This window comes from Helianthus annuus, chromosome 7 (genome assembly GCF_002127325.2).
Source record: "Helianthus annuus cultivar XRQ/B chromosome 7, HanXRQr2.0-SUNRISE, whole genome shotgun sequence".
NCBI lineage: Eukaryota > Viridiplantae > Streptophyta > Magnoliopsida > Asterales > Asteraceae > Helianthus > Helianthus annuus.
In genome coordinates this window covers 76,553,169-76,697,347 of record NC_035439.2, presented here as the reverse complement: position 1 = coordinate 76,697,347, position 144,179 = coordinate 76,553,169, and the positions used below count along the sequence as shown (strand labels likewise).

General features: G+C 37.9%; 1 protein-coding gene across 1 annotated transcript; it reads right to left on the bottom strand.

Annotated features, from left to right (window-relative positions):
* Positions 1-69,357: 69,357 nt before the first annotated feature.
* LOC110942467 lies at positions 69,358-71,036 on the bottom strand. Its single transcript, XM_022184245.1, has 2 exons — positions 70,751-71,036; positions 69,358-70,031 (listed from the first exon to the last, which is right to left on the bottom strand). The coding sequence occupies exons 1-2, from the start codon at positions 71,034-71,036 to the stop codon at positions 69,358-69,360; spliced, it is 960 nt and encodes a 319-aa protein (XP_022039937.1).
* Between the last annotated feature and the right edge of the window lie 73,143 nt (positions 71,037-144,179).

Sequence of the window (144,179 nt, the reverse complement as noted above, 5' to 3'; positions counted from 1 at the left end):
AATGTCCGAAAACAGCCGGTTTTGAATATAAATGCTGAATTGAGATAAGTTGTGACTTGCGTGTCTAAATGTCGAGTATGCTATCCGTGAATGATCTAACATGTTATATATATTATGTGCATTATCGTATGTTTGATTTTGAGTGGGGAATGGATGGAAAACTTAGAGGGGCATAAACCGTTAAAACGATGCATGTTGTGTGATAGATACATGTAGGAACTTTGTGTTCTATTTGAAAGCCACTAAATGACTAACTGGTAAATTATATTAGGACGTGATTGACCGACCTTGACTGTTAGCTATATTGAGAATCTAACCGAGCAAACCGAGGTGAGTTCACACTCTTTCTAAGGCATGGGATTCCCAGGGGTTTGGGAATGGGATTGATTAACTACTTGTACTATCATTACTATTAAACTACTTTTTACTGTCCTCGGATTGAAGGGCACGTATGTAAAACCTACGTACACGATCATAAGACCATCAACTCTATCACTTTAAGTCCCTCATTTATCGACTTAATCGCCGAGGCCTATGGCGAGCGGGTCATTAGTTAATAGCGCTATTAGGTTTAACAAACCTCACACCGTGCCAGTCGGACGGGCGTGTACTAATGGACTATGGGCAAAGGGTCAATGCTGATAGACATTGACTTAGGGCACCTCTTATATTTTCGTAGCAGTCGATACGCGTGGTCTAGTAACACATGGGAAACCCCCACTAATCTTCGCAAACATGACAGAAAGACCGCGATGCAAACACATACGATACATGGTTTTCAAAACGAACAGATGATTTACAAAACGAATGCTATAACTAAACAACCAACTGTGAATTCACTCAACTTTGTTGTTGACTCGTTGTTACATGCCTTACAGGTCGCTAAATGCCTGGAGCTTGCACGAGGAAGGAGTCGTTGTGGTGTACGGACGGTTATGTCCCGTGTTTAATATATAATCCTTATGAACTTATTAAACTTGTGTTTGAAACTTTAACTTATAAACTATGGACTTATATTTTGGACTTTACGTTTATGCTTCCGCTGTTTAAATTAAAACTTGGTTAACTAGCTTTCGGTCACCAATCGTATTGTGGTTGGCTTTAATTACTTAAATACACAGTTCAGTATGATTGGTGGCTCGATCCTGGTCATGTCACGCCTCCAAGCAGTAGTTCTCCGCATGGTGGATTTTGGGGGTGTGACATTTCCGCACCATCGTCAGATGATGATGACGATTCACTATAACTTGAAGAACTCATGGCAATATTGTGTTTTATGTGTTTGATATTGTGTGAGAAAAATGTTAAATGTGGTAAGTATTTATAAAGGATTTTTTTTTTTAAAAAGTAGCCCCCAACGGCTACCCCAACGGCTAGCCAACGGCTACTTTTAATGGGCCAATGACAATCCAGCAACTCACCTTGCTCCCCCGCCCCACGCCCGGCTTGAAAGCCAAGCCCCAAGGGGCCACGCCCCAACCCAAGCCCACCCGGGGTGGTGTCTTGGGCGTTTTACCCCAACCCATGCCCCAACTCAAGCCCCATACCCCACGGCCTTAGTTCACAACAGTAAGAAGATGTTGAAAATATGGACACACTAGCCAATAATATAATATAACCTTCTGGCAGTTCATGTGTTCGACATATATCTTACTATTTAAAATTATTTAGCACTTATATAGTTATATATAATTTACTATGTATATGAAGTGAAAAGGTAAATAGTTTATTATTACAATGTTTACATATTTATATTTATAAATAAAACAATTGATGAATCCTCTTAGAAACAGTCCCCGCTTCCAAGTTCCTTTTAACCGGCTTCCCAACTAATAGGTTAAGTCTGTCTTCTTCGTTGAACGATGAGAACCAAAACCCTAATTCCCTTTTCAGCCGCCAAGGTAAATATGATGATTGACGATGACGGGAGTGTTAACAGTGAATGTGAAGATGATTGTCGGCGACAGAGATGATGATGATGACGAATGGATGAAGATGGAGGTGTATTGTGTTTCATGGTGGAGTGATGCAGAGGTATGGATGATGAACTATATGTATGTCCGGAGAAGATGATAAAGTTAACGATGACCGGGAAGATGATAATCGATAGACGTCGATGGTCGTGGTAAAGATGACCGGTGTTGGGTCGTGTTAATGGTGACTGTGCTGTGATGATGCACGGTGATGATGATGATAAACGATGATGATGATGTCTGATGAAGATGGAGAAGAGTGTGATATGATGTAGTGCCGGTTGAACGATGGTGTCGGAGGTTCAACGTTGATGAACAATGTGATGAGACGATGATGATGAACGTCGGTGAAGATGATTGGACTCGAAACCTCAGTGACCAGAGAGGAATAAGAGTGGACGGTGAATGGTGAGGTGGTGTCCGGTGGTTAATGGTGATCGGAGGACCTCGAAATGAAGATATGACGAGGTGGTTGTGAGTCGGAACCTGTAATGAAGATGATGTTGAACTGGTGATGATGATTGCGACTTGAAACAGTGTAGCGACTCAAGAATGATGTTGAATTGGTGATGATGATTGCGATGATGATGTTGCAGAAGGTTGCGAGTCAGAATGTTGTTGCAGGTTAATGGTAATGTAGATGGAGTGGTGATAAACGGTGATGGACAGTGGTCGGAGATGTGCCGTGGTTGTTGGATGATGTTGCAGGTTTTCGGCAAACAATTATCAGAGAAGAAGAAGATGACGGGTTCGACGTGGTGGTTACGGCGGTGAAACAGTGGACTTTGGTGGTTGCGACACGGAACACTGGAGGTGGTGATGTTGTGTCGAGGAAGAAGATTATGGAATGTGGTTTGATCCGAAACTTCAATCGAAACTTCACTCGAAACCTCAACTCTTAAAGATGGAGGTGTTTGGACGGTGATTGCGACTCGAAAATTCAAACCAATGATATCAATTGACTCCAAACCAGTTGACTTGAAATGGTGTTACTCGAAACCAATGATATCCTAATCCACAAAGTGTTTGGACGGTGTTTGTTTGGTGAAGATGTGAACTCGAAATCTTTGATATCTTTAAAAAACTACTTTACAAAAATATGCGAGACTTATTTGTTTTAATACATTTTGTGCCTTTGCAACCAAAAGAAAGCAACAAGTGTTGAATATATTTGGATCTAATAACTACATGTTATTTGCAAAAGCAAAAGAAGTTGTAGTTTGTAAGTGAAGATGGAATGAAGAACTTGTAAAACACGTGTCGACATACTTTTGTACTTGCCACGACTTTATTTTGTAAGTTTTCTCTTTCGATTGCTATATCGAATAAAAAATCAGGTCTCCCTGCCGCGAAGCGCGGGTGTAACCCCTAGTTAGAGGACAATCTATGTAATTTAGAAAATTAATTAAAATAGTTTATGAAGCGAATAACGAGATTTTTAAAAATTGATAAAACTATATGGGTAGAGATCAATGAAATCACCAATTGCTATGATTTTGAAGACCAAATAGTTGGCTTTCAAATATTAAAACGTCTCAAAATAACATAAATAAACGACACATACAGTCACAATAGTTGAACCAAAACCAATAATTGACCAACAAAAATCTCTCGATCTACATATAATAAGTAGATCTACATATAATAAGTAACCAAGTTTTGTACATACTTCCTTAAACTAAATGTGCAAAAAATAGTATAGTTTGTTACATTTACTTTTATTTGATGTTCAAATCCGATTCTTCCTAACAAGGATTTAATGCACATGACCAAAAAAAACAGGCATGCAGCTTCCGCCGTAACGCAAACAACCCGAATGGTAAATTATAATCGCCGCTGCATCGCACGGGTTTGAATAAAAGCTATGTGCATAAAAAAAGGTGTTAAACGAGTTCAACCTGAATCTGACCCGAACCCGTTTAGACTAAACCTAAACCCGTGAATTTCGTGTTAGGTTCATGTCCTACTTTCGAGTCATGTTAGAAATTCACATCCCTAATAAAAATAAATGACATGTAGCCTGTCTGACCCATTCTTTAAGGCAAAAAAAAAAATTAGATTTTAGTTATGATCCAACTGAACTGAACCTTCTCATGCACGCCCTTAGAATTACTAATAACTGTTGTGTTTTCCATTGCATCGCAAATTTGGTTTTGGTTATGGCTCAAAACTGAATCGCCCCGTACATAGCCCTAAACTCACCAACCTAAGTGATATGTTTCCCGCTGCATCGCGCGGGTAAGCGACTAGTGTGTATATATATATATATATACATGTATTTTACACAGACTCACTCATTAAAACATACAAACTCTCTCGAATCACTTTTCTAAAAAATGTCATTCCATTCTTCATCCGATTCCGATTCGTCCAGCTCTTCATCTGATGGAATGATCGACGATATGCTTATCGCAGCGACTCAGGAGGCGATTCAGTATTTACTCGATGAAGCCAAATCGTCTACAACGCGTAGCAGACAAGCGCCTCTTGAACGAGATCGGTTAGATGCTCATGACCGTTTAATGCATGATTATTTTTTGTGAAAATCCGTTGTATGACGATAAAAAGTTTAGGCGCCGGTTTCGTATGAGCCGTAGTCTTTTCTAAGAATTTCTAATGATCTTGCGGGCCAATATCCATTTTTCACACAAAAAGAAAGTGATAGTCACAAAATTGGATTCTCAGGGATACAAAAGTGTATCCACAGTCTGGCAACTAGCGTAGGCCATCACGTCGATTGCGTGGGATGAATACTTAAGGACGTCAGACGGAACTTGTCGTGGCAGTGTTGATAATTTTGATGCAGGTATTCGTTAATTAATAATTGTTACTTATATTTTTATTATTGTTGTTATTGTTGTTGTTGTTGTTTTACTTTGTAGTTTAATGATATATTACGTTAGGTGTCATTTTTCTTTACGGGGGGCGACATCTGAGGAAGTCGACCGCTACCGACGTTCCACTTTTATACGAGGCCTATCAATGTATAATGCTAGGTTTGTATTTTTAGTTTTTAGGTTTGTATATTTATTTTTTAAGTGAAATTGTACTTTTTTAGTTAAATTATGTTTTTTATATTTTATTCATGATATTTAAATTTAAATTAATATATTTAAGTTAAATAATGTTTAAATTTAATTAAAAAATAATTAGATAATGATGATGTTGACTTTAAACATTGCAAAGGTGTTAAGGGAACGAACTTTAAAGCCCCCATATGAGATGACGCTAAGGTGACGCTGACTTGGCATTATAAAGCCCACAACAGCTTTATACAGATCAACCTAATCAATTTTATAGCTCTGACTGACATCGTTAATATTTTATGTCAAACCAGAGTAAACTTTACACATTTTAATCCATTTCTTTAATTTTTTTTGGAATTCTTTAAATAGAGAAAAAAAGATTACATTAAAAAATATATATATAGTTTAAACAGTCCCACATGTCCAGATTAAAGTGACACGCAAATTAAAACATAAATAACAATTAGCTTTTTCCTACGGCGCTTCGTAGCTGGGTGTGGTCGTTTTTCATCAAGCAACGTGGCCAGAATTTAGTTATTATCGGTTTCGCTTGTCGAAAATCATATAAGCAAAAACTGGTACCAGCAACGATTTTGTTCTCTCATAAGTCGGGTTTCGTCACAGTGCCGTAACGGTAATATCACTCGCTATAGCTTACGATACCAAAAAATACCCTTATAAAACTATAAGAGGATATGTTACTTTCGTCTAATAAAAGGTCACCTGTGGGTGTTATAAGAAACAACAAAAAGTAAAAATAAATGAAGGTGGGTGTTATAGCATGCAAAAAAAATGTGGTATGTAGATAACATCACATCAGAGCCTTTAAAATATATTAAAAGGTTTGTTGTAGCTCATGAGTTGTTTTTTAATATATAACTAGTGAATAGTCCTCGCGTTGCGGGATGTGGTGTAAAATCATTGCAGAGAGGCAGTGTAAAACAATTGTAAGTAGCAATTGAACGATGATCAACATAATATAAAAATAAGAATTCTAACACTAAGTGACTCACGTAACATGACACATAGACGAAGTAGAATTTATACAACACATATTAGCAAATCGAGAGGGTAAAAAAAACCTGACGGATCAAATGTGACCACTAAACGCCGTACTAAGTAGCCACCAAACGATGATCATATCCGAGAAAAAACCTAAAGAAAAAATGATAAGAAAAACTTAACTCATTTTAACTTTTGTGAAAAAGTTATAAAAATCTAAAGTTTTATAATGAAAAACATTAAAGTCCACAAAAAAAAAAATAATAAATAACAAACCCATAAAAGACAAAAGAGACATTATTCCTCATACATGTTATGGATTAATACATATATATGAACTAGGGATGTAAAGTTGACGCTCAGCCTCATCTCTCAGATCAACCGGGCGAGCTCTTACACGTGTCATGTTATACTCGTCTCTGATCGCCAAAAAAGGCCGAAGCACTCGGAAAAATGCCGGAATACGGATAACTGGCATAGCAGCTTTTTTCGAGTACTGTGCATCCTATGTAGCGTTCCGAGGATATTGCCACCATCGCCGTTTGTTTTGTTTTGTGTAATTTTAGGGTTTAGACCACGCGTACGGGGCGTTTTTCCCTCCCAAACACGCTTGAAAACGCCACCACCTCCGCACCCGTGGGCGTGTTCTTGCCCCAAATCACTTCCGGCATGTTATATTCCACGCCCAGCCCTTCATTTTGTGTCCAATCAGATTCATTTTCCTTTTTGTAAAACCAATCAGATTTTTTTGATGTTTTTTTATTTAATTTTATTACAAACATAATGTCCCACAATGCCCACATCCCCACTCCACCCATTTTAGAAAACGTCCCATAAATACCCCATTGCTGATTGGACTGACACATGGCGCAAAACGTCCATAAGTAGGGTGTTAACCACTACATATGGTGTTATGATGATAAGAATAGGGTTTTCAAGTGTTTATTTATAGCAATATTTCCTTTTTGTATTATTGTGGGGTGGGTCCCGCTGGTTGGATTGTTAAAATTTGTGGCATACACATTGCATTTGATTAAAATATTTGAAAAACATATATTATAATATATCCATTTATAGGTATGTATCCTTTGTTGAAACCAATTACTTGGTTACAAAATACCAGCTTTTACACTCTATGCGCGCGATGCAGCGCATTTATGACTTTGTTAGGCGCGTTACGTTGATGGCATTAATGTGTGATGCTCATACACGACACAATATGTTCGTATGTTGGTACCAAATGTGAGGATGAAATCAACACCATAACAAGTCTATCAATTTTTCCCCCTAAAATACCTAAGTAGCAACCATACTTAGACAAAGGATCACCAAAAGAGTTCAAAAAATTGTTCAACAACAATACAATCACGAAAATCCTAGATACTCTAGCAACAAGGCAACCATCTGCTCCAGCTCTACAGTTTTCCGACAAAACAAAAATTATTTTATTTTTTATTTCTTAATTTCAACTAATACTATAATTTAAAAAATAAAATGTTAATTTTGTCGAAAATTTGTAGCATATTGAGTTAGGTTGCTACAGGTTTCCGACAACAAAATTATTTTATTTTTAGTTTTAATTAAGTGAATAATTTTAAAAAATAAAATGTTAAATTGGTAGGAAATTTGTAGCAACCTGGCTCAATTTGCTACAAATTTCCGACAAAAAAGTTGTTTTATTTCTTATTTCTTAATTTTAATTAAGTAAATAATTTTAAAAATAAAATGTTAAATTTGTAGGAAATTTGTAGCAAATTGAGCCAGTCTGCTACAATTTTTCAACAAAAAAAGTTAAAATTATATACTAGTTTTACTAAAGTAAATAATGTTAAAAAAATACAACACTATAGTACATATCTTTTATGACATGATACAATACGATACAACATACTATACCATGCCACGCCAAGGTTGAGACTACTTCCTTTAAATAGATTTCTGCCAAGGTTGAGAAATAATAGAAATTGGCACCCCGTGCCTGGAGACTACTTCCTTTAAATAGATTTCTGCCAAGGTTGAGAACTTGTCTGTTTCCTTAATGGCCAGAAAGTGTGCAGACTTAGTCAATCGATCTACTATCACCCAGATAGTATCATTCCCACGTTGGGATCTAGGTAGCCCTGTAACAAAATCCATGGAAATCTGTTCCCATTTCCATTTCGGGATTTCGGGTTGCTGTAGTAGGCCTGCTGGTTTCTGATACTCGATCTTGACTCTTGCACAGGTCAAACATTTGCCAACATAGGTTGCTATGTGGGCTTTCATGCCAGGCCACCAGTATGTGGTTTTCAAGTCGTGGTACATCTTATCTGCACCAGGATGTACTGAATAACGGGACTTATGGGCTTCGTCCATCACAAGCTCTCGTAGGTCTCCGTAAAGTGGGACCCAAATGCGCCCTGCCACATAGTAGGCGCCGTCCTCTTTCTGTTCTAGCTGTTGTCTTGATCCTCGCAGGGACTCAGCCCTGATGTTTTCCGGCTTCAGAGCTTCAACCTGAGCATTTCGGATCTGGGTAGGGAGACTAGACTGGATGGTAAGTTGTAATGCTCGCACGCGCCGTGGTATAGTGTCCTTTCGGCTGAGGGCGTCTGCCACGACATTGGCCTTGCCCGGATGATACTTGATGGCGCACTCGTAGTCATTCAGAAGTTCAACCCATCGACGTTGACGCATGTTTAATTCCTTCTGCTTAAAGATATGCTCGAGACTCCTGTGATCGGTGTAAATGGTGCACTTGGTACCGTACAAGTAATGTCTCCATATCTTAAGCGCAAATATCACTGCTCCCAGTTCCAAGTCGTGTGTTGTGTAGTTCCTTTCATGTGTCTTAAGTTGTCGAGAGGCGTAAGCAATAACTTTCTCGCGTTGCATCAACACACAACCGAGTCCATGAATAGACGCATCGCAGTAGACCACAAAGTCGTCAGTGCCTTCAGGTAACGAGAGAATAGGAGCACTGCAGAGGTTATCCTTAAGCCTCTAAAAAGCAGATTCCTGTGCTTCATTCCACTTGTAGGTGACGCCTTTCTGAGTGAGTGTAGTGAGGGGTTGAGCAATCTTTGAGAATCCCTGAATAAATCTGCGGTAGTAGCCTGCCAATCCCAAGAATTGGCGAACTTCAGTCGGAGTCTTAGGGGTAGGCCAATTCTTTATAGAGTCGATCTTAGCTGGGTCGACGTGGATTCCATCCTTGTTAACCACGTGCCCAAGGAAATGAACTTCTCGAAGCCAGAAGTCGCATTTCGAGAACTTGGCATACAGTTGCTCATTGCGGAGGAGTTCGAGGATAAGGCGTAGATGCTGTTCATGCTCTTCCTGACTTTTCGAGTAGATCAAGATGTCGTCTATAAACACGATCACGAACTTGTCGAGGTAGGGTTTGCATACTCGGTTCATAAGATCCATGAACACTGCAGGGGCGTTGGTCATTCCAAAGGGCATAACGAGGAATTCATAATGACCATAACGAGTTCTGAATGCAGTTTTGGGAATGTCTTCACTACGGACCCTTAACTGATGGTAGCCTGATCGCAGGTCAATCTTGGAATAGTAGCTCGATCCTTGCAGTTGGTCAAACAAATCGTCGATTCGCGGGAGGGGGTAACGATTCTTGATGGTAACCTTGTTCAACTCACGATAGTCAATGCACATTCGGAACGTGCCATCCTTCTTCTTAACAAAGAGTACCGGTGCTCCCCAGGGTGATGAACTAGGGCGGATAAATCCTTTATCCAATAGTTCTTGTAGTTGCGTCGAGAGTTCCTTCAATTCTGCGGGGGCTAGTCGATAAGGCGCACGAGCTATAGGCGCTGCTCCGGGAGCTAGCTCGATTTGGAATTCGACCTGACGAGGGGGAGGGAGTCCAGGTAATTCCTCAGGAAATACCTCGGGATAGTCGCGTACTACTGGAAAGTCTTCAATCCTCTTTTCCTTTTCCTGCGTGTTGGTAACAAGTGCCAAGATAGCGGTGTGCCCTTTCCGTAAACACTTCTGGGCCTTCAAGAACGAGATAACGCCTGAGACTTCTCCGCCTTTGCCACCTTGTACAATGAGGGGTTTGCCAGAACGGCGAGGAATACGAACTGCTTTCTCTTGACAAAGGATCTCAGCGCGATGCTTGGATAACCAATCCATACCAATAACGACGTCGAAGCTTCCAAGAGTAACAGGGAAAAGGTCGATACTAAATGTCTGACCAGACAACTCTAGTTTGCAACCCTTGACAACGTGTGAGGCCTCGATGTTTCTACCATTAGCTAACTCGACGACATGAGGAGAACTTAGTAACGAAAGCGGACGCTTAAGCTTCTTACTAATACGTAGGGATACATAACTAGCATCGGCACCGGAATCAAATAACACAGAAACATAACGATCATCGAGTAGGAACTTACCCGCCACGACATTGGGGTCATTCCTTGCTTCACCAGCTCCAATCACGAAAGCTCTTCCTCTAGCACCATTCCCAGCATTGTTGTTCTGATTGTTGTTCCCAGCTCCCTGATTATTGTTGCGGTTCTGATTCAGTTCAGGGCAATCCTTCTTAAAGTGCCCCTCAGCTCCACACTTAAAACATGCCCGGTTGTTTCCCTGCTGCTGTTGCTGTTGGGGTTGTTGCTGATTCTGTCTAGCTGGGAACTGACTTCTACAATCCTTGGCTTCGTGCCCCATCTTGTGGCATCGCTGACACTGGCCCTTGTTACACGTCCCATGGTGGTGTCTGTTACACTTGTTGCACTTTGGGTAGCTTCCCCGGTAGCCACCCTGTTGCTGGGTGCCTTTGCTGTTTTCAGTTTTCCTTTGCTGTGCTGGGGCCTGAGTGGGGTTAGCATCCTTGCTTTGACTTCCTTCCCACTTACGCTTGCTGTCACTAGAAGTTCCAACAGTGGCACTAATCCTTTTGGGCAACCGGCCCTCTTCTACGGCCTGATCTGTAAGTTTGTGAGCAAGTCGAACAATCGGCTGAATGGTAGTGTGGTTGGCTGAAGTTACATGGCTTCGAATCTCTGGAGCCAAACCCTTGATGTACAGTTCGATCCTTCGGTACATTGGTCGAGACATGTTCGGGCAAAGAGCAGCATAGTCATTGGACAACTTGGTGTAAGTTTCAATTTCCGACCCAACCATCTTGAGTTCATAGTACTCATTCTCAAGCTTGTGGATGTCATCCCGGTGACAGTATTCGTCCTTAATCATATCCTTGAAATCCTCCCATGCCGTAGCATTTGCAGTTTCCAAACCAAACATCTGAATCTGCGCCTTCCACCAAGAAAGCGCGCTTCCTTCAAGCGTAGCAGTAGCAAATTTCACCCAATTTGCAGGCGGACACTCGCAAACAGCAAAAACAGCTTCAATTTTCTCAATCCAATGCAGAAGACCTATGGCACCCTCAGTGCCGTTGAAAGGGAGAGGCTTGCAATCCATGAAAGTTTTGAAAGTACACACTGGTGGTTGCGCAGGTGCATGCTGACCTATAGGGTGAGAAGCGAAACGTATAGGTTTAGAGGCGAAAAGTCGATGTGGCGGTAGGACCTAAACATCCTAAAACAACGAGCTTACCTAAAGGGTGAGCTGCAAAAGCCGCAGCCACTGTGTTGAGCAGGTTAGTGAACTGAGCCTGCGTCATGTTAATGTTTCCTCTTCCGCGTCCACTCATTGTCTTCATAACCAGAAAACACAGTATGAGTGTGATGCCGTAAGGTAGCGAGAATGAGATAGGAGAGAGAGGTGTATCTATCTAGTTTAGGCACACTAGTACGTATAGCATGACAGGAACATAAAGCAAACAAGTAAACACTGGTCCGAGCTATGAGGTCAAAAGTGTCGAGCCTTGCACTTGGAGTGTAGTGTCGTCGCGAGTCACGGGTTATAGTCTGGTTTTCTCCAAAAAGATTTTCCCCTTTTTAAAACCAAGTTCACTATAACCAATGGCTCTGATACCAATCTGTCACACCCCCAAAATCCACCTGCGGATAACACCCGCTTCGAGGGCGTGACTGACCAGGATCCAGCCACCAATTATACCGAATACTTAAGTTGTTAACAAAAGTAATACTTACTATTCATAAGCTTAGCAAATATTAAGTTCAGAGTTTAAAGTTTTAAGTTCAAAACAGTAATAAGTAGCGGAAGCATAAGTAAGGTAGTTTAAAACAAAGTTCATGATTCAAAATAAGGTAACACCCAACACAAGGGTGAACAAACACTACACGTTCCCAAGCAGCAAGCTCCATCGTCACGGGTTACCTGCAAAGCATGCAGTAAGGGGGTCAACAATAATGCTGAGTGAGTCCACTAGTTGTCCAGTTTTAATTACCAAAAACATTGTTTCACCGGTTAATTTATCCGTTTATACATGCCCTGGGGAGCTACCCCAAAAGTTAGCGACTAAACTGTTTTTCCAATACCGAACACTAGGTAACCGTTGCGTATCCGCAGGATGCCCCGATGTCAATGTTCTATCATCATTGACGGATTTCTGAGTACATTAGTTCACGCCCGTCCCAAACCAGGGCACGGTGTGAGGCTGGTAAACACCTAAATAGCGCTATCAACTAATAACCCGCTCGCCTAACCCGGCGACTAATCGGTATTTGTAGTAGGGACTTGAGTGATAGAGTTTCGTTTAGTGCCGTTAGTTGCAATCCGTAAAAACAGTAATTAACCAAAAGATTTCCCAATACCCGGGAAGGAAAAGTAAGTTTTGTTCCCAATGACTAGGGAAGGTATGTAAATGGTATCCCCTTTTACCAGGGGATAGGGTTGTTAGTCTCGTGTCCCAAACCACCGGGACGCATGCTTTTAAGTTGTGAACTCACCTTGGGTTGCTCGGTAGGTTAAGGTTACTTGTCAATCACGTTGGTCACCACGTCCTAACATGGTTACCGGTATAGGTCAGGTTCGGTATACAGGCATTCACGTAAAAAAAAAACTTACACATAACTAACACGTATCAAGCATATAAGTAAACAGTGGGTTACTGGGCCGGCCTAAGAAATTAAGCAGTCAACAGCAACACGTAATCCAGTCAACAGATAGTCCAAGTTAAACACATATGGGCCCAGTAACCAAAATGAACAGCCCACTCGCAACCAGCTGGTCTCGAGTCGCAACCAGGTGGTTTCGGCTTGTCACGTTGTGGTTGCGAGTCGTAACCGTGGTCTCGAGTCATCATGCTGTGGTTGCGAGTCGCAACCGACGTAGTCTCGAGTCGCAATCACGTGGTTTCGACTTGTCATGCTTTGGTTGCGAGTCGCAACGGTGCGGTTTCGAGTCGGAAGGCTGTCGTTGCGAGTCGTAACCTGTCACTTTCATGTACACGTGATGATGCAGGTGCATCAGTCCCTTTTGTACCAAGAATTCAGGCCCATTTTAGGAAACTACCAATAAGGTTTCACTAACACTTTGCCAAAGCTGAATACTAGTAAAGATAGATCAAACTTTGCCATTTTTACATCTTCAAGCCATATTCAAACAAGTTCATCCTATCTTCATATTTTTCTAGGGTTTTCATGCCAATATAAACACATATTTATGAACCGAAAATCACACATTTAACAAGATCTTGATGCTAAACAAGAAAACATACATTATAGCCGAAAATCTTATGCTAAACATCATCATTCTTGCAAGAAACAAAGAAGCATAGTGTAGTTGGCTATGAACACTTGTAAACTACCAATATCATGTCATTTTTAGTCATGTTAACACATATTCACAAACTTTACAAAACATCCTAATAATCATGCATAAACTACTAACCAACCATTTCTTAGTTCATACAACATACATACATCTTATACACAAAAGATAACCCACAAGATAGCACTAACCGGTTATGAAAGGAGGAGCCGAAAACAAAGAAAAGAGAACCGAGAAGATGGAATGTCCGAGTGATAGTCTTGACCGAGTTTCTTGTCCGGGATCTTTGCTTGAACCGAAAATAGGAAGGGATTGGGGTGTGTTGTTGAGGGTTTCTAGTTGAGAGAGTTTGAGGAGTGTTTGTGTGTGTAAAATGGAAGAAGTGGGGGAAAGGTGGGATATATATACAAGGGGATGTTTCGGGTTGGGCTTGGGGGTTTCGGCCCAAACCGGTTTCGGCTCAACGGCCCACTCGAGACCGAGTGGCCCACTCGCAACCGCCCGGTTGCGAGTCATGGTCTCGGGTCGTGGTCTCGGCTCTATTATATATCTATACTACATATATAATACATACAACACATAAAATGCACAAAGGATCACGTTTTCATTTAATAATAATCATATACACAAAATATTACAAGGTGATCGTTCGGAAAAACCTCGAGTGTCACATTATACTCGTCTCTGATCGCCAAAAAAGGCCGAAGCACTCGGAAAAATGCCGGAATACGGATAACTGGCATAGCAGCTTTTTTCGAGTACTGTGCATCCTATGTAGCGTTCCGAGGATATTGCCACCATCGCCGTTTGTTTTGTTTTGTGTAATTTTAGGGTTTAGACCACGCGTACGGGGCGTTTTTCCCTCCCAAACACGCTTGAAAACGCCACCACCTCCGCACCCGTGGGCGTGTTCTTGCCCCAAATCACTTCCGGCATGTTATATTCCACGCCCAGCCCTTCATTTTGTGTCCAATCAGATTCATTTTCCTTTTTGTAAAACCAATCAGATTTTTTTGATGTTTTTTTATTTAATTTTATTACAAACATAATGTCCCACAATGCCCACATCCCCACTCCACCCATTTTAGAAAACGTCCCATAAATACCCCATTGCTGATTGGACTGACACATGGCGCAAAACGTCCATAAGTAGGGTGTTAACCACTACATATGGTGTTATGATGATAAGAATAGGGTTTTCAAGTGTTTATTTATAGCAATATTTCCTTTTTGTATTATTGTGGGGTGGGTCCCGCTGGTTGGATTGTTAAAATTTGTGGCATACACATTGCATTTGATTAAAATATTTGAAAAACATATATTATAATATATCCATTTATAGGTATGTATCCTTTGTTGAAACCAATTACTTGGTTACAAAATACCAGCTTTTACACTCTATGCGCGCGATGCAGCGCATTTATGACTTTGTTAGGCGCGTTACGTTGATGGCATTAATGTGTGATGCTCATACACGACACAATATGTTCGTATGTTGGTACCAAATGTGAGGATGAAATCAACACCATAACAAGTCTATCAATTTTTCCCCCTAAAATACCTAAGTAGCAACCATACTTAGACAAAGGATCACCAAAAGAGTTCAAAAAATTGTTCAACAACAATACAATCACGAAAATCCTAGATACTCTAGCAACAAGGCAACCATCTGCTCCAGCTCTACAGTTTTCCGACAAAACAAAAATTATTTTATTTTTTATTTCTTAATTTCAACTAATACTATAATTTAAAAAATAAAATGTTAATTTTGTCGAAAATTTGTAGCATATTGAGTTAGGTTGCTACAGGTTTCCGACAACAAAATTATTTTATTTTTAGTTTTAATTAAGTGAATAATTTTAAAAAATAAAATGTTAAATTGGTAGGAAATTTGTAGCAACCTGGCTCAATTTGCTACAAATTTCCGACAAAAAAGTTGTTTTATTTCTTATTTCTTAATTTTAATTAAGTAAATAATTTTAAAAATAAAATGTTAAATTTGTAGGAAATTTGTAGCAAATTGAGCCAGTCTGCTACAATTTTTCAACAAAAAAAGTTAAAATTATATACTAGTTTTACTAAAGTAAATAATGTTAAAAAAATACAACACTATAGTACATATCTTTTATGACATGATACAATACGATACAACATACTATACCATGCCACGCCAAGCGTATACCATATCATACCATATTACCCATCCATACCATACCATACCATATCATACAACCCATCCATACCATACCATATGATATAGCATACTACACTACACTACTTGTAAAATACGATCCTATACTACATTATACGATACGATCCTATAATATACTACACTATACTACATATACCATACGATACCATACAATATCAATATCATGCCATACCATACAATACAATACAATACCATACCATACCTTACCTACCCCACCCAAACCTGACCTTAACTCCTTGCAACCCGTTTCTACATCAGTCCCACTAACACTTTGTCAAATGCACTCGTTTCTATATGTATGTATGTATGTATGTATGTATGTATGTATGTATGTATGTATGTATGTATGTATGTATGTATGTATGTATGTATGTATGTATGTATGTATGTATGTATGTATGTATGTATGTATGTATGTATGTATGTATGTATGTATGTATGTATGTATGTATGTATGTATGTATGTATGTATGTATGTATGTATGTATGTATGTATGTATGTATGTATGTATGTATGTATGTATGTATGTATGTATGTATGTATGTATGTATGTATGTATGTATGTATGTATGTATGTATGTATGTATGTATGTATGTATGTATGTATGTATGTATGTATGTATGTATGTATGTATGTATGTATGTATGTATGTATGTATGTATGTATGTATGTATGTATGTATGTATGTATGTATGTATGTATGTATGTATGTATGTATGTATGTATGTATGTATGTATGTATGTATGTATGTATGTATGTATGTATGTATGTATGTATGTATGTATGTATGTATGTATGTATGTATGTATGTATGTATGTATGTATGTATGTATGTATGTATGTATGTATGTATGTATGTATGTATGTATGTATGTATGTATGTATGTATGTATGTATGTATGTATGTATGTATGTATGTATGTATGTATGTATGTATGTATGTATGTATGTATGTATGTATGTATGTATGTATGTATGTATGTATGTATGTATGTATGTATGTATGTATGTATGTATGTATGTATGTATGTATGTATGTATGTATGTATGTATGTATGTATGTATGATGTATGTATGTATGTATGTATGTATGTACGTACGTGTGTGTGTTTTGATATATGCATATCAGCGTATGTATGTGCGTACGTGTATATAACATAATTATTTGTTTTCCAAGCTCGAGCTCGAATTGGGCTTGGCTCATCTATTATTTTTTTATAATTTACATTAGGGTAAATTACTTTTTGAGTCCATATGTTTTAGGGGTTTTAACTGCTTGAGTTCAAAAATCAAAATTTTTAACGCCTTGAGTCCCTATAGCCACTTTTCTTAACCATTCGAGTCCAAATTTCTAATACCATCCACCAAGTCTGTTAACTACAAGGGTAATTTAGTCATTTACACACAAAGTACAAGTCTTATATGCACATGAGTACAAGGAACAAGTCTTTAATGCATAAAGTTTTAATTTAATATATAAAATATATAAAGTCTTTAATACATCCACCTGTCCACCACCACCACTGTTAAAACCAACCTGCAACCACCACCCGCCGCCTCTTTCTTCAAACCGCCACCGCCTGCAACCATATATGCCCAATCCGCTGCCAACAACCAACCTGAAATCATTTATGCACAACCCACAACCATTTAAAACCAACCAACCTGCAACCAGTTATGCCCAAGATTGAACGAGTTTAATTCTTTAAATGGGCTATATTGGTCTTAAAATACTTTGATCTTAAACTAGACAAGAGCATTCTGTAAACCTGAAACATCAGTTCCCTGAAATCGATGTAATCAGTGTCCGTGGTGGGAGAGATTTCAAGTGTCGCTTGTATACAACACCCCATAACAACATTGTTATTTGGCCAACACCTTTGAAATCCCTAAAACAGAGGATTCGAGTAGATATGAGACACAGCAACACTTGTTTCAACACAACAATTAACAAAATCAGAAACCCCCTTGTTCACGAGCATATATGAGAGAGGGAGAGAGAGACATGTAGAGTCGCATCAAATCTTTAGTCGGCGACAGAGATGGGGTGGTGGTGGAGATGAAGGGAGGGTTTGAGGTGGCGGAGGTGGTGGGGTTTGGGGTGGAGTTTACAGACGTTGATGGATGATACGGTGGTTGATATCGCCTGAGAGAGTTTGTGGTGGTGGTTGGTTGTTTGAAGTGGAGATAAGAGTAAAGGAGATAATGTTATTTACTTTTTAATTATAAGGGTATTTTGATCATTTAACAATACTTAACAAAAAAATTCTAACAGTGTTAGAAATTTGGACTCAAATGGTTAAGAAAATTGGTTATAGGGACTCAGGGCATAAAACATTTTGATAAATCTGTTTATAACATAACATATCTATATATACTTAATTAAATATAAAATTATTCACTTAATTAAAATTAAAAATAAAATAGTTAATTTATATATAAATAATTATTATCATATAAATATATAGTTAATATATTAAATAAAAGCTATATAAAATATGTTGTATAAATGAAAGAGGGAACTCAAAATGAAAAGGTTAAATATTTATTTGTGTCCCGCTTAACTTTTGGCGCTGCTATTTCCCTCCCAATTCTCCCACCAAAGTTCTAGCCCTAATTCTCAATTCCTCCACCAAAGTTCCAGACCTAATCGTCCCAACCAAAACTCAGAGGGCCACTACTGGTGGTTTCAGGGGAAGCTCCAAAATTGGTAAGTAATTTTGTCTTTAAATCGTGTAGGATCGTTTTCTGACCCAAACGAGTTGTTCAGAAGAGATCTCGTCCAATACAAAAGGCGAAAACAGATGTATCAGAGTTATTTCAGCTATACTGCACAAGAAATCACTTTAAACTGTCTCTGTATTGATATCAGATCATATTACAAAGCTGGAGACACTTCGGCAGAGCTTCGCTACCGGAATCGAATCGTTACAAATGAAATGGCACAACTAGTATTTATAGGCATGATGATTTCGCACGAAATAGTACAAACGAAATGGCTTGTTCATTTCGTAAGAAATGACTATGTTATTTTGTGCGAAATGGCTCACATCTCATTTCGTGCGAAATGCCATAAATACATGTTTCTCGAATTTCGATCTACGTGCCCTGATCTAACTAATCTAACACAAGACTCGATACAAGACGAAGTGTAACACCCCAAAAATGTTTATTAGATAAGTTAAAGTTTATTTAAAACTTGACTTAGTTAGTGGGATATATGTAACACCCCAAAAAGATTTACTAGACACATGAGTTAAATAACTTAAAGATTTAATATAGTTAATGGAAAATTTCATCAGAACTAGTATTACAATGAGTTGTGGGTAAGTTATAAAAAAAGTAAACTAGAAGGGGCATTTGTAAACTTTGTGTATTGAAAGGGGTTAATAAAAATAAAAACCAAAAAAATCTCACACCCTGGTGGTGCTGAGTTCGACCAGAGCAAGGGGAAACAAGGGGGAACCCTTGTTCTTGATAAATCCAAGCAATTGACAACGAATTTCAAGGATAATCGGTTGCATGTCTCAAATTATCGATCATCTACGCGTATTTAGTGAAGTGGTAAGTCGAATTTCATGATTTGGTGAATTGTAGAAAAAGGGTTTCAACCCAATCATGAGTTGTGGAATGATTTGTGTGAGTTGAATGTTAGGGTTACTCCCTATAGTAGAAATCATGTTGATTTTAGGTTGCATGAAAGGTTGTAGTGAAAAACCCACCTTGTGAAATTATGTTATGTTTAGGAAGATCATAGAGATTATGATTGTATGAATTCTTGATACGTGAACTTGTTTGTAATACTTGAATGCTAGATAAATTGATGTAGGAGGAAGTAGTTATGCACATTAGAATAGATGTGAATGTTGGGTAATGATGAACTAGTAAAGGTGTGCTTTAAAGACTTGTACCTTATACTTTAATTATGATGCCTACCAAGTGTTTGATGAAATGCTTAAGAGATGAATATACTAGTAACATGGAAAGTGGTGGAATGAAGTAAATAGATTAAATGAATGAATGAATGTTGTATAATGTAGGCGTGAAGGAAGAAGGTACGAGCACTAGGAAAGTGGAAGGCACGCAAGACCGAGGTATGTTCCGTTGCATACAAAACCTTATTTAAAATTTTGTTTATATTATGATAAACAACCCTTATTATAATGATTATAGTGATTAGTAAGTAGATAGCAAATCCCTCACGGATTTGGTTATGCTAACGAAGGTTACCTTAAGCTATGCAAGGCGACCGGTTCGAGTCGAACCGGGTCGAGTAAGAAGATGGTACCATCCGTTTACCACGGGTGGTCATGAATGCAAAAAGAAACGTATGAAGTTCAATCCGTTATACGGATAGAACGGAAGTTCTATGTGTAAGCTATTAACCCGATGATACCGGGTCGTAAGTGGTATGCTTGAATCTCATTATGAGAGTATATGCCATTACCCATTTAATTGGGTAATCAAATGCGTAAAAGAAATGAAAATATGTAAGCGAAAGGAACTAAAATCTTAGTATTGTAAACGAAATATATATTATGACTAACTCTTAAAAGCTTTGTTGTTGAATGTAGGTAAATTCTCAATGTAGGCGACTTGGCAAATTGGAGCGAGCATACGCACACTTTATGACCATCAAGCGCTTCCGCTAGTCCGTATTAATGTTTTGGGTCAAAATATCTATTTTTGTACAACTTGTTAGTAGTCACACTTTTTAACACTCGATGTTTTGGTTTTTAGTAGTATCTTGTCGAATGGATTGTAGAATTGTATTGGTTTTGATAATGGTTAAAACAGGCGTATACTCGTTTTACGGACGGGTCATGCCCAAATTTTGTTAAAATCATGTGTTAATGGTATTAGCGTTTTTACCCTTTAAGTTGTGAAAGAGTTGTACATTTGAAAAGTTATGCTTCTAGCATCTTTTGGATGTCATTTTTTTTCTAGACGCAAATACAGACGTTTCAAGTTGGTATCAGAGCCAAGGTTTGAGGGATTCGAGCATATGAGGTGATGCTTGAACTCAAACCGACGGCTCGTTCAAAAGTGTGCTCGCTCCAAGATCGCCAATGAGGTAATAACTTAAGCTTTTGGTAAACGCAAATATGTGTAATGTGCTTGTAAAGTTAAGTTAAGTACGTGAAGAGGTAAATATGGAGGGCAAAAAAAAATGATGAGTAATATTGAAAGCTTGTGAATTGTGTGTTGTATTCAAAGCTTGAAATGCATGATTACAAATGTTGTAATCAAAGGTTGAAGCATGTGTAATATTGAAAGCTTGTGAATTGTGTGTTGTATTCAAAGCTTGTGAACTATAATTTAAGTTCCCATACTTCTCCGGAATGCCCGTTTTATGCTCCTGGCAAGTTAATAGAAGATATAATAAGTTATGTAAGGTTATGTAGATCGTTGGCGATAAAGTGAAAATGTATGAAAATTCGGATGAATGTATGCTTTGATCAGAATTATGCATTAGAGGCGTGTACCTTGTACCTGAATGGTGTGATGCTTATGTGTATTTAATGATTTGCCATATTATGATTAAGAGGTGAATATGTGCTAAATGCGAATCATAAGAGCTTGTTAGTAAAAGATACGTTGGAATTATATTATATAGTTAACTTGAATGGAAATTACTATTTGTAGAATCATGAAACATTAGCATGCGAAAATACGTGAAGGTGAATGCATATATGAGTATTGTTTGGAGGATTACGTAAATTGTATGTATGAAATACGTAGAATATTAATATTACGGTCTATCATATTTTACATGTTCAAAAGTTTGAAGTGTGTAAGCAAGACAGTTGACTATCTAAAAGTCAACAGTATAGGGATATTATGAAATGGTCATTAGACACAAATGCTAAAGTAAAGAGTTGATGTGTTATATATTAAGTGATTTACGTGTTATGCTTGACGATAGTTTAGTAGTATGGATTGGAAGTGAGATAACTAATTATAAATGCCTTGTTTATACGAAAATTTGACTAACGAAAGTCAATTAACTTACGAATAGAAAGAAAATGAACAGTTGTATGTATGCTCACATAAGCTAACAGTGTTATGAATGTAATAATATGTAAGGATGGAAATCTTGTCAGTTGATTTAAGTATGGATGGCAAACGGGGTAAGAGGAAGCAATGAGGCAAGCATGAACATGAACGCTAAAGGTAAGTGATTTCGCAATCGCTTCGAATTCATCTACATGAAGGTGTATACGTGTTTGAGTATTCGAAATCAAAGTGAAATGTATAAATAAATGAGAAATGTTATGGTACGTTTTGTTGAAATTGTTGGCATAATGTTAAACCGATAAGACCTTATTATAAGGGTAAATCGGTCATAAATTTTAGTTGAGAAGTTCTAAGGCGGAAATGAGAACTTGGTAATGTTGATGAAAATTATGGGAAGAATATTAGTTTGGATGTTATTTAAAGACATTTTGGTAAAGATATTCGAATTGAGAGTAAGTGCAACATGTACTGCAATACTTATATACAAAAAGTATTGGGTGGTGGTTGACCTTATAAGGTTATATTGTAGAAGACAGTAAATAATAATTACTTACAAATGCTAGAAGTATTACGTAAGAAATGCAATGTGTAGTGTAGGATACTCATTAGTAGACACATGTTAGAGAACGTAGGTGATTTAACACCAATTACGGTGAACGAACAAATGGAAATGGTATATTAAGGAATGGTCATGTATTGACCGAAGCTCGAGAAAAACACGAGAATCATCTTACTTATGTCCGGACAAGCAAGTAAAAAGGGGTCTAACGATTCTTAAAGGATCGGGTCAATATAAGAGAGAAAGATAAAAATGAAAAGTTTAAGTTTACGAATGGATGTAAAACAAACTCAAGAAAGAAGGGTGGGAACACCACTAGAAGTAGGGTGTAGTGTGTTGCGTTGAGACGCGCTACATGAATTGGGACATGAAATTAGTGCTAGGACCCAACACTTGAAGTTGAATATAGAAGATTAATACGAAAATATATCATAAGAAATGAAGTGGTAAATGATACGACAGAAGAACGAAAGGTACGGATGAAAATGTTAGAATCTGAGGAATGGATTCAAACTAGTAAGAATGAAAGGTAATAAATTAAAAGTTCGAATCCGTAAGTGAAGACGGATTAAACAAGTGAGAATAAAAAGTAAGTACCAAACTCAAATAAGTTATACGTGTCAAATGGCGATCGCCATTTGAACCCGATATTTAATGTTCGGTTTGTCAAGTTTATTACTTATAGGTGAGCATAATGTATGGGCCTGCCTTGTCACAGTTTGGAAAACATTAACCGTCGCAAAGTATAAATAACGAGTCAAGGGTTTTGACCCGCGCCAGGTACGTATAAAAGATTATATTTGTAATAGGAGCATAGGGCTCGACTAGAGAATGGTGTGTCAGGATAGGATAACTGATACCCATATGTGAGAATGTATTTACAATTAGACTTCCGAAAGGTCAAATGAAATAAATGAAGTCCTTGCAACTATGCAAGTATAAGGTACGAACGTGTACCTTGATGCGACCACAATAGGTAAGGGGGTGTTAGTCTGATCTTGAGAGTTCAAACTGCGAAAGTTGACGAAATAGCCGATAAAAATGAAAGGACAGTATGTAAGAAATGGAATGCATGATATGTTTTAGCATGTACATAATAAATTTGTGAAAGAGGTAATAGGCGAACAAACATCCTGTAGGACACAATTATAAAAGGTTATATACTAACTATTTATTTATAGATAAATGTGATGGAATTCTTAGTCAGATGATAGTAATGAAGCTAGTGGAAGGATGCTCACGAGTGGGAGCATATTTCATGAATGAATGAGACCAATTCTGGAACAGAAGGTACATATAAGGAAGCGGATCGATCCGGCACACGGATAACTGACTTATGCACTGACGGCGAGGTTAGTAAAATGTTTAGTTCTTGATTAATGATTAAGAATCCGTTGATTTATTTGTAAGAGTGAACAAAATGAATGGTAGAATAATTATGGTATGATATACAATAATCGACCTGTAATGGTCAGCGTGAGAAGATATGAATGTCATTGAGAGGGAGATCTAAAGGCCTTAGATGAAAGTTGAGTTGAACTGGTTAAACGCTCGTATGGTGCTCGTACACAACATATCCAGTTGATATCATAAGTAGTTCATGCAAGGAGCTAATAATAAAGTGTGCGAAGGATTAAATTTGAGGCTAAACTCAAATTTGTAATTAGTTCAAGTGACGGTGGTAACCGTAGAATGATGCCTTATACTCGTATTAAGTATGAAAAGGTAATTAGGAACTGGATAGCTTTGTATTAGTACCACTAAGTCATTAAATGTTTATAGTATACGTATGATGTTATGCTAAGCCCGCATGTGAACAAGAAAGAAATTAGAAGAACATTAGTAATGGGATAATGGGTTTGCTCATGATTACAATAATAAATTATATAGTGCATGATTTGTGTGCGGAATGAAATAAATCGATTTATTTATATTAGTAAATGTATGAATATGTTACGCTTATTTAGAAAGATAGAAACAAGCCGTAAGCATAAGCTTGCACGACCAATAGTATACACTGAGAATAAATTTCAATGAACGAACCGCTAGTGATGATGTATGCTGGGAACTAGCATTATAAAGTGAAAACGACACTAATAAGAGCTCTGGATCAGATTCTGACTTATATGTGATTATGAAAGTAATTTACTTGATTTAAGAACGGAGGGACAGTGCGTACAAATACGTTTATGCATGAATAAAACTCTTGCCAAGATCCCGAATGCGTCTATATTGTATTAAGCATCGTGAATGAATAGATGAAAAAGTAAGAGTAGAAGTGGTCTAGTTGGAATGAGAAAGGTTTCGGGGACGAAACCTCCCTTAAGGGGGGTAGATTTGTAACACCCCAAAAATGTTTATTAGATAAGTTACAGTTTATTTAAAACTTGACTTAGTTAGTGGGATATATGTAACACCCCAAAAAGATTTACTAGACACATGAGTTAAATAACTTAAAGATTTAATATAGTTAATGGAAAATGTCATAAGAACTAGTATTACAATGAGTTGTGGGTAAGTTATATAAAAGAAGTAAACTAGAAGGGGTATTTGTAAACTTTGTGTAATGAAAGGGGTTAATAAAAATAAAAAACCAAAATAATCTCACACCCAAGTGGTGCTGAGTTCGACCAGAGCAAGGGGAAACAAGGGGGAACCCTTGTTCTTAATAAATCCAAGCAATTGACAACGAATTTCAAGGATAATCGGTTGCATGTCTCAAATTATCGATCATCTACACGTATTTAGTGAAGTGGTAAGTCGAATTTCATGATTTGGTGAATTGTAGAAAAAGGATTTCAACCCAATCATGAGTTGTGGAATGATTTGTGTGAGTTGAATGTTAGGGTTACTCCCTAGAGTAGAAATCATGTTGATTTTAGGTTGCATGAAAGGTTGTAGTGAAAAACCCACCTTGTGAAATTATGTTATGTTTAGGAAGATCATAGAGATTATGATTGTATGAATTCTTGATATGTGAACTTGTTTGTAATACTTGAATGCTAGATAAATTGAAGTAGGAGGAAGTAGTTATGCAAATTAGAATAGATGTGAATGTTGGGTAATGATGAACTAGTAAAGGTGTGCTTTAAAGACTTGTACCTTATACTTTAATTATGATGCCTACCAAGTGTTTGATGAAATGCTTAAGAGATGAATATACTTGTAACATGGAAAGTGGTGGAATGAAGTAAATAGATTAAATGAATGAATGAATGTTGTATAATGTAGGCGTGAAGGAAGAAGGTACGAGCACTAGGAAAGTGGAAGGCACGCAAGACCGAGGTATGTTCCGTTGCATACAAAACCTTATTTAAAATTTTGTTTATATTATGATAAACAACCCTTATTATAATGATTATAGTGATTAGTAAGTAGATAACAAATCCCTCACGGATTTGGTTATGCTAACGAAGGTTACCTTAAGCTATGCAAGTCGACCGGTTCGAGTCGAACCGGGTCGAGTAAGAAGATGGTACCATCCGTTTACCACGGGTGGTCATGAATGCAAAAGGCAACGTATGAAGTTCAATCCGTTATACGGATAGAACGAAAGTTCTATGTGTAAGCTATTAACCCGATGATACCGGGTCGTAAGTGGTATGCTTGAATCTCATTATGAGAGTATATGCCATTACCCATTTAATTGGGTAATCGAATGCGTAAAAGAAATGAAAATATGTAAGCGAAAGGAACTAAAATGTTAGTATTGTAAACGAAATAGATATTATGACTAACTCTTAAAAGCTTTGTTGTTGAATGTAGGTAAATTCTCAATGTAGGCGACTTGGCAAATTGGAGCGAGCATACGCCCACTTTATGACCATCAAGCGCTTCCGCTAGTCCGTATTAATGTTTTGGGTCAAAATATCTATTTTTGTACAACTTGTTAATAGTCACACTTTTTAACACTTGATGTTTTGGTTTTTAGTAGTATCTTGTCGAATGGATTGTAGAATTGTATTGGTTTTGATAATGGTTAAAACAGGGGTATACTGGTTTTACGGACGGGTCATGCCCGAATTTTGTTAAAATCATGTGTTAATGGTATTAGCATTTTTTCCCTTTAAGTTGTGAAAGAGTTGTACATTTAAAAAGTTATGCTTCTAGCGTCTTTTGGATGTCATTTTTTTTTCTAGACGCAAATACATACGTTTCAAGTTGATATCAGAGCCAAGGTTTGAGGGATTCGAGCATATGAGGTGATGCTTGAACTCAAACCGACGGCTCGTTCAAAAGTGTGCTCGCTCCAAGATCGCCAATGAGGTAATAATTTAAGCTTTTGGTAAACGCAAATATGTGTAATGTGCTTGTAAAGTTATGTTAAGTATGTGAAGAGGTAATTATGGAGGGCAAAAAAAATGATGAGTTCTAGGGACCGTGCGGCCGGAAACGGACCCGAAAAAGAGTTAAAACACCTAAAATGGAAGCAGCAACGGATTAACAAACGGTAGGCCGTCGCCGACGGCTGGGTGTCCGTCGCCGAAGCCACCCCCTCCAGGGCCGACGCCCTATCTGTCTGCCAACGGAAACAAGTGGCCGGCGCCACATTATGAGGCCCGTCGCCGAAGGAAAATTAGCCGTCGCCGACGGGTTGTGCAAAGCTGGTCCGCCAGATTTTTCTGTTTTTTTCACATTTTGAGTTGCCGGGTTATCTGAAAACTTATTTAATGACTATGTAAGGTCCATATAAGGCCTAATAGATGTATGTAATTCCAGTTAGTGGTTACAATAAGAATGGATTCGTAAGAGTCGGAAGTGATGAATCGAATGATAAGATAAGAGTTGTGAAATTTAAAAGATCAAAAATTGAAATGTAAGAATGTGAATTAAGTAAATGCAGACTAATGAACTATGATATAATGAAAGGCATGTAATGGTGTTAAAAAAAACTTGAAATGCATGATTACAAATGTTGTAATCAAAGGTTGAAGCATGTGTAATATTGAAAGCTTGTGAATTGTGTGTTGTATTCAAAGCTTGTGAACTATAATTTAAGTTCCCATACTTCTCCGGAATGCCCGTTTTATGCTCCTGGCAAGTTAATAGAAGATATAATAAGTTATGTAAGGTTATGTAGATCGTTGGCGATAAAGTGAAAATTTATGAAAATTCGGATGAATGTATGCTTTGATCAGAATTATGCATTAGAGGCGTGTACCTTGTACCTGAATGGTGTGATGCTTATGTGTATTTAATGATTTGCCATATTATGATTAAGAGGCGAATATGTGCTAAATGCGAATCATAAGAGCTTGTTAGTAAAAGATAAGTTGGAATTATATTATATAGTTAACTTGAATGGAAATTACTATTTGTAGAATCATGAAACATTAGCATGCGAAAATACGTGAAGGTGAATGTATATATGAGTATTGTTTGGAGGATTACGTAAATTGTATGTATGAAATACGTAGAATATTAATATTACGGTCTATCATATTTTACATGTCCAAAAGTTTGAAGTGTGTTGTCACACCCCAACCAATGGCGGAAACATCGGGATGAGACGAAGTGTGAAGATTGCTCGAGACATCATAACGCTATTTGTGACAATAATTTAATAATCCAAATTTCATTTCCAAACTTCAAGTAGTCATCAATACAAGATCCCAAATAACAACAAGTTTAATCAAAATAACAAACCAACATAACCAAAATTCGATACAACATATTTAAATCTAACGTCTAAAGTGTGTATCTAGGCATCATGCTACCTCTTTCATTTCATCATCATCAACCTGTAACATGTTTAAAAATACTATTCAATGCAAAAGCAAAGGCGAGTATACAAGTTTGGTACATACATAGCATAAGATAAAAGTGTGAACAATCCCTCATAGCAAGCATGCGATTCAAGATAAACATTAAATATGGCATGTGTCTAACATATCAAACCAAGAAAACGCAACTTGCTCATGACATAACCAAAGTTTCAGTAGAGGCGGGTCGTTAATCCTATAGCGCTACATATGTCAAGGTTTGGCTCGTACGAAGTTAATGATAAGTTCTACACATAAGAATCACCCAAATTTAAAGTATCAAGCCATCACATATACAAGCATGTTATAGGAATGTTCATGTGTTTAGACAAAAGTTCATGTGTAAGTTTCAATAGGTAAACATGTTACATGTGACACTCGAGGTTTTTCCGAACGATCACCTTGTAATATTTTGTGTATATAAATATTATTAAATGAAAACGTGATCTTTATTTGCTTAATGTGTGTTGAATGTACGTATTATATATAATTGTATGTGAGTCGAGACCATGACTCGCAACCGGGCGGTTGCGAGTGGGCCTCTTGGTTTCGAGTGGCCCTTGGGCCGTAACCGGTTTGGGCCGAAATCCCAAGCCCAACCCGAAAACACCCCTTGTATATATATCCAACCTTTCCCTCATTTCTTCCATTTTGCACTACACACAAACACATACACTTCTTATTTTCTCTCAACTAAGAAAACCCCAAAACAACATCCAAACTCTTCCAAATTCTCGGTTCAAGCAAGGATCTCGGACAAGGACTCGGTCAAGATCATCACTCGGACACTCCACCTTCTCTCATTCTCTTCTCTTTGTTTTCGGCTCCCCCTTTTCATAACCGGTTAGTGTTTTCTTTTGTGTTTAAGATGTGTGTATGTTGTATGAACTAAGAAATGCTTGGTTAGTAGTTTTGTATGACTTTTAGGTTGATTTGTAAAAATTTGACAATATGTGGTAACATGTTAGAAATGGTAGTTTAGGAATGTTTATGCCAATCAAAACTATGTTCAAGATTATAAAATGAATGCTTCATTGTTCTTGCAAAATGATGTTGTTAAATATGAGATTTCGGCTATATAATGTATGATTTCTTGTTTTGCATCATGTTGATCTTGCTAAAACATGTGATTTTGGTTCATAAATATATGATTATGTGATATGAAAACCCTAGAAAAATGATGAACATAGGATGAACTTCTTGAATGTGGTTTGAAGGTTTTAAAAATGGCAAAGTTTGATCTATATGGTTTAATGGTCAAATGAGGAAAAGTGTTTGTAGAAACCTTATTGGTAGTTTCCGGATTTGGGTCTGAATTCTCGGTACAAATTGGACTGTCATATCTGCATCATCACGTGTACATGAAAATGACAGCATTCCGACTCGCAACTGCGCCGTTGCGACTCGCAACCAAGGCATGACAACTCGAGACCACGTAGTTGCGACTCGCAACCGCTGCATGACTACTCGAAACCACACGATTGCGACTCGAGACTACGTCGGTTGCGACTCGCAACCACAGCATGATGACTCGAGACCACGGTTACGACTCGCAACCATAACGTGACAAGCCGAAACCACCTGGTTGCGACTCGAGACCAGCTGGTTGCGAGTGGGCCATCCATTTTGGTTATTGGGCCATTCTGTGTTAACTTGGACTATCTGTTAAATGGATTATGTGTTGTTGTGTTCTGTTTGACTGTGTTACTGTTAGGGCCGGCCCAATAACCCCATGACTATTTGCTTGTATACGTACTTGTATGTATTTTTACGTGAATGCTTGTACACCGAACCTGACCTATACCGGTAACCATGTTAGGACGTGGTGACCAACGTGATTGACAAGTAACCTAAACCTACCGAGCAACCCAAGGTGAGTTCACAACTTAAAAGCATGCGTCCCGGTGGTTTGGGACACGAGACTAAAACAACTCTATCCCCTGGTAAAAGGGGATACCATTTACATACCTTCCCTAGTTATTGGGAACAAAACTTACTTTTCCTTCCCGGGTATTGGGAAACCTTTTGGTTAATTACTGTTTATACGGATTGCAACTAACGGCACTAAACGAAACTCTATCACTCAAGTCCCTACTACAAATACCGATTAGTCGCCGGGTTAGGCGAGCGGGTTATTAGTTGATAGCGCTATTTAGGTGTTTACCAGCCTCACACCGTGCCCTGGTTTGGGACGGTCGTGAACTAATGTACTCAGAAATCCGTCAATGATGATAGAACATTGACATCGGGGCATCCTGCGGATACGCAACGGTTACCTAGTGTTCGGTATTGGAAAAACAGTTTAGTCGCTAACTTTTGGGGTAGCTCCCCAGGGCATGTATAAACGGATAAATTAACCGGTGAAACAAAGTTTTTGGTAATTAAAACTGGACAACTAGTGAACTCACTCAGCATTATTGTTGACCCCTTACTGCATGCTTTGCAGGTAACCAGTGACGAAGGAGCTTGCAGCTTGGGGACGTGTAGTGTCTGTTCACCCTTGTGTTGGGTGTTATCTTATTTTGAATCATGAACTTAGTTCTAAACTATCTTACTTATGCTTCCGCTACTTATTACTGTTTTGAACTTAAAACTTTAAACTCTGAACTTAATATTTGCTAAGCTTATGAATAGTAAGTATTACTTTCGTTATCAACTTAAGTATTCGGTATGATTGGTGGCTGGATCCTGGTCAGTCACGCCCCCGAAGCGGGTGTTATCCGCAGGTGGATTTTGGGGGTGTGGCAGATTGGTATCAGAGCCATTGGTTATAGTGAACTTGGTTTTAAAAAGGGGAAAATCTTTTGGAGAAAACCAGACTATAACCCGTGACTCGCAACGACACTACACTCCAAGTGCAAGGCTCGACACATTTGACCTCATAGCTCGGACCAGTGTTTACTTGTTTGCTTTATGTTTCCTGTTATACGTACTAGTGTGCCTAAAAACTAGATAGATACACCTCTCTCTTCTATCTCATTCTCGCTACACTACGACATCACACTCATACTGTGTTTTCTGGTTATGAAGACAATGAGTGGACGCGGAAGAGGAAACATTAACATGACGCAGGCTCAGTTCACTAACCTGCTCAACACAGTGGTTGCGGCTTTTGCAGCTCACCCTATAGGTAAGCTCGTTGTTTTAGGATGTTTAGATCCTACCGCCACATCGACTTTTCGCCTCTAAACCTATACGCTTCGCTTCTCACGAACAGGTCAGCATGCACCTGCGCAACCACCCGTGTGTACTTTCAAAACTTTCATGGATTGCAAGCCTCTCCCTTTCAACGGCACTGAGGGTGCCATAGGTCTCCTGCATTGGATTGAGAAAATTGAAGCTGTCTTTGCTGTCTGTGAGTGTCCCCCTGCCAATTGGGTGAAATTTGCTACTGCTACGCTTGAAGGAAGCGCACTTTCTTGGTGGAAGGCGCAAATTCAGATGTTTGGGTTGGAAACTGCAAATGCTACTGCGTGGGAGGATTTCAAGGACATGATTAAGGAGGAATACTGTCACCGAGATGATATCCACAAGCTTGAGAATGAGTACTATGAGCTCAAGATGGTTGGGTCGGAAATTGAAACTTACACCAAGCTGTCTAATGACTATGCTGCTCTCTGCCCGAACATGTCTCGACCAATGTACCGAAGGATCGAACTGTATATCAAAGGTTTGGCTCCATAGATTCGAAGCCATGTCACTTCAGCCAACCACACTACCATTCAGCCGATCGTTCGACTTGCTCACAAACTCACTGATCAGGCTGTAGAGGAGGGCAGGTTGCCCAAAAGGATCAGTGCTACTGTCGGAACTTCTAGTGACAGCAAGCGCAAGTGGGAAGGAAGTCAGAGCAAGGATGCTAACCCCACTCAGGCCCCAGCACAGCAAAGGAAAACTGAAAACAACAAGGGCACTCAGCAACAGGGTGGCTACCGGGGAAGCTACCCTAAGTGCAACAAGTGTAACAGACACCATAATGGGGCATGCAACAAGGGCCAGTGTCAGCGATGCCACAAGATGGGGCACGACGCCAAGGATTGTCGAAGTCAGTTCCCAGCTAGACAGAATCAGCAACAACCCCAACAGCAACAGCAGCAGGGAAACAACCGGGCATGTTTTAAGTGTGGAGCTGAGGGACACTTTAAGAGGGATTGCCCTGAACTGAATCAGAATCGCAACAATAATCAGGGAGCTGGGAACAACAATCAGAACAACAATGCTGGGATTGGTGCTAGAGGAAGGGCATTCGTAATTGGAGCTGGTGAAGCAAGGAATGACCCCAATGTCGTGACGGGTAAGTTCCTACTCGATGATCGTTATGTTTCTGTGTTATTTGATTCCGGTGCCGATGCTAGTTATGCGTCCCTACGTATTAGTAAGAAGCTTAAGCGTCCGCTTTCGTTACTAAGTTCTCCTCACATCGTCGAGTTAGCTAATGGTAGAAACATCGAAGCCTCACATGTTGTCAAAGGCTGCAAACTAGAGTTGTCTGGTCAGACATTTAGTATCGACCTTTTCCCTGTTACTCTTGGAAGCTTCGACGTCGTGATTGGTATGGATTGGTTATCCAAGCATCGCGCTGAGATCCTCTGTCAAGAGAAAGCAGTTCGTATTCCTCGCCGTTCTGGCAAACCCCTCATTGTACAAGGTGGCAAAGGTGGAGAAATCTCCGGCGTTATCTCGTTCTTGAAGGCCCAGAAGTGTTTACGAAAAGGGCACACCGCTATCTTAGCACTTGTTACCAACACGCAGGAAAAGGAGAAGAGGATTGAAGATTTTCCAGTAGTGCGTGACTACCCCGAGGTATTTCCTGAGGAATTACCTGGACTCCCTCCCCATCGTCAGGTCGAATTCCAAATCGAGCTAGCTCCCGGAGCAGCGCCTATAGCTCGTGCACCCTATCGACTAGCCCCCGCAGAATTGAAGGAACTTTCTACTCAACTACAGGAACTATTGGATAAAGGATTTATCCGCCCTAGTTCATCACCCTGGGGAGCACCGGTACTCTTTGTTAAGAAGAAGGATGGCACGTTCCGAATGTGCATTGACTATCGTGAGTTGAACAAGGTTACCATCAAGAATCGTTACCCTCTCCCGCGAATCGACGATTTGTTTGATCAACTGCAAGGATCGAGCTACTATTCCAAGATTGACCTGCGATCAGGCTACCATCAGTTAAGGGTCCGTAATGAAGATATTTCCAAAACTGCATTCAGAACTCGTTACGGTCATTATGAATTCCTCGTTATGCCCTTCGGAATGACCAACGCCCCTGCAGTGTTCATGGATCTCATGAACCGGGTATGCAAACCCTACCTCGACAAATTCGTGATCGTGTTTATAGACGACATCTTGATCTACTCGAAAAGTCAAGAAGAGCATGAACAGCACCTACGCCTTATCCTCGAACTCCTCCGCAATGAGCAACTGTACGCCAAGTTCTCGAAATGCGACTTTTGGCTTCGGGAAGTCCATTTCCTTGGGCACGTGGTTAACAAAGACGGAATCCACGTCGACCCTGCAAAGATCGACTCTATAAAGAATTGGCCTACCCCTAAGACTCCGACTGAAGTTCGCCAATTCTTGGGATTGGCAGGTTACTACCGCAGATTCATTCAAGGATTCTCAAAGATTGCTCAACCCCTCACTACACTCACTCAGAAAGGCGTCACCTACAAGTGGAATGAAGCGCAGGAATCTGCTTTTCAGAAACTAAAGGATAACCTCTGCAGTGCTCCTATTCTCTCGTTACCTGAAGGAACTGACGACTTTGTGGTCTACTGCGATGCGTCTATTCATGGGCTCGGTTGCGTGTTGATGCAACGCGACAAAGTTATTGCCTATGCATCCCGACAACTTAAGACACACGAAAGGAACTACACAACACACGACTTGGAACTGGGAGCAGTGATATTTGCGCTTAAGATATGGAGACATTACCTGTACGGTACCAAGTGCACCATTTACACCGATCACAGGAGTCTCGAGCATATCTTTAAGCAGAAGGAGTTAAACATGCGACAACGTCGATGGGTTGAACTTCTGAATGACTACGAGTGCGCCATCAAGTACCATCCGGGCAAGGCCAATGTTGTGGCAGACGCCCTCAGCCGGAAAGACACTATACCAAAGCGCGTGCGAGCATTACAACTTACCATCCAGTCTAGTCTCCCTACCCAGATTCGAAATGCTCAGATTGAAGCTCTGAAACCGGAAAACATCAGGGCTGAGTCCCTGCGAGGATCGAGGCAACAACTAGAACAGAAAGAAGACGGCGCCTACTATGTGGCAGGGCGCATTTGGGTCCCACTTTACGGAGGTCTGCGAGAGCTTGTGATGGACGAAGCCCATAAGTCCCGTTACTCAGTACATCCTGGTTCAGATAAGATGTACCACGACTTAAGGACCACTTACTGGTGGCCTGGCATGAAAGCCCACATAGCAGCCTACGTTGGCAAATGTTTGACCTGGGCAAGAGTCAAGATCGAGTATCAGAAACCAGCAGGCTTACTCCAGCAACCGGAAATCCCGAAGTGGAAATGGGAACAAATTTCCATGGATTTTGTCACAGGATTACCTAGATCTCAACGCGGGAATGACACTATTTGGGTGATAGTAGATCGATTGACTAAGTCTGCACACTTTCTGGCCATTAAGGAAACAGACAAGTTTTCTACCTTAGCAGAAATCTATTTAAAGGAAGTAGTCTCCAGGCACGGGGTGCCAACTTCTATTATTTCCGACCGAGACGCTCGTTTTACTTCCGAGTTGTGGCAAGCTATGCACAAATCCTTTGGCTCACGTTTGGACATGAGCACCGCTTATCACCCGCAAACGGATGGGCAGTCTGAACGCACCATCCAAACCCTGGAAGACATGCTTAGAGCATGTGTGATCGACTTTGGCAAGAACTGGGAGAAGCATCTACCGCTGGTGGAATTCTCCTACAATAACAGCTATCACACTAGTATTCAGGCGGCACCTTTTGAGGCATTGTACGGTCGTAAATGCCGATCACCTCTCTGCTGGGCGGAAATAGGTGATAGTCAACTCACAGGCCCAGAACTAGTGGTTGATACAACGGAAAAGATTTCCCAGATCAGGCAACGCATGGCGGCAGCTCGTGTCCGTCAGAAAAGCTACGCTGACAAGCGTAGAAAACCGTTAGAATTCCAGGTCGGGGACCGGGTTCTACTTAAAGTCTCACCCTGGAAGGGTGTGGTCCGTTTCGGTAAACGGGGCAAGCTGAATCCACGGTATGCTGGACCATTCGAAATTACCGAGAAAATCGGTAAGGTTGCTTATAGATTAAACCTGCCTGCAGAGCTGAGTGCAGTGCACAACGTTTTTCACGTATCTAACCTGAAGAAGTGTTTGTCGGATGAAACACTTGTGATTCCTTTTAAGGAACTGACGATTGATGAACAGCTACACTTTACTGAGGAACCGATTGAGATCACGGATCGAGAGATCAAAACCCTCAAACGTAGCCAGATACCCCTCGTGCGAGTTCGTTGGAACTCACGACGCGGCCCAGAGTTTACCTGGGAGCGGGAAGACCAGATGAAGTCTAAGTATCCCCAGCTGTTCCCAAACGAAAACCCCAGCACTGAAGCTACAACCGAATTTCGGGACGAAATTCCAAACTAACGGGGGGATGATGTGACACCCCGTTAAAACACGCTAGCTTGGCAGTGGCTGCTTCAACTTTCGGGACGAAAGTTCTTAAAACTTGGGGATAATGTGACACTCGAGGTTTTTCCGAACGATCACCTTGTAATATTTTGTGTATATAAATATTATTAAATGAAAACGTGATCTTTATTTGCTTAATGTGTGTTGAATGTACGTATTATATATAATTGTATGTGAGTCGAGACCATGACTCGCAACCGGGCGGTTGCGAGTGGGCCTCTTGGTTTCGAGTGGCCCTTGGGCCGTAACCGGTTTGGGCCGAAATCCCAAGCCCAACCCGAAAACACCCCTTGTATATATATCCAACCTTTCCCTCATTTCTTCCATTTTGCACTACACACAAACACATACACTTCTTATTTTCTCTCAACTAAGAAAACCCCAAAACAACATCCAAACTCTTCCAAATTCTCGGTTCAAGCAAGGATCTCGGACAAGGACTCGGTCAAGATCATCACTCGGACACTCCACCTTCTCTCATTCTCTTCTCTTTGTTTTCGGCTCCCCCTTTTCATAACCGGTTAGTGTTTTCTTTTGTGTTTAAGATGTGTGTATGTTGTATGAACTAAGAAATGCTTGGTTAGTAGTTTTGTATGACTTTTAGGTTGATTTGTAAAAATTTGACAATATGTGGTAACATGTTAGAAATGGTAGTTTAGGAATGTTTATGCCAATCAAAACTATGTTCAAGATTATAAAATGAATGCTTCATTGTTCTTGCAAAATGATGTTGTTAAATATGAGATTTCGGCTATATAATGTATGATTTCTTGTTTTGCATCATGTTGATCTTGCTAAAACATGTGATTTTGGTTCATAAATATATGATTATGTGATATGAAAACCCTAGAAAAATGATGAACATAGGATGAACTTCTTGAATGTGGTTTGAAGGTTTTAAAAATGGCAAAGTTTGATCTATATGGTTTAATGGTCAAATGAGGAAAAGTGTTTGTAGAAACCTTATTGGTAGTTTCCGGATTTGGGTCTGAATTCTCGGTACAAATTGGACTGTCATATCTGCATCATCACGTGTACATGAAAATGACAGCATTCCGACTCGCAACTGCGCCGTTGCGACTCGCAACCAAGGCATGACAACTCGAGACCACGTAGTTGCGACTCGCAACCGCTGCATGACTACTCGAAACCACACGATTGCGACTCGAGACTACGTCGGTTGCGACTCGCAACCACAGCATGATGACTCGAGACCACGGTTACGACTCGCAACCATAACGTGACAAGCCGAAACCACCTGGTTGCGACTCGAGACCAGCTGGTTGCGAGTGGGCCGTCCATTTTGGTTATTGGGCCATTCTGTGTTAACTTGGACTATCTGTTAAATGGATTATGTGTTGCTGTGTTCTGTTTGACTGTGTTACTGTTAGGGCCGGCCCAATAACCCCATGACTATTTGCTTGTATACGTACTTGTATGTGTTTTTACGTGAATGCTTGTACACCGAACCTGACCTATACCGGTAACCATGTTAGGACGTGGTGACCAACGTGATTGACAAGTAACCTAAACCTACCGAGCAACCCAAGGTGAGTTCACAACTTAAAAGCATGCGTCCCGGTGGTTTGGGACACGAGACTAAAACAACTCTATCCCCTGGTAAAAGGGGATACCATTTACATACCTTCCCTAGTTATTGGGAACAAAACTTACTTTTCCTTCCCGGGTATTGGGAAACCTTTTGGTTAATTACTGTTTATACGGATTGCAACTAACGGCACTAAACGAAACTCTATCACTCAAGTCCCTACTACAAATACCGATTAGTCGCCGGGTTAGGCGAGCGGGTTATTAGTTGATAGCGCTATTTAGGTGTTTACCAGCCTCACACCGTGCCCTGGTTTGGGACGGTCGTGAACTAATGTACTCAGAAATCCGTCAATGATGATAGAACATTGACATCGGGGCATCCTGCGGATACGCAACGGTTACCTAGTGTTCGGTATTGGAAAAACAGTTTAGTCGCTAACTTTTGGGGTAGCTCCCCAGGGCATGTATAAACGGATAAATTAACCGGTGAAACAAAGTTTTTGGTAATTAAAACTGGACAACTAGTGAACTCACTCAGCATTATTGTTGACCCCTTACTGCATGCTTTGCAGGTAACCAGTGACGAAGGAGCTTGCAGCTTGGGGACGTGTAGTGTCTGTTCACCCTTGTGTTGGGTGTTATCTTATTTTGAATCATGAACTTAGTTCTAAACTATCTTACTTATGCTTCCCCTACTTATTACTGTTTTGAACTTAAAACTTTAAACTCTGAACTTAATATTTGCTAAGCTTATGAATAGTAAGTATTACTTTCGTTATCAACTTAAGTATTCGGTATGATTGGTGGCTGGATCCTGGTCAGTCACGCCCCCGAAGCGGGTGTTATCCGCAGGTGGATTTTGGGGGTGTGACATTACACCCCAAAAGTGATAAAAGTAAAAAGGGGGAATACGAGTATACTCACAAAGTTTGCATATGTTTTCCGATTATCCAATTGTTGACGAGTAGAGATTTAGAGTCCGAATGTATAAGGGTTAAAGTTCAAGTATGTTTAGAGTCGAGATTCGGTGTTTAAAACAACATAAAAATAAGATATGAGAATAACATGGAAAATAATCATTTAGTACATATGATGCTTGTTCTTGACACTAGGAAACTTGAAGGAGTTTAGATGTTTTCATGGAACAAGGTTCCATTAGAATCGTGACAAGTTATCATAGTCTAGGATGATGTAATCTAGTACCCCGACATATGAACACTAGTTCATCATCAAAGATTCGATTATTCGAATAATATATTTAGGTTATATAATATATGTCCAATAGTTCAAGCATGAGGTAGAAGATTAAAATCTTCATTTTGGTACCTCTAAATATCATAGAAGTCATGTAGGAGGTAGGAAGATCAAGTCTTCCATTTAGGCACCTCTATGTGTTCACCACTACACTTGATGTAAAAAAAAACAACCAAGGAGGGTCATGAACATACAATAAAGAATAAGAAATATACACACTAACTAAGAGAATTCATCAAATCATGTGAGGATTGTATGTTTGGACAACCCAAGTTGTTCCATAATCACTCATGTATCAAAGACAAAGTTTGACATGACTTGTGGGTTAAAAACCCTAAACAAAACACCAAGTTTATGAGGTTTAATCCTCTGATTTTAAATGTCTCAACATTGTTTTTAAGCTTAACCAACCATGGGATAAGTTGTAAGCATTAGGACATAGGTATGAGATGTGTTGGACACAAGTTGCATAGGTTTAAACAAGTTTTTGATGAACATAAAAACAAACAGAAAGTTTAGACTATTTCGGGGCATTTCCAAGTCTGATTTCTCCAAGGAGAAGTCTAGGAATCGAACCCCATGATTATACAAGCAAGTAGGAAAAAGAATCGAGTGAATCGGATAAGAATTGAGTGAGTTATGCTCATTTTCGTGAAGGGGTGTCAATCTACTCGAACCCTTGCTTTCAGCTACGGTTTGGTGGATGTTTTGTGAGTTTTTAGGGTTGCAAAAGTGGTAGGGAGGCTGGTTATAAGTGGTATTTATAGGGGGGAGGATTAGGGTTTCAATGGGTTGGGCTTTGGAAGTGTTTAGAAGGGGTTACACCTTGAAACTAGCCCACAAAACCCAACTATATGGGCTGAATTTTGCTGAATTGGGGCTGCCATATTTCTTTATTTTTTTATTTTTTTAAAACATTATAATGAGTAATTTTGTTAGTTAAGTTGTGTAATAATGTGCAACAATGTTTCCCCTAACTTGTAACAAGGTGAAATATGAAATAAAACATGATTTAACTAGGTAAAAAGTGTAATGTACAAGTTTTATTTACGAAGCAAGTTCCGTATTTTACAACGATTACAATGAAAGAATGGTTATAAGAACACAAGATTTCCAAAGTTAGAATTTCACGTAAGGTTTCTAAATGTAGGAAGTTTGAAAACGCAGGGCGTTACATGTGTAAGCAAGACAATTGACTATCTAAAAGTCAACAGTATAGGGATATTATGAAATGGTTATTAGACACAAATGCTAAAGTAAAGAGTTGATGTGTTATATATTAAGTGATTTACGTGTTATGCTTGACGATAGTTTAGTAGTATGGATTGGAAGTGAGATAACTAATAATAAATGCCTTCTTTATACGAAAATTTGACTGACGAAAGTCAATTAACTTATGAATAGAAAGAAAATGAACAGTTGTATGTATGCTCACATAAGCTAACAGTGTTATGAATGTAATAATATGTAAGGATGGAAATCTTGTTAGTTGATTTAAGTATGGATGGCAAACGGGGTAAGAGGAAGCAATGAGGCAAGCATGAACATGAACGCTAAAGGTAAGTGATTTCGCAATCGCTTCGAATTCATCTACATGAAGGTGTATACGTGTTTGAGTATTCGAAATCAAAGTGAAATGTATAAATAAATGAGAAATGTTATGGTACGTTTTGTTGAAATTGTTGGCATAATGTTAAACCGATAAGACCTCATTATAAGGGTAAATCGGTCATAAATTTTAGTTGAGAAGTTCTAAGGCGGAAATGAGAACTTGGTAATGTTGATGAAAATTATGGGAAGAATATTAGTTTGGATGTTATTTAAAGACATTTTGGTAAAGATATTCAAATTGAGAGTAAGTGCAACATGTACTGCAATACTTATATACAAAAAGTATTGGGTGGTGGTTGACCTTATAAGGTTATATTGTAGAAGACAGTAAATAATAATTACTTACAAATGCTAGAAGTATTACGTAAGAAATGCAATGTGTAGTGTAGGATACTCATTAGTAGAGACATGTTAGAGAACGTAGGTGATTTAACACCAATTACGGTGAACGAACAAATGGAAATGGTATATTAAGGAATGGTCATGTATTGACCGAAGCTCGAGAAAAACACGAGAATCATCTTACTTATGTCCGGACAAGCAAGTAAAAAGGGGTCTAACGATTCTTAAAGGATCGGGTCAATATAAGAGAGAAAGATAAAAATGAAAAGTTTAAGTTTACGAATGGATGTAAAACAAACTCAAGAAAGAAGGGTGGGAACACCACTAGAAGTAGGGTGTAGAGTGTTGCGTTGAGACGCGCTACATGAATTGGGACATGAAATTAGTGCTAGGACCCAACACTTGAAGTTGAATATAGAAGATTAATACGAAAATATATCATAAGAAATGACGTCGTAAATGATACGACAGAAGAACGAAAGGTACAGATGAAAATGTTAGAATCTGAGGAATGGATTCAAACTAGTAAGAATGAAAGGTAATAAATTAAAAGTTCGAATCCGTAAGTGAAGACGGATTAAACAAGTGAGAATAAAAAGTAAGTACCAAACTCAAATAAGTTATACGGGTCAAATGGCGATCGCCATTTGAACCCGGTATTTAATGTTCGGTTTGTCAAGTTTATTACTTATAGGTGAGCATAATGTATGGGCCTGCATTGTCACAGTTTGGAAAACATTAACCGTCGCAAAGTATAAATAACGAGTCAAGGGTTTTGACCCGCGCCAGGTACGTATAAAAGATTATATTTGTAATAGGAGCATAAGGCTCGACTAGAGAATGGTGTGTCAGGATAGGATACTTGATACCCATATGTGAGAATGTATTTACAATTAGACTTCCGAAAGGTCAAATGAAATAAATGAAGTCCTTGCAACTATGCAAGTATAAGGTACGAACGTGTACCTTGATGCGACCACAATAGGTAAGGGGGTGTTAGTCTGATCTTGAGAGTTCAAACTGCGAAAGTTGACGAAATAGCCGATAAAAATGAAAGGACAGTATGTAAGAAATGGAATGTATGATATGTTTTAGCATGTACATAATAAATTTGTGAAAGAGGTAATAGGCGAACAAACACCCTGTAGGACGCAATTATAAAAGGTTATATACTAACTATTTATTTATAGATAAATATGATGGAATTCTTAGTGAGATGATAGTAATGAAGCTAGTGGAAGGATGCTCACGAGTGGGAGCATATTTCATGAATGAATGAGACCAATTCTGGAACAGAAGGTACATATAAGGAAGCGGATCGATCCGGCACACGGATAACTGACTTATGCACTGAAGGCGAGGTTAGTAAAATGTTTAGTTCTTGATTAATGATTAAGAATCCGTAGATTTATTTGTAAGAGTGAACAAAATGAATGGTAGAATAATTATGGTATGATATACAATAATCGACCTGTAATGGTCAGCGTGAGAAGATATGAATGTCATTGAGAGGGAGATCTAAAGGCCTTAGATGAAAGTTGAGCTGAACTGGTTAAACGCTCGTATGGTGCTCGTACACAACATATCCAGTTGATATCATAAGTAGTTCATGCAAGGAGCTAATAATAAAGTGTGCGAAGGATTAAATTTGAGGCTAAGCTCAAATTTGTAATTAGTTCAAGTGACGGTGGTAACCGTAGAATGATGCCTTATACTCGTATTAAGTATGAAAAGGTAAATAGGAACTGGGTAGCTTTGTATTAGTACCACTAAGTCATTAAATGTTTATAGTATACGTATGATGTTATGCTAAGCCCTCATGTGAACAAGAAAGAAATTAGAAGAACATTAGTAATGGGATAATGGGTTTGCTCATGATTACAATAATAAATTATATAGTGCATGATTTGTGTGCGGAATGAAATAAATCGATTTATTTATATTAGTAAATGTATGAATATGTTACGCTTATTTAGAAAGATAGAAACAAGCCGTAAGCATAAGCTTGCACGGCCAATAGTATACACTGAGAATAAATTTCAATGAATGAACCGCTAGTGATGATGTATGCTGGGAACTAGCATTATAAAGTGAAAACGACACTAATAAGAGCTCTGGATCAGATTCTGACTTATATGTGATTATGAAAGTAATTTACTTGATTTAAGAACGGAGGGACAGTGCGTACAAATACGTTTATGCATGAATAAAACTCTTGCCAAGATCCCGAATGCGTCTATATTGTATTAAGCATCCTGAATGAATAGATGAAAAAGTAAGAGTAGAAGTGGTCTAGTTGGAATGAGAAAGGTTTCGGGGACGAAACCTCCCTTAAGGGGGGTAGATTTGTAACACCCCAAAAATGTTTATTAGATAAGTTAAAGTTTATTTAAAACTTGACTTAGTTAGTGGGATATATGTAACACCCCAAAAAGATTTACTAGACACATGAATTAAATAACTTAAAGATTTAATATAGTTAATGGAAAATGTCATAAGAACTAGTATTACAATGAGTTGTGGGTAAGTTATATAAAAGAAGTAAACTAGAAGGGGCATTTGTAAACTTTGTGTAATGAAAGGGGTTAATAAAAATAAAAACCAAAAAAATCTCACACCCTGGTGGTGCTGAGTTCGACCAGAGCAAGGGGAAACAAGGGGGAACCCTTGTTCTTGATAAATCCAAGCAATTGACAACGAATTTAAAGGATAATCGGTTGCATGTCTCAAATTATCGATCATCTACGCGTATTTAGTGAAGTGGTAAGTCGAATTTCATGATTTGGTGAATTGTAGAAAAAGGGTTTCAACCCAATCACGAGTTGTGGAATGATTTGTGTGAGTTGAATGTTAGGGTTACTCCCTAGAGTAGAAATCATGTTGATTTTAGGTTGCATGAAAGGTTGTAGTGAAAAACCCACCTTGTGAAATTATGTTATGTTTAGGAAGATCATAGAGATTATGATTGTATGAATTCTTGATATGTGAACTTGTTTGTAATACTTGAATGCTAGATAAATTGATGTAGGAGGAAGTAGTTATGCAAATTAGAATAGATGTGAATGTTGGGTAATGATGAACTAGTAAAGGTGTGCTTTAAAGACTTGTACCTTATACTTTAATTATGATGCCTACCAAGTGTTTGATGAAATGCTTAAGAGATGAATATACTAGTAACATGGAAAGTGGTGGAATGAAGTAAATAGATTAAATGAATGAATGAATGTTGTATAATGTAGGCGTGAAGGAAGAAGGTACGAGCACTAGGAAAGTGGAAGGCACGCAAGACCGAGGTATGTTCCGTTGCATACAAAACCTAATTTAAAATTTTGTTTATATTATGATAAACAACCCTTATCATAATGATTATAGTGATTAGTAAGTAGATAACAAATCCCTCACGGATTTGGTTATGCTAACGAAGGTTACCTTAAGCTATGCAAGGCGACCGGTTCGAGTCGAACCAGGTCGAATAAGAAGATGGTACCATCCGTTTACCACGGGTGGTCATGAATGCAAAAAGCAACGTATGAAGTTCAATCCGTTATACGGATAGAATGAAAGTTCTATGTGTAAGCTATTAATCCGATGATACCGGTTCGTAAGTGGTATGCTTGAATCTCATTATGAGAGTATATGCCATTACCCATTTAATTGGGTAATCGAATGCGTAAAAGAAATGAAAATATGTAAGCGAAAGGAACTAAAATGTTAGTATTGTAAACGAAATAGATATTATGACTAACTCTTAAAAGCTTTGTTGTTGAATGTAGGTAAATTCTCAATGTAGGCGACTTGGCAAATTGGAGCGAGCATACGCACACTTTATGACCATCAAGCGCTTCCGCTAGTCCGTATTAATGTTTTGGGTCAAAATATCTATTTTTGTACAACTTGTTAGTAGTCACACTTTTTAACACTTGATGTTTTGGTTTTTTGTAGTATCTTGTCGAATGGATTGTAGAATTGTATTCGTTTTGATAATGGTTAAAACAGGGGTATACTCGTTTTACGGACGGGTCATGCCCAAATTTTGTTAAAATCATGTGTTAATGGTATTAGCGTTTTTACCCTTTAAGTTGTGAAAGAGTTGTACATTTGAAAAGTTATGCTTCTAGCGTCTTTTGGATGTCATTTTTTTTCTAGACGCAAATACGGATGTTTCACGAAGTCGACAGACATATGCACCAACAGACTCCCCCTTGGATGTTGACGAAGTCTTTGATGTCGAGTCTTCGGTTGTCAAACCTTCAGTCTTCACACTCTCTCCAAAGATTCTCCTATGTAAGCATCCTCAATCAATCTCTTTCTCTTCTTTTCTTCTAATCTCCCCTTGGATGTTGATCTGGCTCTTGAGCTTTCTAATTCTCTTGATCAGATCTCTTGATTCTTTAAGTTCTTCAGGATCAGTAGCTTGAGTGGATACAGTTCCAGAATCAAACACTGGCTCTAACCACTTCCTCTTGATTGTCTTCAGACTCCCCCTATCGATAATGTTGGGATCGCAGTCTGGAATTTTCTTTCTAGAATTGTGATCTAGCTCACACTCTGCTCAGGTTTTCTCAGGAATCAGGACCTAGCTCTTTCCGAACTTTATTCCTGCACAATCTCTACCTTACAATAAACTTTACAGATTTAAAGATTTGAAAATTTAGAAAGCACATGCAAGTATCGATAAAAAATGATTTAGTCTCTGATGACCACTTGAAAGAATAACAACTCTTTCTTTCTGAAACAATCTCTCCCAAACCTGTTCATCATGTTTATCTCTTGGAATTTTGAAAATCAGCTCTTCAACATCAGTTGTCCAAAATATTTTTGTATTTTTCAAAATTTTGTGCTTAAAACACACTGAAAATCTTTGTGGATTTTAGTTTTTAATGAAGAGCAGTAAAGAAATATTTACATGCAATATTTTTGTGAGTTTGTGTAAGAGGATCATATCAGTTTTTGAGACAAATCATCAACACCGTTAAGCTTTAAACATTTTAAGTTCTAAATGATTCACGTAGATTGTCAGTATACTGATCCATTTAAATTTTCACACAAAGTTCAACTGTTTCGAGATACAAGATTAATGTTTTAAGGACTTAAACTTATACGCATGTCCCACCTCAGAATATACTCTCGTATCCAGACTTCTATATTCAATCTTACAGGTGAGTGTACACTAATGATATCTGTAAATGGGTAAATGCGAGACCATGAGAGCTCAGGTTAGAACTTCCGTTCAGACAAAGAGATGATGGCTCGACTTTCGGTGTGTCCCGTTTGGGGATCTTTTCTTCAATTGCACATGATTAGCATTTTGCAATGTTTCATCATTTTTTATGCTGAGGGTAGGCTTTAAGATTAAAGCAATGCAAAGTATTATAGGAGGACTAGGCTATTGCTCCCGCAAAATCAGAAGTCCTAGTATAATACCCCAAATATCACCACGCACAAAGACCTAGTATGTCAGAAATAGAAAATCTTTCAAACAAGATTTCAGGGGTTACCCATATATCCAAGAGATGTTCCCCACAAGATAAGTAAGTATTTGAATTTAGGTTTATATCTCGAAAACAATTTACTAAGTGTGTAAAAACCTACTGGCATATCCGCAGTGAGATCATTTATCACATTTTGACTTTTCAATTCTTTAGCATGTTGTGATAGTCCACTGATGTACCATCATTTCCTCTTTTCATAACGAAACTCATTTTTGAATTTTTCAATGTTTTTGTCTTTTTGTGGATTTTATCATGTTTTTGGATTTTTTTTCAAATTTTCGAAATTTATAAAATTTTTACTCCCCCTAAAATCAAAATATGTTTCAATTTTGATTTTCTGAAAAAATTTGAAAACAAACTGTTAAAAAATGACAACTGTTGTAAATTGCTTCAATTCGCCATCCATTTGGCATAAACAATCAGAACTCCCCCTTACAACAAACTATTTTCCCATTATGATTTCAAAACACTTAAATTTGTTTTAATCAAAATGGTTTTTCCGAAAAATAAGTTTTGTTGATTTTCTCAAACCATTTGTAGGTTAGGGGATAAACTCATCACTTTGTTTTCTCAACCATTTGAATGAAAGTTAAATCAAGTTCAACTTAATGACCTTGATTAACCACTTGTAAGTGAAAACCCACTTTTCTATCACTTGTAGATTTATTTAAACAAACAAATTCAAGAATGATGCCGATTCCGGCTCCACGATTACCAACTTGGGAGCTCCGGCAAGTCAGGATTTTCATTTAAAGAGATCCACCCAAGCCTGACGAACCTTGGGTGTTTTTGAGTGATCATCACTCGGTTTCTTTTCAACTTTTTGTTTTAAATTTCTGTTTGACAATGATGGAAAACTTGCATCATCCATTGTCTTAACGGAATTCTCACCTTTTACTTCAACAGATGGCTCCTCTAGCTTTGACGAACCAGATTCATCGCCCAAACGTGGCTCCTTTGACTTTGACAAGTCAAATTCATTGCCAAAAGATGGCTCTTTTGTTTGCACAGAAACAAATTCATCGCCGTTATTTATTGGAACCCAATCTTTACAAGATTTAGGTTTTCCAAATTTATCAACCTGTGACATGAATGATTTTTCACAGTTTCTTTTATACTCAAAAACTTTGATAAAGATTTTATCTGAAAAATTAACTATCTTTGATTCTTTATCAGTTTGATTAGTTAATTTTTCTTTCTTTATCCTCTCTTTTGTCCTCAGATTTGTATCTGATGAATTCGTTTTGCTTGACTGACCACTTTTTGTTGAGCAAATCGATTCATCAGAACTTTTATCTGAATTACCAGTTGTACCCGAGGACAAAATCTTTTCAAGATACTCTCATGCTTTCTTTCTTTTCTTTCTCAGTCTGTCTTTCTGCCCTAGTGAAAGTTTCACTTTCTGTTCTTTCTCTTTTTGTTCTTTGGGCTTTTCTTCGACTTTGACTGATTTCTTCATTTTTCCATGAGATTCATCCCTCGATCTTCCCTTTGATCTCATTGGGCAATCTCTGGCACTATGACCTCTGATATGACATTCAAAACATCTTCTTGTCTCAAAACTCTGACTTTGGCAGTTAATAGCAATGTGTCCTTGAAAACCACATTTGTAACACACTCTGTTATCGTAGCATTCACCACTTTCAAACCAAACACTCAGATCATGACACTGTTTGGCATTGTGGTAATCCTTACTTCTCCTGTAAGCTTGATTTGACTTTTGAGCACTGTGGTCAAACCTGCACCACTTATTACCAACTTTTTGTGAGTTTTGATTTTTAACTTTTTGTGGTTTTTGATTGAATGATTGAACTGATGATCTTTTATTTTTGTTTTGAAGATTTTTTGAATTTTTAACATTTTGTTTTTGTTCTACACTCTTCTTCAAAGGTTTTTGCATTGAGCATTCACCTTTTTCAGTAGAATGTAGAATAGTTTCTTGAATTTTTTCTTTTGATTTCAAAAATATTTTCTTTTTATCATCTTCATCATCAGTTTAATCATCACAATCTTCAATTATGACTTTGTCATAATTTGTGACATTGTCACTTATTGGAATTTCATTGATCGGTTTTGGACACAAATGATTCAGGAATACTGACGAGGTCACAAAACCTTTCAATTTCTTTTCCAACTCAGCAATTTTATTTTTCGCACTCTCAACTTCATTTTCAAGTTGAGAAATTTTCTCAAGATGAGAATTTATTGCCTTTTGATTTTCAGATTTATTCTCTTCAAGAACAAACTTTTCATTTTCTAAAACTTTTATTTGATTTTGAAATTTTGATTCTTTTTCTTTTAAATTTTTGTTTTCTAATTTTATGCAAAAATCTTCATTTTCTGAAGATTTTATTTTGTTTTCAAAATCTTTTTCACTTTTCAATTTTTCATTTTTCAAAAATGTTATTTTATTTTGAAATTCTTTTTCATTTTCTTTCAAATTTTTGTTTTCCAATGTCAAACTCTCCACATCTTTCAAGAGTTTGACATTATCTTGTAACACCCCGAAAACGGGTTTGGTAATCAAACCCCGTTAATACTAGATAAGGGTAAAGCACCGTTAGAGGTAAAAGCAAACCGATGAATATTAGTATTTTAATTAAATGAACCTAATATTAGATAAAAACGGTATAAGGGCTTTGAGGAAACAAAGCATATAGAAGGCCCAAGATTAACGGGACTTAAAATAAGACGGGATATGACTTTCCGAACCCATTGAACTAACTAGGAATAATTAACCTAGTTAGTGATAGGTGATTAAGTTATAAGTAGTAAATTATAGCTTCATTCGATCAAAATAAAACACAAGGGACTAATATTGTCAAGAAGGCAAACTAGTTTTATTAAAAACAAAAAAGAAAACATACACACACACACTTGGTGTGTGTTTGTTCGATCGACCAGGAGCAAGAAATAGGGGTTGTAAACCCTAACTCTGCAAAATCACCAAATTGAAGATCAATTCGAGCTCTAAATCAGTGCATGAACACGGATTAATGATCACCCGAACTAGGGGATCATAAGGTATGTAAAATCTTGATATTTGGTGAAGTTGTGAAGATTTGATAATCATCCTAATCGCGAATTAGGCATGGATTAAAGAAGCTATGACTAGATTAATGATGTATACTTGCTTAGGAACGAAACCCTAAGTGAAAATCATACATAACATGCTATGAATTGAAGAACTTGATGAATTAACACACTTAGATAAGTGGGTTTTAATGTTATGATAAAATTGATGATATAGCTATGCTTAGAATCAACATGCATGATAACGAATAGAAGGTGTTTCATTAAACCATGAATTTGGATACAAGATCATACATCTCACAAAATGGGTTTTTGTATGATATAAAGGAATCGATGTTAAGATCGTGACATAAATGCTTGAAATCATGTTACCTAGTAGTTAGTGCGTAAAATTTGATTTCATTAAGGGTTCGGACGAAATGCCTAAGTGAAATTCAATAAACCAAATGTGCATTGAATAAGATGATAAGTTAATTGACTTTAAAAAGTCAAACTGACCAATTATATGATCGAGTGATAAATTCGACATAAGAAGCGTAGGATGGTATAGTCGTAAATGATTATGACTAACCTAACCATCTTACAATTACAATGATAGTTTGACGCTTGGCAAGCTAGGTGAAAGCTTGGGGAAGGAAGTGGGTCAAACGAATCAAGAATGAAGGAAAAGCATAATTCGGATGTAAGGTAAGTAAAGCTTACACTCTTGTTAATTCCTAGAAAATGTCTTATTGTATTGATTTCGGATAAGATAGATAAACAATTGAAAAGTGATGTTTCCGACATGTAGTTGTATGGAACGATATAAGTGAAAATGATAAGAAACCACATTGATGGTTAAAAAGGATTAAATTGATTAATGTTTATATACTATAACGATTATAAAGATGAAATTTTTATGGTTACCTTATAAGGTAAGCCAAAAAGAATAATAAGTGCAAAATAGTAATTTGGTGGCGTGTTAACGATAATGGGTCAAAAGAGATGAAATTTTTATGGTTACCTTGAAAGACACTTTATGGCATAAGCCATAATGGGTCAAAAGAGTTGAGAAATGGGTTATAAGTAAACGACCATAGGGTGTAAACCGTAATGAATCACTTTGATGAGATGGAAACAAATATCGTCTTGCAGAAATAAACGGACATTTAGACCAAATGGTCAAAAGGTGAAGATATCACCCTTTGACAATATCGACTAATGATTACCGTTGAGTTATATGATTTCAAGATTCTATATAGAATGGATATTTGCATCGCTATTAATTCATGATTTCTAAATCAAGGTATTAAAATGGGTTAATGCATTAACCCGAGCCAGGTATGTAAAGTGGTCCAACTCATCATTTAGAAAATGAGGTTCTCTAAGAGTTAAATAAGGTCAAAGTTTGATAATCAGTTATTTTAAAGGTAGACCGAATAATTTAAGTTATAATCGTATTGTTTTAGAGACATATGGTTTCTAAACAAGGTTATAGCTAAAAGATCGGATTTTGGGTCAAACAAGTATCTAAAAGTCCTTCGTTGTAAAGAAGGACCAAAATTGACCAAAACGCCCTTGTAGGCTAAATTGAACAAACAACCCTTAAGGGTTGTTTGGAAACGAGTTTTATGGTTGAATAAATATTTAGAATAAGTATAGAAATCGAAGGGTATAAATCTTTAGTCAAAAGACTCTACATGAGTCTTTTCCGTAACATGATAATCCGAGGAGTAAGGCTTGGAACAAATATATCTCCACATTAAATCCTCCACACATATAGTTGTGGTGGAAGATCATATGATAAATATTGCGAAAATAGGATGCTAGAAATAAACAAGTATGAATTATGCGGAAAAGTGCTTAAATACCCTTAACGGGTCAAAATAAGCATTTAAGTACTAACGTGTTTAAGAATATACATAAACTCGTGAATTAAACCTAATATGATAGACAATATTGAAATTTTAAGATTCATGTGAATTTGGGATCAAACAAACATGTTTGTTTGATAAACACATGAACGGGTCAAAACTTTGTAAAAAGGCATTAAGTCGAAAACTTAAAGGTCTGAAATTTTGTTATGCCGGATGTTGGATTTAAACTCCATAAGATGGAGAATTAAATTACAGACGCGTAGGAAAAAGAATCGGGTAAAATGGATTAAAAACGAGAGAGTTATGCTCGAATCCGTGAAATCGGGTCATGCTGGGAATATGCAGCAACAGTTTAAGCAACATGCTGTGAAAAAGGGGGCTAGGCGTCACGCGACGCCCTAGGCGTCAAGCGACGCCCCCTAATTCTGAAAAAATTGTTAAATTTTGTTTGTTTAACCCATGTAACTTGTTTAAACTTATTATTTAACTACCAAAACTAACTTTTAAGTTGGTTTTGGATCTTAGGTGAATGTCAAGAGTGCCCGGATGAAGATCAAGCTCGATGAAGAACCAAACACGAGATTAAAGCTTTCGCACGGCGTTACGTCGTAACTTTTAAACGACGAATTCAATTACATTATGTCGTACAACCTAAAATACTTTTCAAGCGAACTGACAAGTTTCACACGAAATGAAACTTTCAAACGGACTGGATTCACGAGAAGTGACCACTTGTTCAAACGAAATGTACTCTTTTTATCCAATTCGTGCGAATTGTAATGTATGATTCACACGAAATGACTCTTGCTGCGAAATGAGATGAAATTTCAAGCGAAATGAATCACCACGCTCAATTCATACGAAATAAAAATGTGTTTCACACGAAATAAGCGTTTCGTGCGAAATGAATATAATTTTCACACGAAATGGCACCTTTGAAACGAAATAAGCTAATTTCGTGTGAAATGGGAGACTGGTTCACACGAAATAACACTTTTGAAGCGAAATGAGCTGATTTCGTGCGAAATAGGGTAAGATCCTTCTGATTCATGCGAAATGAAGGTATTCCATGCGAAATGAAGTACTGTTTCACACGAAATGAGCTATTTCGTACGAAATGCTACTGATGTCACCTGTTTGATCTGATTTTGTCAAAATTGATCATGTTCTAGGTCGATTTTATGTCTGCTTCTTTCAAGGATTAGTTAAAACTGTGTTTTGCATGTTATAAATGAAAATCAGTCCATTTTAACCGTGAAATCTTGATTAATTTTGAAAAGAAGGTGTAGAAATCAGAATTTTCAGTGTAATCGAGCTGAATCAGTAAGAACTCTTCCTCCTGAGCTCTGATACCACTTGTAGGATCGTTTTCTGACCCAAACGAGTCGTTCAGAAGAGATCTCGTCCGATACAAAAGGCGAAAACAAATGTATCAGAGTTATTTCAGCTATATTGCACAAGAAATCACTTTAAACTGTCTCTGTATTGATATCAGATCGTATTACAAAGCTGGAGACACTTCGGTAGAGCTTCGCTACCAGAATCGAATCGTTACAAATGAAATGGCACAACTAGTATTTATAGGCATGATGATTTCGCACGAAATAGTACAAACGAAATGGCTTGTTCATCTCGTACGAAATGACTATGTCATTTCGTACAAAATGACTATGTCATTTCATGCGAAATGGCTCACATCTCATTTCGTGCGAAATGCCATAAATACATATTTCTCGAATTTCGATCTACGTGCCCTGATCTAACTAATCTAACACAAGACTCGATACAAGACGAAGTCGACAGTCATATGCACCAACAAATCGTGCTATTACTCTTAACCCTCTCTAAGATTTCATTTCACCAGTTTAAATCTCTCGGAGTTGGTGGTTTCCTGCCATCGTGAGGCTCAAGGTGGTGGTTTCCAGTGGCGCTCGTTTACTACAGGTACCAAACTTCTTTTAATTTCAATGTAAAAACCAGTTCAGTTTATATGGATTATTGTATTTCGATATCTTTGTTTTTTTAACTTTCAATCCACTATTGTTGATAATTAGAAATTTTATCCTTCATATAGAAATTTTATGTGGATTATTGTATTTCTATATCTTTGTCACTCAACAACTAACTAGCAATCAACTGTGAGCTGCAGTTCCTTATCACTATCTGTCACACCCCGAAAATACCAGAGCTGGCGTGAGTGGACTGGTATCTTCATTGCACAGTGGAAGTAAATAAGCTAAGACTTCTAGAAATCGAACGCCCACTAAGTACTCGACTCTCCAATGGTTCTCCTATTCCAACCGTGCCATAACTTTGAAAAGTAACCTGAGAAAGAAACATGCGAAAAATCAACATAAAGTTGAGCGAGTTCATAGTTTGTTTTGAAAAGATTTAAAACAAATCTTTTTGATAACCGGTTTTAAAGTTGTCGTGTAAATACAGAAAAATCATTTTTCTCGGCCTGATATATAAACACTGTGAGCTCCAAATAATCTTGTAAACAATTGTAATAATTGTAAGTATGTATGAATGTTTGTAAACTCCTTTGAAAACAGGTATGAAAAACATTTATGAACAAATTAACTTAAAGTTTTGCAAGGACATTAAAACATGTGAAGACATAGGGAGCACTCAAAATGAGTAGGCTTATACCCTTGTCGATTTCCCTCGACCGTGTCGAATTCCCCTTCGACTATGTCGAATTCCCCTTCGACTATGTCAATTTACCTTGACTATGTCAATTCACCTTGACTATGTCAATTCACCTTGACTATTGTCGATTCACCTCGACTGGGACACCGAAGCACTCAAGTGGTCACAAGTACCATGAGTGGGGTTCGGCCTTACCCGTTAGATCTAACCTTCGTCCCTAATTAAGAATTAATGGCATTTCAAATCAATCTATGCTCACATGATCTAATAGTTCATTTCATAGTCAATTCATACCATTTACACATCCGTAACATGTATTCCACCCCCGAGAGCTATAAATCCGAAAACAGTTAAGAGAAAAGGGGGACATGAACTCACTGGATTGTATCGTTTTACGTACGCAGACCAACCCAGTCCCGTTATTATAACTAGGACAATCCCGTCCCTAATCATGAAAATCATTCACGTTTCGAAAATACGCATTTGTTTTGTAAAACCGGTATCCTTAGTATGAATCATTCGTAAAACATTTGAGCTCCTAGAAATCCATTCGTAACATGATTCAGAAATATGAGTTTTCGTTTATTCAAAAAAAACCTCGTATGTTCTTTGCAACACGTGCTTTGTCTAAAATATGCAATCTTTGTTCATTGAAATTTTGTATGTTTCTACAAAACGTGCATGTCTTTCCACCCCGAAAACATTTATAAAAATGTAAAACCGTTAAAAAGGTGGGGTTATATATTGTGTGACTGGTTTAATATCATTGCATTCAACCATAATAAACAACTATATGAACATGTTATGTGCTTGTGTGACGAACCTTGATGAAATGTTGGAATACACACTTGCCCTTAGTGGAGTTTTCCTACCATAACATTTATCACACCGTCGTTTAGGCCGCCTTGTGTGAAGTTTTAGATGGAATGTAAGTATCGATCCCCGTTATGTTGGACGGAGACCGGAGATAAACGATTTACTGGTCCCGAATTTGTTCAGGAAAACTATAGGCAAGATCGTTCAGATACGTGATCATATCAAGACAACACGTGTTATACTGAGAGGCAACACCGACGAGCAGCGGAAACTGTTGGAATTTGAGTTGGAGATATGACATTTTTGAAAGTCTCGCCTTGGGAAGGCGTGGTATGATTTGGAAAGTATGGGAGGTTGAACCCACAGTACATTAGACCATTCAAGATCTTGGAAAGGATCGGGACCATTGCTCACAATCTAAAACTTCCAGAGAAGTTCAGCAGTAATCACGACACGTTTCACGTGTCTAGTCTTTAGAAGAGCACTGGCTCTAGGAACAATCATTATTCCCGCAAACAAGATTCACGTCAACAACAAACTCCAATTAGTTAAGGAACCCGTTACGGGGAAGTCGTAATTGATCTGTTAGAGTTTAATGGAATTCATATCATGGCCCAGAGTTTACTTAGGAACATGAAGACCAATTTAAACCTAAGTGACCACATTTGATTCACAACTCCCTTGCGACCGATGGCATCGCTTGAATTTCGGGACGAAATTCTTTTAACGGGGGGAGAATGTGACAATTGTCACTTTTCCATACATTTCGTACAATAATTAGACAGTAATCTTTGCTTTAATGACAGTTCATGATCTAGTTTATAAGACGTATGAATTTCTGATTACTGTTATATACATACAATGGCATTTCATGTTGCAAGACTTTCATAATTACTACATGCAACACGATATAGTTTTATTAAAGCACTGAACAGAATTGGCACCATTATCAGACAAACTAAAAGCACTGACGGGAGTTCAGTACTTTGACAGACATGATGTTAAGACACAAAATGAGCCCCAGAACCAAGTGATACACTAGGATAGTGTGTGGGAAAGTAGGGGTTACAAAACTGCCTTCCTAGTAATGACATAGGTGCCGGAAAGTGCTAGAAACACACTAGAACTGCAAAATTCTGCAGAAAATAAATAAACTCAGCAATTTTCAGCAATTTAACATCTCATTATTATGCAGAAAAGTGGTTTAATGGTCCAGAATACTTTCCTAAGTGTCGGGAACCGAAACTGTTATAAAAGACTACATAAAGCACACTAAACTGCGCAATTTAGCACTTTAACGAACAGTAATGAAATGAACAACCGGACACTACCCGAAACATCAAATCTTTACTAGAAGCATTGTTTTAGTGTTACAAAGTTAGTTATGGTCACCGAACATCATAACACACCTTATAAACATTAAATACATAAAATACCTAACTAGCACCATTACTTTCCAACTAAATCAAGTAACTAACCATTAGAAGTTACACTTTACCCCCCCCATTGGTTGGCCGGTTAGGGGACATGGGTCCCACAATAAGATTTCTTTTAGTTATTCTATTAAATATGCTTGGAATATTCTAAGCATAATATCTAAAAGATTTTGCAAATATTGGAGATATTATAAAGAAATCACAAGACTTCTCATTCTTAACATTTCACAACCCATCTTCCTCTCCCTTCCTCTAAGCTCACGGCCACGATATCCATCCATACACCTCCATTTTCGATCCATTTCAACACATTTCAAGCACATACCAAGGTGTTAGAAGTCACATAAAGGAGCTAGGAGCTTACGGAAGTTCAAGGACCTCTCTTATTTGCTTTTATCCACTTGTTTTCTTCACTTGATCATCCCTAGCCTTGAGCTAGTGGTAAGAACCTTGATCTTTCTATTTTACATCTATTTCAAGTGGTTAAAAGATGTACATAATGATAATCTTGAAGAACATGAAGAATCACAAGAATAATATATGAACATAAGCTTGAATACATAAGAAATCTTAATGTTTATCTGTTGTAATACTTGTTGATTGTTGTTTGTTCATATATATGATGTAGATCCTCATATGATCTTGCTAAATCATGATTGAAAACATAATCTAGCAAGATGAGAAAGTAGAAATATTGTAGGATGATGGATCATCCACACAAAGATCATGAACTTGAAAAGATACATTGATTTCTTGAAAAATAATGATCAAAGTGAGTAGTAACACTTGTAGATCTAAAGATTTATGGATGATTTCTAAAGAAACCAAATTAAGAATATAAATTTTACTAGATCTTGGTTTTTACATAAACAAACTTTATTTTTGGTGGTTAAACAAGTTTAGAAACACTTGTGAAACAAGAAGAAATCATAAAGCAACATTTTTAGAAATGATGATCATAAGTTTTAAAGATCAATCTTCTTCAGGAATGAAGTTTTTAAAGAACTAATAACACTTTAAAGGAAAACAAGGCTTACTAATAACACTAGCTAGTTACTACAAATTTTTACAAATATTCAAGTTCATGAAGTAGTTAGATTATGCTTGATTTGGCAAGATTGGTATCACCATTTGTTTAAGTTTCAACAGCACAACCTTCGACTAAGTTACAGATCAACAAAAGTGGATGACATCTAAACTTGGAATCTACTTCTAGAAACAATATACGCTTCCGCAAAAGTCAGGGTGTGACACTATCACCCTCGGATTCAACATCACCAGCATCCGGTTCCACATTATAAATATGTAGTTAATTTTATACTTTTTATATATAATTTTAAAAATTTAAGATGAAGTCGGAGCTACCTGGTTGTGTGCGGTGGTGCTTTGGATGAAGTCGGAGCTGCCTGGTAGTGTGCGGAGGTAGTACAGTGAGCTTGATTAGTGGATTTTAGGAACTGGTGGTCAAAACATATGTGTCGGCTTAAATTGTGAAGATAAATTAGGTTATAATTTAAATTTGGGCTGTAAAACAATAGGCCAGTTTCAAAATTGGGGTTTAATGGGTCAAAATTTGGGTTTAATGGGCTGTAAAACAATGGGCCGATTAGTCCGGTTTAATTGTTCTAATAAAAAAAAACTGCCCAACATTTGACTTGGCACGCAGATTGTAGTCTATCAGAAAAGATGAGTCATCCTAGTGATGGTCGAGCCTGGCACCATTTTAACTCGTCTTTACTGATTTTGCAAAAGAGACACACAATGTTCGTCTCGGGTTGTGTACTAATGGATATAGTCCAAATAATACAAGCGGGACACCGTATTCATGTTGGCCAGTGTTTCTCGCGGTTTACAATCTTCCACCTTGGTTGGCCTTGAAAGAGAAATACATCCAACTTCCCTTGGTGATTCCAGGTCCAAATAATCCTGTACAAAATATTGACGTTTTTCTACAACCTTTGGTAGACGAGCTGAAATTGTTGTTCACACATGGCATTGAGACTTATGATGCCTATCGATGTGACAATTTCCAAATGAAGGCCGTATTGCTATGGACAATTAGTGACTTTCATGCTTATGGAATGTTGTCTGGATGGAGCACACATGGTAAGTTAGCTTTCCCATATTACTCGAATAAATCGGGATCCTTCCAACTTCAGTTTGGTGGGAAAGCATGTTGGTTTGACTGCCATAGACAACATCTTCCCACAAATCATGCTTTCCTTAAAGATAAGGTTAACTTTCGGAAAAACAAAACGGTTTCAGGCGGGAGAGATATTCCAGAGCCAACTGGAGAGGAAATATGGCAGGAGATAAAAGATATTCCCATTGTTTATGATGTTAAACCTCGTGGTACCGAAAGATCTAGAAAACCACCTGGTTTTGGGATTACACATAATTGGGTAAAAAGAAGCATCTTTTGAGAACTTCCGTATTGGAGTAAGTTGTTAATCCGACACAACCTTGACATGATGGACATCGAGAAAAATGTATTTGATAATTTGTTTAACATAATTATGAGCACAAACTATTCCAAAGACAATATGAAAGCAAGGCAAGACATGGGGCATATTTGTAATCGTCCTCTTTTAAACCCTATCTATGATAAAAATGGAAATATGACTAAAGATAGGGAAGAATACACTCTGAAAAAAGATGACGTTAAAAAAGTATGTTCTTGGTTGAAAAAGCTAAAGTTTCCAGACGGGTATGCATCAAACATAGGGAGTTGTGTAAACATGAAACTCAACTCTTTTCATAGCTTTAAGAGTCACGATTGTCACGTGTTTATGCAACGCTTGCTTCCGCTTGCTATTAGAGGTTTTGTCTCAAAAGAGACATACGAGGCTGTAACAGAGCTATGCATGTTCTTTCGCGTCTTATGCTCAAGAACATTGCATGTAGAGGATTTGGTTAACATGAAGCACAATATTGTTCAAACAATATGCAAGTTGGAAAAAATATTGCCTCCTAGTTTCTTTGACTCCATGGAGCACTTGGTCATACATCTAGCTAATGAAGCTCTTCTTGGTGGTCCGGTGCAATACAGATGGATGTATCAATACGAGAGGCAATAATACTGTTTTATTTTTATGAAAAAAAAATGTTTTTCAGATTTTTGTTAATCATTCTTAACACATTCTCGATGATTTATAAATGTAGGAAGCTTGGTTTAATGAAAAGAAGAATTAGAAACAAATCAAAGGTTGAGGGTTCAATCGTGAGGGAACACCTAGTGAATGAAATTGCCACATATTGTTCTCTATACTTTGATCCGTCGATTGAGACACGCCATAATAGAGAGTCGCGGAATTTCGCACCACAACATTCTAGTTCTTCGAGTGGAGGCTCTCAATTGAGCGTGTTTGCTGTTCCGTCCAGACGATTATATGAAAAGGGCAGAAAAAAGAGATGCATGAGTAAAGAAGAACTAAAAAAGGCGCACACCTATGTTCTTTTAAATTGTGCAGAAGTTTACCCTTACACCGACAAGTTTGATGAGGTGGCGCCACAATTGTATCCAAACGAGTCAGAATTTCTTCTCAGAGATCACCATTTTGCTGATTGGTTTGAAAACCAAGTAAGTAAAGTCAGTTAAATCATAACGATTGATGTTAGTGCATCGTTAACCAACATGGTGTGTGCATGCTCTTTATTGTAGGTAATGAATGGCTTAATTGATGGAAGCACTCGGCATTTAGAGGTTTTAGCAAGGGAACCATCTATTTATGCCCAGTCTCACAATGGGTACTTTGTAAATGGTTATAAGTTCCACACCCGAAAGCATGGTAAAGGACTTGTAACCTCAAACTTCGGTGTATGTGTGAGAGGGGAAACGTATAATGCCGAAGAGTCTGACTACTATGGCTTACTGGATGAGGTACTAGAGCTCCAATATTATTGCAATGGGCCTCACACCGTTGTACTATTTAAATGTACATGGTTTGATAATAAACACGGTGTAATAGTTAACAAAAATAAGTTGTTGATATTAGACACAAGTGTCAATCTCAAAATGATGACAAGTTTATCTTGGCATCACAAGCGGAACAAGTGTTTTACACACCTTACCCTGCCATCACACGTGAAATAAAAGATCTATGGGCGGTTGTCAAGACAAAAGCGCGACACATTTATGAAGTCACTGCACCTGAAACCGAAGTCACAAAAAATGGGAACACGGAAGCACATGATTTCTTTCAGACTGATGAATGGTTTGAGTTATCGAATGATGCAACTATGAGTGATCCCTTAGATCATGATACATTCGATGATGATGATGACGACAACGACCAGGATGGTGATGATGATGAAATGGTTTTTTCTGATAATTCTTCAGATGATGATGAAATGGTTTTCTCTGATCACTCTTCAGATGAAGAAGAAGATGAACATGATTTTTAGGAATAGAAGTTGATTGTTGTTGTATACTTATTCTTATTTGAGATTTATCATTTGGTATGTACATTGTAAATTATTTCCTATCGTAGAGTTTGTCGATCTTATATTATCTAGCTGGTTTGTGAATCTTATATTATGTATCTGATGACTCTTATTTCATTAAAATGCAGGCTGCATACATTATGAATTGTGGTAAAGATAATGTTGCTCATTGTGGTGGTAGTGGTGGTGGTTGCGGTCGTGGTGGTGGTGATGGTGGTGGTCGTGGTCTTCATGGTGGGAAAATAAAGAAAGTTGTAAGCAGACGCATTGGTAGTGATGTCACTAATGTTGTTGATCTCAATCTTCGTAGAGGTGAAAGTGATGTCACTAATGTTGCTTCTGGAAAAGGAAGATCTAAAAAGTCTGATCCAAAAAATCCCAATAAAAAGACACATGTTGATAAAAGTAGTGTATGGACCCACGGGCCGTATGTGGTGATACGATCTCTAGAAGGTAAAACAATGGCATATCGTAGATTCGGAGCTGGCGGTTGTAGCCAAGTGGATGAGGGTGATCAGATGGCTGACGTAGCTGGGATGTCAGATAACATTGCACCGTCCCATGATGTGTCACGGGATATTGTTAATGATGATAACGATTTTGATGAGGATTACAGTGATGGTGACAATGGAGATGGTAGTGACGATGGTGACAATGGTGGAGATTGTGATGGTGGCATTGGCGACAAGTGTCGACGGAGGTGGCGACGACGGTGGAAACGACGGTGGTGATGGCACGGTGGTGAGGGCGACGGTGGTGATGGTGACGGCAGTGAGAAGGAACTTATAAAAAGCAACGGAAAGAAGTATGTCTCCAATTTTAATGTTTTATTTTATATTTTAAAAAAAATGTATTTCATGTTACAAAATACAGTTATATGGTTATTTCAAAATTGTAGGTTTACAAAGAATAAGGTAAATAGATGTGCAAAGGATATATTTGAGCAATGTTATGATGGGGATTGGGTCACATTCAAAAAGGTCCTACATAATGTTAGGATGCGCTTGTTCAACCTCTTTCGGGTAGCTTATCAATTAGTTATTTATATATGTTTTTGATTATTTCTTTTAATCATGGCATTTTGACTTTTGTTTTTAATTTTACAGACCAAATATAGATGGAATCGGGGAGATGACCAGCTAATATATGATACATTTATCAACGTGCTCAAAAGAAGATTTAGAGACATAATGATAAATCTGAGACAAAAATCTAAAAAAAAGGCTACTGATAAGGGGCATAAAATACGTGCTGGTAAATACAATTTTAATGTCCAACGTAGATTTCCACCAGATGGGATACCTCTTGAGAAGTGGGAACGAATGTGTAGTGTAAGGAATTTAATAAATTACTGAATACTTTTTTTAAATTTCTATTTCTCTGTATATATGTTGTGTATATATTTTTTCCCTTACAGTTCTGAAACACTGAAGAATGGCGAAAAAAGTCTCAAGCCGGGAAAAGCAACCGCAAAAATGACTTATGCATTCATACGGGAGGGTCAATAGGATTTGATGAGCACCGCGCCAACATGGTAAACTAGTCATAATTATAAATTTTAGTAACTATTTCTACATTTAGTACATATCATTTACATTACTCTGTTTGATGTAGGAAAAGAATGAGGGTAAAAAAGTTGGATACAGGAAAGTATTCTTCCAGACCCACGCTACAAAGGAGTGCAAAAAGAGGGTACAAGATGGGGAGATCGATGAAAATGACTTTGAAAATTTAGACTTTGTTACTAAGCATGCAAAGAATTCATATGTTAGTTATCATTCATTATTTGTTTATAGTTATTGATTCAAGTCTTAGTGTTCAAAGCTTTCATTTCGTAAATTTTAGGTCGCGTACACGCAACAACTTAAAAAAATGTACCCGAAAGAAACAGAATGCGATGATTTGGCTATTTGGGAGAGTTTGAATCCGAAGCGTAAGGGTGGTAACTTGTGCGGGGTAGGAACTTCTGATCCTCATTTTGTGGTTACCGGCACACCATCTTCCACAACTTATGCATCATATGATGATGCCAGGCAGTCACAAGAGGTATCATCATTATTGTTGTTCTTTTAGATTGACCCGTTAGCCTTCACATATAGAATTATAATTATTTAAAGTTTTAGGTTTATGATATTTGTTGGCTTGTTGTTTTCATATGGTAGTACAATGCTAAAAGAGTACAATGTGTTAGAAACTTGTTAAACCTTTTTTAGGCTTACACAGACATTGGGTTATGGCATGGGTTAACGCTGGTATATTTAGGAATTTTTGCATTGGATGAAATCCATTAGTTTGTTTTAAATATAGTCCATAAATAAGCATGCACCTATGGATTCTTTTGATAGGCACCCAAACTTGTCTTGATTTGAGTCCCTGTGGTTTGTAATTTTAACTCTTTGAACCCAAAATGCAAACCACATCCAAATTAGAAGTTAACCCCTCACCATGTGCCAGGCATGTGAGGGGCATTTTTGTCCATCTACCCCATTTATTTTATCCCAGCCCCAATATAACTCATTTTGACCTAATATTTACTCATTCACTACTGATTAAGTATAAAAAAATGTGAAATTGTTAAAGGCTAATCACAAACTCATAGTAAGAACAAGAATTATTAAACCAAAAAGGTAAAAAAACCACTTATAAACCCTTCTGTTGGATCATTTCACATAAAGGTAATACTGTACATATTCTATTACACTTGATTATTCTGATTTCAGTTATGCAATATTTGATTATTATTTTGAGAACAACTTTAAATGAGCTAAAAGTTCGGCTCGAGTTCACTTCAACATCGCTTAAACGAGCCAAAGCTCAGCTCTAACTCGGTTCATCAATGTTATCATCGTTATTAATTATTATATATAAAAAATTAAAATTTTGTATGGGCTCGTTTAGACTCGTGAGCCTAAACAAGCTTTGTATTTCAAGCTCGAGCTCGGGCTCGATAACAAAACGAGCTCTATTTCAGGCTCGAGCTCGGGCCCGTTAAGGCTCGACTCGTTTGAGAACAAAAAATAACGAATTGGGTTTAGAACTACTTGTGCAGACATGGTGTATGTGCAGACCTGGTGGATTAATTAGTATGCATCAATCATTATAGAGCATAAGTCATACAACTACTTGTGCAGACCTGGTGGACGTGCCACCATTATTTTCTTCATTTTTCTTTAAGTTAACATGCAACTACTTGTGCAGACCTTTCATAAATGCTTAAATTTCAAACAGGCCTACATACTACTTTGATTCCATGACCTTTGAATTCTAAAGAAGACTCACTAAACACTATAAAGAACAAAATGGCATGTGCAGACATATCTTAACAAAACACCATGTTCAACATTATATATCTTAGCAATACACCATGTTTAAAGTAGCATAACAAAAAGATCAACTTCAATATTACATAACCAAAGGGTTCATCTGAACTATAAACACACCAATGTGTGAGATCTCTCATTGCGTTCTTAAATCTACAGATTGTGAATGGGGAGAGCAATGTAAGGCTGAAGATGAAGTAGTGAATGAGTAAATATTAGGTCAAAATGGGTTATATTGGGGCTGGGATAAAATAAATGGGGTAGATGGACAAAAATGCCCCTCACGTGCCTGGCACATGGTGAGGGGTTAACTTCTAATTTGGATGTGGTTTGCATTTTGAATTCAAAGGGTTAAAATTACAAACCACAGGTACTCAAATCAAGACAAGTATGGTTTAGATTCAAATAGTTAAAATACACAAACCACAGGGACTCAAAAAGGACTTTACTCTTATTTTTAACTGTAAATTAGGTAAATCTCTTCTATATTTATACTATATTTTCTTATGTTGATGAAATAGTATGTTGATGAATAAGTTATATATGGTCTAATCCTTTTTGACGTTTTTTTTTGCTGAAAATCTACATTTTTTGGCCTTTTTTGCTGAATGAACATGCAGTTTTTAGGTCTTTTTTTGCCGAAAGAACTTGTCATTTTTTATGATAAAAACCTGCATTTTTTTGCTGAAAAAACCTGCAGATTTTTGGGCTTTTTTTTTTGTTGAACGACCCTTCAATTTTTTATGATAAAAACCTGCATTTTTGGGGGATTTTTTGCTAAAAAACCTGCAGTTTTAGGCCTTTTTTTGCGGAAATAACTTGAACTTTTATTACTTTTTTTGATGATAAAACCCTTCTGTTTTTCGCGTTTTTTTCGCTGAATTAAACCTTCAGTTTTTTGCTGATTTTTTGCTCAAAAAAACCTTATAAGCACCGTACATGTCGTTAACTGACAACGTACACGTCGTTAACCGATTTTTTACCGATGTTGTGTTTACTGAATAGTTTACCTGTTTTATGGTTATTGTAATAATGCCCTTGCACATGATAATGCCCCTAAATATGTGTTTGATGTTACAATTTGTTTTGTTTTTTTTTTTTGTTAATATGAATTAATAATGTCCAGTTTGATGAATTTTAGCTTAAAAAGGTTCAAGCAGAGTTGGAAAAAGAAAGAGAGGCCCGAAAAAATATGGAAGCTCGTTTTGCACAATGGGAACAAGAGCGGGAACAAGAGTGGGCCGAGCATGAACGGGATCGAGACGCAAATGCAGTATGGCAAAAAAAGATGGAAGAAATGATGAATAGTTCAGGAAAAAAGTAAAGATCGTGTTCATTTTGTAGTATGAAAACATGCTTTTCATATTACAAAAGCTCGTTTTCATACTAACTTTCGGTTTGTATTACATTTTGAAATGTTAAAATCGTATTAGTTATGTAATATGAAAACACGCTTTTCATTAGAAATTTTTGGTTATTATTACAAAAGCGCACTTTCATATTAACTTTCGTTTTGTATTACATTTTGAAACGTTAAGATCGTATTAATTTTGTAATATAAAACGCACTTTTATTAGGATTTTTGGTATTCGTATTTAAATATCGTGTACAGGTTTTTTCTATTTTCTAAAAATTTCATGCAATTATTTGCAAAAAAAAAAAAAATATCTGAGTTTATTAAAAAAATTGGGCAAATTTGTCGGGATCTGGTAACTTTATTTCTGTAGGAAATTTGTAGGTACCGTGTCGCAAAAAAAAATCTAAAATTTGTAGGAAATTTGTCTAAAATAGTTTTTAGAGTTTGTAGGAAATTTGTCGGAATCTGGTAACTTATCTTATTAAAAAAAATTGTCGCAAATTTTTCGGAATCTGGTAACTTTATTTCTGTAGGAAATTTGTAGGTACAGTGTCGCAAAAAAACTAAAATTTGTAGGAAATTTGTCTAAAATAGTTTTTAAAGTTTGTAAGAAATTTGTCGAAAATGGTTTTTTAATTAATTTTTTTCTTAAGTTATTATTATTAAAAATTACTAAAATAAAATATTAGTAAAGTATGCTAAAAGTGGGATTTGTGACAAATTTGTCGAAAAATGGTAGAAAGGGCTTTAAAAAATTGTCAGAATTTTGTGGAAAATTTTGCGATGGTTGTTATTTGTCGGAAAGTTGTAGCAAATTTTGTGGTAGTTTTGTCGTAATCATACTTTCCGACAAGGATTTTTCACACGGACCTGTTTTGTCGCAAATTTGTAGCTAAGGCCAATTTTCCACAGATTTGCTACAAATATGCTTTTCGTAAATCTGGCTCTTTTCTAGTAGTAATTACATTCTGTAGGTAAATTATCTAAGCAATTATATTGGATCTAACCACAATATGAGTGCTACCAAATTGGTGCAAAAGAAAATTGTAACACCAGTAATAAGTATTTGGCAAATTCTTTCTTTTTTATAATTTTCCGTGTGATATTTGATTTTCCATAACCTAATTAATTGAACTTTAGATCAATTATGTAGACAATAGTCTCGGATCTAAGGGCAATACTAATACTACCACATCTAGCGAAACCTGTAAAGCAGTGCAAACAGAAGTCACTCCTCAAAGTAACATATCTAAAATGTTGTAAAAAAAAACTACCAATGATAAGTATTTGGTAATTTCATTTTTATTAATTGAATGTTTGTAGGGGATTGTTAAACTAGAAAAAAAAATGCATTATGTCTACGCCTAAGAGGCTAAGACTCCACTTCTTGAAACAACATCTAATTTGGAATTACAAAAGGATGTCTCATAGGTATGTATTGGGCAAAATGCACATATATTGGCTACAACTTTATTACGTTAATATGCTATACATTTTTGTAGAAATTTAAGTAGCACCAATGCCACAACACGACCAACGACCACAAATACCGAAATGTTCATATAAAAAACGAAAAATAAAACCAACATAAAGTAGGCGTGAAAAGGTGAATCAACCACGCACATCATAAAAGATAGAAAACAATAATTAAATTGATCTAACATTCGCGCGTTGCGACAGGGTTGCTAAATGAGAAAAATGGGTGTAAAATTGTTCAACCAACAAAAGTTGAAAATGAAAAGTGTTGGGGTTAAATTGTAGAAGATGAAAATGTAGATAGTGGTAAAAGTAAAATATTAAAGATGAAAAAACGGAAAACTTTGGGATGCATTATAGGTACAACCCATGATGCCAAATATACAATCGTTTTTTTTTGGGTAACGAAATATACAATCGTTGATTCATTACAAAATTGGTATTAATAATATACATGGATTAGGCCTCCCGTGTTGCGACCAAGTGGCATAAAAAGATGATAACATAAGCATGACATTACTTTTTACAGTATTTAAAGCTGTCGTAAGTAAATTTTTTTTTTTATTTTGGAAAAGTTGATTTTTTTTAGGATTTTTTGATAAAAAAACATTTTGAAGAAACCTCTCGTAACACCGAGTTCTCTAAATTCTCATAACTCGTATAAGTTTTCATTTTACCGGTAACCTGTGTTATATATATTTTAAATATAATTATATATGTATAGAATTAGAAATACATTTTAGAGTAAATTGTGGTTTTGATCCTAGTGGTTTAGTGCTTATTGCTATATCTTACAAAATCCCAAAGTCGTGCAATTTACATACCAATATTCCTATTGTATTGCAATTTAAGTCCAACAAATTAACTTCATCCACCTTTACCTTCTGGTTGAATCCAAGTCACATGATAGGCATGTGCAAAGTAATTTGGTAATTAACCATATCAAATGAACAAACCTAATTATTACTTTAAAACCTAAGTCGTTGGTACAAATTATCGTATTTCATTTATTTACAATTATAATATGATCTTCTAAATAACATGATTAGGAGGTTCCGTGCATTGAAAACACACTTGAGTGACTTTCAATTCATTAGAACCCTTTCCTTCTATATTTATTATATTTATATTTATATTTATAGGGGAATGTTTATTTGCGAAGAAATTTAATTTAAGAAAAAAAAGAAGAAAATGCATATTCGTAAAATATTATTTCATTTATAACTCATATCATTAATTTTTCTCTTTTTAACTAATCAGTCAAGTAATTATTAATTATCCTATAATCTACAAAACCTACACATATTAAAATTTTCCTACAGATACCCTACACATTATATAATTTTATCCTACACTGTCGAAATTTATCCTACACACCTCGAAATATATCCTATACAACTCGTAATTTATCCTACACAACTAGTATTTTATTCTACACTTAAAATTAGTTTTTTTTTTTTTAATTTAGAAAAAGTATATATATTTTGAAAAATAGTTACAAATTTAAGTTAGTTATTAAAGGGAAAAATACAAATTAATGATTTATGTAAGTTTATCAATATACCCTTATATTAAAATTAACAGAAATATTAAATAAAATAAAATGAAACATTCTTATTGATTGAAAGTTCTTGTTTTTCTTGTTATAAAAAAATTCTTCTCATTTGAACCTTCAAATGTATTTATATTCCTCATTTGACCCCGTTATAGATAATTAGCCAAGTCGAAACGGATACCTTTCCTATTAGTCTCAGCTCTGATGTTTGTAACGTTTCATCAATGGAAGATTTGCAGGAGGCTCATCTTACTAATCCTGTATTTGTAACGTTACACTATAGATCGTATGTTTTGTAACAACTGTAATTTTGTTATAGGACGTATCGTAACAAAGTTTCCACAACAAAAAGTTTTTCTTGGCTGTTGACTATTGAGATAAGGCTTTGTGAGGATAATAATTCAACCGACTACAATAACGTCCTGCAAGGTCAACCATTGTTCATGAAATGGAAGGATAAATAAACTTTCCTTACTGCATCCACTTCAACACTTATAATTGTTAATTGAGGTTTTTTTTTTTTTTTTTTTTTTTTTTTTTTTTTTTGTATGTACGGTTTGACGTACTTGTTTAAATCGAAAGGAAAGCCAAACTTTTATATTAGACTTGATATATATATCAAGTAAAAATATATAAATTAACCAAAGTTTAAAAAAAATCATTTATGAATAAATTACAACAGAAGTTTACTTTCTTTTGGCCTCCGGCTCGTAATAACATGTATTCATAAATGAAATAGGATAATTTGTACCAAGGATAGGGGCGGACCTACCCACAGTTGTGGGTAGGCAGTCGCACCCTTTGAAAAAAAAAAATAAGTGTATATTTTAGGAAATAATCCGAACGCACCCTTGAAAATATGGTTGAAACGTCTCATCCGCACCTCCAGCAGATAATTCCTGAGTCTGTAGATAATTCCAGATAATTCCTGAGTCTGCCGCTGACCAAGGACTTAGTTTTTAAAGTAATAAAATTGGTTTGTTCATTTGACATGACTAATTACCAAAATACCATGCATATGCCTATCATATGACCTAAATTTAACAAGAAGGTGGATGATGTTAGTTTGTTCTGGACTTAAATTGAAAAAAATAGAAACCTTAATATGTATTTATCATTTAAGAGACAGTTGTACCGGTACATTACCATTATTGGAATTACACACTGGCCGAAAGCAAACCAACGATCGACAAAAATTTTATTTATAGTAGCAAGATGCTACACCCCAAATGTATAATATTTTTCACCAATCTAATAGACGTTTCAACATTACATAACACCTAAATTAAAACGATTCCAATCCTCCCATGTTAACGCCGCTACTTTTGAACGATTTTTAATCCATAGATACGCCATTGATTTTATCTCATCAAGTGTACGCGTAAAATTCGGGACCGCCTGTCTGAATACTACATCATTTCTTATCTTCCATATACTCCAAAAAGCCACTAGAATCACAGCATGAATAACTTTCTTTCTCCTCGAGCCCGGGTCTGAACCGTGTAGTGTAAGAAGATCCTTCATGCCAAACGCGATTATCGGTGGAATTCTGCACCAACCTGCAAGGTTTTGCCAAACCGTTTGTGCGAAATGACATGATACGAATAAGTGATCACATGACTCTTCGTAATCTCCACATAAAGCACACATTAGATTCGGAACCTGCACATTCCGTCTTGCCAGCGCACACTTCGTCGGTAACCTCTCCATTTCTGCCCTCCAAACCACTATGCCAACCTTCTTCGGTACCCAGTTGTTCCATTCAAAAACGCTCCCGGTTCTGACACGGCCCATAGTGCTAAGAATCTGTTTGATACTTGATACACTAAAAGATCCATTAGTCTCATACCTCCAGTTCCATCTATCCAAGCCCGAAGACACAGAACAGCTACATAACATGGACATCAGTTGTTGTAGCTGCCCAATGGCAGTTGGGCCGAGACCTGTTTGAGCCCAAACCCAATTAAAATCATGCCCGGATTCACTAATAACCCACCGATCGGCCACAAAACATTCTTTGGACACCTCTTCTTTGAACAAAGCTGGGAATTTAAGGTATAACGGTACCGGATCAATCCAGCTATCTTACCATTACCCATGACTGCTGAGAATGCTCGTTTTAGATCGATATTAGCATCTAAAAGAGGCTGCCGAATACTACAGATACTCTTCCATGGCCCTGCTACTGAAGATTTTACCGGGATATCATTCCATGCCCTCGAGTTATGGTGAATAGCCCAAACGACTCTCCGCCACAAACCCGTTTTTTTCCGATTTAAACCTCCACCACCACTTTGCTAACATAGCTAAGTTAGCATCCCTCAGTGAACCAAAGCCAAGCCCCCCATAATCTACAGGCGCAATTGTTTTATCCCACGCCACCCAGTTCATTCTTGCTTTTTCTTCCGAGCCACCCCAAAAGAAAATCCTACGAATCTTATCCAAGGCGTCAATGACTTTAATTGGTGCTTTGAACAAAGATAAGTAGTACGTTGGTAATGCATTTAGCACCGATTTTATTAGCTTCTCCCTCCATATGACAGTGTTTTAGCTTTCCATATTGATAACCTACTTTTAAATATTTCGATCACCGCTTTCCAGTTCCGGGCCAAATTCATATTAGCACCTACCATCAAGCCAAGATGCTTAAAAGGGAACGTACCTTGTCTACACCTCAAGAGCTGAGCCATATTTTGAACTTCCTCCTCATTTACTCCCACTCCATATATACTACACTTGGCTAAATTGACTTTCAAGCCAGATACTAAGTAAAAACACCTCAAAATCCTCCGAAGATTATTAACATTCGCAACCGACCATTCCCCAATGAACATTACATCGTCCGCATATATCAAATAAGACAAAGAGAGCCCGTCCGAATTAATCTTAATCCCATTAAACAGACCAACTGAAGCTGCTTTTTTCATTATACCAGTAAGAGCCTCCATAACAATTACAAACAAGAAAGGTGATAAAGGATCTCCCTGACGAAGCCCACGAGAACATTCAAATTCCCGAGTTGGAGAACCATTTACTAGAACCGAAGCTCAGCGGTGTACAACATAGCCATTACCCAAGCTCGCCACCTACTTGGGTAATTCATCTGTGACATAATCGAGTCAAGAAAAGCCCAATTCACAGAATCATACGCCTTGTTAATGTCTACTTTAAAATACATCACACTTCGCTTGGACTTTTTTAACCAACTGAAAACTTCATTGAGAACAAGTGGGCCATCCATAATGTTCCTACCCGCCAAGAATGCCGATTGTTGCTCTGAAATCAAACTACCCACCACTCCTTTTAGTCTATTAACCAGTACCTTCAAGATGACTTTATTAATTACCCCAATAAGACTAATAGGCCTGAAATCAGCTGGGCTCACCGGATCTTTCACTTTTGGAATCAAAGCTATGAAAGAGGAGGTACAACTCGTATTTAAAGAACCCACATCATAGAATTTGTTGAATAAATTAACTAAATCCTCTCGTAGACCAGACCAACACCTTTTAATGAACTTAAAATTAAAACCATCCGGTCCCGGTGCACGATCCCCATCACATTCCCACACTGCGGATCTTATCACCCTCAATAGCCCACTTGGATCTGGATTTTTGTCTCAAATCGAGCTGCTTGATTCTGTCAAATTCAGCCACAAAATTTCTACAATCCGCCCTCTCAGCCAATTCCTCTTCCAGCAATATTCTTTCTTCCGCCAACGATTCTATATTTGCCAACCTCTTTTTTTTCTACCATAAAGCCCCTCTCTATTCTCTTTTTCCACCTTTAACCATGCTTTAATCTTATTTTTTAACCACCTCAATTTTATTGCAAGTGCAAGATCTTCTGGACCTGAAAAGGAGAATGATCCACACGTTTGTACCACAAAATCTAGAAAACCAGGGAACTCAAACCAAGAGTTAAAAAATCTGAATGGAATATGGCCAAAGTCCGATTGGACAGTGGATAGAACAATAGACCGATGATCCGACGCTACTCTATCTAATGCAAGCACCGTTGCATTTGGCTATTGTTCCCTAAATCCCAAGCACACAAGAAACCGATCCAACTTGCTTAGCTTTTTACCTTTGTCAGAGATATAAGTGTAGTTCCCCCCCCCCATATTATATTCCACCAATCCAGCCGAGATAATAAAGTGATTGAACGCGTCTGCATTGGCTTCTACAAATTTAGAGTTCAGACGCTCACTAGCATACCGGACCTCATTAAAGTCTCCCATCACGACCCATAACCCCTGTAATGAATTCCTAACCTCCAGAATTTCCAACCATAATGTTCGCCTACTAATCGCCTCATTTGGAGCATAGACGTTCATAAAATTAATTCTACACCCCGTTTGCACAAGATAGCCCGAAACCACAATAAAATATCTGTTATGTATAACATCAACGCACCTGAAAACAGCCGGGCACCAAATACATGCTAATCCCCCCGATCTTCCTTGAGAATTCTCAACAGCTAGCTTAAATTTGGCTCTACCCCAGAATTGGTTGAACATGAAAGAATCAGCATCTTGCAATTTAGTTTCCTGAATAGCAATAAAGTGAATCCCATGACTAGTTTTTAGACCACGAATCCACACCGATTTGCGATTGCTTCTCACCCCCCTTAAGTTTACCGACAAGCAATTCATCTAGAACCATTTGTGACGCCTTCATCAGCAACTAGCATCTCAGTCACTGGCTAGAATCCATTCAGATCAATTCCAATCATAGAACCAACCTTGATTGTCGCCTCGACCTCTTCTATAAAACCATTTTGTGGGATGCCTTCAACAGCGCCGGCAACAATGTCCTCACCCGAATTACCATCGCGAATCCCCGAAACCTCTTCTGGAATTTCCGATGCACCAATATTATTTCAAGGAACAGTGTTATCCTCATCGAAGTTACCAGGCTTCTCCCGAACAGGGGTGTTAAGGTCAATCGGGTCAATGGTGGGGCTGCTTAATTGAGTAAACGTCTTCTGAGTGGGCCCCTGGGTTGACCCAATTGAAGGTGGGCTACGAAGGTCCCTATTTCTTTTCCGCAGATTAGGTGCTCGGATTGGGCCAGCATCATCAACAACTTCATTTGGCCCAGAATTTAAATCCCCCAAGTTGTTATTCTTAGGCCCACCACTTAAATTATTTAATGAATTAACTAATTGTCAGGTAGTATATCATTAGTACCATCCACATGCGCCGCCTGAGACAAATTCCCATGCAGACCTTTAGTATTCCCACCAACATTGAGTGAAGAGCCCCCATGATCTTCCACTGTCTCTTGTCTTTCCACCGACTGTTCATTAACCACCGGGGATTTCTCTGACCGACCGATCTCCAAGACATCATCCTGTCGACTACCGGAATTTTCCAGATTCTGATTGATCTCGCCTTCTTCTAACTCCTCCGAATCCACTGACACCGCATCCGAATCCGACTCCATTTCTGATTCGAATCTTGGGATCCCAGTAACGAGGATACATCTATCTCCGGTATCCAATGCCCAGCTGACTCTGTTATCCAAACGACAATAGTTTTATTATTCCATTTTATAACCACGGCCTCCTCGATCTTGGACAGAATTGAGGTTACCACCATTACCGACCCACTCGAGTTATCCTCTTCCTGCCATGAAAAGGACGATTTTTGTACAACTTCTCCAAACAATCCCCCAATATTATCGAATAAAATGTTATCACGAATTATAAATGGCACTCCATTAATATTCAAGGTCACCAATCTACTGTAAGGAACCTCTTCGCCATTCCATAATACATGCTTAGAGAAGATAGATTTGAAAAAGCCCTCATGCAAATCCATGCACACCTTTGCGAACTCCTTATCTCTAAATGTTAACAAATATGTCACTCCCCCAAGAAAAGACAAACCAACCTCATTCATCCCTTCGTCCTCTATAGCCTGCCGCATCTTACTAATTGTCATAACCTTCTTGGCAGTGCCCATAATCGACCTCCCAATACAATGAAGCGGATATAGAGAACCTTTAACCTCCACCGTAACCACTTTTGCCCCATTGTTATTTCCTATAGAATCACCTTTGAACAAATCGGCATACGATCTCCCATCCTGAGTGAATGGTTTAGGTGACGGGCCTTGGTTAAACGGTTGATTTTTCGAAGAATGTTGACCACCAATACTGTTACCCTCATCCTGGATTTTTTTTCTTGTTGCCAAACCTTCGGCCTCCAAACATTCCGACCTAGCATGTCCGGTGCATAGTTTATCTTCTTATGCTCTTTATCATACTTAGCCAAAGAGACAGAGGCTTTCATGCCAAACATAATCACTGTATTCATAGAAACCAGTGTCTCCTTCACGTTTTCCACCTCGACGTATCTTACAAACCTAAAGCAGCTTCCCCTCGAATCTCTTTTCCGTGCCACATAAACGTCCGAGACAAATCCAAACGGCTTGAAAGCCCGCCATAGTACATTCCTAGTCACTTTTTCAGAAATGTTTTGCACTAGAAAGGTCCACTCAATACCATCTCCTCTGCTTCTTGTATTTTTCCGATACTGAATATCACACCACGGACCACCGTTGTCCGGTTCTCCCCCTCCGTCATTCATCAGAAAGCCTTTTAGAAACCACAGCAAGCCTAAGCAGCGAATGGATAAAAACGAAAACCCCGATAGGATAAAAGGTTAGATCTAGATGGACCCCACGATCCGATCGATTAAACCTTGTACGCTATCCAGATTTAAGTATTCATCGTCGAGCAAACTCAGCGAATACCGGGCGGCGAAGAGAAATATCGATAGAGAGATTGAGAAGCAAATCCAGCAGATTTAGTAGTGGATGATTTGGGGGTGGGGGAGACGGTTAGGGTTGGGAATGGCCGAAAGCAAACCTACTCATTTAAATCACTACAAATCCACCCATTGAATTGAAATAAATGGTTTTAACATCTCCAAACCCACATGGCCACAAAGCTACACAAAAACCACCTAGTGAAAGCATAAAACTTTACATTGTTTGACAAAAAGCAGAAGAAGTGTAGACGAAACTAACTTTTACCTTTCTTTAATCCCCTGTCGTCTGTGAGACTTGAACTCAAGACCTTTCCCTTCCCAATCAAGGTGTTTTAAAGGCTTTGACCACCACTATCTACCATCACCTAAAACATCACAACGAAACACAACTACAACCACCTTAGCCGTCACCACAGGAACCACCATCAACAACCATCCTTCGCTACCAACCACCACTACTCACCACCCTTAAACCCTCAAACGCACCACCGTCTTCAAACCCTTAAATGGAATCAAGCCTTCTATCGTCCGGTCACTGTGAAACTCCCAAACGCACCACGGTCACCTACTACAACATCCACAACCAATATCACCAGCATTCCAATTGCATCATCTTCGTGACTATTAACATCAATCATCACCGTCGTCATCTTTAACCCTAACCACCGTCGTTGTCTCCGACTCCCACAACCAACACCACCGTTGTCCTCAAGACATGGTAGTCGGCCGGAGGCCATGGCCGACTTTCTCAATTTATTTACCGAAATAAGCTAAAAAGAAAGTGGAGTGGCAAAAATCAAAAATTTCATAATAATACTATTTCTCGGCATGTTTGAAATTAATACTACTAGGTTTTTCACAATCACCGCGTTGCGGAGAATTTATTTTGTTATTTAGTCTGTGTTTACATATGTTTTGAAATCACTATGAGGGCGTTGCGCACGAAACCGCTGACAAGAATGAAAGGAAGATGTAGAAAAAAAACATTAAAAGATAATCGAAAAAAATCAACCAAAAAATTTTATGGTAATGATTTTGTTCATATGAAACCCATGGTCAGAGAATCAGAGATAAGCAAATGGTACTGGGTACCGGTACTGAATTTCCCGAACAGGAAGATCTTAAGTACAAATTCGGTACCGACTTTTGGCGCCTACCGGACCTTACCTTCAGATACCGATACTGTAACCGGCATTTTCGGTATCGATATCGGTTGGCACCGAGCTCATCCCTACCCCTGAAACTGAAAAAAAATCATTAAAAGTTGAAGAAAATCAACAAAAAAAGTTGCATGATACCGTTGTTGTTCGTACGGTACCCATGATCAAAGATGAGCAAATGGTACCGGGTAGAAGTACCGAATTTTCCGAACTAAAAGATTTTCAAAATTATTACGGTATTGACTTTTGGGGTTTTCTGTACAAGGCTGGTGTCGGTTTTTACCTTCGTGTATCGATAACTGTACCAGGCTTGGTGCCGGTTTTTAACTTCATGTACCGATAACGAACCGGACCATACATGTATTTTCGATACAAGTACCGGTTAACACAAAACTTATTCAACTTAAAAAGTAAGGAAATAATTATTATTATAATATCAAAATAATAAAAGTATTAAAAAACTATATATATTACTATAATATTAAAAACAAAATTATTTACTATTCAAAAGGTTGTAAAATTAATATAAAGATAACCTTTTAGAAACCACAGCAAGCCTAAGCAGCGAATGGATAAAAACGAAAACCCCGATAGGATAAAAGGTTAGATCTAGATGGACCCCATGATCCGATCGATTAAACCTCGTACGCTATCCAGATTTAAGTATTCATCGTCGAGCAAACTCAGCGAATACCGGGCGGCGAAGAGAAATATCGATAGAGAGATTGAGAAGCAAATCCAGCAGATTTAGTAGTGGATGATTTGGGGGTGGGGGAGACGGTTAGGGTTGGGAATGGCCGAAAGCAAACCTACTCATTTAAATCACTACAAATCCACCCATTTAATTGAAATAAATGGTTTTAACATCTCCAAACCCACATGGCCACAAAGCTACACAAAAACCACCTAGTAAAAGCATAAAACTTTACATTGTTTGACAAAAAGCAGAAGAAGTGTAGACGAAACTAACTTTTACCTTTCTTTAATCCCCTGTCGTCTGTGAGACTTGAACTCAAGACCTTTCCCTTCCCAATCAAGGTGTTTTAAAGGCTTTGACCACCACTATCTACCATCACCTAAAACATCACAACGAAACACAACTACAACCACCTTAGCCGTCACCACAGGAACCACCATCAACAACCATCCTTCGCTACCAACCACCACTACTCACCACCCTTAAACCCTCAAACGCACCATCGTCTTCAAACCCTTAAATGGAATCAAGCCTTCTATCGTCCGGTCACTGTGAAACTCCCAAACGCACCACGGTCACCTACTACAACATCCACAACCAATATCACCAGCATTCCAATTGCATCATCTTCGTGACTATTAACATCAATCATCACCGTTGCCATCTTTAACCCTAACCACCGTCGTTGTCTCCGACTCCCACAACCAACACCACCGTTGTCCTCAAGACATGGTAGTCGGCCGGAGGCCATGGCCGACTTTCTCAATTTATTTACCGAAATAAGCTAAAAAGAAAGTGGAGTGGCAAAAATCAAAAATTTCATAATAATACTATTTCTCGGCATGTTTGAAATTAATACTACTAGGTTTTTCACAATCACCGAGTTGCGGCGAATTTATTTTGTTATTTAGTCTGTGTTTACATATGTTTTGAAATCACTATGAGGGCGTTGCGCACGAAACCGCTGACAAGAATGAAAGGAAGATGTAGAAAAAAAACATTAAAAGATAATCGAAAAAAATCAACCAAAAAATTTTATGGTAATGATTTTGTTCATATGAAACCCATGGTCAGAGAATCAGAGATAAGCAAATGGTACTGGGTACCGGTACTGAATTTTCCGAACAGGAAGATCTTAAGTACAAATTCGGTACCGACTTTTGGCGCCTACCGGACCTTACCTTCAGATATCGATACTGTAACCGGCATTTTCGGTATCGATATCGGTTGGCGCCGAGCTCATCCCTACCCTTGAAACTGAAAAAAAAAATCATTAAAAGTTGAAGAAAATCAACAAAAAAAGTTGCATGATACCGTTGTTGTTCGTACGGTACCCATGATCAAAGATGAGCAAATGGTACCGGGTAGAAGTACCGAATTTTCCGAACTAAAAGATTTTCAAAATTATTACGGTATTGACTTTTGGGGTTTTCTGTACAAGGCTGGTGTCGGTTTTTACCTTCGTGTATCGATAACTGTACCAGGCTTGGTGCCGGTTTTTAACTTCATGTACCGATAACGAACCGGACCATACATGTATTTTCGATACAAGTACCGGTTAACACAACACTTATTCAACTTAAAAAGTAAGGAAATAATTATTATTATAATATCAAAATAATAAAAGTATTAAAAAACTATATATATTACTATAATATTAAAAACAAATTACTTACTATTCAAAAGGTTGTAAAATTAATATAAAGACAATGTGTACACTAACTAGTTGATGTCTCGCACGCGTTGCGTGACGATGACCGAATAATTCTCAACCAATTAAAAAACACTACTATAGTTTTCTTAGAAAAAAACTAAAACGATGACAAGACCGTAATTTTGAGTTCAAGGCAAAACTATAATTTGTCAGGACTAATGAGCGAATGATAGGTAGCTCCTTCACAAAAAAAAAAAAAAAATTAAATCGAGTCAACCAATTAAATTTTATTTTTATAGTTTTGCTAAAAAACTAAACTAATGGCAATACTGTAATTTTGAACTGAAAGCGAAGTTGTATTTTTTGATTGGGGTAAATCCGTAATTTGCCAAAAGCTAAAGTGATAGCAATACTGTAAATTTGAACCACGGGCAAAAACGTAATTTTGTGTAGGGGCAAATTCGTAATTTTGAACTTGGGGTAAAATCGTAATACAAATTTGAACAAATTGCGAATTCATAATTTTAAGCTTGGGTAAAACCATAATTTTATTTTGATCTGGAACAAAAACGTAATTTTGAACTGAGGGCGAAATCATAATTTTTGAAACGTGGGCAAAATCATATTTTAAACTAAGGGAAAAATCATAATTTTAAGCTAGGGCCAAAACCATAATTTTATTTTGAACTGTGGGCAAAATTATAATTGTGAAACGTGGGCAAAATAGTAATTTTTAACTGGGGGGCAAAAGTATAATTTTATTTTGAACTGGGTCAAAGTTGTAATTTAAACTGGGATAAAATCGTAATTTTGAACCGATGACAAAATCATAATTTTTAGATGGGGGAAAGGCATAATTTTATTTTGAACTGGGGACAAAAAAGTAACTTTGAACTAAGGGTGAAATCGTAATTTTAAAGCAGTGATAAAATCGTAAATTGGTTGGACTAATGAGGGAGTGCAGGCAGCTGTCAGGCGCTATTCCCCCAACTTGTGTTTGTTTATATATATATATATATATATATATATATATATATATATATATATATATATATATATATATATATATATATATATATATATATATATATATATATATATATATATATATATATATAGCCCTATATAGGGGTGGGTTATATGAAAAACCCCATCTTTTTTAAAAAACCTTGGAAACCCAACCTCATCCATTGATTTTGTTTCATCCAAGTAGATCAATGGTTGAGCTTTTTTTGGTATCTTTTACATTTAAATAAAACCATAAATTATAAACAAGTAAAGGAGAAGGGCATTTAAGGGATGGAAAATCTGACTTTTCTCTCACACACATCAACTTTATTTCTCTTACACACACATGTTATCTCTCTCCTCTCTCTTCAATCAAGATCATGATGAACACCAAACACAAGTTTCGATCTTCAAGTTCAGATCTACATCGTGTGAAAGAGAAAATGTTTGAAGATTGTTGTTTTAGAGAGAGAATGAGGACAAGATGAAGGTTTTTAGAGAGATGAATTTTTTGTTTTAGAGAGAGAAACAACAATCTTCATCATGTTCATCTATAACACCAAGAATACACATACAAGTGTGTGAGAGAGAAGAAGTTTGAAGTATGTTGTTTTAGAGAGAGAACGATGACACACGCACGAGTGTGTGTGTGAGAAGAAGGTTTGAAGATCTTCTTCGTGTTCATCGGACGGTTATAGATCCGGTAAGTGTTCTTGAAATATCATTTCACACTTGATTTTTTGTTGAAATGGTTATTAATATATTTTTGTGTGCTGAAAGTGTTTTAGTAATGGTTGTTAATATGATTTTGTATTTTAAATAAATCAAAAACTTTAGGATGAGATTTTGAACGGGTTTTTTTTGTTGGTTTGGTTGCTTGTTAGGGGCTTTTGATCTTAACAGTAGCTGTTTTTTTGTTGGTTTTGGTTGCTTGTTTCGGTTTTTGATCTGAACAGTAAGTGTTTTTTTGTTTGGTTGCTTGATTCACAGACTCAGGCCCATAACATGTGTTAAGCCCCCTGTTAGAATGTTATATAACGTGTGTTGATTTACAGAAACAAACCCATAAATATATTCAATTGACAAGCTGGATGGATGTAGGCGAAGTTAATGCGTGTTCTAGTAATGGTTAATGTTCATGTATTTTAAATAAATCTAAAACTTTAGGATGAGATTTTGAACGGGTTTTTTTTTGTTGGTTATGTTGCTTGTTTGGGGCTTTTGATCTTAACAATAATTGTTTTTTTGTTAGGTTGCTTGATTTACAGAGACAGACACATAACATGTGTTAAGCACCTGTTAGAATGATATATAACGTGTGTTGATTTACAGAAACAGATCCATAAAAGATATTCAATTGACAAGTTGGATGGATGTAGGCGACGTTAATGCGAGGACATTGAATAAATCACATCCTTTGGAAAAGAAGTCTTCGTTCATTTATAACATGTGTTGGTGGTTCATGCTGTAACAGAACACCATGATGTTTAAAATATCCGATAATGTGGATACTGAGCGTAAAACTTGTACAAGTAATAAATGTACAAGTTAGTATGTAACGTGTAATATGAAATGAGCCATTTTATGGTAACACATGTACCGGTAATTTTGGAATATATAATATGAAACGGGTCATTTGTTTTGCACATTTTGGAATGTATAACATGTGTTAAGCCTCTGTTATAATCTTTTTGTAACCTGACATGTATTCATGTATAAGCTAGTGGTTTATAAAACACCATGATGTGTATATACTGATCTAACATGTGTTACAATTTTTCTGTTTGGAACATGTAATTGCTTAACACGTGAGAAGGGTGAAAACAGTCGACGGGGGCGATCAGTTTAATGGTGAGCTTAGTTAATATCGTAATCTTGCTGTAACCCCACTTGTATACATATGATAACATGTAAGCGTCCATTATAACCCGACTTGTATTCATCCCGACTTGTATTCATGTATATGAAAGTGGTTTGCAAAACACCATGTTGTGCATGTACTGATCGTAACACGTGTACAAGTTAATAACCCCATGGTTTACAAAACACCATGATGTGTATACACTGATCTAACATGTGTTACAATTTGTCTGTTCGGAACATGTAATTGCTTAATGACAAAGGGAGAAAACAGTCGACGGGGGCGATGAGTTTAATAGTGAGCTTAGTTAATATCGTAATCTTTTGTAACCCCACTTGTATACATATGATAACATGTAAAGCATCCATTATAACCCGACTTGTATTCATGTATATGAAAGTGGTTTGCACAACACCATGATGTGCATATACTGATCGTAACATGTGTACAAGTTAATATGGAACATACAAGTTAATGTCGTTACACCGTATACCTGGGATAACATGTGTTAAGCCACTGTTATAATCTTGGTTTAACCCATCATGGTGTCATGTATAAGCTAGTGGTTTCCAAAACAGTTACTATTCAGATCAAAAGCCCCAAACAAAGCAACCAAACCAACAAAAAACAGTTACTATTCAGATCAAAAGCCCAAACAAGCAACCAAACCAAGCATTTTAACACAAAAATAAAAACCTGTAAATAAATCTTACACAACTGAAACAACAACTAACAAAGTACACAGAACTAAAAACCTGCAATTAATTCGTCACACCCTAATACATGTCTCTAATACATCGCCATACCCTAATACATGTCTCTATAACATGTTACTATGGTTTAGCTGTGAAACAGGAGTTCAGACTATAACACGTGTTACATTGGTTGCGCTGTAAGTCAAACTTGGCTTAGCTTTGAAACAGGAGTTCAGACTATAACACGTGTTATGTTGGTTGTGCTGTAAGACAAACTTGGCTTTTCGTTTCTAAAAACAGATGTCCAGAAGTTCAAACTATAACACGTCTTAGTTGTGTTGTGCTGTAACATAAACATGGTCATGATCCTTAAGCATCTGATCCACGTTTGACGAAACCAATGGTCCCGAGAATTGGATCTTGTTTCCCTTGTATCCATCACCATCCTAATAACAAAAAAATAAGATAACCGTTAAGTCGTTAACCAGACATAACTATTAACACATTCATAACCATGGTTTTTTCATTCAGCAAGTGTAACGACTGAAAATGAGAAAACAACATCAAATAAGGACACAAATGAAAATAATGACATAAACATTAAAGATCTATAATACGAAACATTAACGGTCTATAATTTGTAATCTATATGAACATTAACGGTTGTTCGTGTTTCACAATAACGGTTGGAATTATACAAACTGTAATTTGTAATCTATAAGTCCATACCTATATCATTTTTAAATTCAATATTTTATTGGTTCAAATATTTAAATGTAAAATAATAGAACCGTAAATTATAATCATCTTTCAAAAGTTCATACCTACATGCTCAAGTTATCAGCTAACATAAACTCCACAAAATCAGAAAAATCCATACGAAATACCCAGAATCAAACATATATGAAAACATATGTTGCATAAAACTAAAAGAGTGTAAAAACTCACAAATATCAAGATCTGATACAACAAATACAAATCATATTTTATATAAACTAAAAAAGTGTAAAAAACTCACAAATAGGGGTGTTCAGAATTCGTTTCGAATTCGAAAAATTCGAAATTCGTTTAAATTCGATTCGATTATCAAGAATTCGTTTCGATTATAAGAATTCGAATTCGAATTCGATTCAATTCGAGTCAAGTAAATCGAATACGAATCGAATACGAATTTACAATTTCAAATTCGATTCGATTCGAAATTCGAATAAAAATTATATATTTTTTTATTATTTTTATATATAATACATATATAACTTTTATTATCCAAGTATTAAAATTATCCATTACCAAACCAACTACATGGCCCATAACTAAAACCTAAGTAACAAATCTATCAATAGATTTCTAACCCTAAAAATATTAGCTTGTAATGTGGAGTGGTTATCTCGACTTCTCGTTTTGAATTTTAGATTTATGATACTTTATTTGGAACTGTTTTAATATGATATAGTGCTTTGTGATTGCTTTAAAATTTATGTTTCATTTTGATAGTTTTTTTTACATGTTTTTAAAGAATCTAAATCAAATCGAATTTATTCGAATTCGAATTTTTAAACGAATACGAATCGTACGAATTAGGTTTTTTATTCGAATACGAATTTGAATCGAATTTGATAGTTTTTAATCGAATTCGAATCGAATACGAATTCAAGGGAAAATAAAAATTATTCGAATAATTCGAAAATTCGATATTCGATTCGATGAACACCCCTACTCACAAATATCCAGATCTGTAACAACATTATGAAACATGTGGACAAACGAGATCTAAACGGGAATGGAACAAGATCTGGAAGGGGTTTTCACGTGGATCTGACTTCATATATTAACATCTTCATCACAAAACCACGTTCTTCATCAGGGATTGATCGATCTGATTTTTGTTCTTCATTTCGGTCTAAATTTGATTGGTAAAATGTTGGATTTCTTCATCAGGAAAAATGATACAAAAAACATGGATAAGAAAGTGAATAAGAAAGAGAGAGTTTGATCTTTTTGATTAACAAGATGTTAATGGAGAAGATGTTAAAGAAGATGTAAAATGAAATAATGTAAAAGAAATATGGGGTTTGGAGATTTGTACAGATGAGTTGATGGGCATTAATTGATAATGTCAAATCAAATTGGGAAAAGATCTTGGGTTGGGTGAATTACTGATATACCCTTGTATGCAAAAAAGAAGATGAGATGACTATGGGATACGTGGATAGATGTAGGCCACAAGTTGAGTTTGCTAAGTTTTCTAAAAAAATGGGGTTTCTTGTAGAGCATTGCCCTATATATATATATATATATATATATATATATATATATATAAGGGAAGGTTCATTTGAGAAAAATTTAACGAGAGAAGAAAAAGAAGAAAGGACATAATGGTAAAACATTAAATAGTTTGTAACTCCCCCCATTAATTATGTTATCTCTCATTAATAAAACAAAAAAAACATTTTATTCCTACACATTTCAAAATTTATCTTACATATATCTTACACTTACCGAAATTTACCCTACGCATATCTAAATTTATCATACACATTTAGAATTTATCCTACACATGTCGAAAATAGTCCTTCATCCTAAATTATTTTTTCTTGAAAAAGTATATTTAAAAATGAGTTGCAATTTTAATTAGTTAGCTAATTAATTACAATTAGAAATTTACCTATATGCCCTTATTAATAACATTAAATACACATATTAAATGAAGTAAAATGGAGGATTTCTATTGGTTTAAAACTTATTCTTTTTATTCTTAGAAAATTTTTCTTCTCATTTGAACTCTCCACTATATATATATGTGTATATATATATATATATATATATATATATATATATATATATATAGGGGAAGATTCATTGGGAAATACTAAAAAAGTGGGGAACAGCGGGGAACCAGCTCGAACGAACTCCGATTGGACTCATTCCAGCGGCGTTGGAACTGACTCGTCGAACCCTAAATCCTAACTCCTATACTCTAAACCCTAAAGCTAAAAAATAAGGCTAAAACCTAAGCTAAATCGTAAAATCTAAACCATAAACCCTAAAAGCTAAACCCTAAAGGCTAACCTAAAACTAAACCCTATAGCTAAACCCTAAACCCTAAAGCTAAACTCTAAACCCTAAAGCCAAATCCTAATATATTTAGGGTTTAGGGGTTATGATTTAGGGTTTAGGGTTAAGAGATCCTAGTTAGGGTTCGACGAGACGGTTCCAACGCCGCTGGAAATAGTCCAATTGGAGTTCGTTTGAGTCGGTTTCCCACTGTTCTCCACTTTTTTAGTGTTCCCCAACGAACCTCACACTATATATATATATATATATATATATATATAGATGTGCGTGAAGTGTGTTATATTTTAGATGTATATTTTAAGCCCTTTTTACACTTTTAGCCATGTTTTAAATTTATAAAACGCGATATTTACTAACACTAAACACATATATGGGCAAGTGCACCCATCGTGGACGTAGTATAGTGTTGGTAAGATACCGAGGTCGTCCAAGGACACAAGAGCTTTTAGTACCGGTTTATCCTCAACGTCTAACCAAATCAAAATGTTAGAAAAGATTTTTAAACTAAGAAAATAAAACTAACTAAATGCTGAAGAATAAAAATAAAAATAAAAACAGATAGACAAGATGAATCACTTGGATCCGACTCGTGTATTAGTATAACCTTTGATTATTTTCGCACTTTTGCACTTGTTTAAGAGATTATCTTAGTTATTGTAGTAGACTCCTCTTTTGAAGGCGACGTTACCCTCAACCCAGTAGTTTGAGTCAGCAAGGATACAATCCTAAAGGGTCGGATTATTGAAAGATAATGAATTAAGTTATTAATGCAAATTATGGTAGGCCCCTCTTTTGGAGGTGACGTTACCCTCGACTAAGTAGTCTGAGTCAGCAGGGATACAGTCCTAAATAGCTGGGTTATAGTATTAATAGTAGTTAACTTATGAGGGGGTGAAAGAGTTTGGATCCCCGCCATCCAATACCTATGGGTATTGAAGGAGATCCTACTAAATTTGACCCAGGTCCCTTGCAGGACCTCTAAACGCTGAACAAGGGCAAGACCCTTACCAAACCGTTCCCTTAACCCCCGACCAGGTAGCCAACATACCTCCATATAGACCGTGGAGATATGAATGGTGAAAATCTTTTATTTTATATAGACAGTAAAATAATGCCAAGACACCACGGACAAACGATAAGGAAGAATCACCTTCAACATAAGCAACTAGTTATTAAAGTCATTAATACAAAACCAAATAAAAAGTGCAAAAGATTAAAAATAAAAAGTATTATACTAAACACTTGTCTTCACCAAGTGATGTAAGAGACTTAGGCAAACATGGCCTTGATTGTCAAGAACTCTTACGATCAATCTTGGATCTCGAGACGACTCACACACTCTATGATGGACAATGGATGATGGTGGTGGATGATGGTGTTGTGACGGTGGTGGGTGGTGGATGAAGTGTGAGAGAGGTGGTGTGCCAAGGGATGAGTTGCAATGAAGCCAAGCACTCCTATTTATAGGCTGAGCAGAAGCCTGGGCACGGCCCCGTGTCCGCTGCACACGGCCCCGTGCCCGTCTGACAATCTCTCTCCTCATTAATTGTAATTTGCAATTACAATTAATGCGTCTGCAGTACTTTCGCCACGCCCCCGTGTTCACTGGGCACGGCCCCGTGGTGGGCAATAGAAGCTTCTATAGGTTTGTCTTTTTTGCTGCTTCTTGGGCACGGCCCCGTGCTGGTTGAGCACGGGGCGTGTTCAGTCTTCTGCCTTCTCTGTTTTGCTTGGGAGGATGCTGTCGAGGGGTCGGGCAATCCACTTATGTTCCTTTTCTTGTATTTATGTTAGATTTAGCTGCCTTTTTGCTTCTTTTGTTAATTTGAGCTCATTTAATCCTGAAAATACAAAAGGAAGACAAAAACACTCTTTTTCCAACATTAGTACTTAAAAAGGGTTAGTTTTATGCCTCATTTGATGTAATTTATATGTTGTATTTTACACACATCAAATACCCCCACACTTGAATTTTTGCTTGTCCTCAAGCAAAACTCTTTAATATGTGGCTTACACTCCCAAATGGAATGGGTAGAAGAGAAGGTTTTGGTTTGTCATAGAGTTGCAGGAATCCAAGATCTTTATTGGGTTTTATTTTTATTTATTTACAATCCTATTCGTTATGATTTATTTAGAATGTTTCATAAGAGAAATTACTTATTTGGGCATAACATACCTTTTTAAATTTCCATTTATATACAAGTTCACATACCTCACGGGAGAAATCACTCACACTCGGCCGAAGGTGTCTTTTTTAGTGAATCACTCGAGAGCGGCATGGAACTTATCCCTACCATAGGCTTGCCAAGCAATCAATCCTCCTCCTTTTTAACTTTTTACCATTGTAAATATCAAGAGGACTTTTTGGGTAAAGGCTTGGGCTAAAAATGGGTAGTTGGGTTAGTGGTTAGTAGAAAAGGGCAAAAAGCGTAAAAAGCGTCGGTTTTCGTAAAACATTTTGTTTTAGTGACTTTTTTATTCTTAATGAAGTATTTCTTCAAACAAGCTTTTTAGGAGCTTTGTTTGTTTATTTCTAACTTCATTGTAAAATTCTCTTTTTTCTTCTTTTTTTTTCAGTCACACGAAAACCGAGCTTGTTACTAAAATAAAGGGTAAAAATAAAAAAGGGGTTTTGGTGGGTAAAAAGGGTTTTGGGTTAAGAAATGAAAAGGTTTAGGCTCAAAGGGGTTAACTAGGGGGAGTTTTTTGGGTAGGTGAAAAGAAAAATAAAAATAATGGTTTTGAAAGAAAAAGGGTTAGTCCTAATGCCTCCATCATTTACTTACTTGGGTTTAAGTTGGTAAGGACCGGGAATGAATTGTCGTGGCAAGTTCTAGAGGCGTAAGAACCAAGCGGCTATTCACACAAGAAACGAAAAATGAGCATTTAGCGTAAAGATGTATATTTGTATGCTCAATAAAAGCTCAAAACTCACTTTTGTGGGAATAGGTTTTTCTATGTGATCAAGTATATATAATCGAATTTTAACTAAGCTTGTCATGCCGTTTCATAATTTTCTTATGTTGGTTCTTTTTATCACGACGCTATCGGTTGTAAATTTGTAAAAATATAACCTTTTTAGTCTTAGAATTCCCAACTTAAACTTTAGACAAGTAAAAAAAAATGAAAATTTTTTGAAAAAATTTGGGGTGATTAGCGGTTCCAATAGAGTTTTGTGTAAGGCTTGTTATTAGGACTTGCAAAATTCAAGGTTTTAGCATCCCCCCATACTTAAATTATACATTGTCCTCAATGTGTCCCAAAAATAACTTTTTAGGTTGATTGAATGTGTAACATGGTGTTAAAAGCAAAAATTTATGTTACTGGCAGTCTGGACACGGCCCCGTGGGGACCGGGCACGGCCCCGTGTTCAGGTTCCAGTAACGATAATTAAAGAAAAGAAACAGAAGCCTGGACACGGGGGCGTGTCTGGTGAACACGGCCCGTGTCCAGTTACCTGAACTGGGCATTTTCCTGCAGGGTGTTCAGCACGGGGCAGTGTGGGCTGGGCACGACCCGTGCTGAACCTACTGTAATGAAGAATTTGTTGTCGGGTGGCCTTGTTCTTGTGCATGGGGCCATGTTTCTCGTTTCCCTTATCATCCTTTACCACCATGAGTGTGTTTTATTCCTGCAAATTAAAACTAAAAGACTAAACTAAGGATAGTTCCGCGGAATGCCTCCGTGGTGCGCCACGTTTATAAGGATCCTTGGCTAGACCCAAGGTGAGGCTATATATTTTCTGAGTGGGATGTTTTGCATCCCATGTTGCACCGTCGGAGAGCAGCATCCAAACTCGAATCAATAACCTTCATGTAGTTGACCGGGTCATCGTCCTCTATTCTCTTCCCAACCCCGAACATTACTTCCTCATCCCCGTACCTTAAGGTGAGCGTTCCGTCATTCATGTCTACCACTGCTTGTGCGGTGGCGAGAAATGGTCTCCCTAGTATGAGGGGGACTTCGGTGTCTTCTTCCATATCAAGTATGACAAAGTCGGCCGGGTAGACAAATTTGTTTACCTTGACTAGGAGATTTTCGATGACACCTTGCGGGAATTTGACGGATCGATCAGCAAGTGTATGCTCATTTTTGTAGGACTCGTTGTTCCTAGGCGGAGTCTTTTGAACATTGATGAGGGCATGAGGTTAATGCTAGCCCCAAGGTCGGCTAGTGCATTACGAACGGGGGAGTCCCCGATCGAGCAAGGAATCGTGAAGCTTCCGGGATCGATTTTCTTTTGGGGGAGTTTGTTGAGTACGAGGGCAGAGCATTCTTCGCCTAAGTTAACTAATTGCAAAGTTTCAATTTTCCTTTTATGAGTGAGGAAGTCCCTCATGAACTTAGAGTATTTGGGCATTTGGGTTAGGACATCAATAAAAGGAATGTTGACATGCAATTGTTTTAGTAGACTTTCGAATTTTACCAATTGCTCATTGGTCTTTTGACGAATTAACCTACCGGGGTACGGAACCCGAGGAGCCTTGGTAGGCTCTGGTGATGGAGGGGAACCCTTCTCTTGTAGAGGTGGCGGTATAGTCTCCTTGGTAGGCGGTGGCACCTCCATAGGACCCACGGTGCGGTTTCGTAATGTGATGAGATGAACTTGCGCTTTTCGGTTTGTTTCAGTATTGCTTGGTAATGCGCCTTTTGGTTTCTCGGAAAAATTTTGGGCTAGTTGACTTATTTGTTTTTCTATGTTTTGAATACTAGCTTGTTGATTCTAAAATTTGATTCTAATTGTAGAAACCTTTCCGAGTTTTTCTTTTTAGTGTCGGAGATGAGGCGAGATATAGTATCTTCAAGCCTTTCTCGTCCACCTTGTGGTTGAGGGAAATTTTGTGACTCATTTCTTGGTTGTTGAAAGTTTGTTCGTTGGTTTTGTTGGTTACTACTATTGCCGGGTTCTCTCCAACCAAGGTTAGGGTGATTTCGCCATCCTTGGTTGTAGGTGCCCGTTGGAGGACCCGACGACCTAGGTCTATTATCAATGTAGCTTACCGACTCTTATTGATCGTCTGTTTCTTTCATACAACTCCAATTTTCATGTGGCCCACCACACCCTTCACAAGCCATAACCGAGACTGTTTTGGTCATTTCCAATTTTTTTATTTTCGAAGAAAGGGCCTCGATTTGGGCTTGTAAAGAAGTGCTTTCATCAACCTTATGGGCGCCCGGGGCAATAGATTTGTTGCCTCGGGGAGTGTGCCACTGGAAATTGGTTTGAGCAATTTCCTCAATTTGATTATATATTTCATGCGGGCGGCGATTACCTAAAAGTCCCCCGGAGCTAGAGTCAAGTGTCTGCCTTGTGTGTGGCAACAACCCATTATGGAAAGTGGATACTTGTTGCCATATCGCAAGGCCGTGATATGGACACTTTCGCAATAGCTCCTTGAACCTTTCCCAAGTTTCATATAAGGATTCCCCTTCCTCTTGTGAATATGTCTTAATTTCAGTCATTAATTTAGCCGTTTTAGCGGGAGGGAAATACTTATATAAAAATTTTTGGGCTAGTTCATCCCAGGTGTTTACCGATCCAGCTGGGAGGGCGTTAAGCCAAGCTTTTGCTCGGTCTTTTAGTGAAAAAGGAAACATTCGGAGGCAGATGGCGTCATTTGATGCTCCATTGATCCGAAAAGTATCACTTATTTCTAAGAAATTAGTAATATGTAGATGGGGATCCTCGTCCGCAAGCCCATGAAAGGCTGCGGAGTTTTGGAGCATTTGTATCAAATGCGGCCGAAGTTCGAAGTTATTGGCTTCAACATTCGGTGCATTGATAGCGGCGCCGAGATTACCTACGGTAGGTCGTAGATAATCCATGAGGGTACGTTGGTCCGCCATTGGAAGTGGATTTCCCGAAACCTTCTCTTGGTTTTTTGCTTTTAGTCTTTTTCTGAGAAGCGTTCGGGTTCTTCTAGAGGTTCTTTTATGTCCTTATTAGAACTGGAGCTCATACACTACGTAGGGGTGGTGTCTGGTTCCAAGTCCTGCAATAAAAACAAAAAAGAATGTTGGTCAAAAGGTTCACCACGGCCCCGTGCTCAGTGAACACGGCCCGTGGTCAGAGTTACAGTGATTGTTTTCCAGATCCCAGTTACTGGAGAGTTGGACACGGCCCCGTGTTGCACCGACACGGCCCCGTGGTCAGCCTTCTGTAACTTGGAAAACTAAAAACTGCCAGTAACAACGCTGGGCACCGCCCGTGTCCGACCAGGCACGGCCCGTGTTGAGCTCTGCAGAAGCTGAAAAACTAAGAAAATCCTGAAAATATAAAAAGAGAAAATAAAAATGTGATTAGGCCGTTGATTCCTAACTTTCTTAAAATCCTTGTGTCCCCGACAATGGCGCCAAAAACTTGATGTGCGTGAAGTGCGTTATATTTTAGATGTATATTTTAAGCCCTTTTTACACTTTTAGCCAAGTTTTAAATTTATAAAACACGATATTTACTAACACTAAACACACATATGGGCAAGTGCACCCATCGTGGACGTAGTATAGTGTTGGTAAGATACCGAGGTCGTCCAAGGACACAAGAGCTTTTAGTACCGGTTTATCCTCAACGTCTAACCAAATCAAAATGTTAGAAAAGATTTTTAAACTAAGAAAATAAAACTAACTAAATGCTGAAGAATAAAAATAAAAATAAAAACAGATAAACAAGATGAATCACTTGGATCCGACTCGTGTATTAGTATAACCTTTGATTATTTTCGCACTTTTGCACTTGTTTAAGAGATTATCTTAGTTATTGTAGTAGGCCCCTCTTTTGAAGGCGACGTTACCCTCAACCCAGTAGTTTGAGTCAGCAAGGATACAATCCTAAAGGGTCGGATTATTGAAAGATAATGAATTAAGTTATTAATGCAAATTATGGTAGGCCCCTCTTTTGGAGGTGACGTTACCCTCGACTAAGTAGTCTGAGTCAGCAGGGATACAGTCCTAAATAGCTGGGTTATAGTATTAATAGTAGTTAACTTATGAGGGGGTCAAAGAGTTTGGATCCCCGCCATCCAATACCTATGGGTATTGAAGGAGATCCTACTAAATTTGACCCAGGTCCCTTGCAGGACCTCTAAACGCTGAACAAGGGCAAGACCCTTACCAAACCGTTCCCTTAACCCCCGACCAGGTAGCCAACATACCTCCATATAGACCGTGGAGATATGAATGGTGAAAATCTTTTATTTTATATAGACAGTAAAATAATGCCAAGATACCACGGACAAACGATAAGGAAGAATCACCTTCAACATAAGCAACTAGTTATTAAAGTCATTAATACAAAACCAAATAAAAAGTGTAAAAGATTAAACATAAAAAGTATTATACTAAACACTTGTCTTCACCAAGTGATGTAAGAGACATAGGCAAACATGGCCTTGATTGTCAAGAACTCTTACGATCAATCTTGGATCTGAGACGACTCACACACTCTATGATGGACAATGGATGATGGTGGTGGATGATGGTGTTGTGACGGTGGTGGGTGGTGGATGAAGTGTGAGAGAGGTGGTGTGCCAAGGGATGAGTTGCAATGAAGCCAAGCACTCCTATTTATAGGCTGAGCAGAAGCCTGGGCACGGCCCCGTGTCCGCTGCACACGGCCCCGTGCCCGTCTGACAATCTCTCTCCTCATTAATTGTAATTCGCAATTACAATTAATGCGCCTGCAATACTTTCGCCACGCCCCCGTGTTCACTGGGCACGGCCCCGTGGTGGGCAATAGAAGCTTCTATAGGTTTGTCTTTTCTACTGCTTCTTGGGCACGGCACCGTGCTGGCTGAGCACGGGGCGTGTTCAGTCTTCTGCCTTCTCTGTTTTGCTTGGGAGGATGTTGTGGAGGGGTCGGGCAATCCACTTATGTTCCTTTTCTTGTATTTATGTTAGATTTAGCTGCCTTTTTGCTTCTTTTGTTAATTTGAGCTCATTTAATCCTGAAAATACAAAAGGAAGACAAAAACACTCTTTTTCCAACATTAGTACTTAAAAAGGGTTAGTTTTATGCCTCATTTGATGTAATTTATATGTTGTATTTTACACACATCATATATATATATATATATATAGGGGGCCGCTAAAATGAGAACCACCTCGAGTTGTAAGAACCGTGAGAACTACACCGTACGGGGCGAGGTGGACCAATTTTTTTTTCACAAACGTAGATGCGTGTATTATAAACACATTTGTAAAAAAAAATTCAAAAAAAAAAGTTTTTGAGCACCACAAGTGTATGTTTACGAGTACCGTAAATTTTCCGGTAGGATTTACGGTACCCGTAAACACAAACTTGTGGTGCTTAAAACTACACACACGACATTTTTTTTGAATTTTTTTTTACAAATGTGTTTATTATACACGCATCTACGTTTATGAAAAAAAATTGGTACACCTCACACCGTACGGTGTAGTTCTCACGGTTCTTACAACTCGAGGTGGTTCTCATTTTAGCGGTCCCCTATATATATATATATATATACACACACACACACACTAGTAGGAAACCCGCACGATGTAGCGGCGATGACAATCCACAATGTGGTACCCGTTTTCTGTTAGTTGAACAAAGTACGATGAAAGTCATTCTGAAGGAAAAATGATGTGTTGGTCACTTGAGAATGTAAGTTACAATTTGATTTAAGATTTTACTTATGTTTATTTGTGTGTATACACATACGAATAATCTAAAAAATAACTAACAACACCGGGTGACAAAGATAGTGTGTCGAGTGATTCTTAAAAAATCAATCCACAGTATCTGACATTGAACGATTAGGTCTGTGAGACACATTTCTAACTGGGACCTATAAATAATTACATAAAGTTAAAATGTTTGTAATTTAAAAAATTTTGCTACATAGAATTAAACATATACAGTGTAAATTGCTTGGCTCGGCTACTTTTTGAAGCAAAAAAAATCAATCTCATTGATGCTTGCATGATACCCCTTGTAGTGCATATAAAATGCTCAAAAGTGGACAAAAGTGGGGATTCTCAATTCTAAAATCTGCAAAGATTAAGCAAAAGATTAAAAAACTGTGATAAAGAAAAAAAACAAATTACAAAAAGAAACCTCATATTACAAAGAGCTAATTCAATAGAAGACCAAAACATCACATTAAACCTCATATTACAAACCTCATATTACAAGAGCTAATTCAATAGAAGACCAAAAAAATTCTTCAAAAGAATTTCTTTATTCAAGATAATATCATCTTTGTTATGGGTCATTTTCTGAACATATATCCTGACTAATATTCAGCTTTTGATTGTTTATTTGTGATTAGGATACCGGATCAGGATATTGGTAACATCCTGGTACGATATTCTGGTATTGACTGAATTAATCACGTGCAGATTAAGAGGTGCAAGTCTCCAACTTCAAGAAGACGTTGATCTCGAAAGACCAGGATTGCAACGTTTACTTGGGAATATTCGAAGCATCCCGGTTTATTAGGATAGTTGTTTTCATTTAACTATAAATAGTATGATCGGATCAAGTTAAGGCACTCACTTTCACTCGCACACTTTACTCTCTAGTTACTAGCAATCACTGTACACCAACACTTGTATTCAAATCACATTGTAACACCTAGTTGATCCGCATCGTATCCTGCACTGTATCCTGATATTTGAAGTAATAGAAGAACAAGGCAGCTGCGATTGTCAGCTCCTGAGGTTTTGTGCCGGCCATCTAGATTGATCAAGGGCTTTCCTCGTATATCCTGTGTCACCCTTTACCTTTTTTGCTCATAAATACAGCTCTGTATCCTGAGCCGTATCCTCAAACTGTTTTTGCAAATAACTTAACTTGAATATTTTTGACACACCTTTCAACACACTACCTCACTTAACTAATTTGTTCATTTAATTGCCTCGGTAATTTTTGACCAAAACAATCTTCAAATCTAAAACTCTTGTAGCACATAAATAATTAACATTACTATAAAATGCTAGACTTTTAGATGTCTAACTATAAAAAAGGTAATATTTACACATGTACAAGCACCCACTTTATGTAAATCAACAACTTCTAAACATTTTAATCTAACCATATCTAAGAGCAAAGTAAGCAAACTAATGGTTTTATTGAGTTTTCTTAACTTAAGTGAGTTTTCTTAACTTAGGTTCATACGTAAATAAAATCCTAAGAGTGAACTGCGTGAACTGATTTGGGTCTTTGATTTTTATGATCTTGAGATTTTAATTGAGTGGCATGATGGAAATTATTTGGTTTATTTTTACCATTTAATTAAATACATAAGGGTATGATGGTAATTGCACAATCAAAAGAATTCAAATAGGAAACCTAAATTGTTTCCAACATTTAAAATCTAATCAAATCAAACCCATTCCCATTTGATTCTACACGTCAACAATCACCTCCACAATTCATATGGCCGATTATTCGATTCTGGGTTTTCTGTATTCCAATCAATTTTACCTTTTTATTATTTAGTTTACCGTTTTTCTTGTTAGTTGTTGTTCGCATGAAGATGGTTATGGTTCTTTTACAATTTCAAGCTTTACTTACACTAAAACTTTCATCAGACCTTATGATTGGCGTTATATCAAAGGTGATGATCCCCACTTCGCTTCTTATTTATTTAATAGAGTAAACTGCAATTTTACCCCCTGAGGTTAGGGGGCATTAGCATGTCTACCCCCCTAAGGAAATAATTGCAATTTTACCCCCCACTGTTTGGGGTTATGTCGCAACCTTACCCCCCGGAGTCAATTTTGCTTAACAGTCAACATAACAAGGGTAGAGTCAAAGGGTAAATAGGTAATTTTGCCAAACCATTATTATTATTATTATTATTATTATTATTATTATTATTATTATTATTATTATTATTATTATTTTGCTAATTTGTACATAATTCAGATTTCCTTTTTTTTCTTGCTGATATAAATCGATAATATACAAATGAATCTGGATGCAACCACCCAAAAAGGTTTCTTCTTTCTTATTTTCCTTCATCTTCCACCGCCAGTCATTCATCTTCCACCGCCACACACACAGAGCTCATCTCCATCTCTTAACATCATCAACCGACCATCACCACCATTAACCCACCTGCCACCGCCACCACCATCAACGCCTCTGTCACCACGGCGGCGATGGCGGCGACCAGACGGTTTCGTCTCCGTCTTGAACCCCTCTGTCACCATGGCGGTGATGACGGCGACCACACTAAATCCAGGTTTAACTTCCGAACCTTCTATCGGTAACCCCCAAATTTGAGATCCGGAGGGTTAGAGATGTTAACGGATCGATGTGAATATCTTTTGTGGCAACTCCGTCACCGGAGAAGCTAGGGTTAGCCGGAGCAACGGAGTCGTCGGAGCGTGAAACGACGCCGAATTGGTTAGTGAGTTCGGTAGGGTTTTCAGCTAGGGTTTGTAATTGGCGCTTTAAGATGAATTTGTATATAATACTGTAGAATTTTACGGATACAGAGGGCATTTTGGATGATGAAATGGAGAAGATGACGATGATGGATGAATATACATTTGGTGGATTTGTTGGTGATTAGTTAGAGTTTTGAATGGAGAAGGAACTGATGATGATGATGAACCTGATGATGATGAGGATGAACCTGATGATGATGATTTGTGTTGATTTTGTGATTTGTGTTGTGGATCTGAACTTGATTCGTTGATTTTGTGTTTCGTTGATCTGGATGATGATGATGAACTTGTTTCGTTGATGATGAACTGATGATGAAGAAAAGAATGAACTGATGAACATGAATCTTGATTTTTTATATAATTTTAATAAGACAGGGGCAAAAATGACTTTTCACACATTATAACAATCAAAACAAACGTTGACTAACAGAATCTGTTAATAGGGGGTAAGGTTGCGACATAAACCCAAACAGTGGGGGGTAAAATTGCAATTATTTCCTTAGGGGGGGGGGGGTTAGACATGCCAATGCCCCCTAACCTCAGGGGGTAAAATTGCAGTTTACTCTATTTAATAATTCTGATATTAGTTACATTAAGATTTTGATGGTTCTCATTTAATTGATTGAATTTTGTTGATCTGTTGTTGGTTCATAATTTACTTATTTTACTAATTTGATTGCATTTTTTTTTCAATAAAACTATACTATGATTTAAGTTCTGATTTTTAATTCAATGTTTTTTTTTCTGGTGGGCCACTGTGACAACTTTGGGAAAATAGTGTTGGGTACATGTAATCCGAGTATTTGTTGATATGTTTGGACGACTCATTATTGTGATTTAAAGGCTGTGTTAAGTTTGTAATTGAATTTTTTTAATTAGGTTGTGTTTACTTTTGAGTCATTCTCATCAAATTAATATACTAATTTGTTTTTGCAAATAGGTTGGATGGATTTATGGTTCAGTTACAGAGGATATCCTTACGGGCTTCAAGATGCATTGCCACGGTCGGCGATCAGTTTATTGTGTTCCGAAGAGGGCTGCATCAACGGTTCTGCTCCCATTAATCTTTCGGATCGTCTTCACCAAGTTCTTAGGAGGGCTGAGTTTTTTTGTTCAATTTTTTGATGTTGCTCTGTTTTTTAATGCAATGTACACATGTGTATTCTGATTTTGCTCTGTTTAAATGTGATGTACACATGTGTATTCTGATTGTTCTCTCTTTTTAATGCGATGTACACATGTGTCTATCGTCTGTTTTTGTAATATCTCAGATTTTTTTTTGTATGGAATGTTGATGTACACCTGTAAATTACAGTACACATATGTACGATGCTGAGTACACATGTGTACTGTTCTATTTATATCCAAGTACACATGTGTATACCGTTGAAATATGAAGGTTACGTGGATATTAAAAATAAAAATTTGAATTCTTGTGATGAATTCTGAAATAAAAAATAAAACTGAAATATGGTGATTTGTTGTTTGTTTTGATAATTATCTTATTAATAAATAAAACATCATGTGGATAATGAATTTAAATTAGGAAAGATGTAACTTAATTTAATTTTTAAAATAATGATTTAAATCTATTTTTTTATATAATTACAATACTACCCTTAACAACTAAAAAGGAAAGGAAATCAAGGGTCCAGATCTGTTCACGCAATTCACTCTTAGGAGGTTGTTCACGTTGGAACCCTACCCTATATATATATAGGGGAAGGTTCTATACAGAACACTAAAAATTGCGAGAACACGCAGAACAAAATAAATCACTCATTTTTCAATCCCAAAAACCTAAAAGGTAAATGAAAATGTTATAAATGTAAGATTTATTGTTTCTCACATTAGAATTTAAAAGAAAATATGAAAAATCTTTAGTTTTTTAATAATCTACACACATATAGGTTATGTGTAGGCTAAATTACCTACATGTATGTATACTATGTGTAGGGAAAAATATATGATTTTTTATGTGTATATAATACACATATGAATGTAAGAAATATAAAATTTAAGAAATACGAACTTTAATACCAAAATTTAGTGATTTAGAATATATATATATAGGGGAGCGCTAAAATGAAAACCACCTCCAGTTGTAAGAACCGCGAGAACCAGTTCCTAACAACTAGATCAACAAGATGGATGGATGAGATTAAAAGAAATTAATATTAGTATTAAATACATTTTGTCTTATTATGTCTTTAATATTTTAATCCAAAAGGGTAGTTTAGTAAAATTACTCTTTTTTGTCTTTTTGTCTTTATTATGTTTTTATTACTTTTTTGTTTCATTATATACATTTTATTTTTTTTAAAAGAATTTTTTTTATTAAAAGCATTTTTAAAATTCAAATTGTTTTAACAAGACAATTTTTTTTTGCGCGCCAGTTTTTGCACGCCGTTTTCACGCCCTGCTTTTTCACGCATCATTTTTACGCCCGACTTTTTCTCGCATCGTTTTTTAATGGGTCGTCTTTGCATGCCGTTTTTACGCTCGTCTTTTTCAAGCGTTGTTTTTTTAACGCGTCGTTTTTTACGTCACGTTTTAACGCGACATTTTTTACGTTCCGTTTTTTTTTTCGCGGCGTTTTTATGCGCCGCATTCGCGCCCCTTGTTTAGGCGCTGTTTTATCACACGGTTTTTTACGTGTTACAATTTACGTAGAAAAATTTTTACGTTTTACGTTAAAAAGTTTACGTTTTACGTTTTACGTTAAACTTTTTAAACTTTTTACGTTTTACATTAAAATTTTTACGTTTTACGTTAAACTTTTTAAATATTTTACTTTTACGTAAACCTTTTTACGTTTTACGTTAAAATTTTTACGTTTTACATTTTGTGTTAAACCATTTATGTTTTTACGTTTTACGTTAAAAAAATTAGGTTTTACGTTAAAAACTTTACGTTTTACGTTAAAAAGTTTACGGTTTACATTAAAAAGTTTACGGTTTTAACTTTTTTTTTTTACAAATCCTTTTTTTACCCAAAACTTTTATGTTTAAACTTTTTACGTTTTACGTTTACCAAAAACTTTTTTTTAACTTTACGTTTTAAACTTTTTACGTTTTACGTTTTTACGTTTAAAAGTTTACGTTTTACGTTAAAAAGTTTACGGTTTAACTTTTTTTTACAAAAACTTTTTTACGCAAAACGAACACACCCAGAAATAGCAAACTCAGTAAGTGTCTCAGATGGATTGTTATGGTCATCAACTAGGGAAAAAAAATAATAAACCAACAACATCAAAACAAAAGTGTATCTCGAAAAAAAACGGGGTTTGGCTCAGATTTTCCGATAATTAAAAGGCTGCAAAGTGGGGTTGCAGGTTCAAAAACCTACCCTCCACCATCGTTGCCGCGCCATCGTCATCAAAATCTATGTTTTTTTTCCATCATCGCCACCCAAATCCAACCGATCAAAACTGTTAGCGAAGTAATGTCTATCGCCTTCGTCAATCCGATTCGTAGCAGAAACTGAAGAAAACAAGTCTTTTAGTGTTATATTTAGAGTAAAACGCAAGGTGGCATTTATGTAATTAATGAGAATTCTCATTAAACTCCTTGGCCTATAAATAGGAACCTAATGTCTTTGTTTTAGAACTTTTGCCACGTTTAAGACTTGGAGCTTTGAAGGTTAGAGAGAGAAAGTAGAGAGAGAAAATGGAAAGGTGATTCAAGGTGCTTGTATCTTTTCAGATCTATCAATAGAATCACGTTTATAGTACGTTTTCGTGTTCGGTCCACGCACGTGTACGGATTCCGCACGTCACACATGTCGATATGCAATCGTTCGGGAGTCGAAAACCGATCCTACAAGTAGTATCAGAGCAGGAGCTCGATTGCACGGATCAAACACACAAAATCGCACAGGATTTTATCTGATTCAGAGTCAAAATCACATCAGATTTGTTAAATTTCTAACTCTACATCTTTTTCTTCACGTTCTTTACTGAAAAACGCCAAATTAAACGAGATTTTACGGTTAAAAATCGCTGAAATTTTGACATGATGTGCGAAAATCATTGATCTACAAGCTTACAACTTTTCAGAACTTAATTCTAAACGGTTTGTGAGAAATCTTGATTTTTCTGGTTCGAAAACGGTTATGATGATAGTTGGTACTGTTGATGTTGATGAAGATGATCACCGATCGGATGGAAATCCGATCGGATTACCATCCGATCCAACAACTCACTCGATCCATATTTCATAAAAGTCATAAGTTGATTCAATCAGTTTATCACATGCAAAGGTTGTCAGCTCATCACTCATACTTGCCGTCCACTAATTTGATAATTTGCATGTGAAACTGTTGGCCCATTAATTGCTTGTTTCAGGATCACGTGATTCATTGTCGTCCACTATATACTATCAACCCAATACATCATTATTACTTTTTGTCTACTAATTGAACGGTCCAATAAAGAACTAGAGATCATGTTGGACCCAATATGGCCTTAACAACTTCTTTTTACGTAATATGGCAAGTGATTTTAGTATATGTGAAAAAGATGTGCGGAAATGCAAATCAGACTTTCAAGAAACAAGACAAACAGAATTATCAAGTTTATATCACTTTGAAACAAATTAGTTTAACAAGGTGATTGTAAGATTATTATCTAATGCAAATGAATCTTGATTTCTGTGGGTGAGAAGAGCAGTGGAGTTTGGGTGTTTATATATGAATGCTAAGCTTCAAACTCAAGTATCTTCTGCCTCTCGAGCCTTCTATTTATAGACGGCTGTGGACATGGATAGACAATTGTTTATTCATGCAATAAGTCCTGCGTAAAGTAGCAATTTGACATATTCATTGAATCCATCATTCAAGTTGCATTTGTAATCATGATAACCAATAATGTCATGCTTCGGTCATTGGTGGCAGGATAGAGTTGTGATTTTTAGACAAGTGGGTCTTTCATCAGAGTTTCTGATAAACCACTTCATCAGAAATTCTAGTGAACAAATCATCAGAAAAGTCTGATGATCAGAATCGTCAGAAACTGATGATATTTCATCAGAAATATCATCAGATCCATCAGAAATGACCTTTACTGATAATCCAAATCAACTCTTGATCAACTTGTGATTCTTTGAAGTAGATACTTCTCATTTCAGTTGTCCTATCTGATTTTCTTCTTCTTTCTGTGATCTTCAGGACTGTTATCTTCTTCAGAGATCCAGTTGATTGAGATTTCTTCAATACTTACAAATAAAGTTTCCTAACAGTTTCCCCCTAAGTATTGTAAGAAAATGAACTATCTATATCCAAATGTAAACAACTTTTAACTAATTCTTGGAAAAGAAAAAATATCAAGCAACTAAGTTTAAAAGACATAAAACATAAACCATCCAACAATTGTTCAAAAACAGAAAAAAATTCTAAATTTTGTTCAGAAACAACAATATCTTATCAAATCATTTAATTGATCTTCACTCCACCTCTGTATTTGTCTCCTGGTTTCAGCTTCTTCTTGTGATCAATTATCTTTTGAGTTGCCCTGTACATTGACTTGTACCATCCTCTTGCCTCCATCCAGTTTTCAATACATTCTTCAATTGTTTTTCTCAGCTGTTCATTGTTCTTTCCCTTTTTCTTGAGCTGCTCTTGTTTGTTATTTATGCAGTTTCTTATATATTTTAAAATTTGGTTTGAATGCCTGCAAATTTCACTGATTTTGAATAGAGCTTTCTCTTCATGGGCATTTTTGAAGACTGCACATATTTCTGGTGTGTTAAAGATTGCTCCAGTTCTTGCTAACTTTGAAGGAATTTTAGCTGGAATCGATGTGTTGGGAGGAGGTATTAACACTTTGGTGCTATACTCGAAATTGATACACAGATCAAAGTCTGCTAGTGCTGCTCTTTTGTATAATTTTGCTCCTGCACTTTTAAGACTATCAAGGGCTCTTCTGATCACTGCTGAATTACCTTTCCAATCATCAATGATGTTCTTCATCTTGACTATATCCATTGGATGAACATCATCTGCCAGATCTGCATCAGTAACCTTTTGAACTTCGTTATCTTTTCTGATCAGGGTGTACTTGTTTTGACTTTCATTCCCTAATATGCCTCCTCCAGTGGTTAAGGTATCAATTCTTTCAATAGATACTATTGGATTTGTCAAGTGTTTGTGCAATGTAACCCAGCTGCCATTGTTTCTTTCTTCAATAATACCTTTACTCATTGGTGAGAGTGGCCTTGTTGGGGTGTGTTCTGGACTTTTCCAATAGTAGTGCTTTAGATGTTCTTCTAGATACATGATTGTGTGTAGATCACCTTCCAGCACTTCAGATTCTTTGATGTTGCCTTCTGAATCTTCTCTCATTATTTTTCTTGGCCTTTTTGAGGAGGTCACTTCATGTTCCATTCTTCTCTTCTCTTTTGAATCCATCCTTATGCTAAATTCTGTTTCTCTAGTGATGGTTGTAGAAGATGGTTGAGCTGGAACATAATTTTTAAGTTGGATCTTTGAAGTGTCTGGCTTTGGTATGTTTGGTGGAGGACCCATGGGTAACTTTTGCTTATCTGGAGGTAGACCCATGGTCTGCTTCTGTTTTTGAGCTGTTGAAGTTGCTGTTTGCTTAATTTGTTCTTGTTGAGTGGTTTCTGGTTGATGTTGAGGAGTTTCTGATTCTGTAGCTTGTCTTTCTTATGGAATTGGAGTTTTTAATGTATGAAGATCAACTTTTGCCAGTGTGGCAACATTGTACTGCAATCTTTTTACTAACAAGTGGATGTTAGTAAGAGCTTGAGTATTTGTTTCTTCTGGTTTCTTCATCTTCTGAAGCTCCTGACTTTCCTTATTTATTTGTGCGTTCAATTCCATTAACAATTTCTCAAAAGCCTCAGTCATGCTGCTGCTGTTGGCTCTGAGAAGTTATATTTCTTTAAGAAGCTTTCCTAAACTTGAACTTTCTCCTGCAGTTGCAGCTTCAGTCATCTTTTTCTTGATATCACGTAGTTCTTTAAGAGCTTTCTCCATTTCTGATGAACTTTCTTTGTTTTCTGATGACTTTTGTATTTCTTTGAGTGCTGCATTATTTTCCTCTGTTTGTTTCTGCACAATTTTGATAGTTTCTGATAAAACTTTGATTTCTGATTTTTTATTTATGATTTCTTCTAGTATCAGATCAAGTTTTTCTTCAGTGGCTGTTTTCTCAGTAGCAGCTTTGTCTTCAAGTTCTTTGTGTAGTTGTTTAGGGGACATAGTTTGATGTTCTTGGGAAATAGGAGAAAACACATTTTCTGATGTTCTGAGATTAAGAGGATTGGGAATATCCAAATTCTCTGTTTCCTCACCAGAAAATTGAAACAAATTCAAGTCCTGGTTTTCCTCATATCCTTGAACCTTTTCAGCTTCTCCATGAGTTGTTGAGAAACTTTTATTTTTCTCATCCAGGTTTCCTTGATCAGTAGACTGATCTCCACCTGTTGTTACCACATTTTCCTCCTCAGAATCTGATTCAGAAAATGGGTCTTTTGTTTCACTCACATTTTGTTTTGTAAAAACAGTGCTTCTTTGTAAAATTTCATATTTTCCTTGAACTGATTCATCAGAATCACTCTCAGAATAATAAAATATATTGAGTTTAGATTTTGCTGCACCTGTTTCTCCCATATGTGAGCCTTCAGCATGATGTTCTTCTGCTACAGGAGTCATATGCACATCTTCTTCAGCTGGATGAGGATCAGATTCATCCTGATGCTCTATTCTTGGTGTGCTTGATTCTTCTGCATCGTGCTCCATGGGTGACACATTTTTAGACCCTTCTTTTGTTTCTGCCTGTTTGCTTAACATTCTCAGATATTCTGCTCTGTATGATGAATCTTCTGGTATTAGATACATCATTCTTTCTGACAAAACAGGTACATCAAAGTCTGACTTCCATAACCCTGCAGCACTCCAAGGTCTCATGATTTCTGTTTTCCACATAAATTTTGATTTTGGAATTTGTAGATTTCTCTCAGAAAAAGCATCAGAAATTATGATGGACAGAAATCTGGGGAATGGTAGATGTGAATCTATCTTTCTAGTTTTGGTCAGAATTGATCCTTTGATCAGATTAAATATTTCTGTTCCAAAATCAATATTCAACCCAGTTATGAGGCTGAACATGATTGTTAGAATATTCATATTTATCTGATCTGTACCTCCGATCTTTGATGATAAACACTTATTCAGTATCTCCATTAACATTTGGCAGAAGGCAGGTAGCTTGTTCCTCTTGAATTCATTGATTTTTGAAATTTTTGCCTTGCATCCCATTACAACATCAAGTTGTTCAAACATGTCTTCTTTTTGTGGTGCTTCTTCATAATCTTGATTTAAGGGTAGTTCCAAACATTCCCTTATTTTCTCTAGTGAGATTGTGATGAAGATATCTTCTCATACATGTGCTGTTAGCTCCATATTTGTGCTGTGAGGTTCGAGAGTTCTTATAACTTGTTGTAGCAGTCTTTCTGGTACCTCTCTTGTCTTTGTAAGAGCATAAGCTATTGGGCTTCTGATCAGAAATTCAATGAGAATTTGACACTTCACATCATATTGTTCAATGTTAGTGTTCATTGCTTCATTGTTTATCTTTAAAGGAAGATATTCAGCTTCAGTGATCAAGGGAACAGGGTGTTCAATTGGAGGTGAACTGATGTTTGTAGCAGCCATTTAGGATTTGGGTTTTTGCTTGTGAAAAGGGTTTTTAGGGTTTGAGAATGAAGGTTGAAGATGGACGTCTCTGTTTTGGATGAGATATTTATAGTGAGTTGAGACAAAGATTTTTGAGTGTTTTTCGTGGGTTGTATGTATTCAAGGTGTTTTATGACACCTTAATGATGCTTTAATCTTTTAAAGAAGCAACCGTTTTTGAAAAACCTTTGGTTTATCTCTAATTTAATGTATATCTCATTTAAGGATAATTAGAGATTCCAATGATTAAAAAAAAAGATAAACACTAGTATCTAACTTGCACCTTTTCTTCATGTGGGACCCCTTTTGATTTCAGACATGGTCCAATTAAAAACCTTTTCTTCGATTATGTGTTGTCCCATGTTGTTCTTGTAATGATATATATTAGAATTTCTCTAAATTATTCTTGGAGAGTTGGATTTCTCATATATATCATCAGAAAACATTTGATTCATTTATAGAGGTTTGAATCAGTTTTTTTTCATTTAAGACGATATTTATTGCAGTGAATATGACAGTCTACCAAGCACTTTGTGTGAGTAAGCATTCAATAGTTGGGCGGCTACTTTCATAGCTCCTAATGATATTGGTGCTTACGTGTTTCTCTTAAACTCCTTATGACAGAATGACGTTGCATGCAAAAAAAAATGATTTTCTTTTGAGAAAAGAAAATTGTGACGGTTGAGTTCTTTGGATTTAATTTTATCTTCATGCATGCATGTCATCAATGTTTCCCCCTTTTTGTTGTTTTTTTTAATTAAAAATAAATAAGATAAAAAATAAAAAATAACAAAAATTGAATTAAAGACAACTATGAATTTATACAAATGGAATATGTATGAAGATATGGACTCTTGATGATTAATGATCACTATGTACTTTAAACAAAAATTCCTAATGAAATATCAGAATTTCTGATGAAAAGATTTTTTTTTATCAGATTTTCTGTTATGTCATCAGAATTTCTGATAAATCATCACATTTCATTGATGATTTATTAGACCTTCTGATTTTCCATCAGATTTTTGTTTAATTGATGTTTCATTATCAGTCTTTTGGTGATCATCAATTTAGTTTTCGATTTGTGTTGTTTTTATTTCTGAAACATTTTCATCTCTTAAGTTAATCATTCCTAGTTTGCTGATAAAAAAGTTATGTCTCTTTTCATCAAGAGGTTTTGTAAAGATATCAGCAATTTGGTTTTCAGTTGGAACAAAATACATTTCAATGTTACCTTTCTCCATATGATCTTTTATGAAGTGATATCTGACTTCTATGTGTTTGGTTCTTGAGTGATGAACTGGATTTTCTGTTATTGCAATTGCACTCTTTGAATCACATAAAACTGGTATTTTTGTCAGATTTACTCCATAATCCTTCAGTTGAATCTGCATCCACAGCACTTGTGAATAGCAGCTTGCTGCTGCAACATATTCTAACTCTGCTGTTGATGTGGCCACACAGTTTTGCTTCTTGCTTGCCAACATACCAATTTTTCCCCCAAGATTTGATAAGCACCAGATGTGCTTTTTCTGTCAATCTTACACCCTGCATAATCTGCATCTGTGTATGCAATTAATTCAAGGTTTATATCCTTTGGATACCAGAGACCAAGTTCTGAAGTGCCTTTTAGATATTTGAAAACCCGTTTTACAGCTTTTAAGTGGGATTCTTTAGGATCACATTGATATCTGGCAAGAAAGCATGTAGAAAACATGATGTCTGGTCTACTTGCAGTCAAATATAACAATGACCCTATCATCCCCCTATAGGTTTTAATATCTACACTTATTCCATTATTATCAGAATCTAATTTGTTCCCTGTTGCCATGGGAGTTTTTGAAACAGAGCAATTTTCAAGTGAATATTTTTGTAGAATTGTTTTAACATATTTTGATTGACTTAAAAATATTCCATCAATTCTTTGTTTGACTTGTAACCCTAAGAAAAAGGTTAATTCACCCATCATGCTCATTTCAAAGTGGCTGGTCATTAAGTTTTGAAACTTTTTTCAAAATTTTTCATTTGTTGATCCAAATATAATGTCATCAACATATATCTGAACTAACAAGGTATGACCTTTGTGTGTTTTAAGAAAAAGTGTGGTGTCAATAGTACCTTTGGTAAATCCAGAATTGATTAAGAAGTTTGATAATGTTTCATACCAGGCTCTAGGAGCTTGCTTCAATCCATATAAGGCTTTGTTTAATTTATAGACATGATTTTGAAATTTTGGATCAACAAAGCCTTCTGGTTGTTGCACATAAACTTCTTCTTCAATTTTACCATTTAGGAAAGTTGATTTTACATCCATTTGATAAACTTCGAAATCCTTGGATGCATCATAAGCAAGAAAAATTCTTACAGCTTCTAATCTAGCTACTGGTGCAAAAGTGTCATCATAATCAATACCTTCTTGTTGACAGTAACCTTTGACCACTAACCTTGCTTTGTTGCTTGTGATTATGCCATTCTCATCAGATTTATTCCTGTATACCCATTTTGAGCCTATGACAGATTTGTCTTTAGGCTTAGGTACCAGATCCCATACCTTGCTCTTTTCGAATTGATCCAGCTCTTCTTGCATAGCTTGTATCCAATCTGGGTCATTCAAAGCTTCTTTGGTAGATTTGGGTTCTACTTTGCTCAAGATCCCAGCATATGCACATTCATGTGCAGGTTGCAGATCTTGTTCTTATACCATCAGCTAGATTGCCGATGATATCAAAATGAACATGCCCTTTGATCCATCTTAACCTATTGTGAACAACTGTTGGTTCTGATGGATTTGAAGTTTCCCCCTGTTCAGTTACCTCTGTTTGGTGTAAAGCACCAGAATTTTGATTTTCTGTTGTGCTATTAACTTGTTCTTCAGGGTTAGTACATGATTTTTCTAAGGATTTAAATGTATAAGATTTATCATGTTCTAGAAAATCTTCTGATATCATTTCAAAGAGATGCTCATAATTTTCTTGTTTGTCAGAAAAAAATATTTCTTTCATGTATTCATCAGAAACTTCAGTTTCTGATGAGTCATCAAATGAGACATATAAACTTTCTCTGATTGTCCTTGTGTTAAGAATAAAGATTCTATAAGCTTTTGAGGACAAAGAATATCCAAGAAAAATACCTTTTTCTTCTTTTCTGTCAAATTTTTCAAGGCTTTCAAAATCATTGAAGACAAAACATCTACAACCGAATGTGTGTAAAAACTTTACACTTGGAATCCTACCATTTATAATGTTGTAAGGTGTTTTGTTTAGCCTTTTGTTGATAAGGGTTCTGTTTTGAGTAAAACATGCATTTGCAATTGCTTCTGCCCAAAAGTGAGTGGTCATTTTAGCATATGCAAGCATTGTTCTGGCAGCTTCTACTAAGGTTCTATTTTTTCTTTCAATAACCCCATTTTGTTGAGGGGTTCTGGGAGCTGAAAAATAATGAGAGATTCCTTTGTTTATAAGAAAGCTCTCAATTTTTGAATTTTTGAATTCTGTCCCATTGTCTGATCTGATCCTTCTTACTGTTAGTTTTAACAGATTTTCAATTTTCTTGATAAAATTAATGATCAAATCAGGTGTTTCACTTTTCTTTCTAAAAAATTCAACCCATGTATATCTGGAAAAATCATCAACTATTACTAGTATATATTTCTTTCCAGAAAAACTTTCTGTACCTATGGGTCCACACAAATCCATGTGTAAAAGTTCAAAATTTTGTGCAATGGAAGATTCAGAGATTGACTTGTGAGAGCTTCTTTTTGATTTTCCCATCTCATAGGCATCACAAATTTTATCCTTTTTAGAGGATATGAAAGGTAACCCTTTTACCAGACCTTTACTTGCTAATTTGCTTAGGTTTTTGAAATTTAAGTGAGCCAATCTTTTATGCCACAACCAACTACTTCCTTTGTTGATTTTTGAAAATAAACATAGTTTAGGATGTTCATTTTCTTCTTTGAAGTCAAAGTAGTATATTGATTGTCTTATTCTTTTCCCACTTAAATATATTTTATTATCATCCATACCTATTAGCAAGCATTTTTCTGGTAAAAATGTTACCTGAAAACCTTTGCCACAGAATTGACCACAACTCAGCAAATTATACTTTAAGCCTTCAACATAGGCTACTCTTTCAATGGTGAAACATCCATACCTGATACATCCGTATCCCATTATCATTCCTTTCACTCCATTTCCAAAGTTCACCATTTTACCCAGCTTTGAGACAAAGTTGCTGAGTAAGCTCCTATCCCCAGTCATGTGCTTGGAGCTTCCTGAGTCGCAGTACCAGATATGCTGCACATGATGGTCCTGAAATGAAATGGTGAGAGGGTTTTAGGTACCCAGGCATGCTTGGGTACTCTTTCTGATGATATTTTAGTCTTATTATTTCTTCTAAATGACCTTTCATCAGAATTTCTGTTAAATGCTGAGCCATTTACAGAATTTCTCTTTTTCTTTTGGAGATGGTGTTGAACAAGCTTCAGTATTTCAACACACATACAAGAATCATCAGAAATCTCTGATGTTCCTTCTTGTGATGGAATGAAGGGATAATTTTGAAAAGATGAGTGAACTGCTTCTGGAGTTTTTACAAACTCTTGATTGCATTCACTTCTTTTTGTTTCAAAATTTGGCTTATCAAAGGAGTATTCAGAACATGTTGATTTGCAAGTTTCAGAATCAGATTCTGATATAAATTTATCAGAAATCTGTTGGGTTGTTTTTACAAAGACAGTGGGTTTGTTATTATTTGTTCTTACATAACCCAAACCTTCTCCTTTGTTCTTTGGAGTGGACTCTATGAAATTTATGAATTTTTTTGCTTCTTGAAAACCTCTTACATTAATTTCTTTTCATTGATTTTCTTGTAAAGATCTTTTCTTTCATTTTCATAGAACTCAATTTTAGCTCTTTGATCTAAACTTTGTTCTATAAGTAATTGATTTTTAAGAATAATTTTATTCAAGGTCCTCTGCAACTCATCAGATTTTTTACCATCTGATTGATGTTTAACTTGCAAGTTTAAAAAATCTGACATGAGCTCATTTAGCTTGTGTTTAAGTTCAAGATCAAAATTTTCTAAACTTACCTGTTGTCCTGAAGTCTCTGGTATGTCATCAGAAAGTGCCATGAGACATAAGTTGGCCATTTCTTCTTCTTCTTCATCAGAAGAGTCATCAGATAGCCATGTATATGTCCCAGCAATTAAGCTGACTTCTTGTTGTTGCTTTTTAGCTTCCTCAAGCTTCTTTTTATAGTAAGCAACATCTTTCAGCTTCTTGGTCTTGCACTCAGATGCATAATGACCTTTTTGCTTGCACTTGTAACACACCACCTCAGCCTTTCCTTTATCCTTAGATCTAACTTCTTCATTAGATCTATCATCCATCCTCCTTCTATCACTCCTCTGGTATCTCCGGCCTCCTCCCTCAACCTCTGCTCAAATGTTATGGTGAGCAGTGCTATTGCATCAGCAAAAGCTGAAAAATCTGATGATGTATCAAAAGTTTCAAGACTCTGGCTGTTTGATGGTTGTGGATCATTGGAAATTGTTTGTCTTTGTGGGTTTGAGATAAGAGCCAAAGATCCCCCTCTTAGAATGGTTTCCTCAAATATTTCTTCCTCTCTGGGGATCAAGATGCTGTATAAGTCATGAAGACTCATGTTTCCTAGTTCTAAGGTTGAGGACAAAGTCATTGTGAGACTTCTCCATTCTCTAGGCAAAGCATCAAGAAATTTTATGTTTCTTTCATCATTTGAATTAGTTATTCCAAATTTCTTTAGCTCGTTTAAAAGTTTTGTGAACCTTTGATATGTGTCATTTAACTTTTCATTAGGTAAACTTTTAAACCTTTCATAAGATGAGACGTTATTTGTTCTCTTATTTCTTTTCATCCTTTCTCCTCCTTCATAAAGATTTTCCAACTGATCCCATATTTCCTTGGCTGATGCACAAGCATCAACTTGTGAAAATATGTCATTGGGGATGGCCATAATTAAGAGTGATTTTGCTCTTTCTTCCCCAGCTACCAGTTCCTTGTCTTCCGCGCTCCAGTTTATTTCACTTTTGGGAGCACGGGAGGCAGGGATTTCTGGTGTTTGGTCAGTTGCTGGAACTGCTGGTATATCAGTCATTGGTATATGTGGACCCCTTTCAATGGATTGAAACAGAGCTCGGTCATGACCATTAAGGAAATTGACCATCCTGATTTTCCATTGGGGGTATTCCTCTCTGACAAGAGTCGGAGGTTTGGACATAGAACCAATGTTGAAAGCATTATTCCAGGATTGAAAACTGGCCATATTTAGAAAAAGAAGTAAAGCGATTGATCGTTTGAAAATAATTTATTCAATCTGCTCTGATACCAATTGTTGGACCCAGTATGGCCTTAACAACTTCTTTTTACGTAATATGGCAAGTGATTTCAGTATATGTCAAAAAGATGTGCGGAAATGGAAATCAGACTTTCAAGAAACAAGACCTACAGAATTATCAAGTTTATATCACTTTGAAACAAATTAGTTTAACATGGTGATTGTAAGATTATTATCTAATACAAATGAATCTTGATTTCTGCGGGTGAGAAGAGCAGTGGAGTTTGGGTGTTTGTATATGAATGCTAAGCTTCAAACTCAAGTATCTTCTGCCTCTCGAGCCTTCTATTTATAGACGGCTGTGGACATGGATAAACAATTGTTTATTCATGCAATAAGTCCTGCGTAAAGTAGCAATTTGACATATTCATTGAATCCATCGTTCAAGTTGCATTTGTAATCATGATAACCAATAATGTCATGCTTCGGTCATTGGTGGCAGGATAGAGTTGTGATTTTTAGACAAGTGGGTCTTTCATTAGAATTTCTGATAAACCACTTCATCAGAAATTCTGGTGAACAAATCATCAGAAAAATCTGATGATCAGAATCGTTAGAAACTGATGATATTTCTTTAGAAATATCATCAGATCCATCAGAAATGACCTTCTCTGATAATCCAAATCAACTCTTGATCAACTTGTGATTCTTTGAAGTAGATATTTTTCATTTCAGTTGTCCTATCTGATTTTCTTCTTCTTGCTGTGATCTTCAGGACTGTTATCTTCTTCAGAGATCCAGTTGATTGAGATTTTTTTCAATACTTACAAATAAAGTTTTCTAACAGATCACGTGAACAAAATTGTCAAGCCCAAGATTCATTTTGATAAAGTGTTTCATTTGTTTGACAGGTCTCGGATAACCATCTGATCCACAGGCAACCGTCCATTTATAAAGTAAATTCTTTGGTGTGCAAAGTGTCGAGTGGCAATCCGTACGGATTGCCATCCGATCCTCTACAACCGTTGTTCAAGTATCGGATAACATTGCAAAGTGTCGGATCACCATCCGATAGTCATCAAACTTACAAAGTGTCGGATCACCATCCTTTACTTAGCATATTTATCTGCTAGTATCAAGGGTCGAACCGCCACTCGATCGGATCACTATCCGATCCACAAGCATTTTGTCTGTTTTGTTAAAGATCAAAGTGTTCGATCCAAAGTTCATATCACTTAATTGTCTGATCCGATCCATTAAAAGTGATATTCATTAACATCTCGGCCCATTTAGAAATTGTGTAAAACAATATTGTCAGCTAAGTGGTTTTTGCGGTCCAATAGGAAAACTAGTGTATTTAGTAGCCCAATAAAGTTGATTATAGGATCTGTTCATCACATGGGTCACTAAATACATATTGTGCAGTCCACTAATAGCCAATCGGTCCAATAAGCTTGTAAGTGTCAATATTGTTTGTCGGCCACTTATATGTGATTATAATTGCATAACATTGAGGTCCAAGCATACTTTGCAAATTGGTTTCATTTTTGTGGCACAAGTGTCGATTAGCCAATCGATCGGATCACGATCCGATCCAGTGCATTATATTCTATTTTTTGTCAAAGTGTCGAATCACAATTCGAACAGATTGCAATCCATTCCAACATATCTGAACCGATCCAAATACTTCCATTTGCAAAGTGATTTTGTGCATAGTGTCGAACGACAATCCGAACGGATTGCCATCCGATCCTAAACACTTTATTTGCTTGTGTCACAGGTCCCAAGTGTCGAATCGCCATCCAATTCACGAAGTATTTGTGTCCAATTGTCGAATCACCATTCGATCCATAGCATTGAGTGTCAATCGTCGGATCACCAATCGACCGGATCACCATCCAATCCAAAGCATATTGATCAATCGTCGGATGACCAACTGGTCGAACTGACATCCGATCCATTGCCATCCGATCATTGTTATTATGTTGACTTTCGTTGACCTTGTTCGATTGGATACACATCCGATCCAACTGTCCATCCATTTTTAAACTGATCGTTTTGTCTGTTCGTTTGCAGGTGATTCAAAGGTGATACACGAGAAACATCATGGCTGAAGAGTTCTACAACAAAAACCCAGATAGTTCACTTATTAAAAAATCACCGGAACATCAAAAAATCAGCCGTAAACATCAAAATAACCAGCATCATCAAAAAATCAGCCGTAGACATCAAAAAATCACAAGAACATCAAGAAATCAGCCGTAAACAGGGACACAAGATCAAAACTGTTATGGGTCATTTTCTAAGCATACATATCCTGACCAATATCCTGCCTTTGTTTATTTATTTGTGACCAGGATGCTGGAAGAGGATATTGCTAACATCTTGGGTGATATCCTGAGGTTTATTAATTAACCACGTGAAGGTTAAAGGCTGAGGCTTACTAACGGTCAAGAGGACTTCTTCTCCTCAGGACTCGGACGAGTTTGTTGAAGAAGAGACGTTGAGCCCGAAAGACCAGGTCTACAACGTTCGATGAAGGAATATTCGGTGGATCCCGCAAGTTTAGGATAGTTTGTTAATTTATCTTTACTATAAATAGATGTGGCGGACCAGTTTAAGGCACACAATCTTTTCGCGAACACTCTTGTACACTCTTGCTCTCTAGATTACTGCAATCACCACACTTGTACCCAATTCACGTTGTAACACTTAGTCGATCCGCACCACATCCTGCACTGTATCCTGATATTTGAAACAATAGAAGAACAAGGCAGCTGCGATTGTCAGCTCCCGAGGTTTTATGCCGGCGATATAGATTGATCAAGGGCTTTCCTCGTACATCTCGTGTCATTTACTTTACTTTTTTGCTCATTGTTTGATCGCAGATACGACTCTATATCCTGAGCCGTGTCCCCAAACTGTTTTTACAAATAACTCAATTGACATATTTTTGAACACATTCTCTTAGCACACTACCTCACTTAACTAATTTGATCACTTAATTGCTTCGGTAATTTTTTACCAAAACAATTTGGCGCCCACCGTGGGGCAAGTGGTGCTCTCTTTACTAAAAATTTTTGTCAAATCGCTAATCAGTTTTCTATTTTCAAAACTTTTTGCCAGATTGTCCATAATGGCCTCAAGATCAAACATGAGTTCCTCTATTGTGTCTGCTATGACTTCTGCTACTACTGGTTCGGTGCTTCCACCACCTCCTCCAAGGACGCCAGCCTCTTCACGACCTCAGGATATTATCCCTACCCGCAGTGTTCAGGAATCTGCTCCCGTTCTAGCTTCTAATGATGAAATTCTTACTTTATTTGGAAGTGTGCAGGAACAAATGAGGCAGCAACAGGAAACAAACCAAATGCTTTTAAGGGAAATACAACTCCTGAAGTCTGGCTCGAGCAGATCTTCTGAGGATAATGTCACTCCATTACACCCCAGAGCATTAAACTTTAGTTCAGCTGTGTATACTGAGGATAACAGGGGGAATATTGTGCCCAGTCTTCCTCAGAATCATACTCCTGAGATACCCTCCTCGGTCAGGATGTCAACCATGAGGAGCTCAGGATATGCTTCAGGATATGGGCAAAATCCTCCAACGGGTAACGTGTCGAATAATAATAATAATACTCATGCTACTAACAATAGTGGATCTTTGCAGGATACAGGTGTGACATCAGCACTTACTAGGGAACTTCAAAAGTTGAAGGACATGATATCCAGTGTACCTGGGGTGGTCCAGCCGATCCCGGAAGTGTCCCAAGACAGCCATAAGATATCTCGTTTTGCACATCCTATCTGTGATGCTGAGATCCCAAAGAGATTTCAAACCCCCAACATGAAGCTTTACGACGGAACTACGGATCCTGAGGAGCATATTGCTCAGTATAGGGAAAGAATGGAGATTAACCCTATCCCTCCGGAGCTCAAGGAAGCGTGCTTGTGCACGGAATTTGGTTCTACTCTAACAGGATCAGCCTTAAAATGGCTGTTAAACGTTCCTCCTCACTCAATTACTTCGTTTGCTCATTTGGTTAATTTATTTAATAGTCAATTTTCTTGTAGTCGGAGTTTTGAAAAACTAACCAGTGATCTCTACAGGATAACTCAAGGACCTCAGGAATCCTTGAGGGATTATGTGAACAAGTTCAGTCGAGAATCCTTGGATATCCCGCATCTTGATGTTGCAACAGCTGTGCAAGCTTTTAAGATGGGGTTACAAAAAGATTCTTAGTTTTATCAGGATCTTGTAATGAATCCCTGCAGGAATCTCGACGAAGCTCGTAACAGGGCTTTGAGATATATCCGTTTGGAAGATGACAAGAAGATGCAAGAGAGAATGAATTCTACCTCAACCTACGAATCAACCAACAGGAAATCAGAATCCTCATATAAGCCATGTCGCTCCAAGCCATATGGCAGAAATGATAACAAGAGAGTGAATGCTGTTGAAGACGAGGATCCTGAAGAATATCCTGAATTATCTGAATATTGTTTTTCTGTTAATTTACCTGAACTAATGTATGCTATGCAGGGTCTGGGAGATAAAGCCAGGTGGCCTCGGAAGAATCAACAAAAAGCTGATTGGAAGGATAAATCCAAATGGTGCGCCTTCCATGAGGATTTCGGACATGTTACGGAAGATTGCATTGCCTTGAGGAAGGAAATAAGCTACCTTCTCAGCAAAGGATATCTGAAGGACTTGATAGGAAGGAAGAAAAATAAAGGGCAGGATCCCGAGAAGGATCCTGAAAGAGCACCCTCACCTCCTACGGATGCCAAGATAATCAACTTCATTTCGGGAGGATCCGACATTTGTGGGACTTCGTATTCGGCGGCAAAGAGACATGCAAAAGAAGCTAAGGCTGAGAGGGGAGACAAACCTGTCAAGATGACTACCCTCACAACTGACAAAATGATCACGTTTGACGCTGACGACAGGGATACTGTCCAGGATCCTCATCATGATGCTCTGGTAATAACGTTATATGTGGCTAACCATTTTGTACGCAGGATACTGGTTGATAATGGCAGCTCCGTCAACATAATCCAACTAGAAAGTCTGAAGAGAATGAATGTATCTCCGATGGATATCACTTCAAAGTCTACCGTGCTTGTTGGGTTCAGTGGAGAGGCTAGAAACACAGTGGGAGAGATAAAATTGCCAGTATACGTTGAAGGAGTCAACTCGATACAACGTTTCTGTGTGATGGATTCTCTATCCTGCTATAACATCATACTGGGGAGACCATGGATTCATGATATGAAGGCCGTACCATCAACATATCACCAATGCATCAAGATCCCTACCCCTTGGGGAGTTGTCAAAGTCGATAGTGATCAACAAGAGGCGAAAGAATGCTACTCATCCTCAATGAAATCCTCGACCAAACCGAATCCAGCATAGCAATTAAAGATGCGGGCCCAGGATATCATGGAGAATTCGGAGCAGGATGTGAAGAAAGTTATCCTGGACCAGGATAATCCTGATATCTCGGTGCTCATAGGAACCAATATCCCTCAGGATATTGAAGAACAATTAACTAACTTTCTGAAATGCAGGATGTCAACGTTCGCATGGAAGCATGAGGATATGACAGGTATATCCAAAGATGTTATCACTCACAAGCTTGGAATTGATAGGTCATACAAGCCTGTACAACAAAAGAGAAGGAAATTCGCCCCTGAACGAAATACAATTATCCAAGAGGAAGTTGAAAGATTATTGAAGTCCAGGATGATTAGGGAAGTCAAATTCCCTAGATGGTTAGCAAATGTGGTAGTGGTTCAAAAGAAGAATGGGAAGTGGAGAGTCTGTGTAGACTACACAGACCTGAACAAAGCTTGTCCAAAAGACCCCTTCCCTCTGCCTCATATAGACTCAATGGTGGATGCCACTGCCGGTCATGAAATGTTAACCTTCATGGATGCATCCTCAGGATTCCAGCAGATTCAAATGGAACCTTCAGACCAGGAGGATACAGCTTTCATGACACCAACAGGTATTTACTGTTATACTGCTATGCCTTTCGGTCTAAAAAATGCAGGTGCAACGTACCAGAGATTGGTGAACATGATGTTTAAAGACAAACTGGGGGACACCATGGAGGTGTACATTGACGATATGGTGGTCAAATCCAAGAAAGCTGAGGATCATCTCCGGGATATTAAAGGAGTATTCGATATCCTGGACCAGTATAATATGAAACTTAATCCTGCAAAATGCCATTTTGGAGTGGGGGCAGGAAAGTTTTTAGGATACATGGTGATAAAAAGAGGGATAGAGGCAAGCCCGGAGCAAATCAAGGCTATCTTGAATATAAAGTCACCCTCTAATATGAAGGATGTTCAGCGGTTAACAGGACGGGTGGCAGCCTTGAATAGGTTTATTTCAAGATCCTCGGAAAAGTGTAAAGAATTCTATGATATCCTGAAAAAGAATAAGAAATTTGAATGGGGGGAGAAGCATGAAGCAGCCCTGCAGGATTTGAAACAGAATCTCTCAACCGCGCCTCTATTGATGAAGCCTGAGGATGGTGAACCACTATCCCTGTATCTTGCAGTATCAGGGAATGCAGTAACTGCAGTACTCGTAAAGGATCACGAAGGTCAGCAGTATCCTGTTTATTATGTTAGCAAAAGTTTGTTAAATGCTGAAACTAGATATTCTCACCTAGAAAAGCTATTATTGGCTCTAGTAATGGCATCAACAAAGCTTAGACATTATTTTGAAACGCATAGGATCCATGTTAAAACTAATTATCCTGTTAAGAATGTGCTTAGAAAATCGGAGATGTCAGGTAGAATGGCTAATTGGTCGGTAAAATTAAGTGCCTATGATTTAATATATGAACCTAGAAATGCAATAAAGTCTCAGGCCCTAGCAGACTTTGTGGCTAATTTCAGTAGTGATATTCAAAATGAAGTAGACCTAGAAGTGCAACAACTAGGAGAAAACTTAGAATCCTGGATATTATATACTGATGGTGCATCTAATGTAAAGGGTGTAGGTTTAGGTATACTACTAAAATCGCCACAGGGGGACATAATACCCCAGGCTGTTAGATGTGAATTCCCTGCTACTAACAATGAGGCAGAATATGAAGCTTTAATTGCAGGACTAGAATTGGCTAAGAATATGAATATCAAAAATTTGCAAGTATATGTTGATTCCTTGTTAATTACTAATCATTTTAATGGATCCTATGCAGTCAAGGGTGAGAAACTAATTGAATACCTCGGTATTCTTAAAAAATTAGCAGGATGTTTCGATATTTTTACACTTGAACAGGTACCAAGAGAGGATAACGCCGAAGCAGACGCATTGGCAAACTTGGGATCATCAATCAGGATACCAGAAGGGACCCCAATACCGATATTACATATCCTGTATCCTGCCACGGATTCTCAGGATAAAGAAGTAGCAGGTATTCAGGATCCCGGAGCGGTGTATCCTGAAGAGGATCCTAAATCCTGGATGACTCCAATCATGAGATACCTCAAGGAAGGACATATCCCCGAAGATGAAAATCCTAAGGCATTTAGGATGAAGGTATCACGATTCACTATTATAAATAATATTTTATATAAGAAATCTCTTGCAGGACCATACTTGAGATGCTTGGAGGATCCTGAAGCTAAAGAAGTACTTCGGGATATACATGAAGGGGATTGTGGTAACCATACTGGGGGCAGGTCATTATTCTCAAAAGTATTAAGGACAGGATATTATTGGCCAACAATGAGAAAAGATGCCACAGAGTATGCTCGGAGATGTGATGCGTGTCAGAGACATAGTAACATATTGCATCAGCCCGCTGAACCGTTATATCCTATTGTTTCCCCTTGGCCATTTATGAAGTGGGGCATGGATATAGTAGGAAAGTTACCAAAAGCCCCGGGAGGAAAAGTTTTTATGCTAGCAATGACGGACTATTTCTCTAAGTGGGTCGAAGCGGAAGCATTTGTTCAAGTTAGAGACCAAGAAGTAGTATCCTTCATAAAGAGGAATATCCTGACCAGATTTGGAGTACCAGCCGAAATAATCTGTGACAATGGTTCTCAGTTTATAAGCAAGAGAACTACTGACTTTTGCAAGAGTTGGGGAATCAAAATGGTAACATCTACTCCAGTACATCCTCAAGCGAATGGACAAGCAGAATCCTCAAACAAGATAATTGTCAATAACTTAAAGAAAAGGCTTGGAGCCAAAAAAGGAAGATGGGCAGAAGAATTACCCTTTGTTTTATGGGCTAATAGGACAACAGTAAAGAATGCAACGGGCCAAACCCCATTCTCCTTGGTATTTGGAGCAGAAGCAATGATTCCGACGGAAATGACAATACCCACTGCAAGATCTACCCTAAGTGATCCTGAGCAGAATCTTGAAGCCTTGAGTCAGGATTTAGACACTATAGATGAGAAAAGAAATGCGGCAAGGCTAAGGATGGCAGCATATCAACAGAGAATATCCAGGGCATATAACAAGAACATCAGGACCAGAAGATTTAAGGTTGGAGATTGGGTGCTAAGAAAGGCTTTTCAGAATACTACTAATCCTGCCGATGGCAAGTTAGCCCCAAAATGGGAAGGACCATACGAAGTTGAATCAGAAGCAGGAAAAGGAGCATACAGACTCAAGAATATGGAGGGGGATATGCTACCGAGGTCTTGGAATGCTATACACCTCAAGCTCTATTTCAAGTGAGTTTAGAATTTAATTTCTAACTCAGGATGGTATGAATTCTACCTTTTTTAAATATGTTTGGTTTAATTTATTCTTTGTAACCCAATACTGACTTAAGCATCGGAGGGGTGTTAGCCAAGCTAACACCCACCTTAGTTTACAATTGTTTTGCAATATATGTTTCAGGATGCAGCTCCGGGATATGTACTCAGGATAACTCGAAAGATTAGAGGATTGGCCCCCTCTCTCACGTTTAAGGGATACTGATCCCTTCACAGGTTTAAAGGTATTCACCTTTCTTCCGAATTGGGTTTAAACACCCCGCCTGGAGCGCAAGTTATTCAGGGATAGTTCAAGGTGGCGGGACCAGTCCATGTAAAAGTGGCTGACAATTTCGTTACTGTTGGCTATATCCTGAATCCTAAAGGTATATGAGGATTGATCACCCTCTCTCACGAAAGGGTATTTTCATACTCTCTAAGGTTTAAAGGTTTTCACCTTTCTAAGTCTTGGAATTTATACACTCCCGCCTGTAGCGCATGAAAATTTGGGATTTTCCCCAGGATACAAGGGATTTATCTCCAGTACATCCTTGGGTTTTGCCCTTGGGACGTAAAAAATTGCCTATACAATGTAAACTGACATTCAGAAGATTTCTAAAGCATTTGAAGGCATTGTACACAGGGGACATTCCCACTAAGGTGGTGGTGCAAAGCTAAAAGGATGGGACTTGGAACTAATGCACTAAGTACCTTGCACAGGGGACATCTTTATGGGAAGAATTGCAAAGGGACTGAAGTGTGGTAATAGGTTTATACCCTACTTCTGGTATGATCTTTCCTTTGTAAACATCGTTCAAGTTTTTAGTAACATTATGTTTTATAAAAGGACAAGTATCCTGATATATTCTCAAAGTCTTTTTCAGAATATCTGATTAGGGTGTTTGAAACTAGTGATAGTTTGGAACTTTGATCATTTAAATATTATTGAAAACAGGTTGTTAATCAAAAACTTTCTACAAAGTTGAAGGGATGTTTGGAAGTTATATCTAATAAAAAGTTTTACAGTGTATCGCTGAGCATACTGATTAGGATACTTTATAAGATATGTTAGGGCTGCATTTTTATGACCTATGATCCTTACAGGTGATCCTAATATGTGATCCTAACAAGTGATCCTTGTTTCTTTGGCAGAAAGTGATCCTCAGAGGAGCTCCAGGATCAGGATCACGAATCATTCTAAGGATCCTCATACTAACGACTGTTCTCTTTGGACTTAACGTTACCTTGCAGGAATTACGAGTTGGACCAGATCTTAGCAACATAAACAAGGAATCCGTCACGCTAATCTCGCACATGCATAATCAAAGATGGACGTTATGACGAATATGGAAACTCAGCACAATTCAAGGGCGATTATTTAGGCTAAATTTACTTCTATTTCTAAAGGGGTAACGAGCTAGTAGTTAGGTGATTTGTCTAAAATAGAACCACACACACTTGTATAAATGGCACTCTTGAACATTCGGAAGACACGACACACTTCTCACACGCTTTAGCATACGATACTATAGTGATCCTTGTACCTAGCTCGTTACCATCCGAAGTTGTAACCATTATTTGTTATATTAAAGTTTGGTGATCGGTAGTTTCCATCACCCGAGGTTTTTTATGCCGGAGATCATTCATTGATCAAGGGCTTTTTCCTCGTATAAATCCCTGTGTCACTTGTGCATTTTACATTTGAGTGATCCTTCACTTTGTTCATCATACCAAGCATCATTCCCCGTTTACATAAAGTTTGGTTGCATTATCTTTAAGTGATTTTTTACCAAAATAGTTTGGCGCCCACCGTGGGGCAATTGGTGCTTCATTTATAAGAAAGTTTTTCTGTTGGTGATCATTCCAGAAGTGTTGCATGGCTTCATCGTTGAAGAATACTTCCACAGCGATGTCTGCAGTCAATTCATCTAATGGCATTCCACCTTTGCCTCCACCACCAGCTGGATCTCAGAAAAATGCTGAGAAGAGACCAACTCCTATCTTCTCTAAACCTTCATCTTCTGCTCTAACTTCCTCTGCTCCCAGTACTAGTGATATATTTACTTTGATTTTGCAGATGAGGGATCGTATGCAGTAGCAGGATGAAACTAATGACAGGATCCTCAGAGAAATCGGAGATCTCAAAAGACAAAAGAAAACGACAGAGGATCATTCCCCACTGATGCCCAAATCTTTGAATTTTAATACTCCGATGGTTACTTCACAGCCATCAGAGGCCCCATGCGTTCAACATATGGGTGGATTAAGAGGAGTGCATTTCGGCCCAGCAGTAGTGACTCAGGCATCAGGATCATATTTCCAACCGGCAGGATCCTATACTCAGCATATGGGATCCTTCATGAACTCAGGATCCTCCTTCGTTCCAGGATTATCCCAGGTTCAAGGATCCTCCTTCGTTCCAGGATTATCCCAGGTTCAAGGATCCTCCTTCGTTCCAGGATTATCCCAGGTTCAAGGATCCTCCTTAGTTCCAGGATCATCCCATATTCAGGGATCCCTTCAGATACCAGGATCCTTGAAGAATTTGCAAACAGGAAGTCCAGATGTCCATCAAGGAGATTTTATTCCGATGCAGACCATTGCTTCCACTGGTCCATCCATCATCCCAGAATCCCAGCAATATGGATTCACATCCAATGTTCCTAACTTGAACCCGATAGGAGGTAACACTTTTAATAATTCTCTTACCACTAACCATGGATTCATGCAGGATACAGGTATCAATCATGCTATGGCCAGAGAACTACAAAAACTGAAGGATATGATATCAAGTGTTCCAGGGGTAGTCAAACCTATCCCGGAGATTGCAGATGGAAGCCATAAGGTATCTCGTTTTGCACCACCAATTTGTGATGCTGAGATACCCAAAAGATTCCATATCCCTACTATGAAGCTGTATGATGGTACAACGGATCCTGAGGAACACATAGCACAATACAGGGAGAGGATGGAGATTAATCCTATTCCAGAAAGGTTAAAGGAAGCATGCCTGTGCAAGGGATTTGGATCCACTCTTACTGGATCAGCTCTTAAATGGCTACTAAGTCTTCCCCCTTACTCTATTACTTCGTTTGCTAATTTAGTTAACTTATTCAATAATCAATTTTCTTGTAGCAGAAAATTTGAACGATTGACTAGTGATTTATATAGGATAACACAGGGTCATAATGAATCATTAAGGGATTATATAACCAAGTTTAGTAAAGAATCCTTGGACATTCCTAACTTGGATGTGGCCACAGCTGTTGAGGCCTTCAAGATGGGATTGCTTAAGGATTCATTGTTCTATGATGATCTTGTTATGACACCGTGCAGGAACCTAGACGAAGTAAGAACTCGGGCACTCAGGTTCATCCGGCTAGAGGATGACAAGAGGATCCAGGAGAGACAAGTAGGATCCTCAAAACAAGAAAAGCAAGGATCCTCTTTCAAAAGCAACAAATTCAAATCCTATAACAGAACTGGCAATCAGAATGTGCATGTTGTAGACCAAGAAAAGGATGATGAAGATTATCCTCCAATTTCTGAATACTGTTTTTCCGTTGATAATCATGAACTAATCCTTGCAATGCGGAATCTAGGAGAAAAGGCAAGATGGCCCAGAAAAAATGACAAAACAGCCGCAACCAAAGATAAATCAAAGTGGTGTGCATACCATGAAGATTTTGGGCATTTGACAGAGGAATGCATCGCATTACAAAAGGAAATTGGATATCTGCTGAGCAAGGGGCATTTGAAAGAATTGTTGGGAAGAAAAAAGCAAAGGACTCAGGATCCTGAAAGGATCCCTGAGAAAGCTCCAGCTCCTCCAGTAGATGCACAAGTGATCAACTTTATATCTGGAGGATCAGACATCTGTGGTACATCCTTCTCAGCAGCTAAAAGGCATGCAAAGGAAGCTAAAATGGATAACGGAGAAAGACCTATTCGAACATCGAGTGTCTCGGAAGGAAAAATCATAACCTTTGATGAGGATGATAGAATTAACATCCAGGATCCCCATCATGATAGTTTAGTTATTACTCTTTTTATTTCTAACCATTTTGTCCGCAGGGTCCTTATTGACGGAGGAAGCTCAGTAAACATTATCCAGCTTGATGTTCTGAAGAAAATGGGTATCCCTGAATCAGATATCACACCAAGATCCTCCGTGCTTGTAGGATTTAGTGGCGAAACTAAGAAAACCCTGGGGGACATTAAACTCCCAATTTATGTGGAAGGATTACATAATTATCAAAAATTTTGTGTTATTGACTGTTTGTCTTGTTGTAATGTTATCCTTGGCAGGCCCTGGATACACGATATGAAGGCAGTCCCGTCCACCTACCATCAGTGTGTGAAGCTTCCTAGCCCATGGGGAATAATCAAGATCGATAGTGATCAACAGGAGGCTAAGGATTGTTACACCTCATCAATGAAACCAGCCTCGAAATCAAGGGAGCAATAGCAATTAAAGTATCCTCCAAGGGGTGTCTTGGAGGCAAGAGAGCAGGATGTGGACGAAATCCTCTTGGATCCTGATGATCCTGAATCCAAGATCTACATCGGATCAGGGATCCTTGATAAAATGAAAGAAGACATAGTATCCTTCCTCAAAAGAAGAAAATCTACCTTTGCATGGAAACATGAGGATATGACAGGTATATCTAAGGATATTATCACTCATAAACTTGGCATTGACAGGTCAGTTAAACCGATCCATCAAAAAAGGAGGAAGTTTGCACCAGAAAGAAATGCCATTATCCAGGAAGAGGTAGAAAGATTACTACGAGCAGGTATGATCAGAGAAGTGAAGTATCCAAAATGGCTGGCCAATGTGGTTGTTGTTCAAAAGAAAAATGGAAAGTGGAGGGTATGTGTCGATTTCACTGATTTGAATAAGGCATGTCCCAAGGATCCTTTCCCATTACCCCACATTGACTCCATGGTGGATGCAACGGCGGGTCATGAACTGTTAACCTTTATGGATGCATCATCTGGATTCCAACAAATTCAGATGAAACCATCTGACCAAGAGGATACGGCTTTTATGACCCCAACCGGTTTATATTGTTATATTGCTATGCCTTTTGGATTAAGAAATGCAGGTGCAACATTTCAAAGGCTGGTGAATATGATGTTCAAAGATCAAATTGGACAAACCATGGAAGTGTACATAGACGATATGGTGGTGAAATCCAAAAAAGCTGAGGATCACCTAAGGGACTTGGAGGAAGCATTTGATATCTTTGATAATTATAACATGAAGCTTAATCCTTCAAAATGTCACTTTGGTGTTACAGCAGGTAAATTCTTAGGATATATGGTAACCCAGAGGGGCATTGAAGCAAGCCCAGAACAAATCAAAGCATTGGTGAATATCAAATCCCCTTCCAATGCTAAGGATGTGCAAAGGCTAACAGGCAGGATAGCAGCTCTAAACAGATTCATATCCAAATCCTCAGAAAAATGAAAAGAATTCTATGATATCCTAAGAAAGAACAAGACATTCGAATGGACTGAAAAGCATGAGAATGCTTTACAAGCCCTAAAAGAATACATGTCCTCAGCCCCAGCATTGATGAAACCAGAAAAAGGAGATGTGTTATCCTTATACCTTGCGGTATCCTCAAAAGCAGTAAGTGCAGTCCTTGTTAAGGATCATGAAGGTACACAATATCCTGTCTATTATGTAAGTAAGAGTTTACTTGATGCTGAATCCAGGTATTCACACCTTGAAAAACTTATTCTTGCACTGATTATGGCATCTACTAAACTAAGACATTATTTTGAAACCCATGTTATTGTTGTTAGAACTAATTTCCCAATTAAGAATGTCCTCAGGAAACCAGAGATGTCCGGAAGAATGGCTAAGTGGGCAGTAAAGCTTAGTGCCCATGATATAAGATATGAGCCCAGAACAGCCATCAAATCCCAAGCATTAGCAGACTTTGTGGCTGATTTCAGTAGTGATTTACAAAAGGAAGCCGAATTGGAAGTCCAGCAGCTGGATGAAACTAAGGATCCTTGGATACTACATACTGACGGATCCTCAAATGTTAAAGGCACGGGACTTGGTATACTACTAAAATCGCCACAGGGGGACATAATACCCCATTCCATAGCTTGTGAATTCCAAGCCACTAATAATGAGGCTGAATATGAAGCCTTAATCGCTGGTTTGCAAATTGCTAAACATATGGGGATCAGGTATCTTGAGGTATACGTGGACTCATTGTTAATCACTAATCACTTTAATGGATCCTATGCTGTTAAAGGTGAAAAACTAACCAAATATTTAGAGATAGTCAAAGAATTGGCACTCTCCTTTGTTTCTTTCAGTTTAACACAGGTACCAAGGGAGGAAAATACAGAAGCTGATGCATTGGCCAACCTAGGATCATCTTTGAAGATCCCAAAGGATATAAGTATCCCCATCATCCATATCCTGGCTCCTGCTATTGAAAATCAGGTGGCCATGGAAATAGAAGAGGATACTGCAATGATCCCTAGTGAGGATACTCAATCTTATTCAGGATCATGGATCTCACCAATCATAAGATACTTACAACACGGGGAAATTCCTATGGGAGAAAATCCTAGGGCTTTCAGGATTAAGGTATCTCAATTCACAATCTTAAATAATGTGCTATATAAGCGATCTCTTGCAGGACCATATTTAAGATGTATCGAGGATCCTGAAGTTCAAGAAGTGTTAAAAGACTTCCATGAAGGAGATTGTGGAAACCACACTGGGGGCAGGGCATTGTTCTCAAGGATCTTAAGGACAGGATACTACTGGCCAACTATGAAAAGGGATGCTGTGGAGTATGCTAAGAAGTGTGATCCTTGTCAAAGACACAGCAATATCCTTCATCAGCCGGCTGAATTTCTACATCCTATACCATCCTCTTGGCCATTCATGAGATGGGGGATGGATATAGTTGGCAAGCTCCCTAAGGCACCTGGTGGAAAAGTATTCATGCTTGCTATGACTGACTACTTCTCCAAGTGGATAGAGGCTGAAGCTTTTGCCCAAGTCAGAGACAAAGAAGTTATATCCTTTATTAAGAGAAACATTATAACTAGATTTGGCATTCCTTCTGAAATTGTATGTGACAATTGTTTTGGTCAAAAATCACTTAAAGATAATGCAACCAAACTTTATGTAAACGGGGAATGATGCTTGGTATGATGAACAAAGTGAAGGATCACTCAAATGTAAAATGCACAAGTGACACAAGGATTTATACGAGGAAAAAGCCCTTGATCAATGATCTCCGGCATAAAAAACCTCGGGTGATGGAAACTACCGATCACCAAACTTCAATATAACAAATAATATTTTTACAACTTCGGATGGTAACGAGCTAAGTACAAGGATCACTATAGTATCGTGTGTTAAAGCGTGTGAGAAATGTGTTGTGTCTTCCGCATGTGGAAGAGTGCTATTTATACAAGTGTGAGTGGTCGTATTTTAGGTAAATAACCTAACTATTAGCTCGTTACCCCTTTAGGAATAGAAGTAAATCTAGCCTAAATTATCGCCCTTAAATTATGCTGAGTTTCCATATCGTCCTCAACGTCCATCTTTGATTATGCAAATGCCAAAGTTGTTGTGACGAGTTCCTTGTTTACGTTGCTAAGAGCGGATCCTACTTGAAATTCCTGCAAGACAACATTAAATCCGAAGAGAACAACCGTTAGTATGAGGATCCCTAGGATACTCCGTGATCCTGATCCTGGAACTCTTCTGAGGATCACTATCTGCCAAAGAAACAAGGATCACTGGTTAGGATCACATGTAAGGATCATAAGTCATAAAAATCCAGTCCTAACATTTGCCCCCCAAATATAAGGAGTAATATTGTAAATAAACGAGTTGTATTTTGTTTGATCTTATCCGCAACAAATTAACGGATAACTAGCCGTTGGAGACGGACTAGCCGTTACAAACCCTTACGTCACCGAAGTGACAGCCCTGCAAATCATCATTATAAATAGGAGTTAGAGATAGGATCAATTTGCATTTAAATTCAAGAGAGACTCCCTTTATATTCTCGTCCGAAGATCAATCAGGTATCTCTTTTCCTCTTTCTTCCTTCTCTTACTCTGTTTTTCTATTCTCTTTCCATCATTCTGCAAAGATGTTGCTCCGGAACTCCCCGCATAAGGATCCTGAGAAGAACAGTCCCTTGAAGGGTCAAGGGATCATCAAAGATTCTCCCGCCGAGAGGTGCTGTTTTACCGATCCTCAGGTCGACAAAATCCGTCATTGTTTTCCGGCGAATACCATCTTCAAGTCTTTTACTTCTACCGCTTTGAGTGATTTTATCTCTGATTCTTGGGTAGCCTTTCCTATTACTCCGTTCTTGATAGGATATTCGTACCCTTTCCCACAGTTCACTCAATCCTTCTTCTCTCTCACCGACATCTGCTATATCCAGGCTATGCCCATGATCTGGAGGGTGTTGTATACCCTTGAGAGGATCATTGAACAAGAGGGGATTGACCTCGGTATGGCGGAGCTGGCTGAGATGTATGACTTACCACTTTCGGACCCCATCGTTATCTGTTTAAGCGAAAAGCTGGAGAGGATCATCATGTCTTCAAGGTCACCAAGAACGACACAAACTGGAAGCGTCGGTTCGTTTTTGTTAGGAGAGATACTATCCCTGATGGGAAGGATCTGCCCAAAGAGTGGGCTACTCATGGTAGGATAGAGGATCCTGGAAGGATCACCATAAGATTTGTTCCTTAGGATGAGGATCACTAATATTTTCTTGTTTATTGTGCAGCTATCTCCATCTCTCGTCTGAAGTTGACACCTGCTGCAAAAGAGAGACTTTTGGCCTTCAAGAAGCTTGATCCGGAGACAAGAACTTTCCAGGTTGCTACCCAGGATTCCCAAGAAGTATCCTCTGCCTCTGTCACAATGTCAAGTAAGTATCCTTATTTAGAAAGTAATTCTATGTAGGATTTTCAAGTTTAATTAGAAAACTTATCTTATTTCGGTTGTGTAGGTGCTGGAAAATCTTCTAAGTCTGCCTCAAAGTTTGGCATTGATGATCTTGCTAATGTCAAATCTGCAAGGAAGAAGACTCCTGCTGCCAGCCCAACTGCTTCAGCCCCTAAAGCACCTATTAGGGGTAAAGGAAAGAAGAGAAAGGCCTCTGAGGATCTACAAGGCCTGCCCCTGCTCCGCCAACAGTTTCTGGACTACTTCAACGAGGTAAAGATCACTGCCCCTGTGTGTTATCCTGACAGTTTTGAGGATCACTTGTTTCTGACGTTATGCCTTGCTTTCCTTGCAGAAATTTGCTGAAATAGAGACTTATGTTGGCCACGTCGAGGATCAAGATCGCCAAATTGCTGACCTCCAACAGATGGGTGTGCTGAAGGATCTCAAGATTGCTGATCTTGAGAAGGAGCTCCGGGCTACCAAGGATGAAGCTGCCAAAATGCTGATCAACTTTGATTATGAGAAGCATGATATCACCCAGGATGCCAAGGTCTCTGCTGCGATAACCATGTATAAGATCCAGCTGCAGATGGCTGCGGAGGCTCAGGATCCTTCCTTCGACAAGAGCACATGGGACGTGGAGGGCTGGAAGGCGAGGCTGGCAGAGTTGGAGGATGATGAGGAGGCTGAGGAGATACCGATGCTTGAAGGCAAGGATCATGCTGGGGAGGCTAGTGGAGCTGGTGGTGATGGTGCAGCCAAGGATTGAGCTGCAGGATTGGGCGATGAAGGAAACTTCTAGACATAGCCGGAGCCCAATTTTTTTGTGTTTGTTGATGTTTTAAACGATGATGGTCTGTAACTTTGAACAATAGTTTTAGGATTAAGGATCCAGGATCCTTCAGACAATAGGTAGGATTGCAAATGGTGGAGGGATCCTTTGTTTGGGGGATGAAGCCATTGTGATCCTGCTGCCTTTTATTTACCTGCATGCTATGACCGCACAAACAATGGACACCCTTTGCCAACCCATGTGGACGGGCCACGTTTTGCTGGTAGAAACGTGGGTTGGCAATTTTGACAACTTACGAAGGGTTTTAAACCTTTGTTAATAAAATAACTCTGATCTTTTTGGCTTATCTTGTGTTGTTATCCTTTTAATTTCCAATTGTTTTGATACATGTTTGTTTGAGTAAGAAAAGTTGAGCAAATTATGTTTAAGAATTTTAGGATATGATCCTGGATCAAATATCTTATAATCGAGAATTTTCAAAGTAGTTTATTTTAAGGATCATAGGTTCAGTTGTCAAGGTCTAAGGGTTATTCAAATGAATAATGAATGAAATTAAAAATAGTTAAGGATCATACCTGAGGATCCAAGTTAGGATCCTAACCTTTAATCAGGATAACCATAAGTAAAATTTTAATGGATAATAAGGATCAAGGATCCTTAATTGTTTAACTTCGAAAACCTGAAAAAATGGAATATAACTTGGGACTAAGCCAATATAAAAGACAAGTTAGTAACTGGGGACAAGCCCAAAGGATAACTGGGGACAAGCCCAAGGATAACTGGGGACAAGCCCAAGGATAACTGGGGACAAGCCCGAAGGATAACTGGGGACAAGCCCAAAGGATAACTGGGGACAAGCCCAAGGATCGTATGTCAACTGGAGTATGGCCCTTACTGGCGACTATCCAAACTTAGTGACATGAAAATGCCAAAACCTTAGCTAACGTGAAAACGTTAGAAACCTTAGGAACGGATGTATGGTACGTCTACCATTATACGTAGGATCCTAGGTATAGCCAGTACGATGAGGTTATCAGCCCCTGGAGTGGGTACTGGTCCCAAAGACATGAACTATACCAGGATCATCGTGCGCTACAGGCGAAAACTGGGGACAAGCCCAAGGATAACTGGGGTTGAACCCAAGGATCTGAGATGCTTTTGAAGACTATCAACAATATGCTGAGGATACCTGGACTATCAGAACTCAAATTCTCGTGAGAGGAGGATGGAGGATACATGATCCTCATCCTTAGGTAAAAATAAGAAAATGGAATAGTTTAGGATTAGGATATTACCAGAGTAAGGATCATTGACATCATCAGGATCCTTCGAGGATGCTTTTCAATGTGAGGATCATCGGTGCCAGGAGGATCCTGTTCACATGAAATATTTCTTTAAGTGAACAGCATTCCAGGCTCTAGGTAACAAATTTCCTTCCATGGTTAGCAATCTATATGCCCCCTTTCCTGCTTCAGCTTCAATCAAGTAAGGGCCTTCCCACTTTGGTGCTAATTTCCCGTCAGCAGGATTGATGGTATTTTGGAATGCTTTTCTCAATACCATATCCCCCACTTGGAATTTCCTTATCCTGACATTTTTGTTGTAAGCACCAGCCATTCTTTGTTGGTAGCTAGCCATCCTTATCCTAGCCAGATCCCTGATTTCTTCAATAGTATCCAAGTCTTGAGCCAGGTTTGCATCATTCTCCTCAGGATCACGGGTACTTGTTCTAGCAGTTGGAACCACCATTTCTGTTGGGATCACTGCTTCTGCCCCAAACACCAAAGAGAAGGGTGTTTGACCAGTAGCATTCTTGGGGGTTGTCCTATCAGCCCAGAGCACTTAAGGCAATTCCTCTGCCCATTTCCCCTTCTTGGATCCAAGTTTCTTCTTCAGATTGTTGATGATGATCTTGTTGGATGATTCTGCTTGGCCATTGGCTTGTGGGTGGACTGGTGTTGATGTTATCATCTTGATCCCCCAACTGTCACAAAAGTTAGTAGTCCTGCTCCCAATAAATTGGGAACCATTATCACATACAATTTCAGAAGGAATGCCAAATCTAGTTATGATGTTTCTTTTAATAAAGGATATAACTTCCTTTTCTCTGACTTGGGCAAAAGCTTCAGCCTCTATCCATTTGGAGAAGTAGTCAGTCATAGCAAGCATGAATATTTTTCCACCAGGTGCCTTAGGGAGCTTGCCAACTATATCCATCCCCCATCTCATGAATGGCCAAGAGGATGGTATAGGATGTAGAAATTCGGCCGGCTGATGAAGGATATTGCTGTGTCTTTGACAAGGATCACACTTCTTAGCATACTCCACAGCATCCCTTTTCATAGTTGGCCAGTAGTATCCTGTCCTTAAGATCCTTGAGAACAATGCCCTGCCCCCAGTGTGGTTTCCACAATCTCCTTCATGGAAGTCTTTTAACACTTCTTGAACTTCAGGGTCCTCGATACATCTCAAATATGGTCCTGCAAGAGATCGCTTATATAGCATGTTATTCAAGATTGTGAATTGAGATACCTTAATCCTGAAAGCCCTAGGATTTTCTCCCATAGGAATCTCCCCGTGTTGTAAATATCTCATGATTGGTGAGATCCATGATCCTGAATAAGATTGAGTATCCTCACTAGGGATCATTGCAGTATCCTCTTCTATTTCCATGGCCAGTTGACTTTCAATAGCAGGAGCCAGGATATGGATGATGGGGATACTTATTTCCTCTGGGATCTTCAAAGATGATCCTAGATTGGCCAATGCATCAGCTTCTGTATTTTCCTCCCTTGGTACCTGTGTCAAACTGAAAGAAACAAAGGAGAGTGCCAATTCTTTGACTTTCTCTAAATATTTGGTTAGTTTTTCACCTTTCACAGCATAGGATCCATTAAAGTGATTAGTGATTAACAATGAATCCACGTATACCTCAAGATACCTGATCCCCATATGCTTAGCAATTTGTAAGCCAGCGATTAAGGCTTCATATTCAGCCTCATTATTAGTGGCTTGGAACTCACAAGCTATGGAATGGGGTATTATGTCCCCCTGTGGCGATTTTAGTAGTATACCAAGCCCCGTGCCTTTGACATTTGAGGATCCATCAGTATGTAGTATCCAAGGATCCTTAGTTTCATCTAGCTGCTGGACCTCCAATTCGGCTTCCTTTTGTAAATCACTACTGAAATCAGCCACAAAGTCTGCTAATGCTTGGGATTTGATGGCTGTTCTGGGTTCATATCTTATATCATGGGCACTAAGCTTCACTGCCCACTTAGCCATTCTTCTGGACATCTCTGGTTTCCTGAGGACATTCTTAGTTGGAAAATTAGTTCTAACAACAATAACATGGGTTTCGAAATAATGTCTTAGTTTAGTAGATGCCATAATTAATGCAAGGATAAGTTTTTCAAGGTGTGAATACCTGGATTCAGCATCAAGTAAACTCTTACTTACATAATAGACAGGATATTGTGTACCTTCATGATCCTTAACAAGGACTGCACTTACTGCTTTTGAGGATACCGGAAGGTATAAGGATAACACATCTCCTTTTTCTGGTTTCATCAATGCTGGAGCTGAGGACATGTATTCTTTGAGGGCTTGTAAAGCATTCTCATGCTTTTCAGTCCACTCAAATTTCTTGTTCTTCCTTAGGATATCATAGAATTCTTTACACCTTTCTGAGGATTTGGATATGAATCTATTTAGAGCTGCTATCCTGCCTGTTAGCCTTTGCACATCCTTAGCGTTGGCAGGGGATTTGATATTCACCAATGCTTTGATTTGTTCCGGGCTTGCTTCAATGCCCCTCTGAGTTACCATATATCCTAAGAATTTGCCTGCTTTAACACCGAAGTGACATTTTGAAGGATTAAGCTTCATGTTATAATTATCAAGGATATCAAATGCTTCCTCCAAGTCCCTTAGGTGATCCTCAGCCTTCTTTGATTTTACAACCATATCGTCTATGTATACTTCCATAGTTTGTCCAATTTGATCTTTGAACATCATATTCACCAGCCTTTGATATGTTGCACCTGCATTTCTTAATCCAAAAGGTATAGCAATATAACAATATAAACCGGTTGGGGTCATAAAAGCTGTATCCTCTTGGTCAGATGGCTCCATCTGAATTTGTTGGAATCCAGATGATGCATCCATAAAGGTTAACAGTTCATGCCCCGCCGTTGCATCCACCAAGGAGTCAATGTGGGGTAATGGGAAAGGATCCTTGGGACATGCCTTATTCAAATCAGTGAAATCGACACATACCCTCCACTTTCCGTTTTTCTTTTGAACAACAACCACATTGGCTAGCCATTTTGGATATTTTACCTCTCTAATCATACCTGCTCGAAGTAATCTTTCTACTTCTTCCTGGATAATGGCATTTCTTTCCGGTGCAAACTTCCTCCTTTTTTGATGGATTGGTTTGATTGACCTGTCAATGCCAAGTTTATGAGTGACAATATCCTTAGATATACCTGTCATATCCTCGTGTTTCCATGCAAAGGTAGATTTTCTTCTTTTGAGGAAGGATATTATGTCTTCTTTCATCTTGCCAAGGATCCCTGATCCGATATAGATTTTTGATTCAGGATCATTAGGATCCAAAAGGACTTCGTCCACATCCTGTTCTCTCGCCTCCAAGACATTCCTTGGAGGATACTGTAATTGCTATTGCTCCCTTGGCTTCGAGGCTGGTTTCATTGATGAGGTATAACAATCCTTAGCCTCCTGCTGATCACTGTCGATCTTGATTATTCCCCATGGGCTAGGGAGCTTCACACATTGATGGTAGGTGGATGGGACTGCTTTCATATCATGTATCCAGGGCCTGCCAAGGATAACATTACAACAAGACAAACAGTCAATAACACAAAATTTTTGATAATTATGTAATCCTTCCACATAGATTGGGAGTTTGATGTCCCCCAAAGTTTTCTTAGTTTCGCCACTAAATCCCACAAGCACGGAGGATCTTGGAGTGATATCTGATTCAGGGATACCCATCTTCTTCAGAACATCAAGCTGGATAATGTTTACTGAGCTTCCTCCGTCGATAAGGATCCTGCGGATAAAATGGTTAGAGATAAAGAGAGTGATTACTAGACTATCATGATGAGGATCCTGGATGTTAATTCTATCATCCTCATCGAAGGTTATAACTTTTCCTTCCGAGACACTTGATGTTCGAATGGGCCTTTCTCCGTTATCCATTTTAGCTTCCTTTGCATGCCTTTTAGCTGCTGAAAAGGATGTACCACAGATGTCTGATCCTCCAGAAATAAAGTTGATTACTTGTGCATCTGCCGGAGGAGCTGGAGCTTTCTCAGGGATCCTTTCAGGATCCTGAGTCCTTTGCTTTTTTCTTCCCAACAACTCTTTTAGATGCCCCTTGCTTAGCAGATATCCAATTTCCTTTCTTAATGCGATGCATTCTTCAGTTAAATGCCCGAAATCCTCGTGGTATGCACACCACTTTGACTTGTCTTTAGTTCCAGTTGGTTTGTCGTTTTTTCTGGGCCATCTGGCTTTTTCTCCTAGATTCTGTATTGCAAGGATTAGTTCATGATTATCAACGGAAAAACAATATTCAGAAATCGGAGGATAATCCTCATCATCCTCTTCTTGGTCAACGGCATGCACGTTCTGGTTGTCATTCCTATTGTAGGATTTGAATCTGATGCTTTTGAAAGAGGATCCTTGCTTTTCTTGTTTTGAGGATCCTGCTTGTCTCTCCTGGATCCTCTTGTCATCCTCTAGCCGGATGAACCTGAGTGCCCGAGTTCTTACTTCATCTAGGTTCCTGCATGGTGTCATAACAAGATCATCATAGAACAATGAATCCTTAAGCAATCCCATCTTGAAGGCCTCAACAGCTGTGGCCATATCCAAGTTAGGAATGTCCAAGGATTCTTTACTAAACTTTGTTATGTAATCCCTTAATGATTCATTATGACCCTGAGTTACCCTATATAAATCACTAGTCAATCTTTCAAATTTTCTAATACAAGATGATTGATTATTGAATAAATTAACTAAATTAGCAAATGAAGTAATAGAGTAAGGGGGAAGACTTAGCAGCCATTTAAGAGCTGATCCAGTAAGAGTGGATCCAAATCCTTTGCATAAGCATGCTTCCTTTAACTTTTCTGGAATTGGATTGATCTCCATCCTCTCCCTGTATTGTGCTATGTGTTCCTCAGGATCCGTTGTACCATCATACAGCTTCATAGTAGGGATATGGAACCTTTTGGGTATCTCAGCATCACAATTTGGTGGTGCAAAACGAGATACCTTATGGCTTCCATCTGCAATCTCCGGGATAGGTTTGACTACCCCTGGAACACTTGATATCATATCCTTCAGTTTTTGTAGTTCTCTGGCCATAGCATGATTGATACATGTATCCTGCATGAATCCATGGTTAGTGGTAAGAGAATTATTAAAAGTGTTACCTCCCATCGGGTTCAAGTTAGGAACATTGGGTGTGAATCCATATTGCTGGGATTCTGGGATAATGGATGGACCAGTGGAAGCATTGGTCTGCATTGGAATAAAATCTCCTTGATGGACATCTAGACTTCCTGTTTGCAAATTCTTCAAGGATCCTGGGATGAAGGAGGATCCTTGAACCTGGGATGATCCTGGAACAAAGGAGGATCCTTGAACCTGGGATGATCCTGGAACGAAGGAGGATCCTTGAATCTGGGATGATTCTGGAACAAAGGAGGATCCTTGAACCTGGGATGATCCTGGAACGAAGGAGGATCCTTGAACCTGGGATGATCCTGGAACAAAGGATGATCCTTGAACCTGGGATGATCCTGGAACAAAGGAGGATCCTAAGCTCATGAAGGATCCCAAATGCTGGGTGTAGGATCCCGCCGGTTGGAAATATGATCCTGATGCCTGAGTCATTGTTGCTGGGCCGAAATGCACTCCTCTTGATCCACCCATATATTGAATGTCTGGGACCTCTGATGGCTGAGAAGTAATCATTGGAGTATCAAAATTCAAAGATTTGGGCATCAGTGGGGAATGATCCTCTGCCGTTTTCTTTTGCCTTTTGAGATCTCCGATTTCTCTAAGGATCCTGTCATTAGTTTCATCCTGCTGCTGCATACGATCCCTCATCTGCAAAATCAAAGTAAATATATCACTAGTACTGGGAACAGAAGAAGTTAGAGCAGAAGGTGATGGTTTAGAGGAGATAGAAGTTGGTCTCTTCTCAGCATTTTTCTGAGATCCAGCTGGTGGTGGAGGCAAAGGTGGAATGCCAGTAGATGAATTGACTGCCGACATCGCTGTGGAGGTATTCTTCAACGACGAAGCCATGCAACACTCCGGAATGATCACCAACAGAAAAACTTTTTTATGAATGAAGCACCAATTGCCCCACGGTGGGCGCCAAACTGTTTTGGTCAAAAATCACTTAAAGATAATGCAACCAAACTTTATGTAAACGGGGAATGATGCTTGGTATGATGAACAAAGTGAAGGATCACTCAAATTTAAAATGCACAAGTGACACAAGGATTTATACGAGGAAAAAGCCCTTGATCAATGATCTCCGGCATAAAAAACCTCGGGTGATGGAAACTACTGATCACCAAACTTCGATATAACAAATAATATTTTTACAACTTCGGATGGTAACGAGCTAAGTACAAGGATCACTATAGTATCGTGTGTCAAAGCGTGTGAGAAATGTGTTGTGTCTTCCGAATGTGGAAGAGTGCTATTTATACAAGTGTGAGTGGTCGTATTTTAGGTAAATAACCTAACTATTAGCTCGTTACCCCTTTAGGAATAGAAGTAAATCTAGCCTAAATTATCGCCCTTAAATTATGTTGAGTTTCCATATCGTCCTCAACGTCCATCTTTGATTATGCAAATGCCAAAGTTGTTGTGACGAGTTCCTTGTTTACGTTGCTAAGAGCGGATCCTACTTGAAATTCCTGCAAGACAACATTAAATCCAAAGAGAACAACCGTTAGTATGAGGATCCCTAGGATACTCCGTGATCCTGATCCTGGAACTCTTCTGAGGATCACTATCTGCCAAAGAAACAAGGATCACTGGTTAGGATCACTGGTTAGGATCACATGTAAGGATCATAAGTCATAAAAATCCAGTCCTAACAACAATGGTTCCCAATTTATTGGGAGCAGGACTACTAACTTTTGTGACAGTTGGGGGATTAAGATGATAACATCAACACCAGTCCACCCACAAGCTAATGGTCAAGCAGAATCATCCAACAAGATCATCATCAACAATCTGAAGAAGAAACTTGGATCCAAGAAGGGGAAATGGGCAGAGGAATTGCCTTATGTGCTTCGGGCTGATAGGACAACTCCCAAGAATGCTACTGGTCAAACACCATTCTCTTTGGTATTTGGGGCAGAATCAGTGATCCCATCAGAAATGGTGGTTCCAACTGCTAGAACAAGTACCCGTGATCCTGAGGAGAATGATGCAAACCTGGCTCAAGACTTGGATACTATTGAAGAAATCAGGGATCTGGCTAGGATAAGGATGGCTAGCTACCAACAAAGAATGGCTGGTGCTTACAACAAAAATGTCAGGATAAGGAAATTCCAAGTTGGGGATATGGTATTGAGAAAAGCATTCCAAAATACCACCAATCCTGCTGATGGGAAATTGGCACCAAAATGGGAAGGCCCTTATTTGATCGAAGCCGAAGCTGGAAAGGGGGCATATAGATTGCTTACCATGGAAGGTAATCTGTTACCAAGAGCCTGGAATGCTGTCCACTTGAAAAAATATTTCATGTAAGCAGGATCCTTCTGGCATGAGTGATCCTTACATTGGAAGTATCCTTCAAGGATCCCTGAAGCGTCAATGATCCTTACTCTGGTAATGTCCTAAGCTTGAACTCTTATTTACATATCTTCTTATTTAAGGATAAGGACCATGTATCCTTCATCCTTCTCTAACGAGATTTTGAGTTCTGATAAGTCCAGGTATCCTTAGCATAATGTCGACAACCTTCAGAAGCAACTCAGATCCTTGGGCTTGTCCCTAGTTATCCTTGGGCTTGTCCCCAGTTTTCGCCTGTAGCGCACGATGATCCTGGTATAGTTCACGTCTTTGGGACCAGTACTCGCTTTAGGGGCTGATAACCTCATCGTACTGGCTATACCTATGATCCTACGTATAATGGTAGACGTGCCATACATCCGTTCCTAAGGTTTCTAACGTTTTCACGTTAGCTAAGGTTTTGGCATTTTCATGTCACTAAGTTTGGATAGTCGCCAGTGAGGGCCATACTCCAGTTTACATACGATCCTTGGGCTTGTCCCCAGTTATCCTTCGGGCTTGTCCCCAGTGATCCTTTGGGCTTGTCCCCAGTTATCCTTTGGGCATGTCCCCAGTTACTAACTTATCTTTTATATTGGCTTAGTCCCAAGTTATATTCCATTTTTCAGGTTTTCGAAGTTAAACAATTAAGGATCCTTAATCCTTATTATCCATTAAAGTTTACTTATGGTTATCCTGATTAAAGGTTAGGATCCTAACTTGGATCCTCAGGTACGATCCTTAACTATTTTTAATTTCATTCATTATTCATTTGAATAACCCTTTGACCTTGACAACTGAACCTATGATCCTGAAAATAAACTACTTTGAAAATTTTCGATTATAGGATATTTGATCCAGGATCATATCCTAAATTTCTTAAACATAGTTTGCTTAACTTTTCTTACTCAAACAAACATGTATCAAAACAATTGGAAATTAAAAGGATAACAATACGAGATAAGCCAAAAAGATTAGAGTTATTTTATTAACAAAGGTTTAAAACCCTTCTAAGTTGTCAAAATTGCCAACCCACGTTTCTACCAGCAAAACGTGGCCCGTCCACATGGGTTGGCAAAGGGTGTCCATTGTTTGTGCGGTCATAGCATGCAGGAAATTAAAAGGCGGCAGGATCACAATGGCTTCATCCCCCAAACAGAGGATCCCTCCACCATTTGTAATCCTACCTATTGTTCACAGGATCCTGGATCCTCAACCCTAAACTATTGTTCAAATACAGACCATCATTGTTTTAAAACATCACAACCACTAAACAAAAAAAAATTGGGCTCCGGCTATGTCTAGAAGTTTCCTTCATCGCCCAATCCTGCAGCTCAATCCTTCGCTGCACCATCACCACCAGCTCCACTTGCCTCACCAGCATGATCCTTGCCAGCCTCTCCACCCTCAAGCATCGGGATCCCCTCAGCCTCTTCATCATCCTCAAGCTCTGCTAGCCTCGCCTTCCAACCCTCTACATCCCATGTGCTTTTGTCGAAGGCAGGATCCTGAGCCTCCATAGCCATCTGCAGCTCGATCTTATACATGGTTATTGCAGCAGAGACCTTGGCATCCTGGGTGATCTCATGCTTCTCATAATCAAAATTGATCAGCATCCTGGCAGCATTATCCTTGGTGGCCCGGAGCTCCTTCTCAAGATCAGCTATCTTAAGATCCTTCAGCACACCCATCTGTTGGAGGTCAGCAATTTGGCGGTCTTGATCCTCGACGTGGCCAACATAAGTCTCTATCTCAGCAAATTTCTGCAAGGAAAACAAGGCATAACGTCAGAAACAAGTAATCCTCAAAAATGTCAGGATAACAAACAGGGGCAGTGATCCTTACCTCGTTGAAGTAGTCAAGAAACTGTTGGCGGAGCAGGGGCAGACCATGTAAATCCTCAGAGGCCTTTCTCTTCTTTCCTTTACCCCTAATAGGTGATTTAGGGGCTGAAGCAGTTGGGCTAGCAGCAGGAGTCTTCTTCTTTGCGGATTTGACATTGGTAAGATCATCGATGCCGAACTTTGAAGCAGACTTAGAGGATTTTCCAGCACCTACACAACCAAAATAAGATAAGTATTCTAATTAAACTTGAAAATCCTACATAGAATTACTTTTTAAATGAGGATACTTACTTGACATTGTGACAGAGGCATAGGATACTTCTTGAGAATCCTGGGTGGCAACCTGGAAAGTTCTTGTCTCCAGATCAAGCTTCTTAAAGGCCAAGAGTCTCTCTTTTGCAGCAGGAGTCAACCTAAGATGAGCAACGGATATAGCTGCACAATAAACAAGAAAATGTTAGTGATCCTTATCCTAAGGAACAAGTTCTATGATGATCCTTCCAGGATCCTCTATCCTACCATGGGTAGCCCACTCCTTGGGCAAATCCTTCCCATTAGGGATGGAATCTCTCCTAACAAAGAAGAATCGTCGCTTCCAGTTCGTGTCATTTTTGGTCACTTTGAAAACAGGGTGATCCTCTCCAGCTTTTCGCTTGAACAAATATCGGTGGGATCCAAAAGTTGTGAGATCATACATCTCACCCAACTCCGCCATACCGAGGTCAATACCCTCTTGCTCAATGATCCTTTCAAGGGTGTATAACACCCTCCAGATCATCGGCATAGCCTGGATATAGCAGATGCCGGTAAGGGAGAAAAAAGATTGGGTGAATTGAGGAAAAGGATACGAATATCCTATCAAGAAAGGGGTGACCGGGAAAGCTACCCAAGTCTCAGAGATAAAATCACTCAAAGCGGTAGGACTAAAAGACTTGAAAAGGGTTTCCGCCGGGAAACAACGACGGATTTTATCGACTTGAGGGTCGGTGAAGCAACACTCTCGGAGGGGGAATCTTTGATGATCCCTTGACCCTTTAAGGGACTGTTCTTCTTAGGATCCTTGCAGGGGGAGTTCCGGAGCAACATCTTTTACAGAAGAATGGAAAGAAGAAGAAAAACAGAGCAAGAGAGAAGAAGATGAAAAGGAGAATACCTGGTTGATCTTCTGAATACGGTTATAAAGGGAGTTGCTTTGAATTTAAATGCATTCGATCCTATCCCTATTTTCTATTTATAATCATGATCGTGCAGGGCTGTCACCTCCATGACGTCAGATCGCAACGGATAGTTCCACCTTAACGGCTATATATCCGTTGAGTTAGTTATAGATAAGATTCAGCAAAATATAACTCGTTTATATTACATAAATACTCCTTATATTTTGGGGGCAATTGTTAGGGCTGGATTTTTATGACCTATGATCCTTACAGGTGATCCTAATATGTGATCCTAACAAGTGATCCTTGTTTCTTTGGCAGAAAGTGATCCTCAAAGGAGCTCCAGGATCAGGATCACGAATCATTCTAAGGATCCTCATACTAACGACTGTCCTCTTTGGACTTAACGTTACCTTGCAGGAATTACGAGTTGGACCAGATCTTAGCAACATAAACAAGGAATCTGTCACGCTAATCTCGCACATGCATAATCAAAGATGGACGTTATGACGAATATGGAAACTCAGCACAATTCAAGGGCGATTATTTAGGCTAAATTTACTTCTATTTCTAAAAGGGGTAACGAGCTAGTAGTTAGGTGATTTGCCTAAAATAGAACCACACACACTTGTATAAATGGCACTCTTGAACATTCGAAAGACACGACACACTTCTCACACGCTTTAGCATACGATACTATAGTGATCCTTGTACCTAGCTCGTTACCATCCGAAGTTGTAACCATTATTTGTTATATTAAAGTTTGGTGATCGGTAGTTTCCATCACCCGAGGTTTTTTATGCCGGAGATCATTCATTGATCAAGGGCTTTTTCCTCGTATAAATCCCTGTGTCACTTGTGCATTTTACATTTGAGTGATCCTTCACTTTGTTCATCATACCAAGCATCATTCCCCGTTTACATAAAGTTTGGTTGCATTATCTTTAAGTGATTTTTGACCAAAACAAGATAAAAGGATAATTTTTTTTTGTAAAGCTAAAATTTATGCTTAGAAATGTAAGAAGATGAAATTATTCTTGGAGCAATTATTACTGGTTGATAACCGAAGGTTTCATCCTGAAACCCAGGACCCATCCACCTTCGGCTATCAAATTGTTTAGATACGGAAATATAAATTGTTCTTAAAAACATAAAATTGTTCGAATAATTCAAAGGAAATAAGCCCTAGGGGGTAGTGCCTTCTTGGTCCATAGTGGTTTCAGCAGCATCCGTCTTGGGATCCGCCTCAGCATCCTTCTCAGCATCGGTTGCTTTTTCAGCTGCGTTGGAAGATTCATCGACATTTGATTTGGAAAAGGTGTCGTCGAGGTTCTTTAGCTTGGTCTCCCAAGCACCAACATCCCAGGAAGGACAGTCGAAACCTAATGTTTTGGCTTCGTGAGCCATCTTCAACCTGGCTTGGAGGAGAGAAATGACGATGAAACTTTTGAGGCTCTCCCGGTAGCTGACCATATCCCGTTCATACTGCACATGGGCGGCTTCTAGGTCGGCCTGGGCTTGAAGAGTGGCTTGGTTGAGAGCAACTTGGTGTTCTTGGGTCATAGCTTTGTATTTCTCCTCGTAATGACGAGATTTGGCGGCTGCAATCATACCTTGGTCGGAGATTGTGACTTCTGCTTCCTTTAGTTTAGATTCGAGTGTCTTGTTGAGCTTGCAGGATTCTTGATATAAGTTAACCAAACGCTCAAGACCCTACAAAGGTAAAACGATAGGTATTAATATTGATAAACCTTTGATAGTAGTGTAAATCGAAGGATATGATATGAGAATACTGACTTGGTTAAGAAAAGAAGTCATAAACCCGCTAGCTTCAATGAACCCGTGCTTCTCGTAAGGAAATGTGTCAGAAATGACAAGGGAATCAGGTTCTTTCCTTTTGCGGGAGCTTGAACTCGGGGGTTTGGTGGCCGGTGAAGGTTTAGGTATGATGGCTTTGGAGCTGCTGGGTTTGGATGTAGCTGTGGTCTTGGGGTTAGGCTCTTTCTTGACCTGGATCTGATCAGAATAGCTGTCCAATTCGTCAAGATCAAAGACTTCAGGGATCTTAGCTGGTGCTGCATAAAGGGGAAAGTTTTAATCTTTATTTTATCATTATACTGTTGTGACTAATTATTTTGAAAGAAATTCTTATCAGACATCTCGGATGATGAGTATTGGCTGGAACTTGGGACGTGTGTGGTGAAAGTCCTATCTATTGCAGGCAACCGGTAAATAGTATTGATTCTCTCTTCTGAATCAGCGGTAGGGGGAGCAACTTCCTTAAAGTTCACTGCATAAAGATCAAAAAGAAGAGTATTAATGGAAGATAACAATTAAACGGTCTATGAGGATATTTATGATCCTACCGGTGGTTAGCCACTCCACCGGAAGGTTGGCACCCT

Coding starts and splice junctions, on each gene's coding strand:
- LOC110942467 (XM_022184245.1), bottom strand. CDS start 71,036: ATGGAGGCTCTTACTGGTATAATGAAAAAAGCAGCTTCAGTTGGTCTG. Junction 70,032..70,750: donor GCTCTTGAGGTGTAGACAAG/GTACGTTCCCTT, acceptor GGGCTCAAACAG/GTCTCGGCCCAACTGCCATT.